Genomic DNA, 123,982 nt, shown 5'->3' on the forward strand with positions numbered 1-123,982 from the left:
ACAGAACATGTTGACGTCAGGATGGTGTTGACTTGGATGGGAACTTGAAGGTGATGTTGTTCCTGTGATCCTGATGGTCTTGTCCTTTTTGGTCGAGAGGTTTTGTCAAAGTAAGTTGGGCGAACTGCTGCAGTGCATCCTGTAAATCATACAGCCACAGTACACCTGTGGTGGAAGGAGTAGCTATTGAGTCCAATGACAAGGGCACCAATCAACTTTGTCCTGGATGGTGTTGAGCTTCTTGAGTGCACTTACAGTTGCACCCATCCAAGTGCATGGTTAGCATTGTGTCACAAACCTGACGAAAATTGTAGATTATGGAGAGCCTTTGAGGTGTCAGAAGGTGAGCTACTTACATCGAATTACATCAAAACTACAGCACAGACACAGGCCATTCGGCCCAACTGGTCTATGCTGGCGTTTGTGCTCCACACGAGCTTCCTCCCTCCCTACTTCATCTAACCCTATCAGCATACCCTTCTATTCCCCTTAAATGCATCTATGCTATTTGCCTCAACTACTCCTTGTGGTAGCATGTTCCACATTCTTACCACTCTTTGGATAAAGAAGTTTCTCCTGAATTCCCTATTGGATTTATTGGCAACTATTTTATATTTATGACCTCTAGTTTTGGACTCCCCCACAAGTGGAAACATTTTCTCTACATCTACTTTATCAAACCCTTTCATTATCTTAAAGACCTCTATCAAGCCAACCCTCAGCCTTCTTTTTTCTGGAGAATTCAGCCTCAGCCTGATCAGCCTTTCCTGATAAGTATATCCTTTCAGTTCTGGTATCAACCTTGTGAATCTTTTTTGCACCTTCTCCAATGCCTCTATATCCTTCTTATAATATGGAGACCAGAACTGTGCCCAGTACACCAAGTGCAGTCTATTTGTTGCAGAGTACCCTGCCTCTATCCTGCTTTTATCACTATGATGTTGATATAGCTGGTCCAGTTAAGCTTCTGGTCAATGGTAATGGTTGATGGTGTAGGACTAGTGGATGTTGATGCCGTTGAAGGTCAGGGGGAAGTTGTTCGGCCTTTTACTGTTGGAAGTGGCCACTGCCTGGCACTTATATGAAGGAAATGTCACCTGCCACTTATCAGCCCAAGCCTGTATGTTGTCCAGATCCTGCTGTAGATTGGCAAGAGCTGCTTTCCTCTTAATCTCTTTTCAAGAGAGAAAAGACCCAGAGTAGTCAGTCTTTTCTGATAAGTTATTCCCTTAAGTTCTGGGGTCAACCAGCCCTTCTCTGTACCCCCTCCAATAACTGAATATCCTTTTTGAAATAGGGATACCAAAACTGCAGAACTCCAGATGTGGTCTCACCAGGGCCAAATACAGTTTTAAAATGATCCCTCTAGGCTTATATGTTATACCCCTTGCTATGCATCCCAACATTTTGTTTGTTTTTTTTAAACACACCCTGGGAACATCGCACTGATTTAGTGGAACAGTCCACTAAAACCCTAAGATTTCTCTCCTCAGTCCCATTTAGCACATAATCTGCATCAACTTTCCCTTTGCCAAATTTCATAACTTTACATTTCTTTGTATTAAATTGCATCTGCCATTTCTCTGCAACAGTGTTAGACAAATCACAATTTGGAATTATGTCTCCACCCCTGAGATAGCTTAAGCACCATTTAATGTAAAACCTGAAGGTAACTTGATCTCTCTTTGTGTTTGACAGTGACATTTCATGCTGACCTATTGTAAGTAGAGATTTCTGTCTTGCAATTCATAACTTTATGTTATAAAGTGCTTAAAATTAATCGATGTATGACTATTCGGATATCTCAACCAAACCCTCCTGAATTTAAAATGCTGTCAAGTTTATAAGATGAGTAAAAACAATTAGCAAATAAAATAATGATTTCATAATGATTACAGCCATTCTTAAATTTTGATTGCTGTGTGGTGATCCATAGTTTTCTAACTATACAATAATAAACTGACCATGCTCACACATTAAATTGTTATGAAATGATATTTATTAAAAGTACATTGAAACTGCTTACCTTAAGATAAAGGTAGAGCTTCTTAAGCAACACTGATATGTTAATAGTAATACTATACAGTATTAGTGATGAGAATAACATGGACATTTTACCCATTTAATTGACATGTACTACATGGGACCAGCCCAATCTAAAAATTAACACATTTTAATTGAAAACACACTTAGCATTAAAATGAGTCACACTTGATTGACAAAATACCCAAATCGGTGCCAAAGAGTCTAGTCATGAAAAACCCTGTGAAAACATGATTATGATTGGTGTAGATTTATAAAGAAATAATTCCTTCAGTCATAATTTATATATTGATCATCAAGGCAGGAGCACAGGTTTCTTTAGAAGTGTAGCCAAGTTTCTCTTTTGGCTGCCAATATCACATGAAAAACATTTTGATTAATTTGCAGCATCTCCATAATTATGATTAAATTGAAAACAAAATCTAGTTAGATTGCCTTTATACAGCAGGTTACACCAGACAACCGTAACATGTGATTACTCAGTAATCACTGTTAAGTTCTGTATGATAAATGATAGCAGGGCTATTAACCCGAAGCAATTAAAGAAATCAATGGCAGCAGAGGTTCAATAATTATGAAACAAAGCAGTTTAATAATTATGAAAGCTATTGGTTCACATTAGTGATCTGCAGTGGTGACATTTCACAAACCAGAAACCCTTTATAATTTCTGTATCATAAAGATCACGGAATACAGAGGCATTGGAGCTATCATGTGTTGTGCCACAGAGGCATTGGAGCTATTTGTGTTGTGCCACTTCGTGGAATGAGGAGATGTGGGTTTATGCCCACGTCTTCCTGCGTGACCAGTTCCCAGTCTGAGCCATCTTTTACAGGAAGGTGCTGAGCAGAAGCCAGGTGCTTCTCTACAGGGTAGAGAGGAGTTAAATTAAAGATAGAGTCACCCTTGTGCACTTCCTAATGGCTAATAACAGACTGCTTTCACAGAAACCTAAGATCATGTCACTCACCTACATCTTGTGCAGGATGGTGTGTGGCACATTGCACAGAAATAAATGAGAGCAGAAACCAAAAACATAAATGTCATACATAATATGACAAAGCCTTTAATTTGTATTATGTGTTCATTTGAACACATTGAAATCAACGTACCATTCCATGCATGGTGGCATCAAAAAAATTAATTTAGCGACACATTGTGAGATAAAGTTTTACAGTTGAAAACCGATTGTCAATCATTTAATTAAATTGATTTCTGGTACACTTTTGTGCAAAGGTCCTGGAGTTACATCTGTGCAACACAAACAGATAATCTCACACAGCACAGGAAGTTTAAGATTGTCATTGTATCCCTGTTCATACACTGGAGCTAAACTCAGAAAAGGTGGAAAACATCAGAGTTGTTGGCAACTTTCAATTATTCTGTACGTTTCCATTTGAAAATATTTTTAAGAAATGATAGCCAGGCACCATTTTTGTACTAGCACCAAATGGTGCTGTCAGCATTGAAGACGGCACCCTAAAAATTGGGAATACATCAGGTGCTCCTTAACAAAGTGCCAGAAACAACAAATATCACCGCAGTTGGAATGGGTTTACGCACCACAAAAAAAAATTGAAATAAATTCTAATCCGTGATGTCTGTAAGTAAAATGTAGGAGCTAAGAATAGAAGAACGGTTTCGATACAACATGAAAAAAGAAGAAAAAAAAAAGAGAATCCCAATACAGAGCCCCAATCACTGCTCATTTTGTTCTGACTTTTAGATGTAAAATCTTCACAACATTGAGAAAAAACCACATTGTCGTCATAATGAAGCAAGTACTGTCAACCATAAAGGAAAACCGGTAGGACACAAGAGACTCAAATCGAATTTGTTACTATAAAAAAAGAGTGGATTGCTGGAATTGGGTGGTGAGGTGGGTCTAAATCTAGACCAAAATTGATAAAAAGTCCTTTCTGATTGAGGCTGGGAGAAATCCCCCCAAAAGCACAATGCATATATGGACCGACTCTCAGCAAAAGCGGTTGGTGCTGTGTTGATCGACTCCTTCAAAGAAAGGGGATGGATAAATAGTTAGGAGCAGGATTGAAGATTATAGGGATATGTATAGGTATGAGGGTGTCAAACACTATGTAGAACACATTGGTTTGAGACTTGCTGGGACCATTGTAATGAAAGCAAAGAATCAAAGTCGAATTATGTAGAATGCAAATTTAGGGTGATATTCCAGAGTTTCACCGAATTACCTTTGAGAAGCAGATTCAACATGGTCAGTGGAAGGAACAAGTTTGACGGACAGTGCTAAAGTTAAAAATACAATGAGTACGAGGCAGTCTCAACCCAGTTCCAAACACACATGTCCACAGCACTTAAACTACTCATAATTCAACACAAATTAGTATGGAATCAGCAGTCACACTCAGCGAGGCTACAGGAATGACTAGTGAAGGAAATGGAAATGTCAGTGGTCACATGGCAAATATTCTTCTTAGCAATTTGTTTTAAAGATAACCTAGACTAGACGAAGCCTAGATTGGAAAAGAAGCATAACTTCAGACATTGTTTGAGCCAGATTACCTTACAGAGGAACGCAAATTTGAATTTGTTGGGCTTTGAGATGGGTGCCAAGGGGAAGCTGGCTGAGGACAACCACATATTGATGGAGCACCTGGTTATGCACCCAGCATTATAAGCACATTTATGGGAAGCATGTCTTGATTTGTTGCATCTCTTACACCTAAACTGCTCTAATTCTTTAGTTTGTATTCCTAACTAAGCCCTGGTCATTTTCTCCCATTCATAGAAAGAACATTTTTTCATCAATTTTCTCCCCTTCTCTCCAGAAGTCACTGACTCTTGTTGGGGCATCAAATGGCCTTTCTTCAGTTATGAGCCTCGCCAATGAGTACTGGCAAGCCATTAGCCTTTGGCGATAGGAGAAAGGATCACAGCTTTCCTTCACTCTGTCTTCACCCTACATCCACACATTCACATTTTCCAGCAGGAGGCACTAGCTAGTGAGCAGAAGTGAGAACCGAGACTGATTTTTCCCCTCCTGACTCCAAAGGCAAGGATGTCAACTGCCACCCTGGTTGAAATCAGCTAAAAGTGCAGGCCAGGGATCAATCCTGGGATCTTTCTGGTCTGCGTATCACATTGCCATACAAGAAAATTAATTTTCCCATCAAGCTCACACGATTACCATAGCAGTAATTTTAACCTTAATATCACCATACGTCTTAACACTTTTTAAATACGGTGCATGAAAGGAACATTGAAGAATTTTTACCAGCGTTTGATTTTTAACCGTGTTTCATAGATTTTTAATAAGGTTTGGTACTTTTAAAAAAAAAAATCAGCTGGGGATAAATGAATAGACCATTTAGTAATTTGTAATAGGCCATTTTGTGATTGGGACTAACATGACGGTTAAAGTGCTTACCCATAGGCTGTGCACATAAATTAGGATTACACTGAAGAAGATTTAATTTGCTTCTGGCTGTGCCAAACAACACATGGGGCTGCTTGAAACCAAGAGTGGGTACAAAAAGTGGAACTGTACTTCAGACAGAGTCACTATGTTCAGAAGAAGAAGAATAAAGGGCAAAAAATCAGAGGAAGGAGAACAATAAAAAGGATAACTGGCATTTCATTCATAGTGCACGTATTCTCCCTGGAACTTCTTGCAGTAACTTCATGAAAGTAGGACAACAGTGTACTAGAATGAAAGAGTCAGCAGCCCAACCACTGACAAATAACATCGAGACTGCTAAATAATTCAAGCAATAACACTAAAAAATGTTTTTTTTTCTTTTTTCCTGTATGGCTGCTTGGTACGAGGATAATGATACAACATTGTTCGGGCCTGGTCTCCAACACAGCTGCCTGCTCAGCAGCAGCGCCTGCTGGATTGTCCCGTGTGTCTTCCAACTTTGAAGGCTCCATTGCTACTAATCTCAGAGGGATCCAAAGGTGGAATTTGTTGACCTGGAAAAGCACAGTAGGAACGTTACTGGTCACTGGGGTTACTTACAGTACAAACAGTTTTAAAATTCCCAGATTCTGGGTTTACTGAAATGGCACATCAGTGATTCACATGCTCTGATGCATGGCATACACCCAAAATGTCATAACCTGCTTTTTTCTCTTCACAAATAATGACTGAGCTGCTGTGTATTTCCATAATTCTCTTTTTTTAATTCAGATTTCCAGCTGTTTTATTTTTAGTGAATCCAATGATTCACATATTCTGCTGTTATCTTTTATAATGCTGCAAAATAATGATGCCAACAGGACGTATTTATTCCTAGTTATTATCAAACTTTTGATTAATAATACAAATCACAAGATCACAATACAAGTACAGATGAGGAAGGCCATATGGCTTGCCTGAGCTTATCGGACCAGAAAGACCACCCTACGGTCCCCCAGCATGGCATCCAATTGTTTCTTAAATGAGATCAAGGTTTTTGCCTCCACCACCCTACCCAAAAGCCCATTCCATGTACTGATTGCTCTTTATGTGAAAAACTTCTTGACATCAATCCAAAATTTGCCTTTCACTAGTCAGAACCCGTGTGCCCTTGTCTAACTATCAGGATTTAGTTTTAGAGACCTACCTTTTCTGTTCCATTATATATTATGTATTTCTTTCAAATCAATTCTCTTCTCAAGTTGTCCATTTTCAAGGATGAAAAGCCCAGGTGTCTTCAGTTATTCCTCTTAATTCAGTTCTGTGATGCTAAGGTCAGCCTCATTATTTTTTCTTTGAAATGCCTCTAGGGTTTGAATCTCTACCTCGTGACTCAGGGACTAGAACTAGGTACAGTGCCCAAAATGTGGTCTGACCAGAACACAATACAGCTTCAGTATGACTGCCTCTAATTTGTACTCTATTGTTCAGCATTCTATTTGCTTTTTTGATTATTATGCCACAGGAATTTCAAATCTGCTAAAATCCCGAGGTCTCTTTCAACTTCATCCGTAGCTATTTCAATACCATTCATGGAGTACACACGTTGCCTATTTTTCTTTCTAGTTATAACAACAATTTGTATTTATTAAGATAACAACATTCCAAGGCACTTCATAAATGAGAAAAGGTGGAGTAATGGAACCCAAGCCATAGAGGAAGAGATTGGAGCATGGAAATAAAAGCTTGGTTGTCGTCCAGGTCTTGCTGCATGCGGGCATGGACTGCTTCATTATCTGACAAATTGTGGATGGAGCTGAACACTGTACAATCATCAGCGAACATGCCCATTTTTGATGTTAAGATGAGGGAAGGACATTGATGAAGTAGCTGAAGATAGATGGGTCGAGGACACTGCCCTGAGGAACTTCTGCAGCGATGTCCTGGGGCTGAGATGATTGGCATCCAATGACCACAGCCATCTTCCTTTGTGCCAGTTTTGATTCCAGTGACTGGTGAGCTTTCCCCCTGCTCCCCATTGACATCAGTTTTACTTGGGCTCCTTGGTGCCACACTCAGTCAATGCTATCTTGATGTCAAGGGCAGTCACTCTTGAATTCAGCTTTTGTGTCCATGTTTGGGCCAAGGCTGTAATGAGGTCTGGAGCTGAATGGCTCTGGCAAAATTCAAACTGAGCATCGGTGAGCAGGTTATTAGTAAGTGCTGCTTGATAGCACTGTCGATGACGCCTTCCATCACTTTGTTGATGATTGGGAGTAGGCTGATGGGGGTGGTAATTGGCCGGGTTGGATTTGTCCTGCTTTTTATGGACAGGACACACCTGGGCAATTTTCCACATTGTTGGGTAGATGCCAGTGTTGTAGCTGTACAGGAACAGCTTGGCTAGAGGCATAGCCAGTTCTGAAGCACAGTTCTTCAGCACTACAGCTGGCATATTGTTGGAGCCTGTAGCCTTTGCTGTATCCAGTGCACTCAGCCATTTCTTGATGTCACGTGTAGTGAATCGAATTGGCTGAAGACTAGCAAATGTGGCAGCGAATTTGTGTTCTGCAAGGTCCCAAAAACAGCAAAGAGATAAATGACCATTTAAATTGTTTTGGTGGTGGTAGAGGGAGGAATGTTTGCCAGAATATCGGGAAAATTCCCTGCTTTTCTTCAAATAATGTCATGGAGTCTTTTACATCCAACCGAACAAGTAGACAAAGCCTTGGTTTAACATCTGAAAGACAGCACTTCATCAATGCACTGAAATATCAGGCCAAGTTATGTGCTCAAGTCCTCAAGTAGGATTTGAACTCACGACTTGCTGACTCAAAACAAGAGTTCTACCACTGAGCCAAACTAACATTTAAGTTTGAATTTAGTTACTGAGTAGCTAATCACATGTGGGTCAGCAGTTGGGACACTACAACTGGCCTTAGTGTCTTGAGCCATGGTTCCCTCTCCTCAATCACCATCCAATGACCCTGCTAAAAAAAAAAAACTGCTTGCATATCGATGTTGGCTCAGGATAGAATTAGGCTTGGCTGTGAAACCATCCCTGATCAAACAACTTAATGAAACTTACACGATTCCTCTTGGAGTCCTGTGTTGTTTGCTGAAATATAGAGTGGAGAGGAAGTTGGCCAAGGGAATCTTCTCATAGCACAATGCAGCACTATGGTATTTGAGAGTTTGATAATCAATGGATTTCAGGATGGGCTGCTTTTTTAAATTCTGCACTGTGTGTAAGCTAATACTCTATAGAGTAAAAAAACATCTGGGCTGCAGTCCAGTAAAGTCTGCAGTGTGTTATAATGCGAGGTGATTCCCTTGGCCCACATGCTTTCCACTTCACAATTCAGCAAGCGGTTGTTACAGAACTCCATGGATGACAGTGATTTAAACCATAAAGTTAAAAACTAGACTGATAAATACTTTGCTGTGATGGTGTGGTACCTTCCCCTGAAGTAAAATAAATCTTTCACATCTGAATGTTCAAAGATATTCTTCAAGTAAGACAAAGGGGGTTAATTTCATTGCTTCCTTCATTACTGAATTTTCGAGATTCAAACAGGCTGAAAATTGATCCCATTTAAATGAAACTCCAGATGGTGATTTTGATGCTATATATAATATATGGTGTGTACTCATTCAGTTTTGTTTCAACATCTGTTTTTATTTTTGATGCACAAGCTTTGATTACTCTCGAGTCACGAGCAGACTTCAACAATCATGAGCCATTTCTTAAGATATACTCTCGTATTTTTTTATATATAAAGCCTCCAAACAAATATACATGTTTTTCCATTTAAACCTCAGAATAAACAAACAATCAGGTATCAATATTAAGAAAGAGCCAGCCAGCCAAATCTTGCATCTGAATAAAAACACTGTTGTATTGTGAACGAAGAATGGCTTACCCTGTCCCCAACACATGGTGCATGTATTTAACTATATTTTTTCCTTCTTCTTGCCACTTTTTCTGTCTTTCTCTCCTCTAGATATTGAATCCTTGCTGGAGTGCAGGTCCACTGACACTGGGCATCCTCCAGTACCTTCTATAAACAGCATTATTCGTGTGTGAACTTTTAACTAAGTGCTGGTGGGCTATTCAACAGTGGAGGCATTACAGCTGAGCGCAATCCTGTTCTTACCCAATTTCCACATATGTTGCTGGACTGTGATCAGGACTGGGAATCCTTACTGATTTTTCCCTCCACAATTCAGATAAGCTGAGGCCAACTGTTATATCCTTTTTTGCTGCCTAGCTGAGATTAGCTACCTCAGCACGGAACAGTATATAATATACTGTCCTCTCAGTCTATTATAAGGTGTGCATAATGGAGCCAAATCTTTTCAACTCTCCTCAGCAGTCCAGTGTTAAAAGCACAATCTGACCATATCAAAAATCTCAAGTAAGTACACGATGTTTCGAGCATCCTGGAATAGTCAAGGCCATTCTTATAGTGCCAGTGTTAAAATTATTTCGCCCATGCCATGTCTGCATCTCCGGCAGGTGGATGAGCCAACATAATGATATGGTTTTCAGAGCTATCATTTGACAGACTGTTTACGGTTATCTTTTTCACACTTACAAGTAAATCTGTTTTCATGCTTGTAACTAGAAAAACGCAGACAACATGGAATAAAGTACACACTGGCGGCAAACAACTTCGTCCGAGGCCAGCCACATATCGGACATTTGTGAGCAGCGCACCTTCAACTTTCTGATATGCACTGTGTGGGTAAGGACACTTGCTGTCAGCAAAGTTCGGCCATATGTCAACTGGTAATTTGTCTTGCAAAAAAACTTCACCTAGTTGCTAATACAAAGGCAAATTCAACAAAACAACTGGTGAAACAATGATACCACCACATAACAACTGCCATTAATATTTCAAACAGCAAAACCCTCGGTCTGGATGGAATGCATCAGCGCATATTAAAAGAAGTTAGGAAAGAGGTAGCAGAGGCACAATTACATGTATATATAAATTCATTAGAAAAGGGAATAGTGCCAGAGGGCTGGTGGACAGCTAATGTTATTCCTATATTTATAAAAGGGAGATAGAACAAGTTCAGGGAATTATAGGCCAGCTAGCTTAATGTCGATGGTAGGAAAGATGTAATAGCAAAACATCTAGAAACCAAAACTATAATAAGAACATAATAAATAGGGGCAGGAGTAGGCCATATGGCCACTCGAGCCTGCTCTGCCATTCAACAAGATCATGGCTGATCTTCGACCTCCACTCCACTTTCCCGCCCAATCCCCATATCCTTTGATTCCCTTAGAGTCCAAAAATCTATCGATCTCAACCTTGAATATACACTGAGCATCCACAAACCTCTGGGGTAGAGAATTCCAATGATTCACAACCCTCAGAGAAGAAATTTCTCCTCATCTCGGTCCTAAATGGCCGACCCCTTATCCTGAGGCCATGCCCCCTAGTTCTAGACTCTCCAGTCAGAGGAAACAAGCTCTCAGCATCTGTCAAGCCCTCTCAGAATCTTATGTTTCAATGAGATCACCTCTCATTCTTCTAAACTCCAGAGAGTATAGGCCCCATCTACTCAATCTTTCCTCAAATAACAATGCTCTCATCCCAGGAATCAATCTCGTGAACCTTTGTTGCAGCGCCTCCAAGGCAAGTATATCCTTCCTTAGGTAAGGAGACCAGAACTGTACACAGTACTCCAGGTGTGGTCTCATCAAAGCCCTTTACAATTGCAGCAAGACTTCCTTACGCCCCAAGGTTCTTCAAAGGAGCGTTATCAAACAAAATTTGAAACCGAGCCACATAAGGAGATATTAGGACAAAGAGATTGGTTTTAAGGAGAGCCTTAAAGGAGGAGAGAGAGGTAGAGGGTAAGAGTAAGGCGATGCATTTTGGTAGGAAGAATAAGGAGGCCACATACTGCTTGGATAAGAGCCTAAACGGGATAGAAGAGCAAAAGGATCTAGGGGTCCAGATACACAAATCACTAAAATAGTGATTCAGGTTAATATGGCCATAAAAAAGGCAAACCAAGCACTGGGGTTCATTTCTAGAGAGATAGAATTGAAAAACAGAGAAGTTATGTTAAACTTGTATAGAACCTTGGTCAGACCATACTTGGAGTACTGTGCATATTTCTGGTCTCCATATTATAAAAAGGGCATAGAGGCATTGGAGAGAGTGCAAAAAAGATTCACAAGGATGATACCAGAACTGAGAGGATATACTTATCAGGAAAAGCTGTACAGGCTGGGAAGAGAAGGCTGAGGGGTGGCCTGATAGAAATATAAGATAATGAAAGGGTTTGATAAGGTAAATGTAGAGAAAATGTTTCCACTTGTGGGGGAGTCCAGAACTAGACGTCATAAATATAAGACAGTCACTAATAAATGCAATAAGGAATTCAGGAGAAACTTCTTTATCCGAAGAGTGGTAAGAATGTGGAACTCGCTACCACAAGGAGTAGTTGAGGCAAGTAGCAGAGATGCATTTAAGGGGAAGCTAGATAAGCACATGAGGGAGAAAGGAATAGAAGGGTATCCTGACAGGGTTAGAAGAAGGAGGCAGCTCATGTGGAGCATAAACACTGGCATAGACCAGTTGGGCCAAATGGCCTGTTCCTATGCTGTAGACTTGATGTAACTCAAAATAACAGAATGCAAAGAGTTCTCTATTGGGCAACAGGACAATGATACAGCCGAGTTTTTAATCCTATCTGAGGATTTCCCCTGTGATAATGTCCCTTTAAGGTCATTTCCCATTACCCTTTGATCTACCAGGTTGCTGAATCAAAAGAGTTACATTGATGTATTGCAGTTACTGGTGCTGAGCTTCCAGTTGCTTCGTCTGGATCAGTATCATTTCCATTATGCCCTCTCCCAGCTACGTTATGTCATAGGCAGTTAGTTATAGCCAGAGTTGTACAATATGTGTGAGATAGCTGTCTGCACTGGAACCATATCTAACCACAAAAATCAAATTGACAAATTCAAACAAATAGGACCTTCAGTAACCCATGACCAAAAATGGTGCCGTGCTTTGATATTAAGGCATTATTTGCAATTCTTCACTGACAGAACAGTTTATGACATATTGGACTGTCTTCTGACCTTGTCAACAATACAAGAAACATCCAAAATCGCATTATTTTTTCCAGACGACACATCCACAGTAATCTAACCCACTCTTGCACCACACTGAACTACTAGTGGCACAATGTCACAAAAATTCTTCCCACTCAAAAGTAAATCTTCCACATTCGGAACAGAACACTCCATGCGATTGTTATGTTGACCAAACACAAAGATCAGCCCCTGGGTATCAGATGCTGTTTTACAAACCTCAGCAGCTTGTGTTTATGTGTAAACACCTGTCCTGTCAAGAAAGTTACTTTTTATATATTTGAGGCTCTATTCCAATGACACCGAAGCTATGTTCATGGTTAGCTGAGTGCAGATGTAAACCCTCTGTCCTATTTCCTTCAATGCCTAACATTACAAGTTCTAACAGTGATACTGCATTGCAGCAGAAATTCCAACCCTCTCGTCCTGTTACCTTTAATTATATATGTCACACACTAAAGAAAAGCCTGCATTGGTCTAACCTTGTTTACTAAAGCTGTTGTGACCAGCATTTGGCAGGTGATGAAACCTGAGGGCAATTCTTGTCTTGATTCAGATCAGATTTTGAGAAGGTTTATTCCAATCATATTTTCTGATCTAGCTTAGAGGCCTGGAATTTTCCAGATCGCACTTACACAGTTGCCGAAATTTAAGCTGGTTTCTGCGCGATTACTGCCAATGGGAACTTATGCCTATATTTCCCGCGGAGCTCACTTGCCTACGCCAGAACGTAAAAACTGGGATCAAACAAATGCAAACTCACTGGTATTATCTTGCATTCTAATTTACAACACAGAAACAGGCCATTCGGCCCAACTGGTCTATGCCAGCGTTTATGTTCCACAAGAGCTTCCTCCCACCCTACTTCATCCAACCCTATCAGCATATCCTTCTATTCCTTTCTCCCTCATGTACTTATCCAGCTTCACTTTAAACATGTTTGAATCTCTAAGGCAGCCACTGCAGTTTCTATTTAACAGTTAAACTTATTTATATAGAAGGAAATTTTTGGACAAGAAAGCGTCAATAGTTATTAAGATGTCTCTTTCCTAAAAAAAACTTAAATCTTCAGACCTAAGAAACGCAGTTACTCCTCCAGTTACAATATCAGGAGACTTTGGGCTATGCTGTGCCTAAATTTCTGGGCGAAAAAACAACGCAACTGCAATCTTATGCCATGGTTATATCAAAAAGTTCCAGGAAATTCCAGGCCATAGGGCTTTCCTGGAACTTCTTGGTGTAACTACAGCATAAGAACAGCATTGCGCCATTTTTCCAAGGAAATTCACACATAACTGATATATGCTGAATTAATGCCTAAACATTAGTATGGGCAAATTTCCTCGATCGTTTGCATTGATCCTGAGATACGTCCACCAAAACCCTCTGCCACTCATTTCCATAGCCCCAACTCGCAAAAGACCAACTCATGTGAGTTTCCTGCATTTATATCAGCAATCCGCTGGTGTAGATCTATGCCCAAAAATTGAAGTGCAGTGTAGCCCAAAGTTACCCGACGTTAGTATAACTGACATTTCTGGAACTTGATAGCGATTTTTGGCGTAATTTTTTTTTTTTGAATTTTTCTCACTAAATCTTGCACTATACTTAACCACAGTGTTGTCTCAGTATCAGTGTACCCGAATTTTTTCGGACCTCTCCCTTCCTCCATGTGTTCAGAAGAACTAAGCAGTTGGAATGGTTTTCCCACTCGGCACAACAATGGAAGAGGAAGCGGAGCAACAGAGGCATGAGACTATGACAGCGAAGCGCCAAGACAGAAGACAGAAGCCCACTCACTATTACCCCTATTGGGGGCCCTGTATTTACGCTTGTTTTACAACGGTATTTATGTTCCGGCGTAGGCAAATGAGCACCGCAGGAAATTTCAGTGTAAGTTCCCATCGGCAAAATCGGCTTAAATTTTGGCGTAATTTCTGCATATGTGCAATTCAGGAGATTCCGGGCCGACATTACTGTAATCATAAGAAACTGTGAGATAATGGTAATGCTTCTTGTAAAATGAGCTTGGTCCTCATGTCCAATTTAGAATCCTTCTTCCATTCCCTTCTTTTCCCCATGTCAATTTGCTATTTTTTTCTCCAACCATTTATTTCTTTTTTTTTTTACTCACACTTTCCATTGGAACACCTTTGGCCTCTCATCACTTCACTGCCTGGTTTTTCCATTTTCTTTTCCCTTTATTCCAATATTTTTTGTTGCTTTCCCTCTTTGCTGGGTCCATTTGCTCACCAGCTTCACCAATTGGAGCTTATGGTTCCATCGATTCCAGACATCATCTAATATCTCACCAAAGTAGACATTCTTTTTTCATGAGAATGTTAGTGGCCAATTTCTCCACGGGGGACCAGTGATGACAGCTGAGCTGAGACCTGTACCTATCTAGTGATCACACACACAATCTATCCAGCAGGGATCACTAGATAGCAATTATGAGCAGGAACTCTGGCTAAAATTTCTCTTCCCTTGACTCGAGGGATAACACTGACTCAGTATCAGCCTTGACTCAGTGTAGTGTCTTTCAGATGAGACATTAAACCAAGATCCCAAGGCACTTTTGAAGAAGAGCAGGGAAGTTCTCCTGGTATTCTAGCCAATATTTATCCCTGAACTAACATCACTAACACAGACTATCTAGTCATTAATCAGACATCGTGATGATGCTATATAAATGCAAGGTTTTTACTTTCTTTTTCTCCCTAGTCCACAGTTGCCGAATCCAATTGTAAAGCCCTGCTGCCACCTCATCTAATTCAGCATAGACCTGGGATCAAATATGAGACTCCTCCTCGTGAGTTCTATACTAGGCAGTGCACTTAGTAAATGAACCATCAATGGAGCTAATCAATATTCTATTAATGATAAATAAATGATAAACATTAATGACAAACAAATGATACAACATAAGTTGTTCACTTATGTAGTACTTTTAGCACAAACAAAGCCACATGCCCGTGTGCAGACTAACACCTGACTGGTTCTCAATCCTGTTCGGTCAATGCTTCATGCAAATTGCTGCCTATGGTTAGCAGGGCATTTTCCTCCAGCCTCAATAGATATACGTAATTATTTTCTTTAGATTAGCTACCTGTGTTTTTTTAATGGCCGGGGTGGGTGGGGGAGTTCTGGGGGTGGGGGGGGGGGGGGGGGGGGGGTGGGGGAGAGGTGGGGGAGAGGTGGGGGGAGAATGAACACATAGGCCTATGGGACCCATGCCCAGGAGCCTCGGCCAAATATGGGACCCCCAGTAAAACCCACCATAATGCAGAAAAACTACATGCAAATACGGGAACAAAATATTCTAGTATTTAAAAATACTGTCAGAAGGGGGCGAGGCGCTCGATTCATTACAATATAAATACTGACACTTGCCGTTACAGTTCACAAGTACAAAACTTTAATTTGTTCAGATTTGAGGAACCTGAGAAGCAAAGGTAATAAAAATCTTAAACAAAAATGCTCTCCACACAAATGAAACTCCATAAACATTCTACAGGTGTATTTCGTTATGCATTTTACCGCACGTTTGTGTTTTAATGGATGGGGAGGAGTGGAGTTGTGCAGGGGTGATGTGGAGGGGCCTTGAATGTTCTTTGCATCCTGAGCCCCAAGAATTCTTAATCTGGATCTGCCAATGGCTTACTGATTTAATGCAACACCAAATGTTATACTGAGTCACAAAGATCAGACAGGTCCTTGGTTTGATTTCTGGCCTGTGCTGTTAGCTGATCTCAGCCAGGGTGGCAGCAGACATGCTACAGTTAGCTTCAGTGCTCCCGTCTAGGGAAGGGGAAAAAAAAAGAGTTCCTGTTCCTGACTGTTATCTAGCGACCCTGTGAGGAAAGGGTAAGTGTGTGGACACTGGATGAGAACATCGCTGAATTCACTGTCTGGGCTGACACATGAAGAATGGTCACTTAGATCAAATCCTAGAGGGCTGCAGGTACCCAAGAACCTGTACTCTAACCAAAGGGCAGGGTCTTCAGGAGAGATGGGGAGAACGTTGGGGGGGGGGGGGGGGGGAAAAAGGACAGGTGCATCTGAACCTGAAATGCTGAATTGAGAAAGCTTCAGGGGGTCATAAATAAATCTAAAAATAGGCCAGTTTAGAAACTCCAGGCTTAACAGTTCTTTGTTCCTGCCATTTGATGTCAGTTTCCTTTAAACTGTTTCTAACTTGTAATAAAGAAACACTGTGGCTGGTGGAGGGTCCTGATTTGTATCTACACTTGGCTGATGGAAACACACTCAGCAGCCTGTCATTCACTACTTATTTGGCTCATCTCACTGGTAGAAATAAAAACACTGAAACACTAGACGTCTCAGAGCACCCTTGATTTTTATTCCAAAGGTTCCAGAAAGCTATCCAAATTGGCCGCCAGCTTGGCTGGCTTCCCCGGATCAGCTTGCAGCTGTGACTGAACAGAACACTGCTCCATTTCTCTGCTCCATTCACAATCCTTTGTTCACAAACCCACCCACCTTTCCAGTAGATCACCATCTCCATTCTTTGAATGAGATTTTTTTTTAAAAAGACATTTTGACCCATTGAAACTAATTCAGTCTTTCTCTCGTTGTACTGTAGTTCTTGCTACAGCCACCTGCTGTGTCCAACTATTCAATAAGAAATATACGGTTGGTCAATTTATCCAAAGAAACCCAGCAAATCCAGTTCAACCGTCCCAAATGCCCAAGTTGATGAATACTATACACACGATATCTGCATCAGTGCTTTTGTCTAATTTGCCTCTCATGTTAGCAATATGGTCAGTGCCCACAATCCATTATAGGGACGGTCACAAAACTCAAAACACCCATTAACCAGACTTCATCCAAATTAGTACTGTAACCTTCTTGAATTGATACACCAGGCACTTTTTTTTTAAAGTCAAAATTAACCTTAGGTTCCTGAATGAATTTACTGCTAATTTGAATCAGACTGGAATTGAACAGCCTGATTTGTTTCATATTTTTAGGTAATACAACCAAGTGTGTAAGTCACACCTCCATTTATGATTTTACATTCCTCTAAATATAGATAAGCAACTTATAAACTGATGCAAGTTATCAGGATTTTACTGATAGATAGCAATGTATTATAACGGCGTGACTTAGATATAAGTGCAACTTGCACCCAAAGAGAACAAAGGTGAGTGTGGATGATGAGGATTTGAGAGAGATTGTTTCAGTGTATAAATTGTCTTCAAGAATATCTCCTAATCACAAGATGACAAGATAAGTGCATACGTGAAAGGCCATTCGGCCTACTGTAGCTCTTCCACAAGTTGGTCACGAACCACTTCTGTGGCGTGCACCGAGTTGAAAAATTACATTGAATGCACAGTGAAGTGATGTTCTGAAGTTATTTTTTACAACCAAACATATAAAAACATCACTATCATGTTTTCTGCTGACAAAATATGGGAGAGAGAACATCATGGCAGCGATCAGAGTGACTCATGCCAGTCTTTTATGGATATGACCTGGCTAATGACAACAACTTATATTTGTACAACTTTAACATAATAAAAAGTTCTAAGGTGCTTCACATTGGAAAGACAGATCCAGCTGTAGAGGATTTCGGAAAGTTGGCCAAAGGCACAGTCAAAAGGTAAGTGTTGGGGAGGTTTTTAAAGATGGGAAGAAAAGTAATACGGCAAAGAGATTTAGGGACGGAGTTCCAGAGGGTAGAGCCAAGACATTTTAAAACTTTCCACCATGTGAGGAACACCAAGGGGAGATGCAAAGCAGTACAGATTCAGAGGACCATCGGGATTGGAACTGGGATATAGGGCTGGAGGAGATTGAAAATGTAGGATGGGGTGGAACCATGGATGTAAATTAAGGCAAGCGTTTTGAATTTAGTTTGGAGACAAGAAGCCAGCGGTGAGGATGAGGATAAGGGTGATGGATGTGTAAAATCTATTCTGCTCAGCAGCCTATGAAAAGGGCATCAGGCTGTTCCTTTTTAGCATTTCTACTATATTATTCACATATTTTGCACTATGAGGTAGATTTTCTGTGGGGTTCTCTGATGTCCCGCCACAACTTTAGGCGGAAAATCATCGGAAACCTCAGGAGAAATGGCATGTGGCCATTTACACTATTTCTCCGGGGTTCCTGCTGATCTTCTGCCAAAGTTATGACAGAAGATCGGAAGAACCTCCATGGAAATTACAGACACGTGTGTTGAAAGTGGTACTTAAATGTAATATCTAATTATCTGTACATTATTAAAATTTTGCATAGGGCACACACTTTCTGTCCATGAACATCACTTCCTGTTGTAATGAATTTTGGTTGCACTTTTGCATCTACATTTACCATTAAAAATTGCTACGTCAATATTTCCCATTCATTTTTGCTTTGTCATCGGTCACGGTGTAGTTTCAGAAATAGCCACTAGGTGTCTCCGTGTAGGGAGCTTCTTAAGTCTCTATATACAAGATGGCAACATTGTTTAAAGAAAAACATATATTCATCAACTAACTTTGGGTAGTGCCATAGGCAATTTACTGGTGAATGATTATGTTTTTCAGAATATTTGATGACCACTATTTCTGTTTGACAAAATAGATCCACAGCTTCCAAACTCTTGGCCCTTTTCCCCTTTAAATGTTTTCCCCTTTAAAAGCGAGGACAAGTTAGTTTGCTCTGAAATACTAATAGCCCCAGTTTTCCAAGCACTGCCAGCAGTAGGGAGCCTTTCAGGTAGCAGGTGGAGGGGTAGTGGAAAATTGGGTCTGCGGCTACACTCACCTGTTCCCGATGCCGATTTTCCATACAAAAGTGAGGCTGTGCTACCGATATACGTGGGCCTTCAATTGCATACCATAGTTTATTTAAACAGCATAACTATTTATATATGGTCCTTTGCGGGAAGTGGCAGAATGTGGTAGTGTAATGTATATATCAGCTGGATAAGGCAACGTAATTTTCACTGGGTGGTAGGCTTCCGTCAAGTGCAGGGTGTCATAGATAACAACCCATGTGGGTGCCAGAGTATCAACCTCATTGTCTATTTACAAATAAAGGGTCTACACTCAACTAATGGTATCTGGCCACAGAAATTTTACACGTATCCATGGTCTTTATCCAGGGAGTAACCATAATGCCATCGGTAAGCATCAGTCCCTGGTGGCTGCATTTTTGTAAGAAGAAGAAACACTAGGGTGGGAGGCTCTTAAGAGACCAGTGCTACCCTCTACATTCATGGCTGTTGCCCCACTGAGAAACCCTTATCAGTAAAGGGGTATTTTCGCTGGAAACTTGAGCATCCACCACCTCTATCAGCAAGAGAAATGTACCATCCAGCTTTGGCAAAATGAGTATGTCCTTTGGGGAAGGAAACCTCCTTACCCAGTCTGGCCTATATGTGACTCCAGTCACACGTAAATGTGGTTGAATTTTAACTGCCCTCTGAAATGGCCAAGCAAGCCATTCGGTTGTATCGAACTGCTACAATGAATAACAAGAGTTTCTAGCCATTGATTCAGGACACAGCGATGGCCTGCACAGCTCAGTCGATCCTGCAAACTCCTTGTCACTAGCATCTGGGGACTAATGCCAAAGTTGGGAGAGTTGTCCCACAGACATCAAGCATCAGCCTGACATAGTTATACTCACAGAATCATACTGTCCACAAAAAGCAGGATAAGTCCAATCCGGCCAATTACTGTCCTAACAGCCTACACCCAATCATCAGCAAAGTGATGGAAGGAGTCATCAGCAGTGCTATCGAGCAGCACTTACTCACCAATAACCTGCTCACCGATGCTCAGTTTGGGTTCCACCAGGACCACTCGGCTCCAGACCTCATTATAGCCTGGGTCCAAACATGGACAAAAGAGCTGAATTGCAGAGGTGGGATGAGATGACTGCCCTTGAAATCAAGGTAGCATTTCACCAAGTGTGGCACCGAAGAGTCCTAGTACAACTGAAGTCAATGGGGTCAGGGGGAAAATTGGCTGCAATCGTACCTGGCACAAAGGAAGATGGTTATGGCTGTGGGAGTCAAATTATCTCAGCCCCAGGAAATTGCTGCAGGCAATTTTTCTCATGGCAGTGTCCTAAGCCGAACTAGCTTCAGCTGATTCATCATTGACCTTACCTCCATCATGTCAGAAGTGGGGCTCTTCACTGATGTTTTCATGTTCAGCTCCATTCACAATCCCTGAGATAATGAAGCAGTCCACATCTGCATGCATCAAGACCTGGGCAACATCCAGGTTTGAGCTGATAGGTGGCAAGTAACTTTCGTGCCACACAATGCCAGGCAATGACCATCTCCAACAAGAGAGAGCCTAATCATCTCCCCATGGCATTCGGTGATATTGCCATCACTGAGTCCTTAGGGTCACCATTGACCAGAATGGACCAGCTACATAAATGTCGTGACTACTAGAGCAGATCAGAGACTGGGTATTCCGCAACGAGTGGCTCACCTCCTGACTCCCCAAAGCCTTTCCGCCACCTGCAAGGCACAAGCCAGCAGTGTGAAGGAACAACACTCAAGAAGCTGAACGCCATCCAGGACAAAGCAGTTCACTTAATCAACACCTCATCCACTAGCTTAAAAATCTACCCCAAGGTGCCAGCTCAATCCCATTATCAGAAAATTTTGGCCAGTGAGTCAATTTATGCATCGCTGGAGGCCGATTCAAAAAGTAACATAGGCAGATGGGCCTGATCCCTTAATCTGGCAAGAATTCATGCTAATCACTGGGGAATAGAATCCTGAAGAAGATTGAACAAAACCAGTGAGGAGGAAAATGTTTTAAAAAGGAGATTTAAGTTTTTCTTTGATCTCTTCTAGAGTGTAAGGCAAAACTGGACGTGCATTTTCCATTGTAGTCACCATAAATATGCATTACATTTCATATGTCTTGGAAAAGGAAGGGACGGGGGATGTATTAGCACAGCGTTTGGTACAGCATGACACTCACACATATCAATGGCAAGTTCAAAATACAGATCTCACATCAGACTGTGAGACCACACATAGCCAATAGATGGCAGTATAGCATAGATTTGTTTCACCCAAATGCACAGCAGCAACGATTGTTGTTTCAAAGATAAAATTTGCTAACTTGGAAGAAATTCGAAACAAGACTATTTCTATTGGTAGTGCAAATGCTAATATAATCCAAACTGTGTGGTGCAAAACAGTTGGGCGAGCCAAATCTTGGCATCATTAACTCCGAAGCATTTTGAGACATTTGGATGTGATAAAGTAGCTTCTAAATGCAAGTATTCTAATCCCATTTCCATATCTTGGCAGAGAGAGTGGGTGAGCAACCTGCTCCTAGAACGTGACAGTTCAGTAACCATCCAAAAGGAAGTGCATTAGGAAGAGGTCAGGCGAAGTCGCACACTAATTCTACCTTGCTCTCTGTCTTATCCCTCCTCCAGATGGCACATTGAGATTGGGAGCTCTTCACATGGGGAAATCACAGGCACACACACACCAGCATGTTACCACTTCATGGCACATGCCTGGTGGAACTGAAAGGCACTGTTCTCACGACTCACTTCATAAAAATCCTGAAAGGGATAATTCAATTGTTAAACAGCATTGAGAAAATTAGCAAATCGATGTTGAACATTGGTTAAATTGTTAATTTTTTTTATTGCCAAATTTCTCTCCTCCTCTCCTGAAGGAACTGAACTCACAGCTGGAGTACAGTTCCACTTACCATCCAGTACCTCTTGTATCTCACCCAGTTTCAAATCTCGACTGTTGCTAGTATTGGCAAACCATTTAACTGTGGGTTATATTCCTGGGTTGAGAGGGTTGTTCTATGAGGTGAGATTGAGTAGAATGGGCCTATACTCTCTGGAGTTTAGAAAAATGAGAGGAGATCTCATTGAAACATACAAGATTCTGACAGGGCTTGACAGGGTAGATGCTGAGAGGCTGCTTCCCCTGGCTGGAGAGTCTAGAACTAGGGGACATAGTCTCAGGATAAGGGGTTGGCCATTTAAGACTGAGATGAGGAGAAATTTCTTCACTCAGAGGGTTGTCAATCTTTGGAATTCTCTACCCCAGAGGGCTATGGATGCTGAGTTGTTGAGTATATTCAAGGCTGAGATAGATAGATTTTTGGACTCTAAGGGAATCAAGGGATATGGGAATTGGGCGGGAAAGTGGAGTTGAGGTCGAAGATCAGCTATGAACTTATTGAATTGCGCAGCAGGCTCAAGTGGCCAGATGGCCTACTCCTGCTCCTATTTCTTATGTTCTATATCACAGCTAAGCCTGACCTTGTCCTAACTCAATTTTCACACACGCTTATAGCAATCAGGAATAGAGACCCTGATCCATTTTCCCCTTCCTAACCCAAGGGTTCCAAAACCAGTTGCAGTGTCCCTACTGCCACCTCAGCTGAGATCAGTTAATTCAGCAAAGGATCTACCTGTATGTTCTTTTTAAAAGGAATATTCGAGAAACAAGGCAACTCCTTTTAAGCATGTGTCGGGAATATGCAGCAAGTCCATAGATTTTTCTGCAAAGAAATGGGAGCCTGAGGAGATCTGCCCCAGAGAATGTCTGCCATTACATCTTGTCTGTAATATGTATCTCTATCTGTATCCACATTTTTTGTATATGTCTTCAAGTACTTACATTAGGATGAGGGATTTCAGTGTTGCAGAAATGACCAATTAATTTTTTTCCCCTCTGGACCCAGTGACCATACCAAGCACTACCAGGTCAGTAGGCAGGTTGGATGCAACCATGTGCCTAAAATCCAACCTCCAGAGCACTTTCCGATGAGCCTTTAAACCGAGGTCCCATCTGCCCTCTCGGGTGGGTGTAAAAGATTCCACGGCACTCTTTCAAAAGAAGAGCAGGGGAGTTCTCCCCGGTGACCTGGCCAATATTTATCCCTTAGCCAACATCACTAAAACAGATTATCTGGTTATTACCACATTGCTGATTGTGGGATCTTGCTGTGTGCAAATCGGCTGCCGCGTTTCCTACATTACAACAGCGACTACACTTCAAAAGTATTTCATTGGCTGTAAAGCACTTTGGAACGTCCTGAGGTGGTGAAAGGCGTGAAATAAATGCAAGTCTTGCTTTCTTTCTTTCTCTACCACACACGTGTGACTTTTCCATTTCCTGCACCATCTGGTTTATTGAGCCGAGCGAAGGTTAATCACTTTCATCCCCACTGGGATTCTGCAGTAAGAAAGTATTGAATTCTAAAATGAACCATGCCAAAATTCCACAGCTCGCCATGATTGCAATTTAAATGGGAAAGTCGTTGAAAACAGTGATTTGTTTAACAGTTTGCATTATTACCACTGACAATGTGAAGCGAGTGCTTTGTCCTGGTGTAGCTTTTTTTTTTCAAATTCTTCCACCAATTGACTGCACTAATGTATCGAGCTGCATTTGACTGAATGTGGTCAAGAATGCAAGAATGCACAGCGAGAAAAGCCCCTCTCCTTCATTTGCGCTTTACATCGCCATGGGTTCTCTCGAACTTCAATTTATATTTTGTGGTGAATTTCTGTGCCCAAAGTGAGGGAAATGAATGCCAAGAACAAAACCTTTTCCCACCTCTTGTAGCCTATTGTCACCTGGTATCGGCATCAAACGCTTCCAGTCAGCATGACACAGGCCACAGGCAGAGAAAAACTCTGTGTTCTCTGCCTGTGCAACAATCCTAGCCCCAGAAGAAAAACCCCCTACAGCATCACTGTGAACTTGCCCATTGCTCATACCAGCTACTGCTACAGCTTTCCAGAATGCGACTGCCAGCGGAGTGGCAATTTGTGCCATGGAAGTATTTACTCCCAAGATTTTTCACAAGTATTTAGACCTTTCTTCCAGTTACCAGGCTATTCTGTGAATCCTACTGGTCCTCCACCTCTGACAGCCTGTGAAGTAAGGAGTTGTCAGCCAAACTGGATAATGGGATAAAGGGAATTGGATAAATACTTGAAGGGAAAAAATTTACAGGGCTATGGGGAAAGAGCAGGGGAACGGGACTAATTGGATAGCTCTTCTAAAGAGCAGGCAGAGGCACGATGGGCCAAATGGCCTCGTCCGATGCTGTACCTACTATGATACTATGAAATGCTGTTTTCTAACAGCAGTGCTCTGATTTCAAAACCAATTGTGATCTTGTTTCACTAAAACAGAGCAGAGGCTCAAAGGAAGCAAAAAGAAGAAAAATGACAACTTACTATCGACCTGAAAACAGACTTTGTGACTGTCTTGGTTCAATACATGTTTAGATCTGAGCCATTGATTCTGAAAATAGGCAGCTCACATACACACCAAAATCAAAGGAATGGGCATGCTTCAAAGAAACTCCCTTGGCTTACATCAATTCAGCATGTCTGCTTCATTGCTTAGCTGCTGAAGTAATCATTTAAAATAATTCCCATCTACAGTGCCCATTCCCCATAGTACTTAACCCAAGACTTACCTTTGCATTTAACACTGCAACTAACCCCAGATACTGGTCTAGCATAGGATCAAGTGTCAATTGTTATTTTAATGTTGAGGCGGATGTCTGGTAGTTACTGTTCCGCTGATAAGCTCTCTTTGTACTCGTCTTCCATCACACAGGGTTTCCTGAAGTTTCTAATGTTAAATGGCCTCCATTGCCCTCAGACTGTTTGCAACATTGACGGCCTATTTAGACCCTGAGCTGAGCTTTCCATATTCTCCCCATCACAAAGGCCGCCTACTTCCACCTCTGTCCCTACCTCAGCACATCTGCTGCTAAAGCCCTTATCTAGGCCTCGGTCACTTGCAGACTCAACTATTCCAATGGTCTCCTGCCTGATCTCCCATTCTCCATAAACTTCGGCTCATTGAAAACTCTGCTGCCCGTACCCTAGGTCGCACCAAGTCCCACTCTCCCATCACCCCTGTGCTCGCTGGCCTACATTGGCTCACGGGCCTCATTATTGGATGGTGATCAAAAGCATGGCTGATAGTTCCATTTCCTGGGCCACGAGTGCTGAGGCCAATTGTATTGCCCCAATTGTTGTCCCATGAGGGATTACACTTGTGGCCACGATTTTTACTCTGGGCGGGTGGGTAGAGTGGTGAGTTGGAAACTCACCTGCTGCTCCAGAAATGAAACTTGTGCTATTTTAACACTCAGGCCTCATTTAAAACCCACCGGCCGCTTCCCGCGCAGAACGGGTGGAAAGCTGGCGGGAAGCGGCGGAAAATTGTGCGGTCCAGAGCCCACCAGCCCACACGAGGTAGCTGATGGGATCTGCTCCGGGGCTTTCTCGTAGGAATCTGGAAAGGGGAAGTAAGTGGCAGGGAAAGCATAAGCTTTCCTTGTGGGTCCCAGAGGAGCACTCCTGCTACTCCTGGCCCCAAACAGGAGAGAAAGAAAAAAACATACCTTTTTCGACCTCTTCTTCTTCCTGGCAGGTTCTGACTGGCTTTCACCTGACCAGAAAGCCGTGGCGGCTTCACCACTCAGGCTTCAGTTAAAATTGCAGTCGGATGCCTATGACATTATCGGGACCAGACATGCACGTGTAAAGAAGGACCCTGCCCGCTTTGGGCAGTCATCCTTCACTGCCCGCTCAGTACAGCAGGTTAAAGTCCCGAAAGGTGGGATATCGGCGGTTTTCCGGCAGGTAAGTAACCTGGGCGATTTTAACTGCCCATTCGCCTGGGTTTCCAGCGGGAGGGTAGGATTACAATCACCCCTCTCCACCTCCCGTGGTTGTTTAAGCTGTAGATAGCTACTCCCAGTTAATCAACTGACATCTCCTGGCAGTTGAAGTTGATCAGTGGTAGAAGCGAAGAAACTCAATCTTTAGAGGAATACATTATTGATACAACTCCTTCCTTTGTTTTGATAATTTAATATTGATGTGTATAACATACGTAATGTCTGTGCAAGAAAGGTGATACACAGGTTGCAGAAATGTGATCTGTGAAGTTGGTCAGGATGCTAAATAAAAGAGCAGTGCTTAGACTGCCTGTTCTCTGGTTTTAACCAGACAGTCCAGGTTTTGAGTGGAGCGTCCGGAAAATTCCAAAATACAAACTGGATATCAGAAGCCTGGTTTTTAACCTTGAAATCTATTTTTCCCCACTTGCTTTAGTGTTTTATAATGATGTGGAGGTATTAGTTGTGAGTTACTACTAAGATATTCAGTTAATTTTCATCAACAACAAAGCAATCAGAACTCAAGCCAAGATCCCACCCCCTGCCCTACCTCGATCCCTCCACTGTTTAGTTTTGGTAATAGCACCTACCTGGTGATGCCGTACAGTGTCACAAACAACCTGATGGCTGGGGCAGTGCCCTGCCAAGGGTTCATTTGTTAGTCGTGGATCACTAAGCTGTTGATTCAAGTAGAACATCTAAACACAATAGGGGCAATTGTATAAATTCATGCTCCAGAGCACCGTTATGGATGGAAAATCCTGCAGGATCACTGATCTCCATATGCCAATTCCAGCTATGTGTTCCCAGCCTGCGAAACTGTGTGTCAGGAATGTGAATTTGTAAAATTCGCCCTCATTTTTTTTGCCCCATTTTATTATTTTTCATTGTCACTTTATTTTATATTGACCTCATTTGAAGATTAAGGCTAAGCTGTTTGAAAGCAAAGTCCAGGATTTTAAAAATTCTTTGTTCACAGAATGTAAGAACATAAGAACATAAGAAATAGAAGCAGGAGTAGGCCAATCGGCCCCTCGAGCCTGCTCCGCCATTCAATATGATCATGGCTGATCTGATCCTAACCTCAAATCTAAACTCATGTCCAATTTCCTGCCCGTAACCCCTAATTCCCTTTACTTCTAGGAAACTGTCTATTTCTGTTTTAAATTTATTTAATGATGTAGCTTCCACAACAACACTGGCACGGTTGAATTTATTGCCCATCCCCAGTTGCTCTGAGGTGACGGCGTTTGGCCGCCTTGTGGCGACGGCGCTCCTACATGGTGTTGGGCAGGGAATTCCAGAATTTGACCAGCTTTGATTCAGCATCTTACTGGAAAGATGGCACCTCCACTGAAGTGTCAGCCGAGATTATGTGCCCAAGTCTCTGGACTGGTGCTTGAGGCCCACACCCTTCTGACTCAGAGGTGAGTGTGCAAAACCTGACCCAAGGCTGACACCTAATTATTGGTGATAACTCCTTCCATCACTTTACTAATAATTGGCAGACAACTGATAGGGCAGTAATTAGCCAGGTTATAAAAATCCTATTTTTGTGTGACTAGGACATACTTCGGCAATTTGGACCAGAGGAGATAGATTTAAGGTGAATGGCAAAAGAACCAAATGAGGAAAAACTTTTTTTTAAACACAGTGAGTGGTTAGGATCTGGAATGCAATGCCCGAGGTGGTGATGGAGGCAGATTCAATCATGGCCTTCAAAAGGGAACTGGATAAGCACTTGAAAGGTAAAAATTTGCAGGGCTACAGGGGAAAGGTGGGGGAGTGGGACTAGCTGGATTGTTCTTGCATAGAGCCAGCATGGACTTGATGGGTCAAATGGCCACCTTCTGTGCTGTAACCTTTCTATGATTCTAATTCTCCATATTATCAGATAGATGCCAGTATCATAGCTTCACATTTGCAAACATTTCAGCCTTGTCTCTTGCACTCACATGCTAGTCTCCATCATGGCTGAAGTTGAGATGTTCATTGGGTCTCTTCCTCCCATTAGTTAGAACATAAGAACATAAGAAATAGGAGCAGGAGTAGGCCAATCGGCCCCTCGAGCCTGCTCCGCCATTCAATAAGATCATGGCTGATCTGATCCTAACCTCAAATCTAAATTCATGTCCAATTTCCTGCCCGCTCCCCGTAACCCCTAATTCCCTTTACTTCTAGGAAACTGTCTATTTCTGTTTTAAATTTATTCAATGATGTAGCTTCCACAGCTTCCTGGGGCAGCAAATTCCACAGACCTACTACCCTCTGAGTGAAGAAGTTTCTCCTCATCTCAGTTTTGAAAGAGCAGCCCCTTATTCTAAGATTATGCCCCCTAGTTCCAGTTTCACCCATCCTTGGGAACATCCTCACCGCATCCACCCGATCAAGCCCCTTCACAATCTTATATGTTTCAATAAGATCGCCTCTCATTCTTCTGAACTCCAATGAGTAGAGTCCCAATCTACTCAACCTCTCCTCATATGTCCGCCCCCTCATCCCCGGGATTAACCGAGTGAACCTTCTTTGTACTGCCTCGAGAGCAAGTATGTCTTTTCTTAAGTATGGAGACCAAAACTGTATGCAGTATTCCAGGTGCGGTCTCACCAATACCTTATATAACTGCAGCAATACCTCCCTGTTTTTATATTGTGCACCACCATTCTCGAATGGATGTGGTCGGGCTATGGAGCTTTGCTCTGATCCATTAATTATGGGACCATTTAGTCCTGTGGTTTTTGGTATTTAAAATGAAGATAGCTTCGCTAGGTTGATACCTCATTCTAAGATATGCCTGGTACTGCTCCTGGCTATATTCCACATTGAACCAGGGTTGCTTTCCTGGCTTGATAGTGATGTGAGGGGTGCCATGCCATCAGATTACAGATTGTGTTGTACAATTCTGCTGCTGCTGTCCAAATCACCTCATGGATGCCCAATTTTGAGTGGCTAGATCTATCCTTAGTTTGTCCCGTTTAGCGTGACAGTAGTGCCACACTACACGATGTAGGATGTCCTCAATGTGCAGAAGGAACTGTGTCCTCACAAGCACTATGCAGCGGTGACTCCTACCAATCCGATTGTATCTGTGACAGGTAGGTGGGTGAGGACAAGATCAAGTCAGTAACTCCCTTGTGTTGGTTCCCTCGTCACTTGGCTCAAGCCCAGACTGGTAGCTATGTCCTTCAGGAAGGAACTAGCTTGGTCATTGGGTGGGTGACTTGGTAGTACCACCAGAGAATATACCTTGCTCCAGGTGACGTTCAATATAGAGGAGTACTGATTTACCAGTTGAGCGGTCAGTGGACCGTAGATGGTGATGGTGATCAGCAGGAAATTTCCCTGGCCTGAAGCCATGAAATGCCTCCATTTTTGAAGGGTCTATCCTGCCGGTGGGACGGGTTATATCAAAGTTGCTCACCAGTCCCCAGGTGTTAATAAGGAGAACTCTGCAGAGCCAACTGTGTTGAGATTGCTTTATTCTTATCCTGTTGCCTATTTTCTTCTCATTTGAATTTTGTAGCTGGATGCCTTCCTAGGCCATTTTGGAGGGCATTAAGAGGTGCATGTAGGCCAGATTGGGGAGAACTTAGTGAATCAGCTGAGTTTTTATGAAAATCCATCAAGTTAATGGTAATTTTTTCTGATGCCAGGTTTATTGAACTCTACCAATTCTCTCACACTCTGAACAAGGCACAAGAAAATGCTTGTTGCCTGACAGTATCAATAGAGAACGATTGTAATATAGAGACAATTTGAGAGATCACCTATGAACTTTCCTACATTCTTCCTTCTAAACTCCAGAGATGCTATTTTACATGCTCTGCTTCCTCCGTACATCCCCATTGCATTGAAATCAAAAATCACGACACAGTCTCCTACTCAAATTCATTCCTTCCCAGGATCTCAAAACTGTATGACTCCTTATCCCCTTCAATGTTCCCTTCCTCCAACATTCCCAAAGCTTTTAAAACGCGAGGTTGGCATCATCTAATCACTACTTCATAATTTACCACATATTTTATTCTTTTTAACCTTGGATTCTACATTTTTTTTTAAAAAGTTTGTGTGACTGGACAGCCTCTCACACAAGATAACTTCATGAACTGGTGGTGTAATTTCAGATGAACGAGTATTACTTACTGATTCTTTCAAAGAGCTCTTCAACATTAGTGGCAGTTTTTGCACTTGCTTCAACAAAAATCGCATTTATGAACTTAGCGTACTCAATGGCATCCTTCATTGTAACCTCTCTGGAACGCAAAGAAAGATTCATTAGACAAACCCGCATCAATCGGGAATGGAGAAAGAATAAAAATTCTTCAGTAGTTTGAGGTTCGCAAGTTTTTCATCCAATTGGCAGCTTCACATTTTTTGTTGTGAACTAATATTCATTCACATACACAGTCATTTTTAAAAAAATTGTGAGCATCTGATGATGTTTTATCTACATTTCATTAAAGCATAGGCTGTTACAGCAAAAATTATTTGTATGAGAATTTCAATTTCCCATACAGAACACAAGGTGTTGGGTCTGATCTGCAGTCAGTGCCAAGCCAGCTGATCTCAGCCAGATTGGCAGTGAAAGTGCTACCACGAGCCTCAGCACCCGTAGGCCAGGGAGGGAAAACCAGCAAGGCACCTCGTTCTTGATTGCAATTTAATAGCTCTTACTTTATACAGCATGTTTGGGCACCAGGCGAGGACAGGATGAGGCTTGACTCTGATGCCCCCATATTCGAATAGGCTGCCTAGGTTCACATGTGAAGAACAGGCAATTGGGCAGATAGTGGACAATGCTCGCTCTCCTTATTACCAGATCGCAGCACGAGTCAGAGCGTTCAGGATGGAAGGGGAGAAAACTGGAGCAAGTAAAAATAAATTCAAAAATAAAATCTATTGGATAAGACTAAATCTACACAAATCATTGGTTAGGCCGCAATTAAAATATTGTGGCCAGTGTTGGGTGCCTTACTTTGGGAAAGGTATCAAGGCCTAGAAATTGGTTCACACCTGACTTCGGATGCCCACTAAGAACTTCTATTTATTGTGTATATCAATGATTCGTATATAGGCCTAGGGCGAGTGTTGTCAAAATTTGCAGATGCTACCAAAATGGTTAATTCTTTAGTGGACCAAAAGGAAACTGCTGAGGAATACTGATAAGATGGAGGAATGGATTAAAAAGTGGCAGATGGAATTCAGTGTCAGTAAGTGTGAGGTAATGCACTTTAGTTAAAAAAAACAACAGTAATTATACAGAGTAGAAATAGGCTCGGTGCTGTGGAAGGGCAAAGCAATTTGAGACTACGGGTTCACAAGACATTAAAGGCAGCACCTCAGGTTGATAACGTTGTGTAAACAGTTAATGGATTTGTAGATTTTAATCACAAGAGATATTAAATATAAAAGCCAAGAGGTAATAATGAGCCTATGTAAAACCTCAATAAGACCTCAATTAGAGTACTGTGTGCAGTATTGGGCTCCAAACTAAAGGGAAGATATTGAGGCTTTAGTGAGGGTACAATACAAATTCACTAGGGTGCTGCCTAGTATGAGAACACACAAATACAAAGAGACTTGAATAATTAGATCTTTTCTCATTAAAACAATGCCAATTGCAGGACGATATGATGGTAGTGTATAAAATTATGAAAGGATGGGACAGGGTGGGGACAAGAAGCAGACGGATTCCAATAGTTGAGGGGTCAAGAATGAACAGTCATAGATACAAGATTAAATATAAGATATTTAGAATAGAAGGCAGAAGAAACTTCTTCGCACAGAGAGTTGTGAGCATGTGTAATTCAGGGTTAGTGATTGAGGCAATGCCTGTGTTAACATTCAAGATTAGATTGTGTTGGTTGAAGGAAAAGGGTTTGAAGGGATGTGGGAACAGGGTGGGTAAACGTGATTAAAAATATTTGCTCCCATGGAGGGTGGTTGGGTCAAGTGGCCTGTTATCATGTTGTGAATTCTATGTATAACTGGATTGAGACTGCCCAAATATGGGACCCCTACAGCCAGGAGACAGAAAAAAAAGCCTTTCAAATAAAAACTATTCTAAACATTTTCATTTGACTACATGATGGTCACTAGGGTGCTGCCTAGTATGAGAACAAATGGCAATTGATACTCGCTCAATTGCTAATTTTAATTCTGAGATAGATAGCTTTTTGCCAATCAAAGGTATTAAGGGATATGGGCCAAAGGATATGGAGTTAGATCACAGATCAGCCATCATCTTATCAAATGGCGGAGCGGGCTCGAGGGGCTGAATGGCCCAGGCTATGGGCCCCGACAACATCCCAGCTGTAGTGCTGAAGACTTGTGCTCCAGAACTAGCTGCGCCTCTAGCCAAGCTGTTCCAGTACAGCTACAACACTGGCATCCACCCGACAATGTGGAAAATTGCCCAGGTATGTCCTGTCCACAAAAAGCAGGACAAATCCAATCCGGCCAATTACCGCCCCATCAGTCTACTCTCAATCATCAGCAAAGTGATGGAAGGTGTCGTCGACAGTGCTATCAAGCGGCACTTACTCACCAATAACCTGCTCACCGATGCTCAGTTTGGGTTCCGCCAGGACCACTCGGCTCCAGACCTCATTACAGCCTTGGTCCAAACATGGACAAAAGAGCTGAATTCCAGAGGTGAGGTGAGAGTGACTGCCCTTGACATCAAGGCAGCATTTGACCGAGTGCGGCACCAAGGAGCCCCAGTAAAATTGAAGTCAATGGGAATCAGGGGGAAAACTCTCCAGTGGCTGGAGTCATACCTAGCACAAAGGAAGATGGTAGTGGTTGTTGGAGGCCAATCATCTCAGCCCCAGGGCATTGCTGCAGGAGTTCCTGAGGGCAGTGTCCTCGGCCCAACCATCTTCAGCTGCTTCATCAATGACCTTCCCTCCATCATAAGGTCAGAAATGGGGATGTTTGCTGATGACTGCACAGTGTTCAGTTCCATTCGCAACCCCTCAGATAATGAAGCAGTCCGAGCCTGCATGCAGCAAGACCTGGACAACATCCAGGCTTGGGCTCATAAGTGGCAAGTAACATTCGCGCCAGATAAGTGCCAGGCAATGACCATCTCCAACAAGAGAGAGTCTAACCACCTCCCCTTGACATTCAACGGCATTACCATCGCCGAATCCCCCACCATCAACATCCTGGGGGTCACCATTGACCAGAAACTTAACTGGACCAGCCATATAAATACCGTGGCTACGAGAGCAGGTCAGAGGCTGGGTATTCTGCGGCGAGTGACTCACCTCCTGACTCCCCAAAGCCTTTCCACCATCTACAAGGCACAAGTCAGGAGTGTGATGGAATACTCTCCACTTGCCTGGATGAGTGCAGCTCCAACAACACTCAAGAAGCTCGACACCATCCAAGATAAAGCAGCCCGCTTGATTGGCACCCCATCCACCACCCTAAACATTCACTCCCTTCACCACCGACGCACTGTGGCTGCAGTGTGCACCATCCACAGGATGCACTGCAGCAACTCGCCAAGGCTTCTTCGACAGCACCTCCCAAACCCGCGACCTCTACCACCTAGAAGGACAAGAGCAGCAGGCACATGGGAACAACACCACCTGCACGTTCCCCTCCAAGTCACACACCATCCCGACTTGGAAATATATCGCCGTTCCTTCATTGTCGCTGGGTCAAAATCCTGGAACTCCCTTCCTAACAGCACTGTGGGAGAACCGTCACCACACGGACTGCAGCGGTTCAAGAAGGCGGCTCACCACCACCTTCTCGAGGGCAATTAGGGATGGGCAATAAATGCCGGCCTTGCCAGCGACGCCCACATCCTGTGAATGAATTAAAAAAAAACTCCTGTTCCTGTGTTCCTACTACACTCCAAAAGCAATTCATTGTGTGAAACGTTCTGAGACATTTTGATGATGTTAAAAAATGCTACATAAACCCAATTGGTTCACTGCCACCCTTACATGGTCTGAACTACATGCGACTCCAGTCCTATGCTATGTGGTTGGCGCTTAATGCCCTCAGGTCAACTAGGGAAACAGCGCTGGTGAGTTTAAGTTTCCGCTCACCCACAGCAGAATGAGACTCAGATGATTTTAACGGCTGGGCCTCATTAAAATTGCACCGGCCGACTTCCCACCATTCCGGTTGGGAAGCAGCGGAAAATCGCGCATCCGGGAGGACGCCCACTGACAGCAGGTAAGTAGCGGGATCGGCTGCCGGGCTATCCTGTAGAGGTCCCACAATCGGGGGTGGGAAGGGGCGCGATCGCGGCGGGGAGGCCTAAGCTATTCTTGTGGGGCCTGGAGGACCACTCCTGCAGCTCCTGGCCCCACAACAAAAGTTTAAAAAATAATTTTAAAACTTACTCTTTTGGGCTCCTTCTGGCCCCAATCAGCTTCCTCACCGGGTTGGCCTGGTGAAAACTCACCACAGCTTCCTGCTCAGGCCGCCTAGTTAAAATTGCATTCATCGGGACCCAACGTGCATATGTAAACTGTGACCCCACCAGCTTTGGGCGGGTGTCCTTGTTGCCTGCTCAGTTGAACAGGTTAAAATTGCGATCCGTCGTTTCCCAGCAGCTTCAGCGCACGTAAATAACTTGGGTAATTTTAACTGCCCACCCACCAGGCGGATAGGGTTAAAATCTCCACCCAAAGTCTTTTTTTAAGTTGAGGCAGTTTGGTAAAATACGCTGAAATTTGTTTTAAAAGGCACTGGACAAGTGAACTCCTCAATAAGATGAAACATACCCCTAGTTTTGGGGCTCCTGCCAGTCAGTCCCAAAGATGGTTGTTATATACCAGTGTTGCACATTAACACATACAGACTTAGTTTTATGGCACATACTAAATTGAAATCTTGAGCGTCTGTGAATGCTGTTGCTCTGTCCAGATATAAAATGATCTCACAGCATAGCTTCCCAATTTAGTATTAGTGCTCTGTATTCTTAGTTGCGAGTAAATTATCATCCAGTCTGCATGTATCTCCACAAATACCAATTCTACTTGCTGATTCAACTCCCAGACAATGCAACTCAGGAATGGGTGAAGCAATCCTTCCCTTCAGCTTTCCCCTGTAGAAACAGAAAGGCCAGCTGACATTGGAAATGATAGGGAAGAGGTGGCAGTGAAATTGCCTCGCTGCCTTTGGGCTTGCTTTTTCGGTTCACGCAAGAGGTAATGGAGTGAAGTGCCGCAGGTTGCCTGCTTGTCTTTGGCGAACTATATCCCAAAGCTGAGTCGCCATCTTCAAGAGAGGAAAGGCGAAAATTGAGGGACAAAGCAAAATCAAATTCAAGCCAGCATATTTCTTTTCCCATTATTTATGTATTAACCTAGAAAGCAAACTCAAGGCCACTGAGACAATATGTAGTCATCCCCAGTCTCAGTTGAGCTCTCTGCTGGCGTGAGGAGGAAGGGACTCCTTCACACATTGCTCACATCGATTACCTGGGATGTGGATCAACAAACTTTTGATTAGGTGGATGTTAAAGATCCCATGGCACTCTGCAAACAAGCACTGGGAGATCTCCTGGCAGCCTGTCCAACATTCCTCTCTCAATCAACACCCACCACCAAAATTAAATTTATTGATCATTCATCTCTTTGCTGTTTGTGGGATATTGTTGTGTGTAAAATGGCTGCCTACATAACAACAGTCACTGAACTTCAAAAGCAATTCATTGTGAAGTACTGTGAGACATTACTGAGAGACAAGTCTTTTTCACTCTCTTCCACTTCCAAATCTATTTTAGTGCACGTCACCTTTCCCTTAACTTTGCACATTTCCCGCTTGGCATCCACCCTCCTCCCAGTAAGCATTGAGACATTGTTCTTTGTGAGGGGTACTATGAAAATGCAAGTTGTTGTTGTTGCTCAATTAATTTTAATTTTCCAATAAACTATTCCATTTCACCGAGATTGCTATTTCATCTGATGTTGGCTAATTTTTTTTTCCAGTCAAAACCTGTTGACCAATTCTGACAGTGCAATCCAGTCCCTCCATGAAGATAAAAGTCCCAGTTGTTAATTCAGACCACATGACGATTTGTACAATCGACCCCCATGGTCATTAATGACATCATTAGGAGACTCCCTGACCCAAATTCTACATGTCCCTCTTCCACACAGGTCTTTGTTCTTTATGGGATTCTGAAACGTACATAAAGAACAGACTAATAACTCTCAGCCTGCTCTTCAGGGGTGTGTCGAACTTCAAAGAGCACAACAAAGAACAGAGAAGCTTGACTGTCTAAAGTTAAACACGCAGATACTATTCGCAGTATTCTACTTATGTTGCATGTACCTATCATACGGCACTGTCACCATCTGTGACCTTGACTTGGGCAGCAGTGTAGCAAGTCTTTGTAGGCACTAAGACCCACCTAGAGATCTTTTCAACACCTCTAGTGCCTCTCTGCTTGCCAGTGGATTGAGTGGCTCAGCCTACCCACATGGGCTTGTAAAGTGTTTTCATTCTGTCAGCCTGTAGCGACCTTCCTCAGCCATCGGGGAAGGCCCGGCAGCCAGAAATAAAGCTACACAACCTTGTAGTTATATTCTTGTTGCTCTATTGCAGTGGAATCCACCTTACAACATTAATGGGGCAGACTGCACAGCACTGCAGCTACATTGCACTGTATTTGTAGTACATCACCATTCTTCAAGTGGTTCTACAATACTATCACAGCACAAGATGGACGTGTTTTATCTCCATTGGTCAACCCCATGTGCACAGGAATTTCAAGCTTGTGGTGACTAATTCTGTCACCTAGTTTAGGTGCTTACCCACTCCCTTTTCATTGCCTCTCTGTTCCTCAGCATATTACCATCAAAAGTTTTGTTCTCATCTTCAAATCCTTCCGTTGCCTAGCTCCACCCTACTTCTGCAACCTACTCCAGTGTTAAATCCCTACTACACCCTCCACTCTTCCAACCCTGGTATACTGCACATTTCCCTCTTCCCCCATTCTACCTTTGGTGGCAGCCACTTCAATCCTCTTGCCTCCACACTCTGGAACTCCCTTCCTGGGCCTTCCACCTTGTTACAGCTCACGCCACCTTCAAAAGCATCCTCAAAACCTACTTTTTCAGTCGCACCTTTGGCCACCTCGCCTAACGTCCCTCTTACTTCCTGCTTGGATTTAATCCCCAATTGTGAAGCAATCTTTTTACGGGTTCTCTGTAAACGTAAGTTGTTGCTGTTATTTATTTTAAAAGGTGTCACCTGATTGTCAGTTTACAGATGGGACATAAAAATTGAATTATGTTCCATCTCAAACATCTCAAATCACCTCAAAACAATGAATTACTTTTAAAGTGCAGTGACTATTGTTACATGGGCAAAAATAGTAGCCAATCTGTTCCAGCAGCCTCCCACAAACAGCCGTGAGATGAATGCCAACTTAATTTGCTATAGTATATTGGCTGAAGAAGGAATGTTGCTCAGCAGATCTCCCTGTTCTTCCAACTGTTGCCATGGGATCCACATGAACCACAGCCAGACCTGGTTTAACAATACATCTGGTGGACAGCACCTCCAACAGCACCTCAGTAGTGAAGTGGAGTGTCACTCTTGATTATGAGCTCAAAGCCTGATATAGGGCTCGAACATAACTATTTGGTCAGAGGTAAAAAGGCGAGCAACTGCGCCGAGCTCATTACTTCACTTCATTTATCACATCATCGAGCTACATCGAAACTACAGCACAGAAACAGGCCATTTGGCCCAACTGGTCTATGCTCCACTCGAGCCTCCTCCCTCCCTAATTCATCTAACCCTATCAGGATACCGTTCTATTCCTTTCTCCTTCATGTGTTTATCTAGCTTTCCCTTAAATGCATCTATGCTATTTGCCTCGTGCAGTGGAGTTTCTCCTGAATTCCTTATTGGATTTATTAGCGGCTATTTTATATTTAGGCCTCCAGCTTTGAACTCCCTCCACAAGTGGAAACATTTTCTCTACATCTACCCTATCAAACCCTATCATTATCTTAAAGACCTCCATCAGGTCATCCCTCAACCTTCTTTCTACAGAAAAGAGCCCCAGCCTGTTCAGCCTTTCCTGATGAGGATATCCACTCCGTTCTGGTATCATCCTTGTAAATCTTTTTTGCACCCTCTCCTATGCCTCTCTATCCTTTCTGTAATATGGAGACCAGAACTGTGCACAATGCTCCAAGTGTGGTCGAACCAAGTTCTATACAAGTTTTTGCTTTTCAATTCTATCCCTCCAGAAATGAATCCTAGTGTTTAATTTGCCTTTTTAATGGCTTTATTAACCTGCGTCACTACTTTTAGTGATTTGTGTATCTGTACCCTGAGATCCCTTTGCTCCTCTATTCCATTTAGACTCTTATTTTCCAAGCAGTATGCGGCCTCCTTATTCTTCCTACCAAAATGTACCACCTCACACTTATCTATATTGAAATTAATTTGCCAATTACATGCCCATTCTGCTGTCAATTTTCAAAACAGATTAAGATACTTTGCAGTGCAATATTTAGTTGTTAAAAGGGCAGAAATAATCTGCCCTGCCGCTTCTGTTCAAACCAACCTAGATTATGTTGTGCAGATACCAACCTCATGTCAGAAAGGTCACATTTGTTTCCAGCAATTGCCACCACAATATTTTCAGGCCCGTGCTCTTTCAATTCTTTTACCCATTTCTTCAAAGTGTAGAATGATTCCTGAGTGAAAACACAGAATGAACATGATAGCTCCAAATAAAACAGACATTATTTTCTCACAGTCTGTAAGTTTGGCTTTAGTAATAAAAATAATAAGAAATGTTACGTTTATTTTTATCTTGCCTCTTTCGGTTATTTTATCTCCTCTTTTGGTTCTCCTTCACCGTGTGCCATTTCCCAGTGAGAGAGTGGTGTTGATATTTCCAGAATTGGATGGTTACTATGTAACCTTTCATCCTTTAGATCACTGAAAACAACAAACTACTATTTTTAAAAATCCTGGAATTTCTAAAAGTGAAGTTTTTCCTAAACTTCCCATGGGATAATTCATGGCTACATCGGCTCTTTTTTTGAGGGAACTCTGACGAACAGGTTTCCTTGCAGCAGAGTAAATCGCCCATTTCATTGAGTGCTGCACTGTTGGAGGTGCCGCGTTTCGGATGAGACGTTAAACCGAGGCCCCATCTGCCCTCTCTGGTGGATATAAAAGATCCCATGGCACTATTTCGAAGATGAGCAGGGAAGTTCTCCCCGTGTCCTGACCAATATTTATCCCTCAACCAACATCACTAAAACAGATTATCTGGTTATTATCACATTGCTGTTTGTGGGACCTTGTGTGTAAATTGGCTGCCATGTTTCCTACATTACAACAGTGACTGCACTTCAAAAGTACTTAATTGGCTGTGAAGCGCTTTGGAACGTCCTGAGGTTGTGAAAAGGGCGACAGAAATGCAAGTCTTCCGTTCTTCTTTCTGACTTTCTTTCTTTCCCTCTGAGTTGAAACCTCTCCAGATCCGGAACAGACAAATTCCTAAACAGCGGCAGACAGCTTTTTCATGTCAGGGTGGCCCTGAGACTAGAAGAGATATGATGATCTGTTTGGGTGCCTGGAGCTGTACTTCTGGACCATCTCAACCTCAGGAATGTTGTATGTGAGCATTTACGCAAAAATATTTTCTCTGACCCGTGGAAAGTGCAGTCAGAAATGGAAACTGCTCAGTCTGGAAAGATTGCTGTTAAGACAGTTTGGGTTAGACATTAGTTTGGTCCTGCGAATGTTATCATTGGATGCTGAGTCATAGTTTTTTCTTCAAGCATGTCTGAGAATTATCTGGAGATATGTTTTTTTAAAATCGGATTTTACTGCTAGGCTCATTTAGCCGACCTTATTCGATTCCAGTTCCATTAGCTGTGTACAAGAAAGAAATACATACCAAACCCTCATTAAAAACTCTTCTTTTCAATCATGCCTCTAACCCTTTCCATTTTACTTTTTCCCTCCGGCTTAATCCCTATTGTTTCTCCTGCTTACTATACAGTGCAGTGAGATAACATAGCATCATCGAGCACAGAAGGCCATTCGGCCCATTGTGCCTGTGCTGGCTCTCTGAAAGATTTACCAATTAGTCCCACTCCCCTTTTGATGTTGCTATAGATATATATCTATAATATATTAAAAGTTTTGTATTTAGAGCACACTTCTTGTAAGTGTTACAACTGCATCCTGTAACACCTTCCCTGTCAAACGTTCCCCACCCAATTCACTGTGTGAGCAATGCCACAAGTGATCCATTAGTATATAAAATATATCTGGACACAGAGGAATCATGTTATACACGCTGGGAGAGGTAAAAGCAAGAGAGTGTGATTAATAATGAGATTTGCATATATCTCGAATGTTATATATCTCCATATTTTCCTCCCCCCAATTTTGGTGCCTTATGCCCTCTTCTCCTAAAGATGGCCATGCGTGCTAAGGTGTAGTTCCACGGATCCAGGGGGTCCTCCAGTAACTAACCAAACAGACCATTCTTCATGTGTGCGCTCAGACGGTGAGTATTAGTTAGGTATTGAATCACATGCTGCATTACAATTGAGCCAGATCTTGACCTCACCCAATATCCACACATGCATATTCCTAGAAGAGGCCACTGCTTAGAGATTGGGAGTGGGATCCCTGCGTGATTTTTATTTTTTAAACTTTCCCTACCTGGTCCCACTGACTCTGAAGCCATTTGTAGCGCCAGCCCTACCCCGGCTTAATCAGTTAACTCGATCATGAAAGTAAGAGGATAAGGGAGACTATTCAGCCCATCGTATTCTTCCTTCCCTAGAAGCCTACACTTTCCCCCATTACAGCATCTAATTATCTCCTGAATTATTCCAGGATTTTTGCCTCCACTGCTGCTTGCTCTTAGACGGGAGTTGAGAAGTATACTCGGTGACTGAAGTGGTATATGGTTGACAAGGATGTCTCTTTGAAGGCAGATACATTGTAATTGTAATTCATCTTCCTTTTCTCTTCCAAAAGGTACTTCCCAAGGTGAGAGCAAATGGTACTACAGAACCTGGCATGTCACAATATATTGCGCCAAGCACTCTACCTGCCCCAAGCACCAACACAGATACTAGCACCTCGGAGCCTACAGTTAGTGAGTTTGAGAACGTGGCACTGAATAAAACACAAGTAATAAGTGAGAAGGACTAAGTGCTGATGGCAGGAGAGGAAGCAGAAAGATCTGATGAGGCTGCCAAACCACAGCAGTTGCTAAAAGCATGGGCAAGGGATTGGTATTCTAACGAGCTTGCCTTCACACAAGTTAATACAGGAGCAAAACACATTTATTACATCAGTTGAGACCACCATGAGCAGCCTGCAGTAGCTGTCAGAGAATGCACACCTCTCACATCACTACAGTCCCCAATAAGGGAGGGCCTTATTGACATGCAGCAGACAATGGAGTAAATAGATTCTTTGCAGCCCTCTGCAAGGAAACTCCAAAGCAGTGAGGGAGCAAGCATGGAACAGAGTTCTCTCACTGAGACCTTGGGCAGCCAGTTATTGGAATGTGTCACTGACAGATTTGATAGACTGTTTAAGGCGGGTATACGGAGTTAGGTCATAGATCAGCCACGATCTCATTGAATGACAGAACAGGCTTGAGTGGCTAAATGGCCTACTCATGTTCCTATCATTTGGAAATGGTAGTGATATCTGGCTTTAGCCACATCATAGACATGCTACAGGCTGTTCTCGTGCAGATTGTGAGGCATCTAGAAGGGAGTCGCAGCATCAAGCAAATGGCAGGAGAAGGGCCCTTGGAGGCAGCCTTCCCTCAAAGAGTTGGCACAATCTCCCACTCTAACCAGGCTCCTCAAAGGAGTGAGGAACTGCCAGAGAGAGAGGACAGGAACTGACAACCAGTACACTGTTGAATGTGGCTCCTGCTGTTGCAGGGACAACACTGGCTGATTTGGTTGGTGTCTCATCTGGTGGCCTGGAAGGAACCAGTAACATAAAAAGTTATTGCCATTGTCACCTTCACAGCTACAGGTTGTGCCATACCAGTTCTTTGATTTGACTGAAGATCAGCCTGCTACAAGTGCATAGCTTGGTCTCTGCATCTCTGGGGAAGCAGAACCACCAATGATGGATCTCCTCAGACATCCTCAGGTACGATCTGTATACTCAGGTCCTGAGGTATAATGTGCAGGAGCGCACATAGCCCCTCAGGTACTTTTCACATCTGAAGAGGACTGAAGAATTCATCCTCCTCATCAATGTCACACAGCACAAATGGGAATATCCAAAGGGATTTCTATCCTGCCACCTTGCTGAGCTGCACCAATTGTAGAAATGGCCCAAACTGCAGACAAGAGTCTGATGCAAAAATGCAGGCTGCAGCAAAAAGGTCTGAAAATGGAAGCTACCAGAATATGCACTGTGTACAATGCAGCCAAACAGAAATACCCAGGAACCAAAAATTACACGGAGATCGTCAATCACAATCCTACAACACCGGTCTAAATTTCCGCTCCAACCAATGTAATCTGAGTGGGCATGGGAGGAAAATCAGGCAGGGAGCCATTCCACTGGTGCACCCAATCCAACAGCATGTCCAGGACGTAAGTAATGTCAGGTACATAATGTTTTAGCCCAAATAAGGGTGTATTATAATTCAACTGAAACAAGAGAATACATAATAGGTCATATTTTCTATCACTTGTACAGTAACAATGCTGGTCATAAGGAACTCATAAGAACATAAGAAATAGGAGCAGGAGTAGGCTATACGACCCCTCCAGCCTGCTCCACCATTCAATAAGATCATGGCTGATCTTCTACCTCAACTCCACTTCCCTGCCCTATCCCCATATCCCTTGATTCCATTACCTATTGATCTCAATCTTGAATATATTCAAGACTGAGCATCCACAGCCCTCAGGGGTGGAGAATTCCAAAGATTCACAACAATGAAGTATTTTTTCCTCATCTCAGTCCTAAATGGCCGACCTCTTATCTTGAGACTATGACGCCGAGTTCTAGACTCTCCAGCCAAGGAAAACAGCCTCTCAGCTTCTACCCTGTCAAGCCCTCGAAGAATCTTATATGTTTCAATGAGATCACCTCTCATCCGACTAAATTCCAGAGAGTACAGGCCCATTCTACTCGTTCTCTCCTTATAGGTCAACCCTCTCATCCCAGGAATCAATCTAGTGAACTCAGGTGTGTTGCTGTTATCCAGCGTTGCTATGGGCTGCAGGAGAGAAGACTTACACTTTGAAAGGCTACTTTGCTTACTGCAATCAACTGCAGGGCACTATGCAAAGAAGGAATTTTAAAATTGTAAATTTTTCTTTAAAAAAATGTTGTTCTTCAACTAGCACTAATTGGTTATGCCACATGACAACAGGCATTTCCCTCTCGCCTACCAGAGGCAGGAAATCCAGCGGTGGAATTAAAGGCCCCGGTTCCCAACCAAGTTATGAGAATTGCCCTGAGCCCAGGAGATCAGTCAGGAGTGCATGCGTGGAATCATTCTGCATTGGAATAAATAAAAATTATTTTAATAAGCTAATGGGGGGGCGTTTCACGGACCTGAAGTGAAGTCTGCTTGTGGGCAGCAAAATACCAGAAAATTAGGCATGGAGTCAACACGCTTGGGTTTTCCAAACTAATCCACGGTGGAAATTCGGCCCCATGACGCATGCACAACCTCATAAAATTGGCGCTGTTATTTATTTTCAGCGAATTCTGCTTTTATTTTAGATATGCTGTTTTTCTTTTCTTCAGGGAGCCATGATTAATTTTTTTTCTGCTCCTTTGCTGAAACCAATTACAGGATCGTTCCAAGATTAACCAACTCAGCACAGACCAGGAATCGAATTTTCGAACCTTCGTGGTCTGTATCGCTCAATTCCACTCCGAGCAATGCACTTAGCGACCGAGTGTTCAAGGAGCTTCGGAATTATTCAATACATCTTGGGAGTCACATCTGTATTTTACTAAATCTTGTGTCCCTTACAGTCCATTAGGAGGTACCAGAGACATCAGATAGCCTGAAATACTGTACAAGTAGCCACGAAACAATCAATGTAAATGGATAAATATTGACTGCAGTCTACTGAAAATCTTCCAATGCTGGTTTGTAACATTACATGAGAAAAATTGCATCACATCCCAGTCATCAGCCTTTGCTAATGACTTGTACGCAGTAATGTGATAATTTCAAGAAAGTCTTTGATGATTTTTTATTAATGGATGCTGTGAATTGATTTTGCTCCAAAAGGTACCCACAGCAACATTCAAGCAGTATATGAGACTACCAGAGGCTCCTAATATGCTGTAGCTGAGCTGGGGGACTGTCTTAAAATGAGAAATTTACTGTTAATATTCTTCATTATACTGACACCATTTTAAAAATGGTAAAAGTAATTTTTAGAAATTTTGCCTCCTCACCCGACACAGAAGTAACAGAGCACGTGTTCCTTGGGGGTTACTCAAGTTATGTTTCAGAAACCCTCACTTCTGTGATTGTTAAGGGATTAATGGCTGATCTACAACTATTGTCCATACCATTACTGCAAAAGGGAGAGTTCTTTTGTTAAATGTCAGGTTTAGGTCTGCACTGTGAATCATGTCTTTCAAAATTTACCACCAATTTCCCTAGAAATTACTTCCTCTCATGAAAGTGGTGACCCATGGTGTGATATGGTTTCACAGGCACCATTTGCTCTTATGCACCTTGCTCAGGTGGGCTTCGTCTTGTGCAAGCCGAGACGGTGAGTATCAACAGGCTACTCAACCATAGGAGGCATCACCACCAATTCCAACCCTCTCCCTGGCCATTGTCTCAGGCTGAACCAGACTGTTTGCAACCTTGGCGTCCTATTTAATCCTGAGCTGTTTCTGACCCCATATCTTCTCCACCACAAAGACTGCCTTCTTACACCTCCATAGTATCGCCCGTCTCCGCTACTGCCCCAGCTAATCTGCTGCTGAAACCCTCATTCATGCTTTTGTTACCTCCAGACTCAACTATTCCAATACTCTCCTGGACGGCCTCCCATCTTCTACCCTTCAGTTCATCCAAAACTTTGCTGCCCATATCCTAACCTGCACTAAGTTCTGCTCACCCATCACCCCTGTGTTCACTGACCTACACTGGCTGTCAATGCCTCCATTTTAAAATTCTCATCCTCATGTTCAAATCCCTGCATGGCCTCACTCCTCCCTATCTCTGTAACTTCCTCCAGCCCGACAACCCTCCAAGAACTCTGCGTTCATCCAGCTCTGGCCTCTTGTGCATCCCCCCACTCCTCTTGCTCCACCATTGGGGGCCGTGCCTTCAGCTGTCTAGGCCCTAAGCTCTGGAATTCCCACTCCACCTTTCTCTCCTCCTTGAAGTTCCTCCTTAAAATCTACTTCTTTGACCAACCCTTTAGTCACCCATCCTAATATCTCTTTCCTTGGCTCGGTGTCAAATTTTGTTTGATAACGCTAATGTGAAGTGCCTTGGGCTGTTTTCCTACGTTAAAGGAGCTATATAAATGCAAGTTGTTGTTGGTGTATCGCAGCCGAGCACAATCCTGTCATTACCAATATTAACTCACATGCATTTTCCAGCAAAAGTCACTGATTCAGAGTGCAAACCCTGACTATTTACTTCTCTCCAGTGCAGGTGGCTGTCAATGACTGTCGCATTTCCACTGTCAATGCAGTTGAGATTGGCTGCCATCACAGACTAGGGATCGAACCTGGGTTTTGTAGTCCACGTGGCTCAGCTACATATTCGGCAGGGCACCTTCCAACCACGGTATCGAGGGAGCAAGTTACACAATCTCTGAAAGTCCCTCGTGTAAATTGGCCTGGTACCTACAATTCTAAAGAACTGGAGTGCCAAGTATGAATCCACGTATGAACGTGGGTTTTCTACAAGAGGAAAGCTTTCATCAGATTTAGCTAGGTTATCACAGAGAGGGGTCGGGAAAAGAAGGAAAACTGTTCTAGAGGAGGAAAGACCCCATGCTGCATCTTCATCAAGCATAAAATGGAATGACATCCTTTTCTTTTTCCAAGTGTTGTTTTTTTTAACCTCTTGCAGTTTCCTTTCTCTCTTCCAGCTGTGCTTCCAACAGTATCAGCCACCCAAGTGGCCATTATTCATGTGAATGTTGGCAAGTTATTCAACTGTGGGGGCAATGCATCCAAGATCAAGCCTTTCCTCATACACCATCCACACACCAATTTTCATTGGCTAGTGATCAGGAGTGAGAAATCTGGGTGATTTTCATCTCCTTAACCAAGAGGTAGTGAGGCCAATTACAGAGTCGCCACTGCCACCCTGATTGAGAGACCAGAGATCAAGCCTGAGACCTTACTGTTCAACAAGGCTCAGCTATTCACTGGATCAACTCGCCAAGCCACCTGGAGGGCCAGACTTAAAATCCAAGGAGATGTCCATATTCTGCAATCTCCTAAAAGGAATAATAGGGACAAGAACAGCTAATTTGATGGAAGAGAAATAGGGGGAAAAATGTCGAAGTACAAAAAAAATGACCTCAATTTCTTAACAATGAGACTTTTCCTTCAGGCAGGCCCTGATCTTTACACTACAAAGTAGTAAAAGGGTAGGACCGATTAGGGACAAAAAAGGAGATCTTATGGTGGCAGAGAGCATGGCTGAAGTACTAAATGAATATTTGGCATCCGTCTTCACAAGAGACGAGAATGCTGCCATTGTAGAAGTAAAGGAGGAGGTAGTAGCGATATTGGATAGGATAAAAATAGATAAAGAGGATGTACTTAGAAGATTGACAGGACTCAAAAGTAGAAAAGTCACCCGGTCCAGATGGGGTGCATCCTCGCTTACTGAGGGAAGTAAAGGCGGCAAAAATCTTCCAATTCTCCTTAGATATGGGGATGGTTATTCAAAAAAGGGGAGAGGGATAAACACATCAATTACAGGCCAGTCAGCCTAAGGTCGGTGGTGGGGAAACTTTTAGAGACAATAATCCGGGTCAAAATTAATTGGCACTTAGAAAGGTATGGGCCAATAAATGAAAGTCAGCACGGATTTGTTACAGGAAAATCTTGTTTGATTAACTTGATTGAGTTCTTTGATGAAGTAATGGAGGGTTGATGAGGGTCTTGCGGTTGATGTTGAGTTATTGAATTTCAACAGGCATTTGATAAAGTACCACATAATAGACTTGTTAGCAAAATTATAGCCCATGGGATTAAAGGGACAATGGCAGCATGGATACAAAATTGGTTAGGGTACAGAAAGCAGAGAGTAGTCGTAAACGGTTGTTTTTCAGACTGGAGGGAAGTATACAGTGATGTTCCCCAGGAGTCAGTATAAGGACCACTGCTCTTTTTGATATATATTAATGACCTGGACTTGGGTATTAAGGGTATAATTTCAAAGTTTGCAGATAACACAAAACTCAGAAGGATAGTAACAGACTTCAGAAGGATATAGACAGACACATGGCAGATGAAATTTAACACAGAGATGTGTGAAGTAATGCATTTTGGTAGGAAGAATGAGAAGAGGCAATATAAACTAAATGGTACAATTTTAAAGGGGATGCAGGAACAGAGAGACCTGGGGATGTACGTACACAAATCTTTGAAGGTGGCAGGACAAGTTGAGAAAGGCTGTTAAAAAAGCATATGGTATGCTGGGCTTTAATAATAGAGGCATATAGTACAAAAGCAAGGAAGTTATGGTAAACCTTTATAAAACACTGGTTAGGCCTCAGCTGGAGTGTTGTGTCCAATTCTGGGCACCACACTTTAGGAAGGATGTGAAGGCCTTATAGAAGGTGCAGAAGAGATTTACTAGAATAGTACCAGGGATGAGGGACTTCAGTGGAGAGACTGGAGAAGTTGGAGTTGTTCTCCTTGGAACTGAGAAGGTTAAGGGGAGATTTGATAGAGGTGTTCAAAATTATGAACGGTTTTGACAGAGTAAATAAGGGGAAATTGTATCCAATGGCAGAGGTGTGAGTAACCAGAGGACACAGATTTAAGGTGAACAGCAAAAGAGCCAGAGGCAACATGAGGAAACATTTTTTTACTCAGCGAGTTATGATGATCTGAAATGCACTGCCTGAAAGGGTGGTGAAAGCAGATTGAATAGTAATTTTCAAAAAGGAATTGGATAAATACTTGAAGGGAAAAAATTTACATGGCTACGGGGAAAGAGCAGGGGAGTGGAATTAATTGGATAGCTTTCAAAGAGCCAGCACAGGCACGATGGACTGAATGGCCTCTTCCTGTGTTGTACAAACTATGATACTGTGAAACACCCCATGTTTTTTTTAATTCGTTCATGGGATGTGGGTGTCACTGGCAAGGCCAGCATTTATTGCCCATCCCTAATTGCCCTTGAGATGGTGGTGGTGAGCCGGAGAGAATGTGGCTGGATAGAACATGTATTGTTATTAATATCAAGCATTTAATTATTTTTCTGTTATTCAGTATATTCATACATGAGAAGGCAAAGCTAAAGAGTAATACACAGTTCTGTAAACACATTAACATTGCATTATGATTTTTTTTTGGCTAACCAGGTGTCTGACATGCATAGACACCCATCACCATGCTTATAAGTCTTAAAATAAATCTACTGAGAAATCCACATAGCAAGAATTTATGTTTATCCATCAGGGAATGCACACTATCTGTAAGGGCATACCAACTTACCAATGTTTCGAGAGCTTGAGTGCAGGTTAGCGTCATCATGGTGTGGTTTTACTTTAAATTTTCCGCAGAATACAGGTATTCAAATTATAATTCCAAAAAGGTTCCCCAAGTATTATACATATAGTTGTATGTCAAAATATCCCAATTCATCTCTAATGTGGTTTATGAAAAGTGTGCACAAAGGTATTAAAATTTTAGGTTTTTAGTGAAGAACATTCATGACTTTGTGCTATTTTTGTGGTAGATCTGTACTGATACTGAAGCACAGATCAGTGAAAGTAGAATAATGACCCACAATTTTCAAGCTGCAAAACTTACTTATTATTCTCTTTCAAGTCTCATTATATAGTGGGTCGACATAACTGTGCAAGATTTTGAAAAAAAGGCAAATCAAAACTGCAACTATTCCTTTTATACCATGTGTTCCACTCAAGTACAATAATATTTGCATGCTTTGACATTATTACTTGTACAATATGAACATTTTTAAAATATGCATGATGTGGAGATGCCGGTGATGGACTGGGGTGGACAAATGTAAGGAATCTTACAACACCAGGTTATAGTCCAACAATTTTATTTTAAAATCACAAGCTTTCGGAGATTATCTCCTTCGTCAGGTGAGTGAGTGAGTGAAAGGTTCTCAAATCGCATATCTTATATTAGGCTGGGACACGCTCACACCAATCAAAGGTGTCGTTTGATTCACCTAAAATTTTAATACCTTTGTGCACACTTTTCATAAACCACATTAGAGATGAATTGAAGATTTTGTAGGTCATGTGAAAAAGGTATTTGTGGTGCAGAACACGACTATGCTGGGCCACTCTTTACTGTAACGGTTGCTGTTGCAAGTCTAGGTACAGCAGCAGCCAACTTCTGCATCCACTTCAAAATGGGACATTTTGACATACAACTATATGTATAATGCTTGGGGAACCTTTTTGGAATTATAATTTGAATACCTGTATTCTGCGGAAAATTTAAAGTAAAACCACACCATGATGACGCTAACCTGCACTCAAGCTCTCGAAACATTGGTAAGTTGGTATGCCCTTACAGATAGTGTGCATTCCCTGATGGATAAACATAAATTCTTGCTATGTGGATTTCTCAGTAGATTTATTTTAAGACTTATAAGCATGGTGATGGGTGTCTATGCATGTCAGACAGCTGGTTAGCCAAAAAAAAAAATCATAATGCAATGTTAATGTGTTTACAGAACTGTGTATTACTCTTTAGCTTTGCCTTCTCATCTACGAATATACTGAATAACAGAAAAATAATTAAAGGCTTGATATTAATAACAATACATGTTCTATCCAGCCACATTCTCTCCGGCTCACCACCACCATCTCAAGGGCAATTAGGGATGGGCAATAAATGCTGGCCTTGCCAGTGACGCCCACATCCCATGAACGAATTAAAAAAAAAACATGGGGTGTTTCACAGTATCATAGTTGGTACAACACAGGAAGAGGCCATCGTGCCTGTGCTGGCTCTTTGAAAGGTATCCAATTAATTCCGCTCCCCTGCTCTTTCCCCGTAGCCATGTAAATTTTTTCCCTTCAAGTATTTATCCAATTCCTTTTTGAAAATTACTATTCAATCTGCTTTCACCACCCTTTCAGGCAGTGCATTTCAGATCATCATAACTCGCTGAGTAAAAAAATGTTTCCTCATGTTGCCTCTGGTTCTTTTGCCAATTACCTTAAACCTGTGTCCTCTGGTTACTCACACCTCTGCCACTGGATACAATTTCCCCTTATTTACTCTGTCAAAACCGTTCATAATTTTGAACACCTCTATCAAATCTCCCCTTAACCTTCTCAGTTCCAAGGAGAACAACTCCAACTTCTCCAGTCTCTCCACTGAAGTCCCTCATCCCTGGTACCATTCTAGTAAATCTCTTCTGCACCTTCTATAAGGCCTTCACATCCTTCCTAAAGTGTGGTGCCCAGAATTGGACACAACACTCCAGCTGAGGCCTAACCAGTGTTTTATAAAGGTTTACCATAACTTCCTTGCTTTTGTACTATATGCCTCTATTATTAAAGCCCAGCACACCATATGCTTTTTTAACAGCCTTTCTCAACTTGTCCTGCCACCTTCAAAGATTTGTGTACGTACATCCCCAGGTCTCTCTGTTCCTGCATCCCCTTTAAAATTGTACCATTTAGTTTATATTGCCTCTTCTCATTCTTCCTACTAAAATGCATTACTTCACACTTCTCTGTGTTAAATTTCATCTGCCATGTGTCTGTCTATATCCTTCTGAAGTCTGTTACTATCCTTCTGAGTTTTGTGTTATCTGCAAACTTTGAAATTATACCCTTAATACCCAAGTCCAGGTCATTAATATATATCAAAAAGAGCAGTGGTCCTTATACTGACTCCTGGGGAACATCACTGTATACTTCCCTCCAGTCTGAAAAACAACCGTTTACGACTACTCTCTGCTTTCTGTACCCTAACCAATTTTGTATCCATGCTGCCATTGTCCCTTTAATCCCATGGGCTATAATTTTGCTAACAAGTCTATTACGTGGTACTTTATCAAATGCCTTTTGAAATTCAATAACACAACATCAACCGCACGACCCTCATCAATCCTCCATTACTTCATCAAAGAACTCAATCAAGTTAATCAAACAAGATTTTCCTGTAACAAATCCGTGCTGACTTTCATTTATTAGCCAATTAATTTTGACCCGGATTATTGTCTCTAAAAGTTTCCCCACCACCGACCTTAGGCTGACTGGCCTGTAATTGATGTGTTTATCCCTCTCCCCTTTTTTGAATAACCATCCCCATATCTAAGGAGAATTGGAAGATTTTTGCCGCCTTTACTTCCCTCAGTAAGCGAGGATGCACCCCATCTGGACCGGGTGACTTTTCTACTTTTGAGTCCTGTCAATCTTCTAAGTACATCCTCTTTATCTATTTTTATCCTATCCAATATCGCTACTACCTCCTCCTTTACTTCTACAATGGCAGCATTCTCGTCTCTTGTGAAGACGGATGCCAAATATTCATTTAGTACTTCAGCCATGCTCTCTGCCACCATAAGATCTCCTTTTTTGTCCCTAATCGGTCCTACCCTTTTACTACTTTGTAGTGTAAAGATCAGGGCCTGCCTGAAGGAAAAGTCTCATTGTTAAGAAATTGAGGTCATTTTTTTTGTACTTCGACATTTTTCCCCCTATTTCTCTTCCATCAAATTAGCTGTTCTTGTCCCTATTATTCCTTTTAGGAGATTGCAGAATATGGACATCTCCTTGAATTTTAAGTTTGACCCTCCAGGTGGCTTGGGGAGTTGATCCAGCATTTGATTCACCAACGACACCTTTGATTGGTGTGAGCGTGTCCCAGCCTAATATAAGATATGCGATTTGAGAACCTTTCACTCACTCACTCACCTGACGAAGGAGATAATCTCCGAAAGCTTGTGATTTTAAAATAAAATTGTTGGACTATAACCTGGTGTTGTAAGATTCCTTACATTAAAATATGAAGGCAAGCATTTAATATTTTTTGGTCAGCTGAAACAACAAAAACAACTTGCATTTATATAGAGCCTTTATCATAGTAAAATGTCCCAAGGAGCTTCACAGGAGCGTTATCAAACAAAATTTGATGCCGAGCCACATCAGGAGATATTTGGACAAGTGAACAAAAGCTTGGTCAAAGAGGTAGGTTATAAGGAGTGTCCTAACGGAGCAAAGAGAGGCAGGGAGGCAGAGAGGTTCAGGCAGGCAATTCGAGAGCTTAGGGTCCAGGCAGCTGAAGGCACAGCAGCTAATGGTGGAGTTAATGAAAAGCGGGGATGCCCAAGAGGGGCCAGAATTGGAGAAGCGCAGAGATCTCGGAGGGTTGTAGGGTGGGAGGGGGTTACAGAGAGAGGAAGGGGCAAGGCCATGGAGGGATTGGAAAACAAGGATGAGCATTTTAAAACCCATCTCCATGCTTAACAGTCTCCAAACTGCTGAGGAATCCACTTGAATGAACTTTCCATTTGTCTAATATGGAATATATACACTTTCCCTATAGGGACACGCACCACTTACATAATCCCAGAGACCTCAGGAGCGGGCGGATGACAGTCAAGACTTAGGGGTTCTAAAATGTGACTGGGGTACTGTTGGAGTTTAATTGGCTGAAACCATGCAACTTGCCTGCTTGCCCAAGGAGGACCATCCCATTCATTAGGACATCAGCTTGCAGGGTTATCAGGAGCAGAATGGAACATAGAAACAGGAGTAGGCTATTCAGCCCCTCGAGCACATTCCGCCATTCAGTGAGATCATGGCTGATCTGTATTATAACTCCATTTAGCTGCCTTGGCTCCATATCCCTTAATACCCTTGACTAGCAAAAATCTATCGATCTCAGATTTAAAATTATTAATTGAGCTAGCATCTACTGCTTCTTGAGAATGTTTCACATTTCTACCACCCTTTATGTGAATAATTGTTTCCTAACTTCTCTCCTGATTGGCCTGGCTCTGATTTTAAGGTTGCCTCCCGCACCAGTGGAAATAGTTTCTCTCTATCTAACCTATCAATTCCTTTCAAAATCTTAAAAACCACAATCAAATCAGCAATTAGCCTTCGATATACCAGGGATTACAAGCCTAGTTTATGTAATCTATTTTCATAATTTAAACCTTGAAGCCCTGGTAACAGTCTGGTAAATCTGCACTGCACTCCTTCCAAGGTCAATATCCTTTCAAAGGTGCGGTGCTCAGAACTGTACACAGGACTCCAAATATCGTCTAACCAGGGCTTTGTGTAGCTGTAGCAAAACTTCCTCCCCTTTATATTCTAGCCCTCTAGCTATAAAGGCTAACATTCCATTAGTCTTTTTGATTATTTTTTGTATCTGACAACTACATTGTAGTGATCTGTGTACAAAGACCCCTAAATCTCTTCACCTCCACTGTTCCTAGCTTTTCACCATTTGAAAAGATACCCAGATCTATCCTTTATTGGTCTAAAATGGATGACCTCACTATGGAAAGAATCCCTGTCCCCATTGACAGGTTTATCCAGATCCCAAAAGTCCAGAGGATTGACTCAGTGCCACTCTCCTATCTCCAAGTATATCATCTTGGAGCCAACTCAACCCCAAAGAGACCCTGTTTACCTGTCCCACCCAGCCCTCCAAGGATCAGAGCTTTTAAAATATCTCCAAATGAGAAGAGACAATAACATTCTCTTTGTATTATTAGTGTGGAAACTTTCACTCCTAACACCCGATGCCCCTCAAGGCATGCGATTTGCTCCTTGCTAGCCTGTTCAGGAGTTGGTGGATATGTGTGTTGCAGCTAGGAATGAGCCTTGCCAAATAGACAGCGGACAGGAATTGTAAGAGACTGCAATTTTTTATTTGCAAAAAAGCAAAAAGATTGCCCTTACCAACTGAACGGACAAAAAGCCTTCTGGGTACCTCAGGTTTTCCACACTATTAGCTACATCAATCAGGATGTAAAGTACTACAGGCAGGTCAAGTGCATGGCAGATGAGTTTTGCAGATTTCAGCTCATGAACCTGCAGGTATCTTCCAATTTGTTCTTCAGTTGAGCGCTACTTATAACATACCCAGCCTTGCAGAAAGCGCACACAGTAAAATGGTGCTTTTCTATGATTCTGCTATAAAATGAGAAAATTTTAACCCTAATTTAACATACTCTTTGATAATAACTCAGACTAGGTTTCATTCTCATGAAAGCTCAGCCATAAGCAGTCTGATATTCCAGATGCAATTTATACAGTTTGTAGTACAAATAGTAATGGACATAGATTTTAAGCTACATTCTCCAAAACCGAAACAGAGTTTAAAGAGATGGACTTCACTGCATGTTTACCTCATTTGTGATGTCGTAGACTATAACGGCTGCAGCAGACCCACGATAATACATTGGAGCCAACGAGTGAAACTAATAGGAATAAAAGACAAAACAAATCAAACAAACTTAAAGTGTGCATTTCCAAAATAAATACATGGTTCTTTTATAACAACGGTCCTTAAAGTCAGGTCGTGTGTATGCTCATCATGTAGCAAAAGAAAAAAATCACACTGAAATTTTATCATGTGTTTTAGTTTTATTTTAATTCACTTACAGGTTTAAAGTAACGCACCAGCTGAGTTACATCAGTTTCATGTTCCACATATTTTTACTTCAGAATATATATGATCATGTATTGCGACTGATGTGGTACATGCTGCTATGGCAAGAGCCAGTTGACAGACCAAAATGGCTAAAAGATTAAAAAGAATGTTTGGAAATCTCTACAGGATTGTTCAAAATTGTCAATATTAATAAAGCAGATTAACACAGTCACAGAAGGACAATAGAGATGATGCTGATATATATATGTCAGATAGATAGAATAAAATTACAAATAAAGAAAGTGTGTTATTTTTATTGTTGATCACAATTTTCCCATTTGGTGTTTTGCTTTATTCTGTTGGAGAAAGGGTAAAACTGTTAGGGTAAAATTTCCAATTGCACTTCCAATCGGGTATTAGTTGTGCTATGTGCTATTCGCACAAAGCTCAGCTAACATCAATAACCTTCTCTCTGATGCTCAGTTGGGGTTCCGCCAGGACCACTCGGCTCCAGACCTCATTACAGCCTTGGTCCAAACATGGACAAAAGAGCTGAATTCCAGAGGTGAGGTGAGAGTGACTGCCCTTGATATCAAGGCAGCATTTGACCGAGTGTGGCACCAAGGATCTCCAGTAAAATTGAAGTCAATGGGAATCGGGGGGAAAACTCTCCAGTGGCTCGAGTCATACCGAGCACAAAGGAAGATGGTAGTGGTTGTTGGAGGCCAATCATCTCAGCCCCAGGACAATGCTGCAGCAGTGTCCTAGGCCCAACCATCTTCAGCTGCTTCATCAATGACCTTCCCTCCATCATAAGGTCAGAAATGGGGATGTTCACTGATGATTGCACAGTGTTCAGTTCCATTCACAACCCCTCAAATAATGAAGCAGTCCGTGCCCGCATGCAGCAAGACCTGGACAACATTCAGGTTAGGGCTGATAAGTGGCAAGTAACAATCACACCTGACAAGTGCCAGGCAATGTCCATCTCCAACAAGGGAGAGTCTAACAACCTCCCCTTGACAATCAACGGCATTACCATCACTGAATCCCCCACTATCAACATCCTGGGGGTCACCACTGACCAGAAACTTAACTGGACCAGGCACATAAATACTGTGGGTACTACAGCAGGTCAGAGGCTGGGTATTCTGCGGCGAGTGACTCACTTCCTGACTCCCCAAGCCTTTCCATCATCTACAAGGCACAATGTAGATTGCCTGAATGAATGCAGCTCCAACAACACTCAAGAAGCTCGACACCATCCAGGACAAAGCAGTCCGCTTGATTAGCACCCCATCCACCACCCTAAACATTCACTCCCTTCACCACCGGTGCACTGTGGCTGCAGTGTGTACCATCCACAGGATGCACTGCAGCAACTCACCAAGGCTTCTTCGACAGCACCTCCCAAACCCGCAACCTCTACCACCTCGAAGGACAAGGGCAGCAGGCACATGGGAACACCACCTGCACGTTCCCCTCCAAGTCACACACCATCCTGACTTGGAAATATATTGCCATATCTTCATCGTCGTTGGGTCAAAATCCTGGAACTCTCTACCTAACAGCACTGTGGGAGAACCTTCACCACAAGGACTGCAGCAGTTCAAGAAGGCGGCTCACCACCACCTTCTCAAGGGCAATTAGGGATGGGCAATAAATGCTGGCCTTGCCAGTGACGTCCACATCCATGAACGAATAAAAAAAACTGTCCAACCATTAATGTGTTGATATCATCTGATTTTCCAGAGTCAGCTTCATTCACATAGTATAGAAGGAATGAAATAAATAACTTCCATTTATATAGCACCTTTCATGATCCCAGGACATCCCAAAGCACTTTGCAGCCAATGAAGTACTTTTGAAGTGTAGTCACTGTTGTAATGTAGGAATGGGTGTGATGCTGGCCCAGACTGGGCCTGGCGTTAGAAGCTCACCAAATGGAGGTAGGAAATCACACGTATGCAGCATTTAAAGGGATGCTTAAAAGACATGATGGGTTAATGTAAAGGGATGCATGCACTTAAAGGTAAGTGGCCGCATATGGGGATAAAAATGTTGAGAGCTTTTACAAAGACTGCTAATATTTTTCAGGTATATTTCTTTCAGACTTTACGAAAGACTATTAAGGTAACAAAAACATCTGGTAAATCCCAGTGGCACAATAAACTGGAGGCAGAAAGCTGAATGATGGAGCAGGGCAACACTCCATCCCCATGTTTGGTGGCTGGCAAAGTTGAGATGGTACCGAATGAGGTGGTGGTGAGAGGAGTGGCCCTGCTTACCATTTCAGGGCACCTTCTCCATAAGACAGCATTGAAGCAGTCTGGAAGGAACAGAGGAATAGAACTTGAGGGTGCAGCTAATCGTTACTGCCACTGGGAATGTCAGCCCTATAATTCAGATTAGTTTCAGATGTTCGTGCAAAAAGATGGCATCAGTTGTCTCCTAATCTGGACCCTATGTATCCAGGTTATGGTTACTGTAGTTCTAGGTGCGTCTCTGCTTGTAAATGTGTGTAGGAAAGTACCAGCAGGTGGGAGCAGTTAAGTCTCTGGTGCAGTCAGACTGACCTGACATCAGTTGCCTGACCAATGCATACCCAGATGGCACCCTGAGCAATATTACACAGATCACCCATGGCTGTTTGAAATGAGCCTGCAACACGAAAAAAAAGACTGACTGTGGTCATCACTATCACAACCACAGGCAGAGCCGTCTGGGCAAATAATCTTGGCCACAGGTCTTCATGTAGAAGCTGGTGCAGCTCCACTATTGGCTCTTTTGTGAAGCACACTCTTCTTCACAGAGAGATCTTCATACAATCCATGTGGCCTGTAAATTCTCTGGGGGTGGGGGGGTAATATCTTGTAGGGCACATGGTCCTCAAATGCTGCCTCACTTTCCTTCCTTCCATCCTGTACTGCGAATCCTCCACTAAAATTGCAAAAGAGAGTTCCCATTGGGAATCCTATATCTGGTACTGAGAACCTCTTACTGTTGGTGGAGTCAAAGCATTGTCAGGCTGTCAGGGGGGTGGTGGTGGGGGCGGGGGGGAAAAGGGGGAGTCCAGCACAATCCATAGAATCATAAAAAGGTTACAGCATGGAAGGAGGCCATTCGGCCCAACAAATCCAGGAACAAGGCAAGTAGGAAAACTCTTTATAAACACTTCTACAACTCAAGCAATCTCTCTTCATGCTGCAGGATCTAAAGCAGATCGTTTCTGCCAGTCTCAACTGATGCTGCCTCAATTTTAAACACTGAGAATGTAACTGCTCGGATTTCGGCACATTCACTTAATTTACATATATCGAAAGTAGTTACCTGAGGAATGAACAGGATGATCGCGGGAAGGCCCCAGGCCTGACCAATGCTGTCATGGGGCAAAATGCCGGCAGGAATGGGTTCCACCCTGAATCCACGACTGAAAATGGCATTGCACTAAACTAGGAGCGCCAGGAAAAACAAATAATCTTGGAGCCACTATCTTTGACTGGGGTTGACCGTTGTCTACTCCCAGCTTCTTGCTCTTAAAAACTGGTGAATGAGCAATAGGGCTGCAGTTTGTTGGGTTTACACCACTCAGCAAGTTATTTTAAAAAACTCTTCACAATACCTGAAGTCTTAGTACAGCAGCTCCAGCCACGTGAAGCCCCAGACTGTGAGGGCACAGAAAAATCAATTTATGGATGGCCTATATTTCTCTGCTGAGACAGATCTCCCCATTTTCCCCTTGAGCATTTAAATATCGTTTTTTTACTGCCTTAGTCCTCTGGTTCACCTGTTTAAAAAATAGGCCAAATTTCAAACTGCTTTATGGTGGTTTTGGCAGAGATTCAAATAGCTTCTAAAAATCTACCATGTTATCAAAGACCTCAAATCTGGTCTTACTGAGACATGACTTTCCATTAACTCTGATAGAAAACAGAACACATAGAAAATATAATCGCCACAAGATGGATGTGAATGTACAGATTGTTGCACACATTGTAGATGTACATAAAGGTAAAAGGATAGCAAACTATTCACAATTGATAGCAGTTGATTTGAAGCTGACAGCACTCTGGTTTCCATTAAATGGACCCTTGCATTCACAACCTTACAGCTCAGAGACTGACACTATTCTAAGCCTCTGCATGTGTCTTGAATCCTACATCATGTGATTCCAATCACAAGCAACAGCTTGCAGTTTTATAGTTCCAGTAACATAGTAAAATGTTGAGAGATACAAATAATCACATAGATCTAAGTGGTATATTAACCCTTGTGGACTTGATTGTAATTTTGTTCATATATTATGCTGATTCAATATTGTTTCTTGTCATTTGGCGTCTGTGTTTTAATGAACCTGAAACCTAGAAATAAATCCAACCAAATAATTTCAGCCCATACACTTTGGCCTGCTTGCCTGTTGTCCACCTATTGGAAAAGATAGGAGAATATGGTAGGCATCTTATACAACCCAATGAACAACACTGCCTGATTAGGGATCGGTCATTAAAGTTGGGCACATTAATCCATACATGGCACATACAAGGGTGCGGGTATAAGTCCATGGGAGACAATACTTGTGGAAACAGTCAGAAACGTGAGAATTTATAAATGGGGAACAGGGAAATGGCAGAGCAATTAAACAAATACTTTGGTTCTGTCTTCACGGAAGAGGACACAAATAACTTCCCAGAAATGCTAGGGAACCAAAGGACTAGTGAGAAGGAGGAATTAAAGGAAATTTGTATCAGTTAAAAAAAAAAGTGCTGGAGAAATTAATGGGACTGAAAGCCGATAAATCCCCAGGGCCTGATAATCTGCATCCCAGAGTACTAAAAGAGGTAGCCATGGAAATAGTGGATGCATTAGTTGTCATCTTCCAAAATTCTATAGGTTATGGAACAGTTCTTGCAGATTGGAGGGTGGCAAATGTAACCCCACTATTTAAAAAAGGAGGGAGAGAAAACACGGAACTACAGACTGGATGGCCTAACATCAGTAGTAAGGAAAATGCTAGAGTCTATTATAAAGGATGTGATAACAGGACACTTAGATATTGGTAGCAGCTGGGAGGACAAAGTGACCAACAATGAAGTAATGAGAAGGAATGACCTGCATGCAATAACCCACAACTTTCTAGCTCAGTGGCAAGAAGTTTTTGTTTTCCTCACAATGTTAGCAATGCTGTCAAGGCTGCACTTATTGCCCATCCTTGCTTGACGTGAGTTGGTGGTGGTGGGCCTTCTCTTTGAACTGCTAGCAATTGCTTACAGCTAACTGCCTTGCTAGGCCACTTCAGAGGGCACAAAGAGTCAGCCACATGGTGTGGACTAAGGTCACATGTAAGCAAGACCAGGTAGGGATGGCAGACTCTCTTCCCTGAAGGATATTTGTGAACGAGTTGGGAATGTTACCAACTGAGCTAACCTGACACTCAAGTACAAGTGATCCTGCAGGTTAAAGATCATACTTCCTTTAGCCTGCAGAACCACTTCTACTTGAAGCAGCTCTGCAAAAAGCTTGGGCTCCGAGGTTGTAGAATTGGACTCCAAACACATTCCACAGAACAAAGGAGAAAAACCTAGAGAGCAGAGATGTTTAAGAGCCACAGTCGCAAGTGTACATTTTTCTACCCATAAGCTTTGCCTGCCAGCTGGAAAAAGTTCCTCCAGGCCTGCAACTTGCTCAGCCCATCCATTGCCAAGAAAAAATGATGACCAACACCACTATCAATGGCCAGCTATATATTTGCCACCAGTGGTGCCCCTGCCTTCAGGAGAACCTCCAGGGCATTCTCCAATGCCCTAGCAACAGCACCTCATTAAGTGTCAGTTGTGGCTCAGTTGGTAGCACTCTCATCTCTGAGTCAGAAGGTTTTGGATTCAAGACCCACTCCAGAGATTTGAGGGCATAATCTAGTGCAGTACTGAAGGAGTGCTGCACTATCGGAGGTGCCATCTTTCAGATGCGATGTTAAACGGAGGCCTCATTTGCCATCTTAGGAGGCGTAAAAGAGCCCATGGCACTATTTTGAAGAGCAGGGAAGTTCTCCCTGGTGCCCTGGCCAATATTTATCCCTCAACCAACATCTAAAAACAGATAATCTGGTCAATATCACATTGCTGTTTGTAGGACCTTGCTGCGCACAAATTGGCTGCCACGTCTCATACATTACAACAGTGACCGCACTTCAAAAGTACTTCATTGGCAGTAAAGCACTTTGAGATGTCCTGAGATCGTGAGGCGCTATATAAATGCAAGTTCGTACTTTCTTCCTATTTATAGTCTGTGCTACTGAAGTCCCTAACCACGTCAAAGAGGCCATCCCCTATGGACAGGCCCTGCGAATACACAGGGTCTGCTCAGACGAGGAGGAACGCGATGGACACCTACAGACGCTGAAAGACGCCCTAGTAAGAACGGGATATGACGCTCGACTCATCGATCGACAGTTCCGACGGGCCACAGCAAAAAATCGCATAGACCTCCTCAGGAGACTAACACGGGACGCAACCAACAGAGTACCCTTTGTCGTCCAGTACTTCCCCGGAGCGGAGAAACTACGCCATGTTCTCCGCAGCCTTCAACATGTCATCAATGACGACGAACACCTCGCTATGGCCATCCCCACACCTCCACTACTCGCCTTTAAACAGCCACCCAACCTCAAACAGACCATCGTTCGCAGCAAATTACCCAGCTTTCAAGAGAACAGCGTCCACGACACCACACAACCCTGCCGCGGTAACCTCTGCAAGACATGCCAGATCATCGACACAGATACCACCATCACACGAGAGGACACCACCCACCAGGTGCATGGTTCATACTCCTGTGACTCGGCCAACGTTGTCTACCTCATACGTTGCAGGAAAGGATGCCCCGGAGCATGGTACATTGGCGAGACCATGCAGACACTGCGACAACGGATGAACGGACACCGCGCAACAATCGCCAAACAGGAGGGTTCCCTCCCAGTCGGGGAACACTTCAGCAGTCAAGGACATTCAGCCACCGACCTTCGGGTAAGCGTACTCCAAGGCGGCCTTCGAGACACACGACAACGCAAAATCGTCGAGCAGAAATTGATAGCCAAGTTCCGCACCCATGAGGACGGCCTCAACCGGGATCTCGGGTTCATGTCACGCTACACGTTACCCCACCAGCGAACAAATGTTATCTGTTTTTAATATAACGGGTCAGTTGCTGTCTTTTCTATGTTTCTACCTCTCTATCTCTGTTTTTTTTTGTTTGTTGTTTTTTTTGGTGATTTGTATATTCTGAGACCTGGCAGGTAACACCTGTCTGTCTGCACACTGATTGCCTTGGCAACGGGCAGTTGAAAAAACTGTCTGTTATCACCAGCATTGTTCTGTGAATTATAAATGCGACTTCATTTCGAGGACTTCATTTCCACATCGTTCACCTGAGGAAGGAGGTAGCCTCCGAAAGCTTGTGAATTTAAAATAAAATTGCTGGACTATAACTTGGTGTTGTAAAATTGTTTACAGAAGTTACAACGGCCATCGGTGGCACTGTAATATTAAGGAGTATTCCAGTGAACAATGGGTTGATCGCTGTGGGAGATCATGCAGATGAAAGAGAATGATACCAGACTCAAAGAGTCTGTACAAGTAATTCTTCTCCCTCTGAAGTACCACAAGCACCATGACCTCACAAGCAACACAGCCAAAAGTTAACTTTTATTGAAACTGGATTCCATGTGGTTATGTAACAGACTCATGTTTTTTAATATAGGAAATGAAATGTACAGCCTGTTCTTGGTTTAAGCACAGATGGTGGAAATTCTTGAATGTTATTCATTAAATATTTTCATTCCTTTCATGCAGTGTCCTGAGGTCTGTAAATCTGCACGCTCACACAGATAGCAAAAGATCAAGATGGCTCACAAATCTGTTCGAAGGATGTAGGCTGTGCAGCTTTTTAAACTCTTAACCCTTCACTTTCCCTGGGCTGCTTCCCCACACCACCCCCAGCATATAGCGATCGTTGTTGAAAATTAAGGTTTTTTTTAAAAATGGTAAAGGGAAAAGTCATTCCGGGCAGCATGAGGTCCCTCAGGCAGCAGAGCTGAGCAATGACTCACTTTCCTGTTGAGAAATCTACATTTATTTTTGTTACTGGCGTTGTTATCGAGTGACCAGAGTTTTTTTGATCAAGATTGATGGCTGGACATTTTCCTGCTTTTCCTGATGCATTGCCACATTTGGAAGATTGATTGTCTGCTTCAGCTATCTGTTTTATTTCTTTAATCAAGCCAAATGAGTGTCATATTCTGTATTCTGCATCCTTAGGCTTAAACATAAGAACGTAAGAAATAGGAGCAGGAGTAGGCCATACGGCCCCTCGGGCCTGCTCCGCCATTCAACAAGATCAAGGCTGACCTTCGACCTCAACTCCACTTTCCCGCCCGATCCCCATATCCCTTGATTCTCCCAGAGATACAGGTACGGTAGCATAGTGGTTCTGATACTGGACTAGTTATCCAGAGGCCTGGACTAATAATCTGGAGTCATGAGTTCAAATCCCGCCATGGCAGCTAGGGAATTTAAATTCAATTAATTAAATAAAACCTGAAATTAAAAAAACTAGTATCAGTAATGGGGGCCATGAAACTACTGGATTGTCGTAAAAACCCACCTGGTTCACTAATGTCCTGTAGGGAAGGAAACCTGCCATCCTTACCCGGTCTGGCCTATATGTGACTCCAGACCCACAGCATTGTGGCTGATTCTTAATCATCCTCTGAAATGGCCTAGCAAGCCACTCAGTTATACAATCGCGCAACAGAAAGTCACAATAAGAATAAAACCAGATGGACCACTAGGCACCGGACATGACAAAGGCAAATCAAGCCCAGTCGACCATGCAAAGTCCTCCTCACTAACATCTGGGGACTGTCCCACAGATTAGTCAAGCAACAGCCTGACATAGGTATGATTCTGAGAGTATGGCTTTCAGCCAATGTCCCAGATTCTTCCATCACCATCCCTGGGTGTGTTCTGTCCCACCAGAAGTGGTGGTACAGCAGTACACAATCAGGAGGAAGTGGCCCTGGGAGTTGACAACATAGACTCCGGACCCCATGAAATCTCATGGCATCAGGCCAAACATGGGCAAGGAAACATCCTGCTGATTACCAACTACCGCCCTCCCTCAGCTGATGAATCAGCTCCTCCATGTTGAGCACCACTTGGAGGAAGCACTGAGAGTAGCAAGGGCACAGAATATACTCTGGGTGGGGGACTTCAATGTCCATCACCAAGAGTGGCTCAGTAGCACCACTACTGAACGATGCTGGCCGAGTCCCAAAGGACATAGCTACCAGGCTGGGCCTGCAGCAGGTGGTGAGCAAACCAACACGAGGGAAAAACCTACTTGAGCTCGTCCTCACCAATCTACCTGTCGCAGATGCATCTGTCCATGACAGTATTGGTAGGATTGACCACCACACAGTCCTTGTGGAGACGAAGTCCCGCCTTCACACTGAGGACACCATCCAACGTGTTGTGTGGCACTACCACCGTGCTAAATGGGATAGATTCAGAGCAGATCTAGCAGCTCAAAACTGGGCATCCATGAGGCGCTGTGGGCCATCAGCAGCAGCAGAATTGTATTCTAGCACAATCTGTAACCTCATGATCCAGCATATTCCTCACTCTACCATTACCAACAAGCCAGGGGATCAACCCTGGCTCAACGAGGAGTGTAGAAGAGCATACCAGGAGCAGCACCAAGCATACCTAAAAATTAGGTGCTAACCTGGTGAAGCTACAACACAGGGCTACATGCATGCTAAACAGCAGAAGCAACATGCTATAGACAGAGCTAAGCGATTCCACAACCAACGGATCAGATCAAAGCTCTGCAGTCCTGCCACATCCAGTCATGAATGGTGGTGGACAATTAAACAACTAACAGGAGGAGGAGGCTACGAACATCCCCATCCTCAATGATGGCGGAGTCCAGCACTTGAGTGCAAATGACAAGGCTGAAGTATTTGCAATCATCTTCAGCCAGAAGTGCCGAGTGGATGATCCATCTCGGCCCTCCTCCCGATATCCCCACCATCACAGAAGCCAGTCTTCAGCCAATTCGATTCATCCACCTGATATCAAGAAATGGTTGAGTGTCGTGGATACAGCAAAGGCTATGGGCCCGACAACATCCCGGCTGTCGCGCTGAAGGCTTGTGCTCCAGAACTAGCCGCACCGTTCGCCAAGCTGTTCCAGTACAACTACAACACTGGCATCTACCTGACAATGTGGAAAATTGCCCAGGTATGCCCTGTCCACAAAAAGCAAGACAAATCCAATCCGGCCAATTACGACCCCATCTAACTAGAGAATAGGAGCAAGAGTAGGCCATTCGGCCCTGCTTTGCCATTCAAAATGATCATGGTGGATCGTCTAACTCAGTACCCTGTTCCCGCTTTTTCCCCATATCCCTTGATCCCTTTAGCATTAAGAAACATATCTATCTCCTTCTTGAATACATCTAATGACTTGGCCTCCACTGCCTTCTGTGGTAGAGAATTCCGCAGGTTCACCACCCTCTGAGTGAAGAAATTTCTCCTCATCTCTGTTCTAAATGGCATACCCCTTATCCTGAGACTGTGAACCCTGGTTCTGGACTCCCCAGCCATCGGGAGCATCCTCCCTGCATCTAGTCTGTCTAATCCTGTTAGAATTTTATATGTTTCGATGAGATCACCTCTCATTCTTCTAAATTCTAGTGAATATAGCTCTAGCTGACCCAATCTCTCCTCATACATCAGTCCTGCCATCCCAGGAATCAGTCTGGCAAACCTTTGTTGCACTCCCTCCATGGCAAGGACATCCTTCCTCAGATAAGGAGGCCAAAACTGCACACAATACTCCAGATGTGGTCTCACCAAGGCCCTGTACAACTGCAGTAAGACATCCCTGCTCTTGTACTCAAATCCTCTTGCAATGAACGCCAACATACCATTCGCCTTCCTAACTGCTTGCTGCACCTGAATGCTCGCTTTCAGCGACTGGTGTACAAGGACAGCCAGGTCTCGTTGCACCTCCCCTTTTCCCAATCTATCACCATTCAGATAATAATCTGCCTTTCTGTTTTTACAACCAAAGTGGATAACCTCACATTTATCCACGTTATACTGCATCTGCCATGTTCTTGCCCACTCACCCAACTTGTCTAAATCACATTGGAGCCTCTTTGCATCCTCCTCACAGCTCACATTCCACCCCAGCTTTGTGTCGTCTGCAAACTTGGAAATGTTACATTTAATTCCCTCATCCAAATCACTGATATATATTATGAATAGCTGGGGCCCAAGCACTGATCCCTGTGGTACCCCACTAGTCACTGCCTGTCACCCGGAAAATGACCCGTTTATTCCTACTCTCTGATTCCTGTCTGTCAACCAATTCTCAATCCATGCCAGTATATTCCCCCCAATCCCATGTGCTTTAATTTTGCACACTAACCTCGTGTGGGACCTTATCAAAAGCCTTCTGAAAATCCAAGTACACCACATCCACTGGTTCTCCCCTATCTATTCTACTAGTTGCATGCTCAAAAAACTCCAGTAAATTTGTTAAGCATGATTTCCCTTTCATAAACCCATGCTGACTTTGTCCAATCCCATTCATGCCTTCCAAGTGTCCTGTTATCACATCTTTTAGAATATACTCTAGCATTTTCCCCAGTATTGACGTTAGGCTAACTGGTCTGTAATTCCCTGTGTTTACTCTCCCTCCTTTTTTAAATATTGGCGTTACATTTGCCACCCTCCAATCTGTCGGAACTGTTCCAGAGTCAATCATTAGCAAAAGTGATAGAACTGTCAACGACACCTTCCATCAAGCGGCACTTACTCACCAATAACCTGCTCACCGATGCTCAGTTTGGGTTCCGCCAGGACCACTCGGCTCCAGACCTCATTACAGCCTTGGTCCAAACGTGAACAAATGAGCTGAATTCCAGAGGTGAGGTGAGAGTGACTGCCCTTGACATCAAGGCAGCATTTGACCGAGTGTGGCACCAAGGAGCCCTAGTGAAATTGAAGTCAATGGGAATCAGGGGGAAAACTCTCCAGTGGCTGGAGTCAGACCTAGCACAAAGGAAGATGATAGTGGCTGTTGAAAGCCAATCATCTCAGCCCCAGCACACTGCTGGAAGAGTTCCTCAGGGCAGTGTCCTAGGCCCAACCATCTTCAGCTACTTCATCAATAACCTTCCCTCCATCATAAGGTCAGAAATGGGGATGTTCGCTGATGATTGCACAGTGTTCGCTACCCCTCAGATAATGAAGCACTCCGTGCCCGCATGCAGCAGGACCTGGACAACATTCAGGTTTGGGCTGATAAGTGGCAAGTAACATTCGCGCCAGACAAGTGCCAGGCAATGACCATCTCCAACAAGAGAGAGTCTAACCACCTCCCCTTGACATTCAACAGCATAACCATCGCCAATATCTCCACCAACATCCTGGGGTCACCATTGACCAGAAACATAACTGGGCCAGCCATATAAATACTGTAGCTACAAGAGCAGGTCAGAGGCTGGGTATTCTGTGGCGAGTGACTCACCATCTACAAGGCACAAGTCAGGAGTGTGATGGAATACTCTCCACTTGCCTGGATGAGTGCAGCTCCAACAACACTCAAGAAGCTCAACACCATCCAGGAAAAAGCAGCCTGCTTCATTGGCACCCCATCCACCATTCGCTCCCTTCACCACCGGCGCACCGTGGCTGCAGTGTGTACCATCTACAAGATGCACTGCAGCAACTTTGACAGCACCTCCCAAACCCACGACCTCTAATACCTAGAAGGACAAGGGCAGCAGACACATGAGGACAAGGGCAGCAGACACATGAGGACAACACCGCCTGCACATTCCCCTCCATCCCTCTCTCCTCATTTAAGACGCTCATTGAAACCTACCCCTGTGCCCAAGCCTGTCGTAATATGTCCTTACGTGGCTCTGATAACTCTCCCGTGAAGCGCCTTGGGATGTTTTACTCCATTAAAGGCGCTATATAAATGCAAGTTGTTGTTGAGTTTCAAAGCTGCCCTTTGGCTGCTTTAGGTTTAATGATTTTGTAATCATGCAGAAAAGAATTATTTTTAAAACACAGAATAAAGGAAGTGGGTGCAGACGCTGCTCAACAGTTTGCCATGAGTTTACCCTGAAGACTGTTTTGCTGTGTCAATGTATGTCACAGGTGGATTAGTAGGCACAATGGGTTACCAAGGTTCGCAGGCCTGATACGTCACACAGGTCAGAATTCGGACATCTCTGTTATGCCTGACTTCTGAACCCTCAATTACAACACTGAGAGGCAAAAGTGAAAAAGTATTCAGTTCCACAACATCGCAACAATTTGGTGAGCACGAAGAATGCAAGTGTTTAAAAAGTGAACTGAGTGTCAGCATGCCACATTGTGCACCACCCAGCCTTCTGTCTGAAATGCTTTTCAAAGACAAAAGATCTCAGGAAGATACCTGTTGGTGTATTGAGTCATAGGGCAGTGGAATGTGGGTTCGCACATAGTTTTCCCATGCAGTGAGTTCCCAATCTGAACCGTGCCATTAGAAGGAAAGCACAAAACAGAGTCCTGCATTTCGCCTTTCTGTCTGCTGCCCCCTCCCTGCCCCTCCTCTCCCCATTCTCAGGATAAATAAAGTTGCAGGTTACCTCGGCGAAACTCTTGTGCATCAGCTAACAACTGGTATCTGAGCAACATTAGCAGAGGCCTGGAATCAGGCCACCGCCTGCCTCTTCAATCAGGAAATGGTATAGGGAAACCTCTTAAAAGGGAAGTGAGGAAAATGCAAAAGTAAATTATATTTCAAATCCTTTTGACCCAAAGTGATGCTCAGGTCATTGTGAAATAAGGTACTGGTGGGCGCATGATTTGTTGAATAAAATGTATTGTACATTTGCCAACTGAAAACCAGAAAGCTACTGTAAAAATGCATTAAGAGATGGCGAAGGGTTCAGAAACAATTCACATTTTCATAAAACAAAAGCATGAAAACTACTTTGTCAAAAAGAACAATAATTTAAATCGAGTATCCTCCATTATCTTTAAAACTGCTCGATTGTTGTAAAAAAAAATCTAACTGGTTCACTAATGTCCTTCATGGAAGGAAATAGCCATCCTTACTCAGTCTAGCATACACGTGACTCCAGCCCACACAGTGGGATAGACTCATAATATTCACAGGGCAACTAGAGATGGGTAATCAATACTACTTTGCCAGCATCACCCACATCTCAAGAACAAGTAAACTAAATTGTTATAAGTTCCACAGGAAATGTATCTGCAGCACTGAAGACAACTTGTGTCTGATTATGTCAACAAACTAACCATATGCAATATGGTACACAAAACAACATTCTCAGCAAAGACCAGGAGATCCGTAGCCTCAATGAATGGTCACTTTATTCTCGTTGACAGTTGTGCAATAGAAGTTTCTATTTGAGGCCAGCTTGGAATCCCATTATATGAAGGGCGGAGACAGCACCAATCCATTTCCCACACTAACTGCACAAATTTACTAGTCGATCTCCCATGGCATTGCACACATGGAGACAAGATCAAGTGTAGTTTTCAGGTTGAAGCCAGGTGAGATGATGGGGAATGAATGGACCAGGGCATACAAACATAATCCAATGCCCATTTTAAAGTCATGCATCCTGTCCTTATTTTTGTATTTCCTTTACAAGTTTCTATGTCCAAATTATAATGGAAACTATATCACTGCAATGACATACATCCTCCTGCCAGTGGTGCCACTGCAGTACCTCCATTGGGGGCAGGGTCTAATTATAGCTTGACCACTTTACATAGGTGGTATCCATTATAAATGTGGACATAGGGATTTATAATGGAAAACACTGACATAAAGTGTATGCAGATGTAAGATTATATCTTTTTTTCCCCCAACTTCTTTCGATGAATTTTTGTAATCAAGATGATATTTGTGCTGGAAAACAGAATACTTTTCCATTTCAGGCACCGCCAACATGTCAAATATAGCACAGCCAGCTACAAACTACATTAGCAATCCTACACTAACCATCCTTTTATCATCTCTAAATGAAATTGACAATTTAGTGCCAAATTAGAGATAATTTTGTGCTGCACATCCATGTCCATTGGGAACTGTCGAGACTGCCCAAATTCCTTTCACGTGGGATATATAGAGCCAGACTCGGAAGTTACAAGCACATTTTGGTAACACTACAGTGCCAGTGTTTTTTCATTTCTTTATTTCTATATGAAACTTTACCTTAATTTTATCTTCAGTGGCCTGTTTTTGTATTTCAATCATTTCATTTTGGCGGTGGTATTTTTTATTTGGAAGCAGTCATTATAAAGCAATGGAACACCAGCTCCCCTGGTGGTTCAATGTATAAAAGCACTGCTTGGAATGGTACTAAACCATACAGCCCAGGAAAGTCTCAGGTTTGATTCTGGGTCAGTCCTGAGCTAGTTATTCTCATCTCAGGCAACAATTAGAACAAACACCAGACACCAAAAACACCAATCATCTTATCAAGAGCTTGAGATATATGCAAATCAAAATTTATATAGCTCCCTTCACGACCCCAGGACGTCAGGCAACAATTAGAACACAATTTATTCAATAGGAAAGCAATGGCCGGGGGGGGCGGGGATGGAGAATTGACAATATCCTCACAATTGACCACAGTCCAGTGGACTTCTGGAATGTGCATGGCTCCTAAAATCACCTTCCATTCACTACATTTCCTCTTTTTCCCCATAAGATGCTGACTTATGCTGAGGTATGATTCCGCAGCCACAGCAGCACTTGGGCATCTCAGCCATGGCCATTTTTCATGGGTGAGCCTAGAAGGATTTGCAGATAGAGTTAGATGAAGTAAACTGGGAGGAGGTACGTGTGGAGCATAAACACCAGAATAGAACTGTTGGGCCGAATGGCCTGTTTCTGTGCTGTAAATTCTCTGTAATTCTGTGTAACAGGGAGTGCCAGCAGGCTACGGATGTGCATCACATCAAAGCAGAGTTCCATCTTCACCTAAAGTCCAAATGCTCACTTTCCAACAGTTACCATCGAATAGTAATCAGCAGTATGAAGCTGGCTGATTCTCCCTCACCCAGAAACGCTGAAACCAATTATAAAGCCACACGGGGTGATATCAACTAAAACAGGCTAGGAATCAAACTTAGGAGCTTTCTGGTCTGTGTGGCTCAATATCACATCACAGTGTATTTAGCCTTTTGGGGAACTTGCTACATCTTCTCAAGTGAATGTTTTATTTTAGCTGTTAAGCTTACAATGTTAAAACCCACAGTTCAAGACAACTGTACAATGCAAGTGTGTAGGGGACAAGATGCCTTGATCAGATTTGGGCCAACTCCAGCTCATCTCTGGATACTCCAAGTATCACAAAAAAAGATTTTAAAAAATAAATATTCTGTTTCACTGGAGGAAGGGAAAGGAGATAAAAAATCTCATGGTTCAGAGATCTGTCTGGACCCACAGAAAGTATTCCCTAGGAGCTTCTCAGAATGCTGACCAAACTATGGCTCAGTTTACAGCGGTGGATATTTACAGCCTTCAAGCCCAGGCAACTCAGTTCCATTTGCGCTTCTGTCTCTTACTTGCTGATTTGTTCCGTCTGAATTTTGTTGGCCTTGAGGTTTGGAAACCCTGAGTGCTGTTGCTTCATAAATCCTAGATCAAAAACACCAAACATCTTATCAAGAGCTTGAGATATATGCAAATCAAAATTTATATAGCTCCCTTCACGACCCCAGGACGTCCTAAAGAGCTTTATTGCCAATGAAGTACTTTTGAAGTGCAGTTACTGTTGTAATGTAGTGAAACGTGGCAGCTAATTTGTACACAGCAAAGTGCCACAAACAGTAATGAGTTAATGACCAGATCATCTGTTTTTAGTAAAAAGTTAGTTGAGGGATAAATATTGAGGAGGAAACCAAGAGAATTCCCCAGCTCTTCTTCAAATAGTGCCATGGGATCTAATACATCCACCTGAGAAGGCAGAAAGGGCCTCGGTTTAACGTCTCATCTGAAAGACGGCACTTCCGACACTGCAGCACTCCCTCAGTACTGGACTGAAATGTCCATGTAGATTATGTGCTCAAGTCTCGAGAGTGGGGCTTGAACCCACAAGTTTCTGACTCAGGTGAAAGGGTAACCACTGAGCCAAGTCTCATTGGGGACCTTCATTTAAACTTAATATGTGCATCATAAAGCTCCACAGTTCACACTTAAATGGACCATCAAGTCAAAAAGCTTGGACACACTGATAAATACATAAATTGGCATTCAGACTAAGAATTTTAAAAAGCATATATCTGTGAAGCATGTTTTATTATTGATGTACGACCAAGATTGAAGTTTATTCGAGAAATGTTTGGCAATTTTTTTTTGTCTTGTGTGAGAGAGGAGACATGGGCCACCTTGACTGTGATGACATCACATTCATCTGAAGGGATACTTTGGCGCAATTGGCAAAGAAATGAAAAAGATGATTGCCAAACACTGCAGCATGAAAACAGAACCCTGGAACAAACATCAAAAAAGGAAAATCAAAATGTTGCAAAAATGGACAAAAAAAAACAATGGGTCAGTGACTGACGGGCAGCTATTTGAAAGTTTTGAGTAGCAGACACAGAGACAACCCTGATGTGAGATGGAGAAAAACATAAAACCACAATAAAACAGACAGCCTTCCTTCCATTCTGACTCAACTAACCCAATAGATTTGAATAAATTGCAAAGTCGACTAATTTTAGTCTGGATGTGTCACCATATACAGTAAGTGGGTGCTGATGCGCGCACTTGGCTCTCAAGCTTGGAGAATGACAAAGAAATACTCCAGAGACTTGAGCACGTAACCCAGGCTGACACTTCAGCGCAGTACTGAGGAAGTACTGCACTGTCAGAAGTGCCATCTTTCGGATGAGACATTCAACTAAAGTCCTATCTGCCCTCCCAGGTAGACATAAATGATACAATGGCACTATTTGAAAAAGAGCAGAGAGTTCTTCCAGTGTTCTGACCATCATTTATCCCTCAACCAACATCACTAAAAACAGATGATCTGGTCATGCACCTCATTGTTGGTTGTGGATCCTTGCTGTGCGCAAATTGGATGCCACCTTTCCCTACATTACAACAGTGGCTGCACTTCAAAAATACTACATTTGTTTTGAAGCACTTTGGGACATCTTGAGGTGGTGAAGGGATGTATATAAATGAAAGTTCTCGCTTTCTTTCTTAATGATAGATTATGTTTGCATTTCGTGGATTTATAAATAACAAGGGGATTCCCCCATCAATCATTGTGTGGAGATGCCGGTGATGGACTGGGGTTGACAACTGTAAACAATTTTACAACACCAAGTTATAGTCCAACAAATTTATTTTAAATTCCACAAGCTTTCTGAGGCTTCCTCCTTCCTCAGGTGAACGGTGTGGAAATGAAATTTTCGAATCCCTCGCATTTGAAAATCACAGAACAATGCCTGGTGATTACTGCCCGTTGCCAAGGCAATCACAGTGTGCAGACAGAAAGGTGTCACCTAAAAGGCCACCGAATATACAAACCCCCAAAAAGAGAGCCAAGTTAAAATTAGCCAAGTTCCACACCCATGAGGACGGCCTCAACCGGGATCTTGGGTTCGTGTCACACTACACGTAACCCCACCAGCGAACAAATGTTATCTGTTTTTAATATAACGGGTCATTGACTGTCTTCCTTCTCTCTCTCTTTTTTTGGGGGTTTGTATATTCGGTGGCCTTTTAGGTGACACCTTTCTGTCTGCACATTGTGATTGCCTTGGCAACGGGCAGTAATCACCAGGCATTGTTCTGTGATTTTCAAATGCGAAGGATTCGAAACTGTCATTTCCACACCGTTCACCTGAGGAAGGAGGAAGCCTCCGAAAGCTTGTGGAATTTAAAATAAATTTGTTGGACTATAACTTGGTGTTGTAAAATTGTTTACAATCAATCATTGTGACAGCTATTTTGTATCCTGTTTGATACTAAAATAGTAAAGTCACTTCTCCCTCATTGGTGACCTGAGTTAGAAGGCTTCTAGAGCTATAGTATTTGTATTCTAATTTGTTTTTCCTCAACATTTTGCTCTCCTTTTCCACTGAAGACATTGGCATCTTGCAGGGATATAGTCTCACAGCCACAGTGCCTCTTCTGTTATCTTGCCCAAGTGGAAAATGAAATTTTGTACAGACAAATGTAAAATATTACATATTTGATGAACGGAGTTACATCAGTATACAGTGAAGAAACAGAATTAGCACAGGGTGACAGAGATCGTTGAGACAATCTGGAAAGGCAATTCAATAAAGCAGATTATTGAGATACATATTCAGATCAGTGAAGTACAAGTGGTTCTACCAAGATGTCATAATGCACTGGTCAAAACACATCATAGGATCAAAATTGCTGAAGGGTGAGAGGGCACAAAGTGGGTGGGGGCAGGATACAGATCTGCTCGGGTGCTGCCCAGGAACACTGTCTCCCAAATTTGGCTGGAGTCTACCACCTGCCCTGTACAGCCAGCTCTGGGGGCATTCCTGGGCTCCCCAGGAACTCTCGTTCGTACACCCTCATGTCTGGCATATTTTTGACCATTTTTCTACAGAAAGAATTGGAAAAAAAAGCTAATTTTAAAAGTCACATTTTAAAGCTTAGTGTATTCATGTCATTTTTTTTTTAAAAGGCTGAGACTAGAGTTATTTAAGATGCTGATGAGGCTTGCGTTGCTATTATTTCCCATGGTGTCAACCGTGGCTCAGGTGGTAGCACTCTTACCGGAGTCAACAGGTTGTGGATTCAAGCCCACTCCATAGACTTAGAAACATAGAAAATAGGAGCAGGAGTAGGCCATTTGGCCCTTTAAGCCTGCTCCACCATTCAATATGATCATGGCTGATTCTCTATCTCAATACCACATTCCCACCCTCTCCCCGTACCCCTTGGTGCATTTTGTGTCTAGAAATCTCTCTTGCTCCTTCTTAAAAATTCAGTGACTTGGCCTCCACAGCCTTTTGTGGTAGAGAATTCCACAGGTTCACCACCCTCTGAATGATGAAATTTCTCCTTATCTCAGTCCTAGATGTCCTATCCCGTATCCTGAGACTGTGACCCCTCGGTCTGGACCGCCCAGCCAGGGGAAACATCCTCCCTGCATCCAGTCTGTCTAGCCCTGTCAGAATTTTATATGTTTCATTGAGATCCCCTCTCATTCTTCTAAACTCGAGTGAATACAGGCAGAGTCGAACTAATCTCTCCTCATGCGACAGTCCTGCCATCCCAGGAATCAGTCTGGTGAACCTTCGCTGCACTCCCTCCATGGCAAGTGTATGCTTTCATAGGTAAGGAGACCACAACTGCACACAATACTCCAGGTGTGGTCTCACCAAGACCCTGTATTACTGCAGTAAGACATCCTTGCTCCTATACTCAAATCCTCTTGCAATGAAGGCCAACATATCATTTGCCTTCCGAACTGCTTGCTGCACCTGCACGTTTGCTTTCAGTGACTGGTGTACAAGGACACCCAGGTCCCTTTGTATATCAACATTCCCCAACTTATCACCATTTAAATAATACTCTGCCTTTCTGTTTTTCCTTCCAAAGTGGATAACTTCACATTTATCCACGTTATGACTGCATCTGCCATGTATTTGCCCACTCACTCAACTTGTCCAAATCACAATCCCACCTAGTTTTGTGTTGTCAGCAAACTTGGAAATATTACATTTGGTTCCCTCATCCAAATCATTGATATATATTGTGAATGGCTGGGGCCCAAGCACTGATCCCTGCGGTACCCCACTAGTCACTGTCTGCCACCCCGAAAAAGACCCATTTATTCCTACTCTCTGTTTCCTGTCTGTTAACCAATTTTCAATCTATGCCAGTATATTACCACCAATCCCATGTGCTATAATTTTGCACACTAACCTCTTATGTGGGACTTTATCAAAGGCCTTCCGAAAATCCAAATAAACCACATCCACTGGTTCTCCCTTATCTATTCTACCAGTTACATCCTCAAAAAACTCCAGTAGGTTTGTCAAACATGATTTCCCTTTCATAAATCCATGTTGACTTTGTCTAACCCCGTTGATATTTTCTAAGTGTCCTGTTATCACATCCTTTATAATAGACTCTAGCATTTTCCCTACTACTGATGTTAGGCTAACCGGTCTGTAGTTCCCTGTTTTCTCTATCCCTCCTTTTTTAAATAGTGGGGTTACATTTGCCACCCTCCAATCTGCAGGAACTGTTCCATAATCTATAGAATTTTGGAAGATGACAACTAATGCATCCACTATTTCCATGATTACCTCTTTTAGTACTCTGGGATGCAGATTATCATCAGGTCCTGGGGATTTATCGGCTTTCAGTCCCATTAATTTCTCCAGCACTATTGTTTTTTACTAATACTAATTTCCTTTAATTCCTCCTTCTCACTAGTTCCTTGGTTCCCTAGCATTTCTGGGAAGTTATTTGTGTCCTCTTCCATGAAGACAGAACCGAAGTATTTTTTTTAATTGCTCTGCCATTTCTCTGTTCCCCATTGTAAATTCTCCCATTTCTGACTGTAAGGGACCTACATTTGTCTTCACTAATCTTTTTCTTTTTACATACTTGTAGAAGTATTTACAGTCCATTTTTATGTTCCTTGCAAGTTTACTCTCATACTCTATTTTTCCCCTCTTAATCAATCTCTTGGTCCTTTTTTGCTGAATTCTAAACTGCTCCCAATCCTCAGGCTTGCTACTTTTTTCTGGCAACTTTATATGATTCCTCTTTGGATCTAATACTATCCTTAATTTCTTTTGTTAGCCATGGTTGGGCCGCATTTCCTTTTGTGTTTTTGTACCAGAAAGGAATGTATAATTGTTGCAATTCATGCATTCGTTCCTTAAATGTTAGCCATTGCCTATCCACAGTCATGCCTTTTAATGAAGCTTCCCAATTGATCATAGCCAACTCACTCCTCATACCATTGTAGTTTTCTTTGTTTAGATTTAGGACCCTAGTTTCAGATTGGACTACTTCACTTTCCATCTTAATGAAGAATTCTATCATGTTATGATCACTCTTCTCTAAAGGATCCCGCACAACAAGATTATTAATTAACCCCTTCTCATTGCACAATACCCAATCTAAGATAGCCTGTTCCCTGGTTGGCTCCTCAACATACTGGTCTAAAAAACTCTCGTACACACTCCAGGAATTCATCCTCCACAGTATTATTGCTAATTTGGTTTGGCCAGTCTATATGCAGCTTAAAGTCACCCATGATTACTGTAGTACCCTTGTTACATGCATCTCTAATTTCCTGTTTGATCCCATCCCCTACATTACCACTACTGTTTGGAGGCCTATAGACAACTCCCACCAGTGTTTCTCACCACTTGAGCACATAATCTAGGCTTGCACTTCAGTGCAGTACTGAGGGAGTAGTCGGGCACAACAGGGGGCACAATACATCCCTCTGTCTGGTATTGAAGTGCTCCCCCAGAATGATCAAGGCACCTAAATCGCATCTTGAGCAGCCCTATAGCATGCTCAATTGTAGACCTGGTGGCGATGTGGCTGTCGTTATATCGACGCTGTTGCTCGGTGTTGGGGTTCCTCAGAGGTGTCATGAGCCACGTGTGCAGGGGGTATCCCTTATCCCCGAGGAGCCAGCCCTTAAGCGTGTTTGGTGCATGGAAGCGGGGCGGGACGTTGGATTCCCAGAGGATGAAGGAATCGTGGCAGCTGCCAGGGAATCTGGTGCACACGTGAAGGAATCTTTTGTGGTGGTCACAAACGAGCTGAGTGTTGATGGAGTAATACCCCTTCCTGTTGATGAACAGTCCTGGCTCATGTGGAGGTTCTCGATTGCACCCATATAGCAATACGATTGCACCCCGCTCCCGTGGGAAGCCAGTCACAGAGTGCAATCCCACTGCCCTCTCCGTCTGGCTGAGGTCGTCCATGGGGAAGTTGACATACTGCGAGGCCCTGCGAAACAAGCCGTCAGTGACCTGTCTTATGCGCTTGTGTGCAGATGACTAAGAGACCCCGGCGATGTCCCCGGTGACACCCTGGAATGATCAGGAGGCAAAGAAGTTGAGGGCAGTGGTGACTTTGACAGTGACAGGTAAGAAGATGCTGCTCAGCCCAGCCGGGAGCAGCTCAGGATGAGGGAGGCTACAGATGTCTGCAACTACCTGGCGACTCACTCTGAGCCTCCGTATGCACTGCTCCGAACCCACACTGGATTTCCGCGATTTTTGGAGCCCCCCTGCCCCCGCTACTTCACCTGAAAATCGAGCCCAATAAGTTTTTTAAAATGTTGAAAGAGAAAATAATGGGACTTAAGATGGACAAATCTCCAGAACCTGATGGTTTCCAACCCACGGTATTAAAAGAAATAGATGAAGAAATTGCAGATGCATTAGTCATAATTTTCCAAAGCTTCAGAAATTGTGCCTTTGAATTGGAAAATTGCAAATGTCAATCCATTATTTAAGTAGAGAGGGAGGGAGAAATCAGGTAACTACAAACCTGTCAGTTTAACATTAGTATTGGGAAAATAACTGGAATCTATCATCAGAAACAGAGTGACTGAGCACTTGCACAAGTATCAGCTGATCAAAGCAATTCAGCATGGATTTGTGAAAGGTAGGACATGTCTGACTAATCCAGTTGGGTTTTTGAGGAGTTCATATATATATTAATGACTTGGATGAAGGAATAGAGAGCCATATATCCAAGTTTGTAGATGACATTAAGTTAGGAGGCACAGTAAGTTGTGTAGATGGGAGCAGGAAGTTACAAAAGGGCATAGACAGACTAAGCGAGTGGGCAAAACTATGGCAGGTAGAGTTCAATGTGGAGAAGTGTGAGGTCATCCACTGTGAAACTGAGAAAGTCAAATCGGAATATGTTCTTAATGTTGAGAAACTAGGAGCTATGGAGGGGCAAAGGGATTTAGATGTCCATAACCACAAATCACTAAAAACTAGTTGCACAGATACAAAGAGTAGTCAAAAAGGCTAATGCAATGGTTGCCTTCATCTCAAGGGGATTGGACAAAAGTGAGGAAGTGATGCTTCAGTTGTACAAGCAATGATCAGGTCCCATCTGGAATGCTGCGTTCAGTTTTGAGCACCAAATCTCACAAAAGATTTTTGGCCTTGCAGAAGGTACAGCACAGATTCGCCAGAATGACACCAGGGCTAAAAGTGGTAAATTATGAGGTCAGGTTGCATAAACTTGGCTTGTATTCCCTTAAGTTTAGACAGTTGAGGGGTGATCTAAATCAAGGTGTTGAAAATGATAAAGGAATTCGAAACTATTTCCTCTGGTGGGGGAATCCAGAATGAGGAATAGGCCATAATCTTAAAATTAGAGCTAGGCCGTTTAGGAGTGAAATCGGGAAGCACTTTTTCCATAGAAAGTTAGTGGAAATCTGGAACTCTCTCCCCCAAAAGGCTGTGGGATCCTGGGTCAATTGAAATTTTCAAGACTGAGATCAATGGATTTTTGTTGTGGCAGAGTATCAAGGGATATGGAGCAAAGGCGGGTAAATGGAGTTCAGGTACATATCATCCATGATCTAACTGAATGGCAGAACAGGCTCCAGGGGCTGAATGGCCTACTCCTGTTCCTATGTTCACTGCACTGTGAAATGAAGCAACTAATCGATTTGTATCAGGCCTCATCTCGAGTGTTTATTCGGTCCATCTTCAGATTCTACACATGCAAAAGACACGAATAACCATTCAAATCACAAGGGGATACTAATATTACACCCCCGGCTTACACTGTTGTACAAATAGATGTCGGACAGCATATAGCTCACTTACATCCATACCTCAGCACTGACAATGGTCTAGAGCAAGACAGCACAACACAGCTTCCTGCCTTCCTTCCTAACCAAGAAGATAGATGAGGGCTGTGCAGTAGACGTGGTCTACATGGACTTCAGCAAAGCATTTGACAAGGTACCGCATGGTAGGTTGTTACATAAGGTTAAATCTCATGGGATCCAAGGTGAGGTAGCCAATTGGATACAAAATTGGCTTGACGACAGAAGACAGAGGGTGGTTGTAGAGGGTTGTTTTTCAAACTGGATGCCTGTGTCCAGCGGTGTGCCTCAGGGATCGGTGCTGGGTCCGCTGTTATTTGTTATTTATATTAATGATTTGGATGAGAATTTAGGAGGCACGGTTAGTAAGTTTGTAGATGACACCAAGATTGGTGGCATTGTGGACAGTGAAGAAGGTTATCTAGGATTGCAATGGGATCTTGATAAATTGGGCCAGTGGGCCGATGAATGGCAGATGGAGTTTAATTTAGATAAATGTGAGGTGATGCATTTTGGTAGATCGAATCGGGCCAGGACCTACTCCGTTAATGGTAGGGCGTTGGGGAGAGTTATAGAACAAAGAGATCTAGGAGTACAGATTCATAGCTCCTTGAAAGTGGAGTCACAGGTGGATAGGGTGGTGAAGAAGGCATTCGGCATGCTTGGTTTCATTGGTCAGAACATTGAATGCAGGAGTTGGGATGTCTTGTTGAAGTTGTACAGGGCATTGGTGAGGCCACACTTGGAGTACTGTGTACAGTTCTGGTCACCCTATTACAGAAAGGATATTATTAAACTAGAAAGAGTGCAGAAAAGATTTACTAGGATGCTACCGGGACTTGATGGTTTGACTTACAGGGAGAGGTTAGACAGACTGGGACTTTTTTCCCTGGAGAGTAGGAGGTTAAGGGGTGATCTTATAGAAGTCTATAAAATAATGAGGGGCATAGATAAGGTCGATAGTCAAAATCTTTTCCCAAAGGTAGGGGAGTCTATAACGAGGGGGCATAGATTTAAGGTGAGAGGGGAGAGATACAAAAGGGTCCAGAGGGGCAATTTTTTCACTCAAAGGGTGGTGAGTGTCTGGAACGAGCTGCCAGAGGCAGTAGTAGAGGCGGGTACAATTTTGTCTTTTAAAAAGCATTTGGACAGTTACATGGGGAAGATGGGTATCGAGGGATATGGGCCAAGTGCAGGCAATTGGGACTAGCTTAGTGGTATAAACTGGGCGACATGGACATGTTGGGCCGAAGGGCCTGTTTCCATGTTGTAACTTCTATGATTCTATGAAGCTTGCAAGCATAACCGCATCTACACACGTCTTAGAGGATGCAGTTAGTGAGCTTGAGGTGGTATCACCCATTGAGGCCAAGGAGGAGCAAGTAGTGGTGGCAAAGGTGGAGCAGGAATCTGCTGGCTTCATGGTTGTCATCAACAATGCTCTGCACACTTGAGAATCCTGGCTTCTCTGGAAAAATTCAGTGCTCTCTTGAGCTGATGTTCCCTTTCCACAAGAAAGGTAATGAATAAGCTACCCTCTGTGACTTGCTTAATGCATCTGTGGACAGCCGACTGGCTGATCCAGCTTATATCACTTGGCTTGGAAGGATTTTGTGGTGAGAAACTTTAATGCAGTAGTGGCATTCCACACCCACAGGAAAACCACTCATGTGGTAGGGGTTGTCTGCAGCTCAGTCTCTGGGAGATGGCACAGGTAGATGAAAGTGTCCCTTGAGAAATGGAGGCGCCAAAGATGAGTCTTTCCGACATGCCTGGAGAAGTGGGAAAGTAAACGTACATATCAATGTAGTGGTATCAGGGTACGACAGTGTAGTGGTTATGTTACTGGAGTAATAATCCAGGGAGTTGGACGAATAATCCAGAGAATGAGAGTTCAAATCCTACCATGGCAGTTTGAGAATTTGTATTCAGTTTATAAAAAATCTGAGGAAAAAAAAAAAAACTGGTCTCAGAAAAATTGACCATGAAGCTGTTAGATTGCAGTAAAAACCCAATTGGTCCACTAATGTCCTTTAGGGAATGAAACTTGCAGTTCTTACCTGGTTTGGCCTACACGTGACTCTTCACTTCCTTTTGAAGACCTTTAGCAAGTCACTCAGTTATATCAAACAGCGGCAGTTCACAATGAAGCCCACCATCTTCTCAAAGCAACTAGGGATGAGCAATAAATGCCGGCGTATCCAGTGACGCCCACATCCCAAGAATATTTTATTTTAAAATGACTTGAGTCGTGGTTGCGCCTGCCTTTCTTGTCTGCTCAAGACCTGCTCTTTCTTCTCCAAACTTAGGAGCACCATTGGAACCCCCAATGGAATGTCTATCCAACCCGTTTTTGCTTGTCACAAGGAGCAACTGGAAGCAAGATTGTTATATGGAAAGTTGTTGAAAATGATGTCATGCAATTTTAAAAAATCTGGCCTAAACAGCAACGCAAAGTAATACACCAATGAAAATGCAAACAATATAATAAGCAGCCATCGCTGAAAAGTGGTACAAACGTTTAAGAAGCCAAATCTTAAAAGGTCAGGCCATCCAGACAGTTTTGCATCTGTTTTCGAAGGGCAAGCAGCATGAACCGACAGCAGGCCACTCCCGAATTGTGAAATTTGGCGTGAGGCCAATTATAATGAGGCAGTAGGCCACAAAAAAAATTACATGTTTTTTTGGTTGCAAAATTTGAGTCACCACTAAATCAATCAGTCACATGAAGCTCTGAGCATGATTGTGAGATCCACACTCCTGTCCAGTGAATCTAAGCACCAGGAACAAAGCTGCACAAAATTGCCCCTTTACAGCTCATGGAAAAGACAGATCGCGCCATGTTTGCAAAACTCCCCATTGCTCCAAAGGAGGAGACAAACAAACTAAAAACATCTTCAGTGGAATTAAATCTCTGGATTTAACTCCAAGGGATATCTAAAAGTAAATTCTTGCCATAGAGGGAGTGCAGCAAAGTTTCACCAGACTGATTTCTGGGATGGCAGGACTATCGTATGAGGAAAGATTGGGTCAACTCGACCTGTATTCACTCGAGTTTAGAAGAATGAGAGGGGATCTCATTCAAACATATAAAATTCTGACAGGGCGAGACAGACTGGATGCAGGGAGGATGTTTCCCCTGGCTGGGGAGTCCAGAACGAGGGGGTCACAGTCTCAGGATACGGGGTAGGACATTTAGGACTGAGATGAGGAGAAATTTCTTTACTCAGATGGTGATGAACCTGTGGAATTCTCTACCACAGAAGGCTGTGGAGGCCAAGTCACTGATTATATTTAAGAAGGAGCTAGATAGATTTCTGGACACAAAATGCATCAAGGGGTATGGGGAGAGAGTGGGAATATGGTATTGAGATAGAGGATCAGCCGTGATCATATTGAATGGCAGAGCGTGCTCGAAGGGCCTACTCCTGCTCCTATTTTCAATGTTTCTATGTTTCTCAAAATTAAGTCCTCATCTGCAGTGCATAATGGTGTTATTGCATAACCACTCTTGCATCTAATCCCAAGATCTAACCTACGATTCACAGTCAGATTTCCCTAGACCACTGTGAAAATAACACAATATATATTTTTTTTCCAACCACAAACTGAAAACATACAAAGTTACGTACCCGCTCCTGGCCAGCTGTATCCCAAATTAGAAACTTATGGAGCTCGTTTCCACAGCTCACAGTCTTAGTCATGAATGATGCACTGAAAAACAGTCCAAAAATCAGACAAGAAGTCAATTTAACAATAATGCGGGATTAAAACTCTCTGTAAAACATAAGCTGCATAAGTCGGTCTGTACTCACCCAATAGTGGGCAGAGTATTGAGATCGAAGGTGTCTTGAACAAATCGGCATACTATACTTGACTTCCCAACCCCTGTATCCTAAAATCATTAAACAGATAGAAATACAGCATTAAGATCATGGAATTCTTTAGAAAGTCAAAAGGATATATTATTTTTTTTAAAAACTGCCCTAGTAAAGTTTAGGTATAACTGAGCCAAACGAAACAGGCAGGCCAAGTTCAAATCCCAGTCTGTGCTAAGTGAGCTGGTCTCAACCAGGTAAAAGTGGTTACGAGAATCTGGATAATTCATGTTTTTTTTTGTTGTTTTTGCTCCACATTCTTTTCTCTCCTCCTCTCCACTGAAGCTAAATTGTGGCACGCCAGCTGAGATAATCTAACTCCGCAAGATCCAGGGATTAAACTGGAGCTCCCTGTGGCTTTGCACTACATCTGCCTTTACCCATCGGAAGAGCTAAACAGCTCAACACTTCATGCAGCAACACCATGGACAATATGACTGTTACGGGGGGTCACCACAATAAACAATAAAGGCCTCAACCGCACTATCTATAGATTATGATTTATTTAAATATTTTTTCTCAGAACTTTACAGCACTGAAACAGGCCATTCGCCCCAACAGGTCCACATCGGTGTTTATGCTCCAAACGTGCCTCCTCCCACCTTACTTCATCGCAGCCTATCAGCGTATCCTTCTATTCCTTTCTCTTTCATGTGTTTATCTAGCTTCCCATTAAATGTATCCATGCTATTCACCTCAACCACTCCATGTGGCAGCGAGTTTCACATTCTCACCACTCTGGGTAATGAAGTTTCTCCTGAATTCCTTATTGGATTCATTGGTGACTGTCTTATATTTATAGCCCCTAGTTTTGGACTCCCCACAAGCGGAAACATCATCTCTACATCTACCCTATCAAACCCCTTCATAATTTTAAAGACCTCTTTCAGGTCACCTCACAGTTTTCTCTTTTCTAGAGAAAATAATTCCAGCCTATTGAGTCTTTCCTGATAATTGTACCCTTTCAGTTCTGGTATCATCATTGTCCTTGTTCCCAGTTAATCCCAATCATAACTGTACTAAATTTCCTAGTGGAATGTTTTCAACCCAATAATCCAACATGGGGACCAGGTGAATTTGAATTGCCCCTTTTCTAGATGGACTATGCTTTTTTTTTTAAAAAGCTTGTGCGGTTTTAGTGAAGGATTGTGCATGCAGTAAGGGCAACTGGAAACAGCACCAGTACAGCAGTGTGCATGTGTGGGTTGAAAGCAATGAAAAGCCTGTTATTTCACTCCATTATGGATCCAGACATAGGCCCAATATGCAATGTAATGGATCCCAGCTGGCTACAACCTGGATTACCTTTTTGGTTTTACTTGTGAAAACGTCAATCCAAAATGAATGATTTTTTAGGCAAGTCTAAAGTATATAAAATATAATACCCAATGTCCTAATGGAACTACAAAGGGGTCAGTCATAATGGTGGGCAGGATATAATGCAGGCAATGGTACATTCTGACTTGCCTTTACTAAATTCTGTACCGGTTAATCATCTTCAGATTTCTGTATCCTCTCTGATTATGGTTTTCAAGATCTCTCACTGTAGCTATGAGTTTGGGAAAATTAAAGCTACAACCTAAGAAGTCCTCAAATGAACTCAGGCTCCTGGTGACCTTGTCTTTAAGTACCAATAAAATGTCTCATTTGTAGGTATAGGAAGGGGAGAATGTTCTTATTTGCAGCTGGTAATGTTACTGCAGGTGCTGATAAGACTGACCCCTCCCCCCAGGACTCTAATCGAATCATTCAAATCCAGATAATATCAAGCCAGGGTTCAAAAATCTCTCCATATACGTGTTGAGATTGAGCCGTGGATAAAAAGAAACTCCAGCAGGAATTTGACAATTTTACCTAAGATCCAAGTTTCGTACCCACTCCCAGTCAGAGTGTAAATGACATGGGCAACCTTCAAGGGAAATGATCAATCAGCAGGGGTGCAGTGAGGACACTTTTCAACAGAGGTCAATCAACAGTGTACAGGAAAACGTTTCGTGTTTGATTTTTCCCCTTCCGAGGCAAGAGGTACCGAGGCCAGTTTCAATAACCCTATTTTGCCCCAGCTAAGATCAACTGACACAGAACAGGAATCGAACCCAAGAAACTCGGTTCCGCACTGAGCAGTGGCTTGACCAATTAATCAGGTGATCTTTCATGCTTCATTGGCTGTCAAGCACTTTGGGACGTCCTACGGTTGTGAAAGGCACTACATAAATGTGAGTCCTTCCTTTCTTTAGCTTTCATTAGAATAAAATTATTTTGCAAACAAATTTGTTACTTGTGTGAAATGTCAACGTCCAAGTTGCTAAATATAATCCTCTTGCAACACCTTAAAAAACTGCACACACACAAAGATTCCTTTGTGAAATGGAACTTTTCTAACTATTGCTGTAATATGTACTGTCTAAATCATGTGATGTAGAATCATAGAATTATTACAGCACAGAAGGAGGACATTCGGCCCCTCAAGTCTGTGCTGGCTCTTTGTAAGAGCAATCCAGTTAGTCCCATTCCCTTGCTCTTTCCCTTTAGCCCTGCAAATTTTTTCCTCTTCAAATATTTATCCAATTCCTTTTTGAAAGCCAACAAATGAATCTGCATCCACCACCCTTTCAGGGAGTGCACTCCAGATCATAACTACTCGCTGCGTAAAAAGGTTTTTCCTCACGTCGCCTTTGGTTCCTTTGCCAATCACCTTAAATCTGTGTCCTTTAGTTCTAGACCCTTCCGCCAACAGGAACAGTTTCCCTTCATTTTCTTTATCTAAACCCATCATGATTTTGAACACTTCATCAAATCTCCTCTCATCCTTCTCTGCTCCAAGGAAAAAAACCCCAGCTTCTCCAGTCTATCCATGTAACTCAAGTCCCTCATCCCTGGAACCATTCTAGTAAATCTCTTCTGCACCCTCGCTTAGGCCTTCACATTCTTTCGAAAGTGTGGTGCCCAGCATTGGACACAATACTCCAGATGTGGCCAAACCAGTGTTTTATAAAGGTTCAACATAGCATACAAAAACAAGGAAGTTATGCCTCTACTTATAAAGCCCAGGATCCCGTATGCTTTTTTAACCACTTTCTCAACCTGCCACCGTCAACAATTTGGGCACATATACCCTCAGGTCTCTCTGTTCCTGTACCTCCTTTAGAATTGTACCATTTAGTTTATATTGCCTCTTCTCGTTCTTCCTGCCAAAATGTAGCACTTCGCACATCTCTGCATGAAATTTCATCTGTCATGTGTCCGCCCATTCCACCAGCCTGTCTATGTCCTCTTGAAGTCTATTGCTATCCTCCTCACTTTTGTGTCATCTGCAAATTTTGAAATTGCGCCCTGTACACCCAAGTCCAAGTCATTAATTGATATCAAAAATATCAGTGGCCCAGTCCGAAAAACAACTGTTCACCACTTCTCTGTGTCACAGCCAACTTCGTATCCACACTGTCACTGCCCCTTTTATTCCATGGGCTTCAATTTTGCTGACAAGCCTATTATGTGGCATTTCTTCAAACACCTTTTGAAAGTCCATGTACACATCAACCACATTGCCCTCATCATATGAATGACTAAAAACATACTAAACATAATTTCCAAACGTGGCACAAACACAGGTCAGACCTGCAATAAGTAGCACTCATCTGCAGTGCCTTCCACATCACCCACATAGGCAGCCATCAGCTTCTTACATTCAAAATTCTGAGAGACACCAGCCGGGGAGTGGGGGGATGGATTTTAACTTTGGACGATCGTGTAAAATGGGCAATTTCGATTCAGCCACCCCTTATACTTCTCGCCCGGTTTTCATTTCCATTGACTTCATTTTCTTCTCATTTCATAAGAACATAAGAAATAGGAGCAGGAGTAGGCCAATCGGCCCCTCGAGCCTGCTCCGCCATTCAATAAGATCATGGCTGATCTGATCCTAACCTCAAATCTAAATTCATGTCCAATTTCCTGCCCGCTCCCCGTAACCCCTAATTCCCTTTACTTCGAGGAAACTGTCTATTTCTGTTTTAAATTTATTTAATGATGTAGCTTCCACAGCTTCCTGGGGCAGCAAATTCCACAGACCTACCACCCTCTGAGTGAAGAAGTTTCTCCTCATCTCAGTTTTGAAAGAGCAGCCCCTTATTCTAAGATTATGCCCCCTAGTTCTAGTTTCACCCATCCTTGGGAACATCCTTACCACATCCACCCGATCAAGCCCCTTCACAATCTTATATGTTTCAATAAGATCGCCTCTCATTCTTCTGAACTCCAATGAGTAGAGTCCCAATCTACTCAACCTCTCCTCATATGTCCGCCCCCTCATCCCCGGGATTAACCGAGTGAACCTTCTTTGTACTGCCTCAAGAGCAAGTATGTCTTTTCTTAAGTATGGACACCAAAACTGTATGCAGTATTCCAGGTGCGGTCTCACCAATACCTTATATAACTGCAGCAATACCTCCCCGTTTTTATATTCTATCCCCCAAGCAATAAAAGCAAACATTCCGTTGGCCTTCTTGATCACCTGCTGCACCTGCATACTTACTTTTTGATTTTCTTGCATTAGGACCCCCAGATCCCTTTGTACTGCAGTACTTTCCAGTTTCTCGCCTTTAAGATAATAACTTGCTCTCTGATTTTTCCTGTCAAAGTGCAGAACCTCACATTTTCCAACATTGTATTGCATCTGCCAAATCTCCACCCACTCACCCAGCCTGTCTATATCCCCCTGTAGGTTTTTTATGTCCTCCTCACTCTCCACTTTCCCTCCCATCTTTGTATAATCTGCAAACTTTGATATGTTACACTCAGTCCCCTCCTCCAAATCGTTAATATAGATCGTAAAGAGTTGGGGACCCAGCACCGACCCCTGCGGAACACCACTGGCCACTGGTTGCCAGTCCGAGAATGAACCATTTATCCCAATTCTCTGCTTCCTGTTAGATAACCAATCCTCCACCCATGCCAGAATATTACCCCCAATCCAGTGATTCTTTATCTTGAGCAATAATCTTTTATGTGGCACCTTGTCGAATGCCTTCTGGAAGTCTAAATACACTACGTCCACTGGTTCCCCTTTATCCACCCTGTACGTTATGTCCTCAAAGAACTCAAGCAAATTTGTCAGACATGACTTCCCCTTCGTAAAGCCATGCTGACTTTGTCCTATTAAATTATGTTTATCCAAATGTTCCGCTACTGTCTCCTTAATAATAGATTCCAAAATTTTACCCACCACAGATGTTAGGCAAACTGGTCTATAATTTCCAGCCTTCTGCCTACTACCCTTTTTAAATAAGGGTGTTACATTAGCAGTTTTCCAATCTGCCGGGACCTTTGCCGAGTCCAGAGAATTTTGGAAAATTATTACCAAAGCATCCACAATCCCTACTGCCACTTCCCTCAAGACCCTAGGATGTAAGCCATCAGGTCCAGGGAATTTATCCGCCTTGAGTCCCATTATTTTACTTAGTACCAATTCCTTAGTGATTTTAATCATATTTAGCTCCTCCCCCCCCTTGAGCCCCCTGTTTGTCCAGTGTTGGGATATTCTTAGTGTCCTCTATCGTAAAGACTGAAACAAAATATTTGTTCAGCATTTTTGCCATTTCCATGTTTCTCACCATTAATTTCCCGGTCTCATCCTCTAAGGGACCTACGTTTGCCTTAGCCACCCTTTTTCTTTTTATATAACTATAGAAACTCTTGCTATCTGTTTTTATATTTTTTGCTAATTTATTTTCATAATCTATCTTCCCTTTCTTAATCAATCCTTTAGTTACTTTTTGCTGTCTTTTGAAGACTTCCCAATCTTCTATCCTCCCATTAAGTTTGGCTACCTTATATGTCCTTGTTTTTAGTCGGATACTGTCCTTAATTTCTTTACTTAGCCACGGATGGCTGTCATTTCTTTTACACTCTTTTTTCCCTCAGTGGAATATATTGTTTTTGAAAGTTGTAAAATAACTCCTTGAATTAACACCACTGCTCATGTACCGTCTTACCCTTTAATCTATTTTCCCAGTCCACTTTGATCAATTGCGCTCTCATACCATCATAGTCTCCTTTATTCAAGCTCAGTACGCTTGTTTGAGAACCAAACTTCTCACCCTCTAATTGGATATGGAATGTAACCAGGTTATGGTCACTCATTCCAAGGGGATCCTTAACTAGGACATTAATTAATTAATCCTGGCTCATTACACAGGACCAGGTCCAAGGTTGCTTGCCCCCTTGTAGGATCAGTTACATACTGCTCAAGAAATCCATCCCTAATACACTCAATAAACTCTTCCTCAAGGCTGCCCTGCCCAATTTGATTTGTCCAGTTAATATGATAGTTAAAATCCCCCATAATTATAGCTGTTCCCTTATTACATGCCCCGACTATTTCCTGATTAATACTTCTTCCAGCAGAGTTGCAACTATTAGGAGGCCTATATACTACGCCCACTAGTGTTTTTTTTCCCTTATTATTCCTTATCTCTACCCAAACTGTTTCATTATCCTGATCCTTTGTCCCAGTATAATTTCTCTGTATTACAGTGATTCCTTCCTTTGTTAACATAGCCACCCCACCTCCCCTTCCCTCCTGATTGTTGAATACCCTGGCATATTTAATTCCCAGTCGTTGTCACCCTGCAGCCATGTTTCTGTAATGGCCACAAGATCATACCCATACGTAGTTATTTGTGCCGTTAACTCGTCCATTTTGTTACAAATGCTACGTGCATTCAGATAAAGAACTTTCAATATGTTTTGTGACACTTAGTTGCTGCTTTTTCCTTTTTTAACACTACCTTTTACTCCATACCTTCTGTCCCTTCCTGACACGCTTTCCTCTGTCTCCATGCTCAGGTTCCCAACCCCCTGCCACAGCTTTGATGCTGGGTTAATCGCCTTACGCTTTCTAGTTTTTATTTTTTCTGTCGTGCCTAAAGTACACTTTCTTTCCGCTGCTCTACGCTTTTCCCTTTCACTTGTTCTTGAACAACTGTTTGTACTATTTGTATTGTAGATTTCCCCTGGGTCTTCCCCGCTCTTGCTGCTCTCAATTTTATTCCCTTCTGACTCCCCGCTCAGGTTCCCATCCCCCTGCCACTCGAGTTTAAACCTTCCCCAACAGCACTAGCAAACACCCCCGCGAGGACATTTGTCCCGGTCCTGCTCGGGTGTAACCCGTCACGCTTGTACAGGTCCCACCTTCCCCAGAACCGGTCCCAATGTCCCAGGAATCTAAATCCCTCCCTCCTACACCATCCCTGCAGCCACGCATTCATCCTATCTATTCTCCTGTTCCTATACTCACTAGCACATGGCACCGGTAGTAATCCTGAGAACACTGCCTTTGAAGTCCTGCTTTTTAATTTATCTCCTAACTCCTTAAATTCGCCTATCACGACCTCATCCCTTTTTTTAAACCTATGTCGTTGGTACCAATATGGACCACGACTACTGGCTGTTCACCCTCCCCCTCCAGAATGCCCTGCAGCCGCTCCGTGACATCCTTGACCCTAGCACCAGGGAGGCAACATACCATCCTGGAGTCACGTTTGCGGCCGCTGAAACGCCTATCTGTTCCCCTTACAATTGAATCCCCTATCACTATAGCCCTGCCACTCTTCTTCCTCCCCTCCTGTGCAGCAGAGCCACCCGTGGTTCCCCGAACCTGGCTCTTGCTGCATTCCCCTGATAAGCCATCTCCCCCAACAGTATCTAAAGCAGAATATCTGTTTGGGAGGGAGACGGCCCCAGGGGACTCCTGCTCTACCTGCCTAGTCCTTTTACTCTGCCTGGCGGTCACCCATTTCCTTTCTGCCTGCGTAATCTTTACCTGCGGTGTGACCACCTCACTGAACGTGCTATCCACGATAGTCTCAGCATTGCGGATGCTCCACAGCGAGTCCACCCGCAGCTCCAACTCCGAAAGACGGTTAGCCAGTAGCTGCAGCTGGACACACTTCCTGCACACATGGTCGCCAGGGACACTGGTAGTGTCCATGACTTCCCACGTAGTGCAGGAGGAGCATATCACGGGTGCGAGGTCTGCTGCCATGACTTGCCTTAGACTCTCAGACTCTCCTCCCGCTCTCGGTCTCTCCTTTTATACTGTGCTCACCTCTCGGACTCTCCTGCCTCACCTGCGACGTCGCACAGTAGTTGTCTCTTGTTGCAGGTCTGCTGCTACTTTTTATTCCCCAATCTCAGTCTTCTACTCTCAGGTCCACTGCCGCTCTGGGGAAAAGTTAGGAAAAGCAAGGCAAAGCAGCACCTCCTTCCCCCACTTCACCGAACTGCCACACGTACCAAACTCTCCTTCACACTGTGTTGTCCGCACTGATAGGCCCCTGTATTTCTACAGTTTGAGACTCAGATGAGTCAGGCCTGCCCCACCTTCAAGTACCAGTTTAATCTAGCTAACCAATTAACTTGCTGCAGCAGCTCTCTCTGCTGAAGCCTGACAGAAACTTAAAAATTTAAACTTTTAAATTGAACTTAAACAGTTGAAAGCAATATGCACTAGATTTTAAAGAGATTAACCCTTAAACTCCCACAAGAGATTAACCCTTAAACTCCCACACATACCAAACTCTCAGTTCACACTGTGTATCCGCACACCGTGCCCAACCTAGCCAGGTGTCCACATTCGGACAAAGTTATTGGCAAAAACCAATCTGATCTGAACCACTTGTTGGCAGGTGCCCCAAAACAGCCCAGAGATGCCTTCCCGCTTTGATTTTCTGTCAGTTCCTTATCGATAAGCACTTTGCTTCTGTTCAGCATCAACACACAAGGGTATAGCTGAAATCGGAACTCAGTGGCATTGGATAATGATATCCAGTGGATATAAATCACATCCCATGTTTCCTGAACATGGCTTTTATTTAAGCAACATATAAAATATTTCATATCTCTCAGAAGATTGTAATCCTAAGTCACGATGTGAATTTTTTTTAAAAAAGAAAATGGCTAGCAACAACTCTGATAAAATAAAGTACCTGTACATCAATCCATCGCAATTGCAGAAAATGCATTGTCACAGACTGACTGTCATTGACAGAAACTACAAGATTGAGAAACCAGCTGGAAAAATAATGAGTGCAAGTTAACAGTAAACAGCATGAATTTGGCATCTCATGGACATTTTGAAACTAGTGGCTGGTTCTGTACATGTAAAAAAAAATTATTTGGGCATGTTCCTGCACTTGCCAATGTGCGGCTCACTTATTTTTCTGTGGTTTTTCTTCCCCCTTCTTTTTCCACCAATATCCATGGTGTAGAACAAGCCCATGGGATTAATGGGGCAGTGGCTGTGTGGATATGTAATTGGCTAAGGGACAGAAAGCAGAGAGTAGCAGTGAATGGTTATTTTTCAGAATGGGGTTGGGTGAGGGGGGAGGAAAGTGTGCAGTGGTGTCCCCCAGGAATTAGGAGTACTAGGACCACTGCTCTTTTTCACATATATTAATGACCTGGACTTGGGTATAGAGCGTATAATTTCAAAGTTTGCAGATGACACAAAACTCGGAAATGAAGTAAACAGTGAGGATGATACCAACAGACTCCAAGAGGACATAGACAGAATGATAAAATGGGCAAACGTATGGCAGATGAAATTTAATGCAGAGAAGTGTGACGTGATTCATTTTGGTAGAAGAATGAGGAGAGGCAATATAAACTAAACGGTACAATTTTAAAGGGGGCGCAGGAACAGAAAGACCTGGGGGTGTATGTACAAAAGTCTTTGAAGGTGGCAGGACAAGTTGAAAAGGCATACAGGATCCTTGGCTTTATAAATAGAGGCAAAGGGTACAAAAGCAAGGAAGTTATGCTAAACCTTTATAAAACACTGGTTAGGCCCCAGCTGGAGTATTGTGTCCAATTCTGGGCCCCACACTTTAGGAAGGATGTGAAGGCCTTAGAGAGGGTGCAGAAGAGATTTACTGGAATGGTACCAGGGATGAGGGACTTCAGTTATGTGGAGAGACAGGAGAAGCTGGGGTTGTTCTCCTTAGAGCAAAGAAGGTTAAGTAGAGATTCAATAGAGGTGTTCAAAATCATTCAAGTTTTGATAAAGACTAAATAAGGAGAAACTGGTCCCAGCAGCAGAAGGGTTGGTAACCAGACGACAAAGATTTAAGGTGATTGGCAAAAGAACCAGAGGCGACACGAGGAAACAAAAATTTATGCAGCGAGTTATTATGATCTGGTTTGCACTGCCTGAAAGGGTGGTGGAAGCAGGTTCAAAAGGAAATTGGATAAATACTTGAAGGGGGATAATTTGCAGGACTACGGGGAAAGGGCAGGGGAGTGGGACTAATTGGATAGCTCTTTCAAAGAGCCGGCACAGGCACGATGGGCTGAACGGCCTCCTTCTGTGCTGTATCATTCTATGAAGTCCAAAATTGAAAAGAGTTGAGGGTAAATTCAGAAATCCAGTGCCCCAATCAGGGAAGCCAGGCTGAAAGGCAGTCAGGTCGGTGCTAGGTCCACAACATTGCAGCCCCAATTCTCTAATTCACGCTGCCTTTGAAACCAGCTTCCCTTTGGAAGCATGGGAGCACTGAAATTACCCTTAGGAGAGAATATGAGAAATTACAAACTAGTGATTAGGTGATGCCAACCCTGGGTTCTAAAACTGCTCAGCAGAAAAGCCATGTTCAGGAAACATGGGATGTGATTTATATCCACTGGATACCATTATCCAATGCCACTGAGTTCCGATTTCAGCTATACCCTTGTGTGTTGATGCTGAACAGAAGCAAAGTGCTTATCGATAAGGAACTGACAGAAAATCAAAGCGGGAAGGCATCTCTGGGGTTCTATTGTCCTGAGGTCTTGGGAAAGAATTCATTGGCAAAGAAAACAGTGTAATGAGTCTTACTACAACACAGTGAGAATACAGAGAGGGAGAAGTTCTAAGCTTCTTTAATCACTCTTCTCTGCACCCTTGGAACATAGAATGCCCAAAACTCCATACGATGTCGGTTCAGTGATATCCTTTAGGATAACTTGATTCAAGTTATATAATTTGAGACACATCCAGTACTGGTCAGCTGTGTTTACAGCAGCTTCACATTGACTGGAACCTATCAATGAATAATTATGGATCAATCATTCTTGTAATCAGGTTCAGTCATGAGCCGAGATGCTAAAAAGGCCTCCGAGAAACAATGAAATACCTTTTTCTTTTGGACAGTTATTTTGTTGCTTTTTTAAAAAGTCAAACACCTAGACACAGCTTGCTCCAAAAACTTCTCTGAAGTTCAAAGCCATGATAATTAAATAATTTATCTTCATCATCAAAACAGTACCTCACACTGCAACCCAAATATGAAAAAACTATGTACTGACAGAGGTGAGGTCAACATACCATGTGATAATGTCCCTTCTTACAGAGACCATTGATGTTTGGGGAGGGAATGATCCTTGAACAACATTCACCATGAGTCACAGCTCTGTTTTTGAAATGTAAATGATATGGTTATATCCCCTGTATACAGAGAGAAATCTCTGAACTAATTCATAAAGCCAGTGACACCCTTTTAAAATGCAGTTTTTTGAATGAAATCACACAATAAAATTAATCATCAATGCCTGAAAAGGATAACTTATGATCACAACATAATCATAGAAGTGTTTCAGGGCACTGCACCTCAGAAAGGATATATTGGCCTTGGAGGGAGTGCTGCACAGATTTACCAGAATGATACCAGGGCTAAAAGGGTTAAGTTCTGCAGACAGGTTGCATAAACTATGCTTGTATTCCCTTGAATATGGAAGATTGATGTGTTGAAGATGATTAAAAGATTTGATAGTTTCTCTCTTTCTACCCTATTTCCTCTGGTGGAAGAGACCAGAACAAGGCAGCATAACCTTAAAATGAATGCTAGGCTGTAAAGGGGAGATGTCAGAAAGCATTTCTTCATGCAAAAGGTAGTGGAAATCTGGAACGCTCTTCCCCTAAAAAGCTGTTGAGACTTGGTCAATTGAAAATTTAAAAGCCAAGATAAGAGATAAATTTTTGTTAGGCAAGGGTATTAAGGGTTACGGAACCAAGGTGGGTAAATGGAGTTAAGACACAGATCAGCCATGATCTAATTGAATGGAGGAACAGGCTCGAGGGGCTGAATGGCCTACTCCTGTTCCTATGTTTCAGGATCTGGAAGCAGGTTCTGCAAATAGCCGACATGAACTCCAATACACTTTCGTTTTTACAAATAGACCAGTTCTATGGAGCATTCTCTTCCACAGTGTTTTGCTGTGTAAAAAAAAGTATCTTTAAGATTCAACAGTCTGTATGAGGAAGAATAGCTGGACTGTAAGTTTAAAAATTGAGAAAGTTTAAATTTATATATAAATAATTTTTAATGCATAAATTCAATTTTGTGGGTTTGAAATTGTGCTGGGGCACAGCAGCACAACCACATTTGCCACAGCACATTCCATACTTATCGTGCAGAGATGGGGTCGCTCCAGGTTTTTCATGGACTTTCATTTGCATACCGTTAGCATCACATGCTTGGAGCATGAAAGTTGTGGTTAGCAGGAATTCCTGGGCAGAAGCCTAACTGTGCAGGTTCTGCTCCTTAAAGTGGCATCTGCACTTTCCATTGGCTGCACTTTGCTTTCTTTGCTAAATATTGTGGTGAGATGAGCCAGGAGTATACCAGGGCATGGAAGACAGCTCCCTTTCCTGAGGGAGCCCTTAAGGTCATATTGAAGGAGGCGACAAGCAAGAAGGGTTGCCATTTATGGTCATCAGAGGCACTCTTCTCACAGCAACAAGTCGCAAAGTAAGTGAATACAGTTTTTGCAGTAAAGAGGTCTTCCTCCCAGATGAGGAAGAAATCCATCACTTTCAAGAAGTTTGCCATGTAAATGACTACTGTTCTTATATCTCAGCTGTAGTTGGCAATGGCATGTCTGCAAAATACACACCTCCCTCAAACAGCTGCATTCTCACCATGTGATGCTTCCTCATCTTTATAGGCCCATTTGCTCTCTCTAACACTAACAGAATGCACCCATCTTCCTGACACACCTTTCATCCTCCGTGCAAACCTCTCACTGATGGATAGTAGAACTATGACGGACTCCTCCTGTACTAGCATGCATGCCAGCAAGTTCATGCATTTTTGTCTTGTGAAGCACAGTGCTCAACTGCATAGCTGTTGCAAAGCTCAGGAAACAACAGTTCATCAGTCACATGACTGCAAGAAAAGGTAAGCCCACAATAGAAGGGAAAGGCTGAAAATTGGAGGGGGCACTGCGAATGTCAAGCCCTTGCCATGCTGGACAGGAACGAGCAAATGGGTAATCTTCATCTGCATTCTTGCATCTTTCTCCTTCCTCAAGGAATTAGTCCTTCATTCTGCAACAGGAATTTACCTGTCACCACTACGTATCATGGTACGTGTTATAAGGAGTGTCTTTCAAATTTAACAAAATGCTTTCCCATTGTTTCTGTAGGGTTGCCTGGGGATCTGCTGTTCGCAGATCCAGAGGCAAAGAGCCCAGCCACTTCGCATCACACTGCATCATTCACCGCACCTGCAGCAAGCATCCCAGTTGGAAGGGAATGTGCCCAACATTGGCACATCACAATGCCATTATACACAAAGTAACACATTCACATTTTGATTTGCGACAAGATAGAAGACGAGTCCCTTGGACACGTGTAAATTTAAACTCAATGCCTCTGTGCTTGATAAAGCCTGTCCTAAGAAAAAAATAAAACCAAACGCCAGATAAAAGTAACCCAGCACGAGAGAGGAGTTCACTGGTTTAAGCTATTTGAATTATATCTCCTACTCACCAACCATAGATTAACAGTGGCCGTATACACACAGCACAGACAATGGGTATTTTTCCAAAAGATGGGATGAGGAAGATTGTAAGAACAACCATCTTAAGACCTTCTTAACAATGACTTCAAAGTGATGAAGTCCTGCAGAATGTCACCGCTCAGCCAAGGATGGTGTGTGACCAAAAGAGATATGAGGAAGGGGTGGGATGAGAGGAAAGCAAAGGTTGATGGGCAAAAACAATTTATATAAAGTTGAATCTTTCACTCAAGATACTCTGACCTTACAATTCCTCCATAATCAACTATAATGTGTCTCCCCATAAACATGTAATAATACCTCAAGAGCATAGTGTACAAGCAGCATGGAGTAGCCCAGATAATGAATATCTTTTTTTTTAAATTCGTTCACGGGATGTGGGCGTCGCTGGTGAGGCCAGCATTTATTGCCCATCCCTAATTGCCCTCGAGAAGGTGGTGGTGAGCCGCCTTCTTGAACCGCTGCAGTCTATACTGACAACCACTGCCAACTCAACACAAAGCCAAACAGAATAATTCCCCAAATAAAATCAAATCAGCATGTTAAAAACCAACAGAAATTGGGCAGTGATTTCAAGACGCAATCTAATATTGGAGTTCAGAAACCGGTCACAAAGCATTCATGTCCTTTGAACCCCCCCCCCTTGGATAATTGCCCTGCAATTACTCCTGGATATCCAAAATTCTCTAGATCCACCAATTCTAAACGGTCAAGATTTCCAGATGAGTTCCTATTGCATCACAGCACAAGTGACATCCAATTCCTTCGTGGCCACATTTCTGGGCTGGTAGTGTGACAGAAGAGGAAGTGTTTTTTTTAAAAAAACAAGAAAAAAAGTTTTTTTTAAACCCAAATTCTACTAACTTGTTTTTAAAGTTAAAATAAAAATAAAACAATTTTGGAAAGACGAGAAACTAAATGTTTTCAGACTGGATGCTGCAGAAACTGGCTGTGGAATGTCTCCTTGGAGACTCCCAACATTCCTTAAAATTGACCTAGAGCAGTCGCTCCAATTGCAAACAGCAGGACGAGGCCAACAGCAGAAACTTCAGTGTTTGCAATTTGGGGAGAGACCGGTCTCAGAGAAATGTGGGCTCGGATGGATTCAAAGCACAATAAAGAATGGCAGAAAACCTCGGGACAGCACTGAACAGCAACGGAGATAGAAAATACCAGTCCCAGCAGCTCGAAACTACAAAGAGGAACAAAACTTATCTTTTAAAAAAAAGTACACAAATAAAAGGGAGAAACAAATCTGTCCATCTTACTCACCCCAAGGAGACAGACTTTTAATTCTCGGATTGCCATCATCTATTTATAAGGCTTGTGTCATGCTCGTTACAATCTGGTTTACCCCGTTCATGTATTATAATGCGCTGTTTACCCACTTAACGTCCTCCAACCCTGCAACCAGCCGGTTTCCTCACAGCGAACGGAAACTGTTCCGCAATAACTCTTGACTGCCAACAGTCACGTGATACTCAAGGCTCTCCTACTCATTTTTTTACAAAACGTGCTAAGAAGAACGGTTCCTTCTGTTTGTTGCGTAAGTGAAGGAGACCAGGAGAGATGCTAAATTTACATACAGCACTGTTAAAAAAAAATCAGCACTTCGACTTTTCCAAACAGTCATTTTAAGTCTGCCTAAGTTGTAAATGTAAGGAATCTTACAACACCAGGTTATAGTCCAACAGTTTTATTTGAAAATCACAAGCTTTCGGAGGCTTTCTCCTTCGTCAGGTGAGTGTGCGATTCCATGGAAGGTACTGCATGTATAGTCAGAGAACAATGTCTGGTGATTACAGATAATCTTTCCAACTGCCCGTTATCAAGGCAATCAAAGGAGTCGAACAGTGTTCAGACAGAGAGACATTACATACAGGACTACTGAATATACAAACGGTCAGAGCCCAAAGGCAGAGAGAGAGAGAGAACCATCCGAAAGGAAGAGAAAGAGAGAGAATGATCAGTTGTATTAAAACACAAAAAAAAGTTATCTGTTTTTAATACAACTGATCATTCTCTCTCCCTTTCAAATGTTTCTCTCTCTCTCTCTCTGTCTTTGGGCTCTGACCGTTTGTATATTCAGTAGTCCTGTATGTAATGTCTCTCTGTCTGAACACTATTCGACTCCTTTGATTGCCTTGACAACGGGCAGTTGGAAAGATTATCTGTAATCACCAGGCATTGTTCTCTGACTATATATGCGGTACCTTCCATGGAATCCCACAATCACCTGAGAAAGCCTCCGAAAGCTTGTGATTTTCAAATAAAACTGTTGGACTATAACCTGGTGTTGTAAGATTCCTTACATTTGTCCACCCCAGTCCATCACTGGCATCTGCACATCATAAGTTGTAAATGCATAGAGGATAATAGATGTCTCAGGATGAGATGCAAGGCTGTAATTTAACCCACTGGGTTCTGTGTCTTCAGCCAGCACCCTGTAGCCTGGATGGTGGTGAGAAAGGTCCTCCCAGTGCGGTCCTTCCAACACCCACGGAACCTCAGTGCCACCGCGAGCTGCCCTCAAGGCTGCGGCGGGAAGATCATCGTCTCCCACCTCCTGATAGGCTGCCCCTTTGCGCAGAGGGTGTGGAGAGAGATGTGTTGGTATCTGTTCCGGTTCATCCCCAACTGTTCGGTAAGACAGGACTCTTGTGCTCTACGGACTGTTCCCCGGGCCGTACACCTGCGGCTGGAAGATCGTCAACTCGGTGAAGGAGACCCTTTGGTCCGCCCGAAACCTGCTGGTCTTCCAGCTGAAGGAGCTGTTGACGACCACGTGTTACCGACTGGCACACTCCAAGGTGCAGGAGTACGTGCTGTGGGGCGCACTGAGGCGAGGTGCGACCTACGCAAAGGCTGCATGGGGAAAGGCCACCCCACCCTATATTGTACACCATGAACTGTATGTACAATGTATGGTACGTAACTGTATTGATTGTACCGAGACCGTTGAATTGTACTGTATGTACCGTTGCAAATTGTATGACCTGTATTTTATTGTTTGAAGCATGACTTGAATTGCATTGTATGTATCTTTACAAATTTTATGAATAAAGTATATTTTCATATTAAAAAAAAGGACCCCAGATTCACGTATCTCTTTCTATCAGGTAGTCTTTATTACTAAATGCGTCAGAGTTGCTTACAATTGGAAGCTTGATGACTTTTTTTTTTAAATGAGGTATTGTTTTTCAGTTCTTAGAAAACTAAGTTTTCGGATAAGTTAGTGGTAGGGTAATACTAATCAGGGATGGTGATAGCAGCATGTGAACTAGTGCTAAAAGAAGACCGTTTTTTCAGTGTACAGGTAGTAGCTAGAAGAATATATTGTAGTCGGGCATAATTATTTAGAAATTCTCAAATAAAAAACACACAATGCCAGAAATACACAGCAGGTTTGTCAGCATCTGAAAAGACAGGTTAACATCTATCAGAACTCGATGTGGAACTCCCTACCACAGGGAGTAGTTGAGGCGAATCATGTCGATGCATTTAAGGAGCAGCAAGAGAAGTACATGAGAGAGAAAAGAACAGAAGGATATGGTGATAAGGTGAGATAAAGTAAGATGGGACGAGGCTCGGATGGCGCATAAACGCCGGCATAGACCAGTTGGACCGAATGGCCTGTTTCTGTGCTGCAGCCTCTATGTAATTCGGTGTAACTGATACTGGAAAATAAATAGGCTGCTTTATTGGACGGAACAAAACAAAAGGGGGAGAACAGTCAGGTATGTTAACTAATATAATGCAGTGTTTACCATCTACAGAATGCACTGCAGCAACTCGCCAAGGCTTCTTCGACAGCACCTCCCAAACCTCCGACCTCTACCACCTAGAAGGACAAGGGCAGCAGGCACATGGGAACAACGACACCTGCCCGTTCCCCTCCAAGTCACACACCATCCCGACTTGGAAATATATCGCCGTTCCTTCATGGTCGCTGGGTCAAAATCCTGGAACTCCCTACCTAACAGCACTGTGAGAGAACCTTCACCACACGGACTGTAGCGGTTCAAGGTGGCTCACCACCACCTTCTCAAGGGCAATTAGGGATGGTGGCCTTGCCAGTGATACCCACATCCCATGAACGAATAAAAAAAACATTTCTGTTAGACCAACAAAAATATTACAGTATGAGTCACATGATGGCAAGCATGGGTACGAAATTGGCTATGTGACAGGAAACAGAGAGTAGTGGTGAACGATTGTTTTTCGAACCAAAGGAAGTGGTGTTCCCCAGGGGTTGGTACTTGGACCACTGCTTTTTTTGATACATATTAATGATTTGGACGTGGGTGTACAGGGCACAATTTCAAAATTTGCAGATGGCACAAAACTTGGAAGTGTAGTAAACAATGAGGAGGAGAGTGATAGACTTCAAAAGGACATAGAAGGCTGGTGGAATGGGTGGATGTGTGGCAGATGAAATTTAACGCAGAGAAGTGCGAAGTGATACATTTTGGCAGGAAGAACAAGGAGAGGCAATATAAACTAAATGGTACAATTCTAAAGGGGGTGCAGGAGCAGAGAGACCTGAGGGTATATGTGCCCAAATCTTTTAAGATGGCAGGACAGATTGAGAAAGCTGTTAAAAAAGCATACAGGATCCTGGGCTTTATAAATAGAGGCATAGAGCACAAAAGTATGGAACTTATTTTGAACCTTTATAAAACATTGATTTGGTCACATCTGGAGTATTGTGTCCAATTCTGGACACTTTTGAAAGGATGTGAAGGCCTTAGAGAGGGTGCAGAAAAGATTGACTAGAATGGTTCCAGATATGAGGGACTTCAGTTATGTGGATAGACTGGAGAAGGTGGGGTTGTTCTCCTTCGAGCAGAGAAGGTTGAGAGGAGATTTGATAGAAGTGTTCAAAATCATGAAGGGTTTAGATAAAGTAAATAAAGAGAAACTGTTCCCATTGGCGGAAGGATCGAGAACCAGAGGACACAGATTTAAGGTGATTGGCAAAAGAACCAAAGGCGACATGAGGAAAAACTTTATGCCGCGAGTAGTTATGATCTGGAATGTGCTGCCTGAAAGGGCGGTGGAAGAAGATTCAATCGGGGCTTTCAAAAAGGAATTAGATAAATATTTGAAGGGAAAAATTTGCAGTGCTATGAGGAAAAAGCGGGGGAATGGGACTAACTGGATTGCTTTTACAATGAGCTGGCACAGGATCGATGGGTCATGCTGTAACCATTTTATGATTCTAATAAACACGCCATCTCCTCAATAACACTTTGCTAAAAGATTGCCTTTTTTTGTTAAATGCAATTAGTTCTAGCTCCCATTTATTTCCTCTTTGTCATGACTCTGTGCTTCTCTACTTCAATGCAACTTTCCAAATAGAATTTTATTTTGCTATCCTATTTCCTACTAAGAATTTTGCTTGCCCACACCTTCATTCATTTCAACTGATCATAGTGTCTCCTTGTAAAGCTCCTCCCCTCAACTAAATTATACCTATTAATAAATAGCATCCGGCAGAGGCTTACATAGCCAGAAGTGTGTTGTGTGAAGCTGGTGTTCTGTGAGATTGATACAGAATGTTGAGGTGGAGCTACAGTAGCTCTTGAATCCTACCATAAACATGGAGATCTCCTAAAGTGGAGAATGACAGTCAATGTGTTTCTCCAGTATGTGGCCCCTGGCATAGATTGGATCTTCTTCATTAAGACTGTTAGTTAAGTTTTGCACTAACCGGCAAGAGATGAGTTTTTCCTGGCTATTGAGCAGGACTGCAGTATTCAATCAGTGGGCCTTAATAGACTTTCTATAACCTTGGTGTCACTAAGGATGACATGAGGAGATAAACTTTCTTGAAGAATCCCACTCTTCAAACCATCTGTACTATTTTTCTGCCCTAGCGTAAATACAAAGAAAATATAAAGCCAAAGAACTGAGCACTTTCAACTATAGAGATAATACAGTCCTTATAAATTAAATGTGGCTGGATAACATCACAGGCAATCTTTTTTGATAACATTTTTGACTTAATTTTGTCAGCACTCGGGATAACACACCATTTATCTACCAGGAACCTATTTTTTCCTGCAGTGTATTTCAAATTGGGAGGTAACCCTTAGTCTGTCCCCCTACTCCTCCTTTGAGAATCTCACCTTGTTCCATCCCTCTCATCACTCCTTTAAAATCCTCACTCTTTATCGCCAACCCAAGTACCACGCCAAGTTTCTCACTGAGATTTCTTCACTGCTTTCTTCCCTCAGTCTCTGCACTGAGCAACTTCTCATCCTCAGTTATTTTAACCTCCATCTCAACTCATCATGCTCTTCTTCCTTTGAATTCACTGCCCTCCAATCCTTCTTTAATCTCTCCCTCCATATAAACTCCCCCACCCAAATTAACGGCCACCCCTTCGACCTTGCCATCTCAGGTGGCCTCTCTACTCCCATCGTGTCAATCACAGATAAGGCCATCTCTGATCACTTCCTTGTATCCCTCTCCAACCATATCCCCTTCCCCCTCCCAACCCCACGTCCTTCTGTGTTCACCCCTAGAAAAAACTCTCCCCCCAGTCACTTACAATGGCACTTTCAAATTCCCAACTCTCTAGCCTTTGGCTCTCCGTTCGCCACAACATTTTTGCAGCTACCAATCTGCTCAATCATACCCTCACCTCCACCTTTGATGCCCTTGTCCCCATTAAAACCATTACACTTTCTCACCTCAGTCGGTCCCCCTGATATGGCCCTCATCTCTGCTCCCTTAAATCCAAGGGACGCAGACTTGAACGTTTATGGTGGACAACTGGTATAGCCATTCATTGCTAGATCTGGCTGGACCTCATAAAGCTCCATCGGGTCCTGCCCTCCTCTGCCAAAACTGCTCACTATTCCAGGATCATCCTGAAATGTAAAGATAATCCCCTGCTTCTCTTCACTACAAACCGTCTTCTTAAACCCCTCTCCCCTGCCTCCTCCACCCTCACCTCCAACAACCAGTGCAAGGAGCTCATGGGCTACTTTGTCATTAAGATTGGGACCATCCGTTCTGTTGCTTCTCTCCCTTCCCCTTGCCCACCAAGCCAACCTTGCCCTATGGTTCTCCCCTGTCCCAGCTCTGAACTTGCATCTTTCTCTGGTTTCTCCTATTTCCCATCATGCCCACTCCAAGCTCATCTTGACCATGAGACCCACCCACTGCTCCCTCGACCTCATTCCCTACAAACTGCTGACCACCCAACTTCCCTTCCTGGCCGCATGTTAGCTGATGTTAACTTTTCGCACTCCTCAGGTACTGTCCCCCTCCCCTTCAAAACTGCCATCACCCCCCTCAAAAACTGTGACCACGATAAGCTATCCCCCCTCATCCTTCTCGACCCCTGTCTGCAACCTTTGACATGCTTGACCACACCATCTTACTCCTATGCCTCTTCGTCGTCCAGTTGGGTGGGACTGCGCTCAACTGGTTCCTTTCTTATCTATCCAGTCGTAGCCAGAAAGTCACCTGCCATGGCTTCTCTTCCCACTCCCGCACCATTACCTCTGAGTCCCCCAGGGATCTATCCTTGGTCCCCTCCTATTTCTCACCTACATCACCTGAAAACACGGCGTCAGGTTCCACATGTACGCTGACGACACCCAGCTCTACCTCACCACCACCTCTCTTGCCCCCTCCACTGTTTCTGATTTGTCACACTGCTTGTCAGACAAACAGCACTGGATGAGCAAAAATTTTCTCCAACTAAATATTGGGCAGACTGAAGCCATTGTCTTCGGTCCCCGCCACAAACTCCGTTCCCTCGCCACCGACTCCATCCCTCTCCCTGGCCACTGTCTGAGGCTGAACTAGACCATTCGCAACCTTGACGTCCTATTTGACCCCGAGATTAGCTTCCGACCACATATCCGCTCCATCACCAAGACCGCCTACATCCACCTCTGTAACATCACCCATCTCCACCCCTGCCTCAGTTGCTGAAACCCTCACCCATGCTTTGTTACCTCTAGACTTAATTATTCCAATGCTCTCCTGGCTGGCCTCCCATCCTCCATAAACTTGAGCTCATCCAAAACTCTGCTGCCTGTATCCTAACTCACACTGAGTCCCGTTCACCCATCATTTCTGTGCTCACTGACCTACATTGGCTCCTGAAAGGCCTCGATTTTAAAATTCTGATCCTAGTTTTCAAATCCCTCCATGGCCTCGCCCCTCCCTATCTCTGTAACCTCTTCCAACCTGACAACCCTCCCAGATCTCTGCACTCCTCCAATTCTTGCCTCTTGCGCATCCCTTATTTTAATCGTTACACCATTGACGGCCGTGCCTTCAGCTGCCTCGGCCCTAAGCTCTGTAATTCCCTCCCTAAACCTCTCTGCCTCTTTACCTCTCTCTCCTCCTTTAAGACTCTCCTTAAAACTCTCCTTAAAAACTACCTCTTCGACCAAGCTTTTGGTCACCTGTCCTATTATCTCCTTAGGTGTCTCGGTCAAATTTTGTTTGAAAATCGCTCCTGTGAAGCGCCTTGGGACGTTTTACTACATTAAAGTCACTATATAAATGCAAGTTATTGTTTTTGTTGTTGTAACCATTCTGTATAGGTTGCCAGTAGGAAGAACAATGTCACATTCGATGTCGTGAGATGAAGATGAGAAACAAAATGGACCCAAGCACATTTCTCTAATAGAACTCTTTGTATGCACTGTGATAAGAAGAATGACCAAGCATTTGTTTCCTATCAGAAGTTGTATAAGCTGTTCAACAGCCTACAGCAGGCCAACTTCTCAACAGGAATGTCATTTTCTGTCAAACTTTTCTAAAAACATCAAAGACTAATGATTTAATTTTGTCCTTTGCACTGGAGGACCATGAGAGCACCATAAGTCAAATTGATTAGCCTTGAAGCAAAATTGGTGACCAAACAGTAATTATAGGGATTGGGATTGTTACAAGTTTAGTGTCTAGCCTTACATATTCTATCAGGTACAGCGGTGCTAGTTATCCCCTAAACAGCCTGAGTGTCTTTCATTTAGGGGTGTGCCTAAACTGCCCAATATTGACCTATATGATAGCATAACTCAAGGGAGTACCAAATTACCCCCTTGTGATCTGAATCGGATATTCATGTCTTCCACATGTGTGCTTCCTCGATCTCAGGGTGAATTGAGAAAACATGGTAAGATAAGGCCAGACATCAATTGTTATACTGTTTAATTTTACTGTGTACAAACATGCAGAGCAACAGTTATTATTGGATTCACTTATTTCAAACAGTATAATACAAAATACAAAATAATACATAATAATGACTACGCTATGCTTGCCCACGTCAGTGGGTCATCTTACTTGACTTAAACAGAATACCTAACTACACTTCTACATATCACTTCTGACCCTTGTCAAAGTTTGCCCTTGCAGCTTTCTGTTTGAAGACCTGACTAACTTCACATCTTTTGCTGGATCTAACTGACAACCTGTATCTTTGTTTTTTATCTCCCTCTGCTCACAGTCAGAAAGAGAAAAAAAAAACAACTTGCATTAATATAGCACCTTTAACTTAAAAAAAAAGTCCCAAGGTGCTTCACAGAGGCGTAATCAAAATAATAGACACCAAGCCAAAGAAGCAGATATTTGGATAGGTGACCAAAAGCTTAGTCAAAGAGAAGGGTTTAAAGGAGGAGAGGGAGGTGGACAGGAGTGGGGGGTGGTGTTTAGGGAACGAATTATAGAGCATGGGATCGAGGCGGCTGAAGGCATGACCATCAGTGGTGGGTTGAAAGGAGTGGGGAGGCACAAGAGACAGAATCTGAGAACAGAGTCCGGGAGGGGAAGTGGGGTTTGTAGGGTTGGAGTAGGTTACAAAATAGGTTGGGGAATTCCATGAAGGGATTTAATGACAAAAATGAGAATTTTAAATGAGGTGTTTGGCAAGCAGGGGACAATGCTTGCCAGCAAAGATGGTGGTAATGGGCGAGTGGGACGGTGCAGGATAGGATATAGGCAGCAGGGGTTTGGTTGAGCTGAAGTTTGTGGAGGATGGGAAGCCAGCCAAGAGAGCTGAAGAAGTCAAGTCTGGAGGTGACAAGGGCATGGTTGAGGGTTTCAGTGGCAAATGGGCTGAGTTAGGGATGAAGGTGGGCAATATTATGGAGATGAAAGTAAATAGTCTCTATGATGGAGAGGATATGGAGTGGGAAGCTCAGTTCAGGAGCGAATAGGAATCCAAGGTTGAAAAGTCTGGTTCAGCCTGAGGTAGCAAGCAAGGGGGGGGGAAATGAAGTAATTGGCAATGGTATGGAGTTTGTGGCAGGGGCCGAAGACAATGGCTTTGGTCTTTACAATGTTTGGCTGAAGGAAACTAGATCATCCAAGACTGGATGTCAGACAAGCCAAAGTGGAAAAAAAAGCTCAAAAAAAAATCTCAAACGAGACTTCCCAACACAATTGGTGTGTGGGTTAATCAATTGCAGAGGCAGGCTAAGAATTTTCTTATTATTTACAGTCTATAGTGAAACAACATCAAAGCTTAACTCATTGGCATCTTAACCACTTATCGGTGTCTTATTTAACTTGTGAACATACATTTACCTTTAAAAATCCAAATTTTAAAATTAATTAAAATAAAAAAAACAGAACATGCAAGTCAGGCAGCATCTGTGAAGAAAGAAAGAGTTAATGTTTCAGGTCGATGACCCTTCATCGGAGCTGGAAGAAGTTGAGGCTGAAATAGTTTTTAAAGCAAATACAGTGCCAGGGAAAGGGTGGGGCAGGGGGTGAGGAGGAGAGGAAAGAACAACAATGATGGAGGGCAAGAGCGATTAAATAACAAAGAAATGATGTGCAAGGCGAGGAGGGTGGGAATAAGACAAGGGAAGAAAGAAAAAAAGTGAGTCTAGAGGAGCTGTAAATGGCAACATCAGAACCATTACCAGCACCTGCTGTAAAAAAAAATGGGAGCAGTGGTTATGATCTGAAGTTATTGAAATCAATGTTGAATCCAGATGGTCGTAAAGTGCCTAATCAAAAAATGAGGGGCTGTTCCTCAAGCTTCATTGGAATGGTGTAAGAGGCCAAGGACAGAGAGGTCAACGTGGGAGCAGGAGCAGGAGAGGGAATTATAAGACTCCGCAAGTATGACCCTGATCTGCCGGTTTCTTGCCATTTCAACTCCCCGTCCCGCTCTGACCTCGGCCTCTTAATGTTCCAATGAAGCACAACAGAAGCTTGAGGAACAGCACTTGATCTTCTGATTATCCTGACACAAGTTTCTTTAGTTGACTGTCACAGTTCAGGTTTTTTGATTATTATTTTCATGGAAAGGATTTAGAAATGATTTATCCATTTTTTCCAGACAGTAGGTGCTGGTAATGGTTCTGCTGTTGCTATTTACAGCTCCTCAAGACCCATCTTTTGTTTCTTTACTTGTCCCATTATCACCCTCCTTGTCTTGCACCATCATCCCCTGTGTCATTTAATAACTCCTGCCCTCCACCCTATCAGAGACCTTTCCTTTTGTTCCTTCCTCCCTCCACTTTCCCTGGCTTTGTATTTGCTTAATAATTGTTAAATCTTCAACTTCTTCCAGTTCTGACAAAAGGTCATTGACCTGTTTCTTTCTCCACAGATGCTGCCCGACTTGCTGAGTATTTCCAGCATTTGCTGTTCTTATTTCAGATTTCCAGCAGCCACAGTATTTTGCTTTAAAATTAACTCTTTCCACCCCCCGAATTCTTACAGTGAGAAAATAGTTTAAAAATCCCAAATATGATAGGAATGTAGCAAAAGCTTCACATTCACTGTTTTCAGTGAGCTTTGACATAATTGTCAGCAATGATACCAGTTTGTACTTATAGGAGCAGGAGTTGGTCATTCAGCCACTCAAGCCTGCTCGGCCATTCAATTAAACCATGGCTGATCTGCACCTCAACTCCATTTATTAGCCTGTGCTCCATATCCCTGGATTTCCTTACCTAACAAAAATCTAATTTTAAGATTATGTTGCCTCATTCTTGATTCCCCATCTGAGGAAATAGTTTCTCTGTCTACCCGACCAAATCCTTTTACCATACATCAGAATCCTACCAACTCACAACCTTCTTCATATGACAAATTCATACTTCACACCATATTTCTTTTCATTCACTCCACACAAAGTCACACTACAGTACCTTTAGCAACACCTAGTACACTTTCCCAATACACCATACCTTTGACAACATCTAATACACTATCCCATTTCCAGGCTCTTACAGCTGCCCTCAGCTACCCATCAGCTTCTTTACAGGCCTCAGAGCCTATGCCAGCCTCAGTTGCTTTCTAGCTTCATCTTGTGCACTATGTTCAAAGACTCTATCACAACAGTAGCAGCCCTGGTTTACTTGTCCCACACCCTTTCAATTCTCATCTGACTGAAGAAGGTCTCCACCCACTCCAGCCTTAATTACATCTTAAAGGTGAGTCTCTTAAAAGGGCCATAAGCCCTCCTCTTAAAGGGGAGGTTTCTTAAAAGGGCCACACCCTTACTCAGGGATCAGGGTCCTCAATTACTCTGCAACACATGTTAAACACCCTGGTCAAAAATCACCCCTCAATCCTCTATCCTGAAGGGAATACAAGCCAAGTTTATGAGACTTGTCCTCATAATTTAACCTTCTAACTGGAATCATTCTGGTGAATCTGTGTGGCAACCCCTCCAAGGCCAATATATCCTTCCTGAGGTGCAGTGCCCACAGCTGAATGCAGTCCTCCAGATGAGATCGAAACCAGGCTCGATACAGCTGTAACATAACTTCCACCCCTTTAAATTCCAGCCCCCTTGAGGTAAAGGCCAACATTTCATTAGCCTTTTTGATTGCTTTTTGTACCTATCAACAAGCTTTACATGATTTGTGTACTTGGACTCCCAAATCTCTTTGCTCCTCCACTGTTTCAAGATTCTCACCATTCAGAAAATACGCTGATTTATCTTTCTTGAGTCCAAAGTGGGTGATGTCACACTTGCCTACGTAAAACTCCATCTGCCATAGTTTTGCCCACTCACTTAATGGGCTCGATATTACCAGGGCGGCGGGTTCGCGGCGGGGGGGGGGTCTATTGGGCACGTGGGTAACGCGCCCGGTGAAATCAGTCTGCCCCACGTGCAATCGCAGGCTAATTGGATCCACTTACCTGGTCTTCCGGGTTCCCCGCTGCTGATCTGCGCGTCGGGCGGACTGCGCATGCGCGGTAAGGTCTGTCAGCTGGAGGCGCTCTATTTAAAGGGGCAGTCCTCCACTGACAGATGCTGCAAGAAATTGGAAAAAGTACAGCATGAAGCAGCCCAGGGGGAAGGCTGCTCCCAGGTTTAATGATGCCTCGCTTCAGTTCTTATTGGATGGGGTGAGGAGGAGGGGGAGGACAGAGATCTTCCCCCCGGCGGACAGGAGGAAGCGGCCTGCCTCTGCCACCAAGAAGGCCTGGCTCAAGGTGGCAGAGGAGGTCACCTGCACCACCAACATATCGCGCACCTGCATACAGTGCAGGAGGCGCTGCAATGACCTAAGTAGGTCAGCCAAAGTGAGTACACTTACTCATTCCCCTACACTCCGTCTGACACATCACCGCCCCCACCCCACATCTCCTTCTGCACTGCCAACACTACTCTGTCACATTACCCCTCACACCCACTCAAACCTCATCCTCATCTTACCTGCACTTACTCACCTCGCCAGTACTCATCCCGCCACTACCACTCAACCCAATCCTCATACAATCTCATGGCTCTATCTCAGGCTCACCCTCTGGTGCATCTCTTTCACAGTCAGCCTCACTCAACCTGCCACTACCTGTGCTGCAGCCACAGGGCATGCATCACATATGTGCAGTAGGAAGCGTAAGGCAAACATGTGGTGAGCATGAAGGGGATGCACAAGGGTGTTTGAGGGTTTGTCATGGTTTTTACTTATATTTAATTTCTGAGCAACTCACATCACATATTATATTGGCACCACTACTGCCACGTCTTTGCGAATCTTGTCTGGTTTGTGCAATAATGCCCTTTCCTGAGGATCACAATGAAGACCCACACCTGATGCCACCCATTGTGTCACTGCGAATTGGGTGTAGGTGTATTTTCAGGGCTCTTTTGCGCAGACGACTGAGAGATGTCAGCGATGTCCCCGGTGGCACCCTGGAAGGATGCGGAGGAGAAATTGTTGAGGGCAGTGGTGACTTTGACAGCGACAGGTAAGAAGATGGTGCTCGGGCCATCCGGGAGCAGCTCGGCATGAAGGAGGCTGCAGATGTCCACAACTACATGTCGAGTGACTCTGAGCCTCCGTGTGCACTGCTGCTCAGAGAGGTCCAGGAAGCTGAGCCTCGGTCTGAGGACCCTGTGGCGAGGGTAGTGCCCTCTGCGATGCATCTCTCTCTGCGATTGCCCTCCCTCCTGATGTGCAGGTGGATGTGTCACAGCACTGTGTTGTGGAGCTCCACGTGTCAGAGGTGGACAGTGCGGCCAGCGAGGCTGGTGAGGCTGGTGATGCTGTTCGCCCTCCGAGGAGGCCATGACTGCAGCTACGGCGGCCCCCATCCGGAAAATGTACATCTGAGGGGGTCCGCAAGGTAGGTACATGTGTCTGGACACCGGGGTAAGTGTGCAAGTTGGTGAATTTGATTGTTAGGGGGAGGGTCGTGGAGGCCAAACTTTGTCCCAAGTGACAGAGTGGCCTCCTGCAATGAGTGAGGGTCTCCCCCCGCCCCCCCACACCTGTCAAATGGACCTTTGCAGCTGCCACAGGCTGATGGCTGCAACATGTCCATTTGAACTGGGAGTGTTTCCCCCAGTACGGGAAACAGTCCCAGTTGTTTGCAAAATCCCACCCCATGTAAAATATCTCCTTAATCAGGTCTGTAAATGACCTGAAATACCTAAATAAATAGCTTAAGTGGCACCCCGCCGGCTTTAATTGCCTGCGGGAGTCCCACATGCGGGGGCTGCGCGCGCATGTCAGCGCGTCTGTGGGAAACCCGGAAGTGGGCGGGTTAGAGCTGGGCTCCCGACCCGCTCCAGGATTCCCCGATTTTCGGAGCCCCCCCACCAGGAATGCACCCAATAGCGGGTGCTAATATCGAGCCCAATTTGTCTATGTCCTTTTGCAACTTCTGCTCCCACCTGCACCACCACCTGTCCTTACTAATTTAGTGTCATCTGCAAACTTGGATATCCAACTCTCTATTCCTTCATCCAAGTCATTAATAAATATGATAAAAAGTCTCTGGTGAATACCACTTGTCACATCCTGCCAATCTGAGTACATTCCCTTTATCTCCACTCCCTGTCTCCTTCCTCCCAACCAATTCTTCCAACCAAGTCAAAAGGCTACCTCCAATTCCATGTGCTCTCATCATGACTACTTCTTGTAACTCTTATCAGTATTTCTTGTAAATAGACACAATGTTTGCTTTGCATGCAGATGTTACAACATTGTTTGACCACAAAGTTGATTCATCATTCATGGTTTTTGAAAACTGACCACAAAGATGGTTTATATTTCACCTATCGCATCATTTTAAAAAAGTCCAGTTGTGCAAAAAGAAAAATTATCATATTAGTTATTCCACAATAACATTCTTATAGTTATCACTGAAACAATATGTTCTAATATTTCAGAGCTTCTGAGCCACAATCTTTCAATGGACATAACGGCGTAGAAATCGGAATGCATTGCGCCTGTTTATTGGGCACAGAACGGGCACAAAGCGTGTTTTAGCAATGGGAAGGTCTGCGTCCAATCAACGCAGACATTGGTCCCACTGCTAAATTTGTGAGGCCTATTTTTTAGGCGGAGTATGTTTATTAGAGGCTTGACGCCTGTTGAAGGACCCCTATACAAAATTAGCCAAGGTAGATAGTCAAAATCTTTTCCCAAAGGTAGGGGAGTCTATAACGAGGGGAGTCTATAACGAGGGGGCATAGATTTAAGGTGAGAGGGGAGAGATACAAAAGGGTCCAGAGGGGCAATTTTTTCACTCAAAGGGTGGTGAGTGTCTGGAACGAGCTGCCAGAGGCAGTAGTAGAGGCGGGTACAATTTTGTCTTTTAAAAAGCATTTGGACAGTTACATGGGTAAGATGGGTATAGAGGGATATGGGCCAAGTGCAGGCAATTGGGACTAGCTTAGTGGTATAAACTGGGCGACATGGACATGTTGGGCCGAAGGGCCTGTTTCCATGTTGTAAACTTCTATGATTCTATGATTCTATGATGTGTGGGGCAGGATTCTTCCGCAGCCCCCACAGCAGCCAACTACAGGTAGGTTTATTTTTAATTCTTTTTAAAAACCCTTCCTATGGAGCCAGAAAAAGCAGGAGTGCTCTCACCGACTCCACAGTCCTGGCGATCATCCCCCCACCCCAACCAACCCCCCCACCACCATTGCCCACTCCACCCCCCTCCCAGAACTTGCCTGAGGGCCAATGCCGGCACGGCAAGCAGTCCGAAATTCAATCCTGGAGAAGGCCGAGCTGCCTGTGAAGGTGCGACTGATTTCACCGGGCGCGTTACCCACGCGCCCAATCGCCCCCCCGCCGCGAACCCGCAGCCCTCCTAATATCGAGTCCAATATCTCAAGTTTAGATGAGGCCCGAGGCCCAATGTTGGGCTGGCCTCCGGCCTCTCTGTTCGGGCGCGCTCCTCGTGCTTTGCCGAGTTTGGGACCGAAAACAGGCCCAGACTAATTTCTACCCAACATGTTAGATAGGAACATCACAGCTTACACGAGGCTTTATGTTGACAGTCTTGAAAGTAGTGAAAAAGCTAAAAGGTTCTCAACTGTCCCTCCCTCACAGTTTTGGAATTGGATATGGCTTTATTAACATGACAAGGACGTACAAAAACTTTAGAAAAACACAACACTGCAAGAAGCATCGGGCTATTTTTAAGCATATCTAGCTACATAGCAACTGAAGCCCTAAGGTTATGATTAAAATTATAAAACAAACATAGTGTATATAAAAACATACATTACATTACGTATTACCAATGACTTTGTGGAAAAATTAATCATCTGCTCTCTTGCTGAGTAATAAAAAAAGAAAGTCCCCAAGTTTGATCTCTAGCCTGAGTTAACTGATCTCAGATGGAGCAATATCATAGTATCATAGTAGCAAAGACAAATAGAGAACAAACAATTAGGAAGGATTGCAGACTTACAATGTAAAATGTATACAAGACAAGGCAGCCAGGCCACTGAAAACAATGTAAATGGTCAGTCCTCAAAGGAAAGTTGAAGGTGAATTCAAACATTCCCTCCCACCTTCTGCACCTTTAGGGCCTGCAGCAGGACTTCTTATTTGGTGTGGGCATCTGCCCAGTGGTAGGTTACCATGTGTGCCTGCCACATGCCCATGGGCAGGTCGACCTACTTCGGGGTGTAGCATATTTCCAATGATCTGTTCTTTCTTTGTGGTCACGCTTAAGGGCCAGGAAAATGAGCTCAATTCTTTTACTATCTGACCAATCAAAGGAAATTTAAATATGTGTCTCTTAAACTCAAATAGACCTGTCCATCAAACAATAAACAAACAAAACCCACAAGATGTTTGTATTTGAATTGAATGGCTTGGCTTCTCCCTCAGACTGCAAAAGACATTGGCCCTGAAAATCCACAGGCCTATGAAAACACTCCCGGTCAGCTTCCAGGGGGCTTGTTTGGGTCGGACTCTTTGTCTGTCTCAAACATGATCCCCTACTTCAGAGGGTGCATGACCAGGGGTAGGAACTCTGAGGCCAGTAGTTTTCTCAGCCTCAGCCTGGGTCCCAGGTGCAAGTAGGTTTACTGGCCTTCCAGCAAGCGGAATTGGACCCACCTGGGTGACTAGGCCTACGTCTTGACCTGGTCACTCGAAGACAAAAGCAGGCTGACATCGGAAATTGGACCCTCTACATGGGAGGTGATAAGCATCTACCAAAATGCTGCTGGGGCTGCCACTGCTGGTGCAAGGTTCTGGCCTTCACTGCTTCTCTTCCCCCCCACCCCATGATAGGCCACTGAAATATGTTCTTAGTAGAATCGGCACCCACCAAGATTATTTAAAATAGAGTATCTCCCCCGGCAACAACAACGATAACTTGCATTTATATAGCACTTTTAATGAAGCAAAACATCCCAAGGCACTTCGCAGGTACATTATTAAACAAAATTTGACACTGAGCCACATAAGGAAATATTAGGACAGGTGACCAAAAGTTTGGTCAGAGAGGTAGGTTTTAAGGAGCCTCTTAAAGGAGGAGCGAGAGGTGGAGAGGTTTAGGGAGGGAATTCCAGAGCTTAGGGCCTAGGCAGCTGAAGGGACAACCACCAATGGTGAAGCAATGAAAATTGGAGATGTGCAAGAGGCCAGAACTGGAGGACTGCAGAGACCTGGGAGGGTTGTAGGGCTGGAGGAGGTTACAGAGATAGTGAGGGGCAAGGCCATAGAGGGATTCGAAAACAAGGATGGGACCAGGAACAGGAGCCAATGTGCCTGACCCCAGATATTCCAGCAGGGTCATCAGATAGGTTCCCAGCGAGTGGATACTGGCACTTACATCATGATCAATGGTCTGTGGATTTTCAGGGCCTTCAGGAGGACTTAGGCAGATTAGCAGACTAAGCAGGCAGGTGACAGATATAAAGTGGAGAAGTGTAAGGTAATGTATTTCAGAAAGGATAAAACAGGAATGAGATGTTAGACTCAATGAAAGTAAGAAAGAACATGGATTTATATAGTGCCTGTCACTACCTAAGGATGTCCCGAAATGCTTTACAGCCATTTTAATGTATGAAAACATAGCAGCCAATTTTCCGTCAGCAACAACAAACAACAATGTGAAAATGACCAGATAACCAGTTTTAGTGATGTCAGTTGAGGGATAAATATTGGCCAGGATACCGGGGAGACAATCAAGGATGCAGATGAGTCGAAAGGATATGGGTGCAAATACATAGGGCTCGATTTTCCTGGGAAATTGCAGATGCATTGGGGGCGGGGGTCTCCGAAAATCGAGGAAATCCCGTTCGGATTCGGAGCCCGGCTCCAACCCGCAGACTTCCAGGTTTCCCATTGACGCGTCTGGGTGCGCGCACACCTCCCAAATGCGGAAGTCCCACCGGCAATTAAAGCCGGCAGGATAATCATTTATACAGTTGTTGAGCTGGTTTAAGTACTTGAAGTACTTAATTTTCTTCACATTTTGGCAGGGGTAAGATTTTGAAGCATCCTCAGCGTGTTTCCCATGTGTGGGCTGCTCGGGGACAAGGGATGCCCCCTGCACACGTGGCTCATGACACCTCTGAGGAACCCCATCACCGAGCAACAGCATCGATATAACGACAGCCACATCACCACCAGGTCTACAGTTGAGCATGCTATAGGGCTGCTCAAGGTGTGATTTAGGTGCCTTGATCGTTATGGGGGAGCACTTCAATATGCACCAGACAGAATGGGACTGTGTATAACAGGGCACAACATGGCTACAGTCGCATAGTGGTTACGTTACTGGACAAGCTGGGGAATTTAAATTCAATTAATTAAATTATGAGGAGAAACTTGAGATATTGGGCTCGATATTAGGAGGGCTGCGGGTTCGCGGCGGGGGGGCAATTGGGCACGTGGGTAACGCGCCCGGTGAAATCAGTCTGCCCCGCACGCGATTGAAGCCTAATTGGATCCACTTACCTGGTCTTCCGGGTTCCCCACTGCTGATCTGCGCGTCGGGCGGACTGCGCATGCACAGTAAGGTCTGTCAGCTGGAGGAGCTCTATTTAAAGGGGCAGTCCTCCTCTGACAGATGCTGCAACAAATAGGAAAAATTACAGCATGGAGCAGCCCAGGGGGAAGGCTGCTCCCAGGTTAATGATGCCTCACTCCAGGTATCATTGGAGGAGGAGGGGGAGGAGGGGGAGGACAGAGATCTTCCCCCCCGGCGGGCGGGAGGAAGCGGCCTGCCTCTGCCACCAAGAAGGCCTGGCTCGAGGTGGCAGAGGAGGTCACCTGCACCACCAACATATCACGCACCTGAATACAGTGCAGGAGGTGCTGCAATGACCTAAGTAGGTCAGCCAAAGTGAGTACACTTACTCATTCCCCTACACTCCGTCTGACACATCACCGCCCCCACCCCACATCTCCTTCTGCACTGCCAACACTACTCTGTCACATCACCCCTCATACCCACTCAAAGCTCATCCTCATCTTACCTGCACTTACTCACCTCGCCAGTACTCATCCCGCCACTACCACTCAACCCAATCCTCATACAATCTCATGGCTCTATCTCATACTCACCCTCTCGTGCATCTCTTTCACGGTCAGCCTCACTCAACCTGCCATTACCTGTGCTGCAGCCACAGGGCATGCATCACAGATGTGCAGTAGGCAGCGTAAGGCAAACGTGTCGTGAGCATGAAGGGGATGCACAAGGGTGTTTGAGGGTTTGTCATGGTTTTTACTTATATTTAATTTCTGACCAACTTTTGTATTGCTATCGTTTTTAGAAATAACAAAAACAGGCAGCTGTCAGCCCTTCCTATAATGTGTATCATTCAATCAAACAATAATAAGGAAAAGGACAATTAAACAGCTGCAAAAATGAATTTGATCTCATCTGTTTGCACCATAATTACAGAACTTTGTATATTTTGCTCAGTATTCTAGTGCATTAAAATTATTTTTACTGAGTTGTTTTGTAAATTATACATTTCGAATGCATTTGTTTAAAATAGTGTGGCTTAGTTTCAGGATACTAGCATGCTTGTTCTTTGCCAGCAGTATTGCACTGATCATATGTTTTCCCAACCATGTTGCTTCTTTTTTTAATCAACAGTCTCCTGACTGCAACCTAAAATTTTCAGTTGGATAGAAAGTGTTCAATCTTGCAATGCAACTGAAATTGTAACAGATGCTACATGCATTGTAATTATTCAAAGCTGCAAATTAAGTAGTCACTTTTTGGGAAGCCATCCATGTCATTATCAGTTCAAACTGAACATGGATGTCCCACTATGAAGAATAAGCCTCACTTAAAAATAAACCAGAGATTCCCAGGAAATACTTTGAGTAATAATAATGTTCTGTACAGAAACTGTACTTCCTGCTCCCATCTACACGACTTACTCTGCCTTCTAACTTAGTGTCATCTGGAAACTTGGATATTCAACTCTCTATAACTTCTGTAGGTTTGCCCATTAACAGTTCAGTTTACTGTGGTCAATTCATTTCTTATCCCTTCAAAGTCTGCCTTATTTAAATTTAAAACCTTGGGTTGTGGCTCTCCTTTCTCCCTCTCAAACCTAATATCAAATTCAATCATATTATGGTCACTATTTGCAAAATGTGCCCTGTCAGATTGTTAACTAATTCTGGCTCGTTATTCATCACCAAATCTAGTACTGCCTGTTCCTTGTTAGTTCTAAATCATTATTCGAGAAAACTGTCCCGAATACATTCTATGAAATCATTACCTTTACTACTGAGGTGTTCTGCTTCTCCGAGCCTTTGTCAAAATTAACATTATAACCAAATTATTTTTGCTATGTGCTTCCCTGATCTCTGTTTTTATACATCCCCTACTACATCATTACTATCAAAAAGTCTGTAGGCAACTCCTACCGGAGTCTTGCATCCTTTGCTGTTCCTCAACTCGACCCATGGTGTTTCTATTGACTGATCGTCCTGACTGAAATCCCTTTTGTCTACTGCTGTAATTGTGTCTTTTATCAATATTGCTACTTCCTCTCCTTTCCCAATTACCCCATCCTTTTTAAAGATTCTATAGCCTGGAACATTTAGCTCTCAATCATGCCCAGCTGAGTAAACAGGTCCCTGTAACAGCTACTACATCATACCCTTTAACCTGAATTTGTAGTTCACATTCTTGTATCAGGAATGCTGGAAGAGAGAGCCAACAACACTTGCGGAAAGCTCCATCCTGGCTGCCTTCCTCTTGACATCTATCTTGATGTCACAGCACAAGTCCTTGGCTGCATTCACTTCCTTGGCCAGAGGTAATTGTATTCACTTTTACATTGAACCGTTGATTCATCAGTAACGGATTTCCTGAAGGTAGCTTGAAGAATTTATTTTGTCATTCTACTCTATGCAGGACCTCTGGCTGACAGTCTTGCTCACACACCTCTATTTGCGATTGATTAGCTGGCAATTCAGCAAGTCCCCATCCAAAGCATGTGTAAAAGCTGATTCTAGAAAACCCATTGCATCTAGTATAAGTAATGGAGGCAATAAATTAATTTTAACTCAGAATCTTGTTTCCCCAGTTTCCCACTCCACTTTCCTGAAAGCACTGAATCAAGCTGGGCTACAGGACTATGGGTGTCAGAAGCTCTACAGTACCTCATCCAAGTGGCCATTCTTCACCCATGATCATATTGGAAAATATTAATTGTAATGGACAGGAAATAATGGGGAGCATGCCTGTGATTTCTCAGTATCTGTTCCCGGTAAGCATGGTTCCACACTGTGAGCGTGATTTTATAAAATTGGCCCATAATGTGTCATTAGGATAGTGATTGCGAATGGGAATCCAACCCCCCCCCCAACGCCACAACCATTTGAAGTTTGCCCTCGCTAGCTCAGGGGCACTCAGGCTAATTGTAGCACGCCAACTGCCACCCCAGTTGAGATCAGCTCATTCATCACTGAGTGGGAATAAAACCAGGAACCTTCCTGGTTTGTATAGCTGAGATCCACTGATGCACAAAGCAATCAGGGAATTCTAACTCTGATGCTCAAGTTTATTTATGCGTTTCACCCTGAAAATAGATGAAATGTCACTTTTACAAGTTTGGGTCAGATATAGAAATTCTCTCGTGTCCACCGGTCTCTCCCATAAGTAGTCTGAGCACCTTACATTCGGGATAATGCCCGTACAGCCCAATATCTGATTATACTGTGGCATAACCTAGGGCTGTAACAAATATACCGCATTGTGACCGGAACTGGAAGTAATGTCTTCTTCAATCTTTTAACAGGTGAACTAAAAAACACTTTAGTGAGACGGAGCTAGATATGAACCATTAGGCTGCTTTCTTTTACAGACAGCAAGTGAACAAACCGGTGAAATTGGTCTACGCCACTGGAAAAGAAAATCCGGCACAGTGTAAAAAGGGCTGCCGATTTGCTATGACCCTGGTGTGGACCAATTTCACTGCCGCAGAGTAACAGTTGTAAACAAACCTCACTTTCTCCACTCAGTTTCACTGCTCTCCTTGAAAAATTAGAAAAAAAATCAGCAACATGACGTGTCCTTTTTGCGGGTTGAATTGCTTGATTTTGGCATTACCTTTCTTTCAAGACAACTTCTAACTGCAACAATTGACTTTCTGCATTTTAGCTTCGAGACACTGGCCTTCCCCTCGCAGTCTCCTGTTTAAAACCTGACTGAACCCCAATCTGTCACTTTTCTCTTTTTCTCTCCCTGCATTCACTGGAAGTGGAGCAGTGTCTGCAACTCCTTCCCCATTTAGGGATTCACCAGTAGCCCTGCCAACCACACCGACTACTACCTCTCCCAAGAATATATTCTCGATGTGGAGATGCCGGTGATGGACTGGGGTGGACAAATGTAAGGAATCTTACAACACCAGGTTATAGTCCAACAATTTTATTTTAAAATCACAAGCTTTCGGAGATTATCTCCTTCGTCAGGTGAGTAGTGAATGAGAGGTTCTCAAATCGCATATCTTATATTAGGCTGGGACACCATCACACCAATCAAAGGTGTCGTTGGTGTTCAGACAGGTTAGCCACGGAAAACAGTAGGTCCCAGTATGCTGAATATATTTCCAGTCATTTCCAACAACGTTCACCTGAGGAAGGAGGAAGCCTCCGAAAGCTTGTGAATTTAAAATAAAATTGCTGGACTATAACTTGTTGTTGTAAAATTGTTTACGAATATATTCTCAACATTCACCTTATAATGGGCTCAGATGAATAGAATCATCCCAACTGTAATGTAAATGTTCGTTAGGCCATTTATGATGAGACAATACATTGCTCATTGCCCCTGGTCATTGTGGAAAACAATAAGGATAGTTGACTCATTAACACACCAACCCCCATTCTCCGCCCCCTTGTCTCAGTGGCTGAAGGCTATGGCTTTTTAAAACTGTGCAATTCCACTTAATTTTAAAACACTCTACTTAAACATAAAATAAAAACAGAAAATGCTGGAAATACTCAGTAAGTCAGGCAGCATCTGTGGAGAAAGAAACAGAGTTAATGGGCCCGATGTTAGCAGGGCTGCGGGTTCTCGGCGGGGGGGCTATCGGGCGCGTGGGTAATGCGCCCGGTGAAATTAGTCAGCTTCCTGCGCGATTGTAGCAGACAATCCACTAATTGGATCCACTTACCTGGTCTTCCGGGTTCCCAACTGCTGATCTGCGCGTCGGGCGGGCTGCACATGCGCAGTAAGATCTGTCAGCTGGAGGTGCTCTATTTAAAGGGGCAGTCCTCCACTGACAGATGCTGCAACAAATAGCAAAAATTACAGCATGGAGCAGCCCAGGGGGAAGGCTGCTCCCAGTTTAATGATGCCTCACTCCAGGTATAAATACATGGGGTGAGGAGGAGGGGGAGGACAGAGATCTTCCTCCCGGTGGGCGGGAGGAAGTGGCCTGCCTCTGCCACCAGGAAGGACTGGCTCGAGGTGGCAGAGGAGGTCACCAGCGCAACCAACATATCGCCCACCTGCATACAGTGCAGGAGGCGCTCCAATGACCTTAGTAGGTCAGCCAAAGTGAGTACACGTAGTCTTTCCCCTACACTCCGTCTGCCACATCACTGCCCCCACCCCACATCTCCTTCAGCACTGCCAACACTACTCTGTCACATCACCCCTCATACCCACTCAAACCTCATCCTCATCTTACCTGCACCTACTCACCTCGCCAGTACTCATCCCGCCACTACCACTCAACCCAATCCTCATACAATCTCATGGCTCTATCTCATGCTCACCCTCTCGTGCATCTTTTTCACTGCAAGCCTCACTCAACCTGCCACTACCTGTGCTGCAACCACAGGGCATGCATCACATATGTGCAGTAGGCAGCGTAAGGCAAACGTGTCGTGAGCATGAAGGGGATGCGCAAGGGTGTTTGAGGGTTTGTCATGGGTGTTACTTATATTTAATTTCTGAACAACTCACATTACATATTATATTGGCACCACTACTGCCATGTCTTCGCGAATCTTGTCTGGTTTGTGCAATAATGCCCTTTCCTGAGGATCACAATGAGGACCCACAACTGATGCCACCCATTGTGTCACTGCAGAGTCGGTGTAGGTGTATTTGCAGGGCTCTTCTGCGCAGACGACTGAGAGACATCGGCGATGTCCCCGGTTGCACCCTGGAAGGATGCGGAGGAGAAGTTGTTGAGGGCAGTGGTGACTTTGACAGCGACAGGTAAGAAGATGGTGCTCGGGCCAGCCAGGAGCAGCTCGGCATGAAAGAGGCTGCAGATATTCACAACTACATGTCGAGTGACTCTGAGCGTCCGTGTGCACTGCTGCTCAGAGAGTTCCAGGAGGCTGAGCCTCGGTCTGTGGACCCTGTGGCAAGGGTAGTGCCCTCTGCGACGCATCTCTCTCTGCGGTAGCCCTCCCTCCTGCTGTACAGGTGGATGTGTCACAGCACTCTGTTGTGGAGCTCCACGTGTCAGAGGTGGACAGCGTGGATGGCGAGGCTGGTGATGCTGTTCGCCCTCCGAGGAGGTCATGACTGCAGCTACGGCGGCCCCCATCCAGAAGATGTACATCTGAGGGGGTCCGCAAGGTAGGTACATGTCTCCGGACCCCGGGGTAAGTGTGCAGGTTGGTGACTTTGACTGTCAGGAGGAGGGCGGTGGAGGCCAAACTTTGTCCCAAGTGACAGAGTGGCCTCCTGCAATGAGTGAGGGTCTCCCCCCCTCACCTGTCAAATGGACCTTTGCAGCTGCCACAGGCTGACAGCTGCAACACGTCCATTTGACCTGGGAGTGTTTCCCCCAGTGTGGGAAACAGTCCCAGTTTGTTCTAAAATCCCACCCCTCCTCACATAATCCCTTAATCAGGTCAGTTAATGACCTGAAATACCTAAATAAATAGCTTCAAGTGGCATCCCGCTGGCTTTAATTGCCTGCGGGATTCCCACCAGCGGGGGCTGCGCGCGCACGCCGGCGCGTCAGCGGGGAACCCAGAAGTGCGCGGGTTTGGGGCGGGCTCCAGTCCAGCTCCAGGATTCTCCGATTTTCGGAGCCCCCCCGCCAGGAACGCACCCGATAGCGGGTGCTAAAATGACGCCCAATGTTTCAGGTCAATGACCTTTTG

The 123,982-nt window shown here is 43.5% G+C and overlaps 1 protein-coding gene across 1 annotated transcript; it reads right to left on the reverse strand.

Moving 5' to 3' along the window:
* Positions 1-4,228: 4,228 nt before the first annotated feature.
* LOC137310587 (ras-related protein Rab-31-like) lies at positions 4,229-99,124 on the reverse strand. Its single transcript, XM_067978326.1, has 7 exons — positions 98,937-99,124; positions 83,767-83,846; positions 83,584-83,665; positions 54,774-54,845; positions 38,804-38,910; positions 30,365-30,474; positions 4,229-5,994 (listed from the first exon to the last, which is right to left on the reverse strand). The coding sequence occupies exons 1-7, from the start codon at positions 98,973-98,975 to the stop codon at positions 5,897-5,899; spliced, it is 588 nt and encodes a 195-aa protein (XP_067834427.1). The 5' UTR covers positions 98,976-99,124; the 3' UTR covers positions 4,229-5,896.
* Positions 99,125-123,982: the final 24,858 nt, after the last annotated feature.

This window comes from Heptranchias perlo, chromosome 3, assembly GCF_035084215.1.
Source record: "Heptranchias perlo isolate sHepPer1 chromosome 3, sHepPer1.hap1, whole genome shotgun sequence".
Lineage (NCBI taxonomy): Eukaryota > Metazoa > Chordata > Chondrichthyes > Hexanchiformes > Hexanchidae > Heptranchias > Heptranchias perlo.

Excerpts from the sequence above, each read along its gene's own strand:
- LOC137310587 (XM_067978326.1), bottom strand. The coding sequence starts at position 98,975 with ATGATGGCAATCCGAGAATTAAAAGTCTGTCTCCTTGGG. Across the intron at positions 54,846-83,583 it reads ATACAGCTGGCCAGGAGCGG|TTTCACTCGTTGGCTCCAAT; the intron begins GTACGTAACTTT and ends TATTCCTATTAG. Across the intron at positions 5,995-30,364 it reads AGAGCTCTTTGAAAGAATCA|GTCAACAAATTCCACCTTTG; the intron begins GTAAGTAATACT and ends GTGCTTTTCCAG.